This window comes from Lepisosteus platostomus, chromosome 24 (assembly GCF_059453375.1).
Source record: "Lepisosteus platostomus isolate fLepPlt1 chromosome 24, fLepPlt1.hap1, whole genome shotgun sequence".
Lineage (NCBI taxonomy): Eukaryota > Metazoa > Chordata > Actinopteri > Semionotiformes > Lepisosteidae > Lepisosteus > Lepisosteus platostomus.
Genome location: NC_142634.1, coordinates 14491183 through 14629050, shown reverse-complemented (window position 1 = coordinate 14629050; position 137868 = coordinate 14491183). Strand labels below are relative to the sequence as shown.

General features: G+C 38.3%; 1 protein-coding gene and 1 long non-coding RNA gene across 7 annotated transcripts; one reads left to right on the top strand and one right to left on the bottom strand.

The window, feature by feature from the left end:
* Positions 1–65274: 65274 nt before the first annotated feature.
* Positions 65275–104984, bottom strand: tbx5a (T-box transcription factor 5a). Its single transcript, XM_088618535.1, has 9 exons — positions 104475–104984; positions 102167–102339; positions 99733–99827; positions 97320–97439; positions 92808–92955; positions 85002–85154; positions 75144–75235; positions 71267–71493; positions 65275–70918 (listed from the first exon to the last, which is right to left on the bottom strand). Exons 2-9 carry the CDS (start codon positions 102308–102310, stop codon positions 70332–70334), a joined length of 1566 nt encoding a protein of 521 aa, XP_088474661.1. The 5' UTR covers positions 102311–102339; positions 104475–104984; the 3' UTR covers positions 65275–70331.
* A 2472-nt stretch (positions 104985–107456) lies between these two features.
* LOC148641753 (uncharacterized) lies at positions 107457–136771 on the top strand. Of its 6 annotated transcripts, none has more exons than XR_015929777.1 (5): positions 107457–107744; positions 131679–131920; positions 133110–133268; positions 133399–133441; positions 135596–136771. It is a non-coding gene; the product is annotated as an uncharacterized LOC148641753 (long non-coding RNA). The 6 variants fall into 6 exon arrangements; XR_015929775.1 differs by having other exon boundaries at positions 107458–107744; positions 133116–133268; XR_015929778.1 differs by having other exon boundaries at positions 107459–107744; positions 131679–131797; positions 133116–133272.
* The last annotated feature ends 1097 nt before the right edge of the window (positions 136772–137868 follow it).

Here is a 137868-nt window from a genome sequence, read left to right as displayed (position 1 = left end):
GAAGATCACATTTCCAAATGGAGTGGTTCCTGAACTTTGCCAAATGAGAAGTCGAACCTTCAGCCATCTTGGTTCAAACTCGTGTTGTTTCTCAACACCTTAAAGGTAAAGCTACAGTGAAGGGACTACGTATGCCATTTACATACTGTACTGTATAGCTTGGTGCTGGTGCCAGATGTGATATTTTCATTTAAGAATTAGTTTATTATGCTTTATCATTCTTTTATAGGCAGACAGACACTGGGCAGCGTTGATATTTAATTCAAACTTTAAACGGACAAAGCAATTCAAAATAATGCACTTAAACAGACAATTAAATTGTGTATTTCGCCCGAGTGATGTTGACCGACCAGTTTTTAGAAATCGTCAGCCGTTATTACAAGGCTTACAACCGAGAACGCCTGAAGCTGAAAATTCTTATACATTAAGTACATAAACTAGTATTTTTTTGTTTCGAGTTTTACCAAAGGAAAAAAATAACAGATTTCGTGAAAAGAAGATCTGCCCTGTGTAACTTTCAGCCTACTCAACATGTAAAAACATGGAGAGAGTACCGATCGATTATTGTATATCTCAATGTGAGCAAGGCGCAAAGGAATGCCTCGGGAAATAAAAACCTTAAGGGACATAAAGGATATTTTCTAGGTGTTATTACTATTAAAATACAACTCTTACCGTTTTAATTTTTCAATAAGACCTTACTTGAGTCCTGATGATAGACGCTGTGCAATTGCTCTTATGTGTAAACAAGTATGCTCTTAAAAATGAACATCCAGGGGAGCCAGTTTAGCTTCTAAGATAAAATAGTTTTGCTTTAACCCTGCATACGCACTCTATAGCACAGGTTTTCTTACAATGTGCAGAAAGAACTAAGAAGAGAGAGAAATTAGCCTGGTTGGTTATTTTCCCAGAAGCTTAAAAACACATGGTGCATTCACAGCCTGTTCTCCGGCATCATGGGACCCTGTGCTGCCTCCATAGTGTTTGCTATACTGTATATGGAGCTTTCCACTGCAATGTGGGGTAGATTGGGTTGTATCAATCCCAGCTATTTGCTCCACTTCAATTTGGGGTTGACAGTGAGGCTTGGACTGATACAGCTGAGATGGTCAAATGCGTACTGCACAGTGCTTGTCATCTGTCTGCTTCTTGGTTATGGGCCTGTGGTTTGTAATTTGGAGGGGGTATAGCAAAGACCGGGAGGTGCGGGAGATTTTTTTATTCTATACTTTTGTTTTGGTTTTGAACATTTTTTAATACACTGTATAGGATGGTTGAATATCGGTGATGGACTGACGTCCCATCTGGGTTGTATCCACCTTGTGCCCGATGACCAGCCTGTGCTGGATATAGCGGTTTTGAGACAGGAAGTGCGTGGATGGGTGGTTGAAGTTGACACTAGTCATTTCCTTTATTCATCACTTCATCACTGTATTGCTGTTTATCGATCCATCTTTTCTACCTCACCAGGGTGGCTCAGGATTCAAGGCCTGTCCATTTCCAGGAACATAATGCACACACCACACACACATTCACATACTGTAGAAGGGGCACAATTTGAAGCTACTGACGTTCATATCCTTAGCTTTTTTAAAATGGGCACAATGTTGAGCATTGCTGCCTCACAGCACTGGGACCCTGGGTTCACGTCCAGATCTGGGGTCCTGTCTGTGTGGAGTTTGTATGTTCTCCCTTCATATGTGTTCATGTGGGTTTCCTCCGGGTCCTCTGGTTTCCTCCCACTGCCGAAAGACATACTTATAGGTTCATCAGCTTCTGGGAAAATGGCCCCTGGAGTGAGTGTGTGCGTGTTTGTGCCTGCGTGTGCCCTCAGTTGGACTGGCATTCTGTCTAGGGTGTACCCCGCCTTCTGCCCACTGCGTGCCAGAACGGGCTCCAGCTCCCCCACAACCCTGAAGTGGAAGAGGGGGCTAGAGAATGGATGGAAATGAATTACACATTGCAACAACATAGAAGAGACACAATTTGTCTTTTTTTAATTGATCATATGCAGTTCTACGTCCATGTTTTAGAATGTTTTTCCTAAATTATATTTTTAGGAGTTTTCTCAGAATGTGACCTGTACGCTGTGGTTGTAAATAGAGGTTATTTACAACCTATTAATTCTTGAATGTCTCAGTATCTCACAGATATCTCACAGATCTTTTTTGTTTATAATAATAGAGCTTTTGTTTTTAATTTCTGTAATGTTTAATTCTTTGGCAGATTCCTCTGGCAGTTCTGTTGATGGTGTTTCACTCTCTCTCACTTCTCTCACAAACAAAGATGGTATTGCAATGACTTTGGTTCAAAGACGTTGACTTCTGCTGCCACCCCGACTCACAAGCTGGTCCGCAAACCAACACTGGTTAAATGGACGTTTTTCACTTTAGTGAAAAAATAAATTAAAAAAGTTTCTGCAAACTCAATGCCAGCAAAGTACAGACTCTAAAATAGGGGAGGAGACAGGAGGATTAAAATAGAGAGAAATAGATTTACAATTACAGTTTGAAAACAGACCAGAAGAGTGTTTAAATCCTGTTATCGATTGTCACAGAGGATGTTGTTCAATGAGAGGGTGTCAGAACATAAATAACTATTCTTGCTTTTGTAACCCAGCTCTTGTTCAGCCTCCACGGGCCCGTCAGGTATTGATCTGGGTTGGACTTTTTTGTGTTGATGTGACAGCTCCACGTTATTCTGTCCAGCTTCGAGACAGGGATAGGGGAATATTTCACGCTCAACAGTGCCGGGAACGTGTTACATCCGACACTTCTGATCGGAAAAGGGATCCCGATATCCAGTGGGTGTAAGATCACTCCCCCCTAGGGGGTAGGTTAGGCTTTTGGGACTCCTGGCCTGGCAGTTTGTCAAGGCCTGCAGACACTGTGAGAAGCCTGCATGCTGACAGGCCATCTGTCAGGGAGAAGGTGATATCATGGCCAGTCACCTCTATTTTCAAGTTCCTAGGAACAGCTTAATAAGGACTAAAACAAAGACGCTTACCTCCGATTCAGTTCATGTTCCAAATCCTGTCCTTCCAGGGCTGATTTTCCAGGATGAATATGCCCTCTGGCTATTTTTCAGTATTCTGCTCAAAGGTCGAACCCAAAAACTGATGGCAATGCCATTTTCAAGTTTATTTCCCAGATCTGTCCATGAGGATGAGCCCCCAACCGACTGTGGCAGGGCTACATTTGGTACTTGGGGCTGCATAGTAGAACGATAGTGGAAAGATATAAAGTGACAGTATTAGCTGGTAAAATGATAACAGCTGAGCAGGTGAAAGGGATTAAGTGGCAAATTGCATGCCTCTGTCTTGGCCTTTCAAGCCAGTGTAAGAACACCATCATACAATCTTCATGGGGCCAGAAAATGTAATAGTAGGAGCCTGTAAATTGATTAAAAATGTCACCTAAACATAGGAAAACATGTACTGTGAATTCTGGGTGATAGAGAAGCATAAATGTTGAATATGAAAATAGAAACACACCTTAAGCATGCAGGTGAGAACAGACTGTATCTTTGTGTGAGGGTTTCTTCCAGGTTATTCAGCTTGGCAGGTGCTGTCCACCATCAGAACATTTACATACTGTATTTATTTTCTGATATGCCAAATTGTCAACTACAGTGGCTATCAAAAGTATTCACCCCACTTGGACTTTTTCCACATTTAACTGTGTTACAATATAGAACCACAATGTATTCTTTGCCATTGATCGACACAAAACAACCTATAATGTCAAAGTGAAAACAAAATTCTGTTCTTATTTTGATGGACATTATATATTAGGCACATTCTTTTCTTTTTGTTTTAGGAACTACAGAAGTGCATTGCTGCCATTAAAGAAAATAAAAGTCATACTTATCTATATGTATTTTTTCTTGTTACCTGTTCTCATTGGTGGTTGCCTTGTGCTCTCTGGTTGTCGTGATCTTTTACATTGTAATTAACTGTTACCACTAAATTATATATTATATAAAGAGGTTAAAGGAAACCTGCAGGACGAAATGCTAGATTCATGCATACTGTACATTTCCAGGCCTATGTTATTCCTTTTCATTATCTGTCAGTTTATATTTAAGTAATCGGAAGTATTTGACAAAAAGGAAGCTAGGAAGAAACACTTTGGTCCTCCAGGACACGGATTTGATATTTTTCTTGGGAAGACAGGAATAGTTCCAAACGAGGAGACCATTCAGCCGTTCTGTCTCGTTCGTTAAAAGCTAATCGACCACAGCACCTCACCCAGTCGTTTCTTGTAATAAACCAGCATATCGGTTTCGACAAATGTTGCTTTTCAAAAACCGAATATCTACGGAAGCCCTTTGTTGCAATAAATGTAAAATATTGTCGAACCGTGGAAATTTCTGCCGTCCCATGTCAATTACATCAAAAACTGCGAACTGCGGAATGCGTGATTTGGGAGTCTTTGAGTTTTCTTCTTGCAATGTTAAGAATGAACTGCAGGTGGCAGCGAACACCACGATATACATTTCACTGACGACTCAAAATTTCATTGCAAATCTCTCCCGGCCACACAGACTGTCATTGCCTCCCTGAGATAGGAAACACCTCAGCAGTATTATTGCCTGTCAGCAGTTCAGAAAATTACTGTTATTAATGGTCAGTGGTAATACTCTGAAAAATACTGCATTATTAATGCCTCTCCAGACACAACCCATCTATTAAAGAAAAAGATCATCAGGTTAACATTTTTGTCCTTGTAATGTGGGTTACTGTCCGAGTTATATATAAATAAATGTGTACACATATTTGTGATTGACTAAATCTCTCCTATTTGCGTATTTGCTGTCTCGCCCGTGTATGATCAACAACCTGGTGGCCTTTGTTTATGCAAATTCTTTATCATATTAACTCATTTAGTAAATGAAATATCTTGACTGATATAGTGCTTTAAAATGTCTATAGTAGATACATTGTAGATACTTCTTACAATAAGTTTTATTTCAGTTTTTTCTTATGGAAAAGAAACAACATAAAGTTGTAAAGTCTCATGTCTTCAATGAAACTTTTTTCAGTTGTCTCTATAGGCAGTTTAATGTTTTTTTATGATTTTGAAAGATTTACTTGATTTGCTCTTTTTTATAAAAAGTGCAGTGAATTTTTAATGGCAGACAATGATTTATGAACATTGCTCAGGGTATTTCTTGTTTGCTTTGTAGTGAAAAACAGCCAGTTACTTTACAAATCACACTTTGGCTGTGTTAGGTCGGTAAATTCCTTTGCATCAATTGATCTTTACTGTCTAGTGTTAAAGCTTTTTTAGTAATCAAAAACAGAATCTTTCTTGAAGTTTGGGTTTGTAGATTATTTGTAATATGTTTGGAGTCATGACTACTTTTTGAAGCTGGAAAGGTCAGTATGTACAGTATGGCCAGGGTAAGGACAGAATTATATTCCGGTTACTATTTGTGTGTTTTCTATGCCATTATTTTAAGTTCTCTTGTACCCTTATTTTTAGACCTATTTTCCCCTAAAAGAAAAGAAACACTTCAAAAACTTAAATTTAGACCACTGATTTTTTTAACTATTTGCACGACTATGAAATAATTTCCACACAAGCAATTAAATCCTGTTTTTATAGGTCTAGGAGATTGTTTCTGCCACTTACTTATAATTGTTTTTTACAATGAGCAAAACAAAGCTGTGTGGCTTCAATTCTTACACAGAATAGGGTGATACAAGCAGAATAGAGGTACATGTGAAAAATGTGTTTTAACATTACTGCTGTTTCTTAAAATTCTTTTTTGTAGTAGACTTCTCAGCTCCCTTTGGTAGCTGTGGTTTCATGTTTCCATAATGCTGTTCAAGTTTGGAAGAAGAATGTTTTGCTCTACAACATGTTTCCATCAGGGAACATTTGAACATTGGAAAATACGCATAAAACGCAAAAGCACATACTGTACAAGTATGAGAGGAAATCTTGTTTAATATTTTTAAAAACAGTGTATTTTAACACCACACGCACCTAATGACCTGATTGATATTTAGTTCAGTGTTACTAACCTAACAGGACCCATGATCTGAAAATTCCAAATGAAGGTTACATTGTGGCCTCTGCTTTGTTGTAGTGTTTACTGCATGAATGATACTAGATTCATGCTTATGGCACATTTCACGTCCAGTGTTTTTCAGTTTCATTACCTATCAGTTCATTTTTTTCCACTGAGGAGAGGTCTGAGCTCTGATGGCCATCTCTTTAGTCTCTTTGCAGGAGCAAAGATTTGAACACGCAGACCTTCAGCCTAGAAGCATGCAGCCGTGTGTCTGGTTGTTGTAATCAATCGTAAAGATCCTGAGGCAAATCAAGTCATGTAGTAGTTAGGAATTCTGAATTAAGGAGTTGGAGGGGAAAAATAATTGCGTCCTCTAAATGGGAAATACAGTTCTGGCCTGAGGTGCACCTACATTGAGGAGACGTTTATGGGGCACCCCAGTTGGCACAGAAGCTGGCAGGCTGGGAGACCTGGTGTTAGTCCAAGGCCCACGGGGCACTCTGGGCACAGCCAGTAAACTGCAGAAGGTTTACATCACAAAGCCACAGAGGCATACTGTAATGAACTCCAGGTGCCAAGGGTTATGTCCCTGTGCCAAGGAAAGCCTATAAACGCCTCAATAAAACTGCGTTTTGCACTGAGGGATTGCAACGCAAAACCAAAAGAATTTTATTTTCAGGTTTTTTTTATTTCTGGTCTGGAAAAAATAATGTCAAGCAAATAAGCTACAGTTTTCCATAGAACAAACATGAAGGAGCCTTTACTATACGGGAATAACAAAGAGCAAGAGTGAGGAGCGGTGCAGATTGGCAGCTCGTTCTGATACAAAGGCAGTGTGGTCTGGAGAGCGAGGCAGGCAGCTTGAGTTTTATACAGTAGCTAGGGATGAGGGACCAGGGCAGCACAGTGGCACAGTGTTTAGCACTGCTGCCAGGGTTCAATTCCAGACCTGGGGTGCTATCTGTGTGGTGTCGGTATCTTCGCAACCATGTTTGTGTTGGTTTCCTCCCACATTCCAAAAATCATACTGGTGGGTGAACTGGCTTCTGGAAGATTGGCTCTGGTGTCACTGTATGCATGTCTGCGTGTGACCTGTGATGGACAGGCATCCCATCCAGAGTTTTCCCTGCCCTGTGCCTGCTGCTTGCTGGGATAGACTCTGCCTCCCCCATGACCCTAAATGGGATGAAGCAGTTAGAAAATGGATGGACGGCATAAGCATTGTTGTGTCCTGATCTTGTATTTCTTCCGTATTGCATGCAATGCTCCAAAACCGCCTGTAAGGACGTGTTAAGTGAAGGAACTGGAGCGTGTCCTTCAACAAAGCTTTGTGTAGAACAGTTATTTGTGGGATTTTATTGGAAGAGTCAATTGTCAAGGCAAATTACAGCCTAGGCACTGACTCCAGCAAATTGTATGTGCTAGAGTAGGCAACAACAATTAAGGAAAGCAATAAAAGGAGAATAAAAAGATCGTGGGGACTAATCCTTAAATGAGAGTTTACCCAGGCTCAGATAAAGCACTTGATGACATTGCTTAGGGAGCTCTTTTCCCATGCCTGTGCATCGCTGGAATTTACTGACAGCGAAATGACTCCCCATTGGCAGAAAGCCTTATCTGGAGTCTTAGGGCCTACACAGCATCCACTCCAGATAACTCAATGCAACAGGAGACTCACTGCCCGGATTCTGAAATGGGGGAGCACACACAAATACCTGTGGATCTACGAGAAAAAGAAGCGTCTTTTTGGTGACAGATGTGCTGTCAAGCCACTGTGGAAAACTAATGCATAACCTATGGTTTTAGAGTGTGTTTACCACACTGCTGCTTAGCAAGGCTGGCATTCTTTTTAGATAACTTAAATCCTTAAGGAGTGTAACACAGATTAACCAAACATTTATATGAATAAATGTTCTGCAGCTGACATTATTAGCCAGTCAGCTTACAGGTAAACACATTATTTAAAGCCCTTATACATAAAGGTTGTGTTTACCTCACTTTATTTTTAAAGATAATATTATAGATTTAGGATTTTTTACTTTAAGGCTAGGATAACGGTAGGCTAGTGTGGTGATTAAAATCATGGATAATGTGATATTTCCCTATGAACTCCAATTTTGATGAATATAGTCATTTTTTTACTATTACAAAGTCAGGTCAAACGTGCATGTTGTGTAAGTTCTATTACACAGCAGAGAATAAGTTACACTTCATTATTTTGCTTTTTCTTTACCATTTGAAATCTGGAATAGTGTGTATTCCCTGAGCGTTTAAAATGGCAGGAGTGAGCTTGGCATTGGTGACAGTGTCTTACTGAGGAGGTAGGTTGTGTTAGACTTGAGTGGGTCTATGTGATTACTGACTGATAAGATGGCAACACCAGTCTCCAAGAGGTTGCTAGGAGGTCAAAGGTCACTTCCTGTGGCTCCTGGTTAGATAGGGGGAACCTGATCATAGTCTTTTGAGGTCTGGCTGCAATTAACTGTGGTCAATTATGGCACACTTGTCTGACACTCCATAAAAATGCCGACATTAGCTGCCTTTTCAAAGACCTAAGCTTAGTTGACTTGTTCATATTGTATTCAGCTCTTGGGGTTTCATCATACCTTCCTCATGTTGTTGGGGTGTCCATGCAAAATCATAAAGTTATTTTGGGTCAAAGTGAAGCTGACATGGTCATGCAGCACACTGCAATTAGCATTACTGTGCATCACTAAAGACAAGACCCTTCAACAAGACAATTATCAGTTTGGGAACCTTAAGTATATGACTGAAAATGGCTGGTGGATTACAGCCTACTTCTAACTAACAGAGTACAAATGAATCAAGTAGCTGTCTCTTACTTGGTGAGCAGATCCAATCTAGATTTGGGAATGCCTGACATTACCATTAGGTGGCAGCAAAAAGTAAAACTAGAATACCCTTAACATAAGAATGCAAGTGATCTCTAATGTTCAACAAAGCACCTATTTCTAAGCCTTTTCTTTCTAAAGTCAGCCTTGATGGCTCAATCTACCAACAGGGTGACAATGCAGTTGTACACACAATTCAAAGGCAGTGCAGTTATTTTTTTTACTACTTTTTTGACCTTTGCTGGTTAATTTGTCTCGGTGTCCGACAGGCTCCCGAATCCCTGCTTGAATGCTGAATGGCCGGACATTCCTCCAGGTGACCGCAAGGTCCATAAGAGCATCGGGATTTCAGATCCTAAGCAGGTCTGTGACTGACCCTTGATCTGTGACCTTTGCCCCTGCTGCATACACTCTGCTTGGTAAGTGGGCTGCACCTGAGGAACCTGATTGTTTTTTTTCAAGACAATTGCACACCACCCTTCTCTGGAACTGGCGTTACACACCAGGGGAGGGAATTGTGTTGTGTTTTCTCTGTCATCTATTAATGCACTAAATATTGTTGGATGTTGCATTAATTAAATATTGCTTTTTAAAAGCATGCACAAGATATTTTCAAGAGCAGTAACCCTAAACTTGATCCACCTTATGCTGGAATGATGTGGTAGTCTATTTTTACAAGTACTGTCAGCATATTTTTGGTTAGGGATTGTAATCGAAATTGAGTTTTCCTGGAATTCATTACATTGAGACTTGGAACTTGAACTAGAAAAACTATTACAAATAGCACAACCTTTGTTCCAATTAGGGTATTTTTGAAAAAACAGTAACATTTTATTTCATACTACTACACTGAGATTGTTGTTCCTTTTTAGTATATCCAAGAGCAGTCACTTTTCTGTTCAGAAATAAGTATTTTCTATTTTCCAGAGTCTATGAGCCACTCTCACCATTGTAGTATACAAAGTACAAATTGTTGTAGTTCTTTTCATTGTTTTGGAAATAGAAATGCTTGACTTTCTGATGACTGTTGAAATGGTATTCATGGACAGAAGGATAGAGAAACATCCTCCTCTCTCGTTCTATGTATTTTTGGATTCTGTTATACATTTAATGTTGACTCTCTGAGTTAGTTCCTAAAACAGAAACTTAAAGAGATATACGTATTCAAGCAGCACAATTTGCTACTCTTCAGTTTCGTGAAGTTTACATATCTGAACACTAAAATGCACTACAATTCTATTAATAGGTAGGAGGACGTTCATTTGACACATATTTCATTTCCTTCAAAAATGACAGCATAAAGAATATTGCAGAAATGTTTTGGTGTACATTTAGTCCTGGGTGATAGATGTACCTTTTGACCCTTGATGCTCACATAATTGACTTCACAAAAATTGAACTTACTGTACATGTTTAAGGGGCTTTAGTTGGTGTGGTGCAATGACACAGTATGCCTGTTCAGATTTTTCATCTGTCTGCATCCCCCGGCACAAGTGAATCTGCTTCATTCTCAAAAATTTCTTCCCCATCTGAGACAATAACGACATGAATTAGCCTCTAAATTGTAATGGTAAGCCTCGCTCGTATTTCTTTCCTCGTATCGCCTCCCCACCCTTCTCAGTCTGTGTGTTTGCTTCCTTGTCCTGGAGCTTGTTTAGTGGAAGAGCTTAATAAAGACGGGAACAAAACCCCTTTCTCCCGCCTGCCGGCCCCTGTGCGTGACACATGAAATATGGGAAAGCTTGGTGTGAGACAAGCGGCATTATGTTCTGCTGGAGTTTTTTTGTCTCGCTGAAATAAATCTTTGGGCATGATATTAGACAGGAAAATGTATTTCAGCAGAACGGATTACTTACACAGACCTGTCAGACTATCTGTGCAGTCTGGGAGCTGGGGCCTCGTCAGCATGCTGAAGCTTTTGTTTTCTTTTCTTTTAATCTCTTTATTCGATAGTGGTAGTTCTGCTGGTGTCACTGAATTCATATATCAAGAGAATGCGAGTGTCTTTGTTTGTCTGCATTAGGCCCTGCAGTGTAAGCAGGTACTAAGACACTGATAGAAGCAAGAGGTGCTACGGCAATTAATTGTTAATGGTGTTTGACTTTTCTGGCTGGCTACAAGCAGTGACATTCTCTATATCTGATTAAATGACATAGATTTGTGGTGCTAGGCAAATCAGGAAATATTTTCCTAAAATTAATATTTATAACATTACGCTATGTTATTGCATTTTCCATCCGTCTGATTTCTAACTGCTTATTGCATTTCGTGGTTGAATGAGATGCCAGTCCATCATAGAACACAGACAGACACGCACTCACTCACACCTAGGAACAGTTTGTGTGCTGCATTATTATTTAGCTCTTCACCTCAGGAGGAAAAACGTTTTGAATGATCCTCGTATCATTTAAACTTATAGGAGGCAGAGGTGTAGCCAGATGTGAGAAACGCAGAGAGGAAATTGAAAGAGCCGATGATAAGGATAAAAGCATGTTAATGCCACTCTTACGCTATCTATAGCATTTAAGACACATTTAGTAAAATCTGCTTTTCAGATTAAATTAGAAGGAGTTTTGGTATGACTGAATTTTGATAGCTCTTAAAATAAAGTGAAGAGTAATTTTATGCATATTATCTGTCATGGCAAAATAGACAGATTAGCTTAACCTTTATGACTGTCTCAAAATAATGATGCAGATATTTTAAAAGAATAGGAATACAGTAGGTTATATAAACATGCCAATATCTTAATCTCTTAGAACAGAGCAAAAATGTTGTTTATTCTACTGTGTATGGAAGGTAAATAGGTCTTCTGACAATCGGTTGCATCTGTCCTCACTAAGACTGCACCGCGGCCGGTCCTTGACTTGAAAAGCTGGAAGCCGTTGCCCGTGCAGGTGTGCAGTGCAGACACCTCAACACACACACACACACACATGCACTGCAAAGGGTCTCAGACTGATACTGAGGGACATGCGAGGCCACCCACCAAGACCCAGCAAAAACAAACAGCCACCACATGGCTCTGCCCTATCTCCAGACTATCGCAGATACTGCATCCTCTTCTGCCTGCCCTTAAGGAGACAGAGCATTCTGCCCGTCTGTGCTTCGGCTCATCCAAGGTGCGTGAAACCCCCATGCCTTGGAAGGCTGATGTTGAAGCTGTACAGCACTCTCCTGGTTTCACACGCACAGTACTACAGTATGCAGGTATAATAAACCTGGAATCGTAGCTCTTTTATAAGCCAGATCACATTCAAGGAGTGTTCAATTAATGTGAGATGTGGCAGACACGGTTTGTCAGCAAAGCTTATCTTTCTGGATGGTCGTCATCGCAAGTGCGAATTTGTTCTCTGTTGCCTCATATGGTTAAACAAATCATTAAAAATTATGAGGTGTCTCTACGTCAAATATGTGACCTGTGGTGTTGTGATTCAAGACGATGATTCGATATTTGTGACCACTGAAACATTGAGGCGTTCTGGATGTGAGCCACACGTGTTGTAAGTCCTCTGACCTGGAGTTGTCAGATTATTTTTCTCATTCCAAATTTTAAGAGAATCTGAGAGTTTTGAGACTGATGAAGATGTCATTGTGCTGACAGGACCGAGGAATGCTCTCAGAAAAAAGGGAGGAGATTGTGTTAAATGGCCTTAGAGAGTACGTACTTGGTAAGGTTGACACTTCTCCACTATCTTTTATATAAAGTAATCAGACAACAGTGTGGTTCAAAATGTAGAAAACAGTTCAACTAAATAATTTAGCAATTATTTTGCTCCAAATACTTCAAAGGCAAAATTTTCTTTCAGTGAAGTTGATATCTGCAAGCTTTCTTTGTCTCATAAAGTGTTTGGTGGTGCAGTGATTTAAAATAGATTTTGAGGGAACCTTACAGCGAACTCCTTCATGCTTGTGTCCTGCGAATGTAATCGGCCCTTTTTAAGATTACCCATGATGAACACCTGCATTCATGAGCACTGAAATCATCATCTGTTATCAGATAATGTCATCGTTATTTCAATGAGAAAATAAACACCTTTTATACTAAAAGGATTGGTTACGTGTTGTAAATGTAAGCAGTTTTTTAAATGGTAATTCTTATGTAGCTTTCTATGTGTAAAAGAAATTCATTCCAACTTTAAAATGCTTGCTCAACGGGAGCGGAGAGACTGGAAGTATGTTGCTGGGAGGGCTTAAGGAGGGATGACGGGATGAGTTTCACACACTATGCTGAGGGAGTCCTGGCAGTGCCGATGGGTATAGGCATTCTGGAAAGCTGCCAAGGCAGTTATTTTGGAGACTCAGGTGCCCCTGATTGAGGAGCAAGGCCTTATAAAGACCTCCTGCTTAATGGGGTGGAAGCGGGTTATCTCCTGGATTGCACTGACATGGCCAACTTGTTTGTATCTAGTCAGCACCTTCCTCAGACCCTTACCCCATGAAGCAATGTCCCCGAACCAATTACAGCCTCTCGATAAGGCCCTTGCCCAGCATCAGATTCTGCTCTGCTGTGTGACCGTTTAGTGGCTTGACCTGCTAGAAAATGGCCTTGGGTATTACAGATTTCCCTGCTTCTAAACCGACTCATTTCAGTCTAACTGCTCCCTTAAAGTGTCAAAATAATTCCTATCAAGCCGCTCTTCATTGCTGAGTACATTAATTAGTGTCCTATTGATTTTGTTGCAAATTTTTGCCTCGGATAGTGGGTTTCCTAAGTGGAGAGAAAAGAAAAAGGACTTGCTTGACCACATCTTAATTACCAGATTGAACAAAGTTACTGTTAGTTACAAACTAACATTTCCAACCAGGCTGTTCAATGTTCCATCTGTTTCTTACATACGTTTTGCATGTTTTTATGAGATGTTGCATTTTGTGATGGTAGCAAACTGGACTGCAGTGTAAAGTGTGATTGAGGCAGGCGTGAACCCAGGTGTGACAGGGAGGGTGAACAAGAGCTCGACTAAATGACAAATATCCTAAAATGGCTAATAGTTGCCAGGAGCCAGGTTTAAACCAGTACTATTTAAAGAACAAAATTATGCTGTCTTTATCCTGGCCCTGTTTGCAAATCCAGTTAAGAATCTCTAAAGTGTATTCTAGTTAAAGGTAATTATTCAGTTTGATTCCTGAAAACTGTACAACAAGCTTCTACCTTGATGTTCAATGGCACCATACTGTACATGGAAATAATCTCTCTGTAAAAAAGTGATTTCAGCCCAATTTGAGTTTTACAAATGATTGCCTCTTCTATTACCAGCCAAGCCCAGAAGCATGATATCACACTTAGTGCTTTTTTCTGAGACTTCATTTTCGAATAATGTGTGGTATTTTAGGACTGGGTGGTGCAGGGGTCAGCATTGCTGCCTTACTGAGGCCCTGAGCTCAATTCCTGGGGTGCTGTCTGCATGGAGTTTGCATGTTCTCCCTGTGTCCATGGAGGTTTGCTCAGGGTGCTCTGGTTTCCTCTCACAGTCCCATGACATTCTGGTAGGTTAACTGGCTTCCTCAGAAAAGTGTGACTGTGAGCGTGTTTGTCTCTGGGTCTGCCCTGCGATGGACTCGCGTCCCGTCCAGGGTGTATCCTGCCTTGCTCCCATTGCTTGCTGGGATAGGCCCCGGCTCCATCACTGCCCTGAACTGGATGAAGCGGTTAGGTGGATGGATTTGATTTATTAAAAAATATGAATTAATTTGATTTTTTTTTTGCTCTATGACAATTGACAAAGTCCCTGTAGTTGGTCAAATCTGAAATGGATCCAGCTGTTGTGCCTAAGGATGATTATGTCCAGTTCCTGCTTCATGTTCCTCCTTGACAGTCACTTCACATCCTACCTGTCCAGCTTGAATTCTTTTCTTTTTCAGTTCTCCTTTTTGTTTGTTTCTGGTTTTGTGTTCAGTAGTTGTAAACATACTGTTAGGGTATGGTGTCCTTGAGCGATGATTGTGGACAGTGTTCAGCCTGTTTTTCGTATTGATCCTGAACCTTTGCCTGACCACTCGTGGAGATATGAGCGCTACCGATTTTTTTCTTTTTTGGTTTAACATATTGTACTTTCACAGAGGCTTTCTTTCTTCCTCCTCTAATGTTTTACTGCTCTTGGGCCCGGCACTTCATTTGTCAAACCCAGGGCAAAGAAACTATGGAAATGAAAAGAATTCCAACATTTTTTTCTTCCCTTTTTTTTTCTTTTTGAGATGGTTGCCAAAAAGGAGGTACTCAGTGCACCTAAGATAACAAAAAAAAAGTCTTGGTTTATCTCGGGGCTGCCCTGCATCAAAACCGAGGAGTATTTATAGACATACAGAAGGATTTAAATAACAGCACATATTGGTAAAGGAAAAGTTGTTTGAGTCCCTTTTCTTCATAGAACCACTAGAACAAATGTGGTAAATGATCACACATTCAACCAACCTGGTAAACAAAAGCCATTTTTTCCAGAACACCAAACTCTAAACCGACAAACAAAAATCTAAGCAGTAACGTTTCCTTAGTTTCATCCCGCTGTGGTGGTCCTGTGGAAATACTGTTGCGTGAATCTGACTGTTGATGCAGTGCTTGAAAAGGACTGTGAATTTTGTGGGGTTAAGTTGAAGGCACATACTGTACAGCACTCTGTTTATTGTTATCAGACTTGTATTATCCTCTCCAAATCCAGCTATTTAAAATAGAAATAACTGTACTGTAAATATTGCGATTATACAGTCAAAACCAATTTAGTGATGGTTCCCTGGCTTTCCCAAGAAACTGCCTAATTACATATGAGGAGAAACGTCTCTTGAACAGGCCTTGGTGCCTGCATTTGATCAGCTGAGTGTTGAGCTCTTTCCTCTTGTCTCGCAAAAAAACCCACTAAATTGTGTTGAATAATATCACGTGAAAGAAGATAGCACCTCTGGCAATATGAAATTCACATGTTTGGCAAGAGATGATATGAAAATTAAGAAACCATTGACAAAGTACAAGATACAATTTTATGAATCTTACAAATTTACAATGATTAAACATCAGTATTAAACTACAGTAATCAAGTCATTGCACAATTACATTTTTATTTCATACGGAGACAAGTTGCAAAAAGTAAATAAAAGAGTCTCAGAATCTTTCAGAGACATTGTTCTGAAAGATTCTGAAATCATCTGCTAATTTACATCAGATCTGAGTTCCTTGTAAGTGCAGTGATTGTATCTGCTTTAAGCCTTTTATTGACTTGTATTGTACTTGAATTTTATTTTTCCTAATATTTTCTTTTGTTCCTGCCTCTTCAAAATATGGTTTCTCATAGACATTCTGTAAGAATGACTTGCCATTTTTTTCCTTTTTTAGTTTTATTCTTTTTTGTGCCCATGAATCCAAACTTTTTCAAAGGAGTATGGCTATACAAATATATTTTAAGGGAAATTATAAGGAACGGTAAATGACCAGTTCTAAACGAGCATTTTTTGTCCATTTCCATAAAGCCTTGACTCTCTGCTAAAGAACTCAATATCAAAAAACAGGCAGCGTGAGTGGTGGTTCTGGGATTTACATTCTAGAAACTGAATCTGGCATTTTCTAGCAGTTTAAACAATGTCCCCATTAAGAACAGCAATGTCTTCCTCAGCCTGTGGGAGCCAGGACCTGCAAGCAGTTAAGGAAAGCATTTTTCCAGCCGCTTTGATCTTAATCCCTTCAAGTTTGGTCCTGACCCTGGTGGGGTCTCTTTAGACAGCTCAGCTGCAGCTGATGGGGCCAAGATGGGACCCAAAGCAACTCCAAACTGTGTGCTTGTACCATTTACACTCCCACTGTCTACCAGTTACATTAGGACATGGGGAGAGTTGCATTCAAACAGAAGGCACTCTGTACAGTACAGTATATTGGTGTTAGCTGGGCTTCTAGTAGCTCGTTCATAGCACAACTTCTTCTTGAGTGCTCTTGTCTTGTAGGAACACAGTGAGTCGGTACCAGAAAACAAATGCATTCTGGTACAAGTCAAGCTTTTCAAGCTGTTATGTCTCCGTTACAAGGTCCCAGTATGTTCAGTTCTGAATCCGATTCTAGTTCACTCTTATCCCACGCGATTGCCTTTGTGAAAAGTGCTCTTTGTCATGATCTGCAAATCTCTGAATACAGATGATCATTTCTGGTATTTTCCAGTTATCACTGCCCACTCTATATGTATATTACTTTTCGGAGTGAAAGCTTTTTGAAAGGCTTGCGCATGCTGAAAAAAAATGTCATTGAATAGCTGTTTTTGGATTGTGATTGTCCACCGACATGCAATCTGTTTTGTGAACAGAAGGTGGCGCTGCACTCCGTGCCTTTAGCTCTTCATCCTTGCCCCCACCTACTCCACAATATCCTTGCTAATAAGGAACACAAATGCTGATTTTATGGTAAAAGTGTAAAAGAGCAGTTTTGTGGGCGCGTGGGCCTCAGGATCTTTGTTTCAAAGTACAAAACATATTTGATTGGAACAGTCAAATTAATAGCAGATCTACTGTATGCTGTTATGCTTTGAGGGCAAGGTTGTTTCAGTGGCCAGGCTAGAAAACTACAGCCAACCGGCGGGTTATTTAATCTTATTTCATTTCAGTCAGTCACAGCCAAGTCGATAAAAACATTGTAACATGTTTCTGCTAGTGTCCAAATGTACATTCTGATTGTGCTTTTACCAAAATTTCATAAATGACATAATGACACAAGTCTAGGAAATCTTTTCATCAGCTGGACATAACTTCCTTAGATTAAGTCCTGACAGCTGATTGAGGTTGCAAGAGTCCAGTCATATAGGTCCTGAAGAACGTCACTCATGAAGCCTCATATAGAGAAGGTTATCATAATCTTTTGACATAATTCCAGTATGTATATAGTATAAAGGCAGTAATACAAATGAAGCTTCGTCTGTTGATAATTGCCCTGTATTCGCACACAGTATTCTATAGGTGCAGCACATGTTTAATTATTTGCTTCAGCTTGTATCTGAGCAATTACCAATAATTCCAGTAATCATTGCATGTACTTTTATAAACCCCTGAGGTGCCCATGTGATGTCTGGCACTGAGAGTAATTAAGATGAGAATAGCAAGAAAGTCTGTTTTTGCAAAAGGCAGACAAAGAATGTTGGTGTTGTCATGGAATATATATTTTTTTATAGCTTGTGCAGGTTTTTACTGGTGTGACGTATCGATGACCTGTCATCATGGCAGTGTCTGATAGATTCCAGTATGACAGCTGCCTGTGTTTTTTGCTGATCAAAAATAGAAGACATTGTGCAAAATGCTTGACTTTTGCATCAGACTGGCCCACTGGGAGGCATTCGGTACAATTTGCAGTGCATTTTGAGAACCTTGTTGTTTTTTCAAGTGCAGGTGTTCTTTAACACACAAGCTGAGCTGCTATTGTCTGGTTATAATGTATTACTCATTGTGTGATGGTAAATAGCTGGACAGTTTAGACTTTATATGTGATAAAAGGTGAGCAAAATGAGGCCTAATAAAGTGAAGTTCTCAGTAAAGCACAGGAGGGGTGAGGGAAGGGGACAGGGAGTTTCATAAAGCATGCTGCGTGGGGTTCAACTGTGAAAATATATACAGTACGTAGAGGGAGGTCCCTCTTACCTCCAGAGCCCACTGACTACATATACAGTAGCTCCATTTTGTTTTTTTATGGTGATTTTTTGGATTCCCTTAAAACCAGGGGCTAGGGCAAGGAATTTTAGTCAATGTGCTCTCTGTTTTGGAAACTCTCTTCTAAATGACTTTGGTGAAGCTGTCACAGCTGGGTCTTTCTTTTAAAACTAAATAGGATGTGTTTGTTGGAGCTGGACTGAGAAACTAGACAGAAGTTTAGGGTTTTTTTTGTGGAGAGAGCAAGACTTTCATTTCTGCTCTACACAAGCAGAAAGGAAAATTACAATGTTGTACTGTATCATTTTTGATTAATATCAGTAGCGTGCTATACAGATATCCAGTTTGTTTTAATGAAAGGAATATGTATACAATATATAATTTTTGTGAAAGTAATGAATTAAATTGTGGGGTCTTGTTTTGGTTAAATTTTAAGAATGCTTTATAAAAGGTCTCATTTGTAAAAAATCTGATCTTGGTTCTTTACAGAATTAAAATATTTTTACGTTGAACTTCCACATTTGTTATTCTTTAGATCTCAGTATAGAATTAACCTACATTCAACAATGAACAAGAAGGAAAATGTTTTGTGTAGTTATAAAATGTGTTGTTATCGAAATAAATTATCACATTTTGTGTTTGTTTTTGCTCCTTTTCATTCATATGGCACACTAAGGCAACTTGAGTAGTAATTATTAGTATAGTTCTAGTATGGACATTGTATTTTTTTCCATTAAATCAATTGCTTTGAAATAAAAATAAATATAACTTCATTGTTACCTTTAGTAATTTTGTATTTTATTTTACAATTTCATATACCTTTTAGTGAAGTTGCAGGATGATTGTGTAATAGAAATGGAAAATGTCCCCATTAAGAACAGCTCACTTTTCTAACTTTGGCAAATAAAACTGCCTTAATGGTAAGCAATGGTAAGCAATTTGCACACAGGGAGAACTAAGCCCTTTGTTTTGTGGTAAATTAAAAAATGTATTCATTATATTGTACAAATCAAAAGATTTTTTAGTGATGATGGCGATTTAGCTATTTTAGTTGTTGAACATATGGAAATAATATAGATTTTGGGTGAATGGAACGATTTCTACTGTTGGGGAAAAATGGCTTTCACTTTATTATTGTTATTTCCAAATGCTGCTGAAATCATTCACTTTATATGCAGTATGTCACAGACCTGCATTTCATGAGTTATGATAATAGTGGATTATTAAGATCTGGGCTTTGTGTTCTACAGTTTGAATTTGTTGTAACTTATTTTTTACATTTAACTGTTCACATTGAAATTAGTGCATTAGTGCAAGTTGTGACTAGATAAAGAGCTGTGAGGTTAAAAAGAAATGCATATGTATCAGCTTGCATTTGTTTTGTATCTGTGCGTGTGTTTATTAAAAATCCCACTGGACAGGCGCTGCTCCTGTAAGGTAACAGGGCTGCTGTCTAAGAGTCCAGTACAGGGCTTTGCTGCACAGTAAGACACTACTGTGTGCACCTCACTGTGCATGGGATGAGGGTTTAAACGCAAAATACCCCACATCAATAGTGTTGAGTTTTGTCTTGCGGTGGCCTGCAGTCTTGCTGAGATTGGCGGTGAAGCAGCCTAAGGGTATTATCACCAGGTTTAGTGAATATCAGCATCCCCCCCTCCTTGTTGAAATGGCTCATCCACCTGCTAGATCCAAGATGCAGTGATGTAGCTATGAGCATCTTCCTTTGTGAAGGGTTGCAGTGGATCTATGGATTTTTTTAGAAAGCCAAACATAACAGTGAATCCTACATTTCTGAAGATTGTCTGCATTTTCAATCTACTGTGTTTTGCTGGGTGAGGCACAGTCATAAAGAAGAAGCTGACAGACTTGCTCCTTCTTTTTTTTCTCCCATGGGCAGGCAGACTTGTGTTTTCAATTCCAGAATGAACATAATTTACCGCTACGCCAACGTCTTGTGTCGGAGGAGCAGGGTGTTTTCCTGCATCAGGGAGGTGATCTTTGGTAGGGTCGCTGCTTTGGCCCCGGTGGCCAGGTGGCCCTCTGGCTCCGCCCGCCAGCACGGCGTGGCGCCAGGGGCTGGGGGAGGAGGCGGCGCGCTCCCGGGCTCCTCGAGCGGCTCCGGACACGTTGGGGAAGTGCGAGGCAGGCCAGGGCAGACAGGACGTGACCCGGGAGAGGGAGTCTCGTGTTCGATGTGAGGAAGAGCCATCCATCAAAAACAAGGGCCCACGGCCTCAACTTCAAAAGGAAGAAGGGATTAAGCAGAGGCATAGTTCTACAAGATGAATCTGAGCTCTGAAGGTGTCTTAGCGGTTTTGCTGTGTTCTGAGGAAATGTGTTTCGTAAATATGCTAGTTTACTAATGAGAATCTATGAGATGAGAAAACGAAATGGGGAAAAATGGACCAAAGTACAGCGGGTCTCACATTCATTCGTACTCAAGTCAACTGTAAACGATTGGCATCTCCACCACTTTTTCCTGTTTGACCCTTTTATGTGTTGATGTCTGAAGTTGGCAAAATATTCCATTTTAGCTATTTCTTGCAAGGCTTCAGTTTTGCACGTTGCTGACATTGCACTCATTAGACATTGATAAAACATTGCAAAAAATTGTTACATAAGAAAAAAAACATTTTACGTCATGGAAGCAGATGATAGTACTGCTGTTATTCCGCACTTTGGTTTAGTCTCACTTGCATATTGTCTTTTTATAGCCCCCTAGGGGTCCACTAACACTGCTTATGACCCAAGTACAGCTTTCTTTAATTACAAGGGTTCCTCTCCCTGGTTGTGGTCCACATGATCTTTCAGTGGCATAACGGAACCCTTAACTGACTTAATCATACAATTAATTTGAGCTGTTTAATTGTTTTCAGGCCCTGAACATGTTGCATTTTTTAAGTGCTGCCCAACATTTGGGCAAAAGAAAATGGAAACATCCCAGCTAAGCTACTTCTTTCAATTAAAGTGCATTAATTAAAGAACTCAGCTGGAGCAGGACCATGGTTTTTGTTGTATGAATGGCTTTGTATTTTTTTGTATTGTTGCTAATGGTAAATTCTCCAGTATTCCTTAATTTTTACATGTGTATGGTGAATGGGGACACTGTGCTGTAGGAGGTAATTAATCATATTTTACATTGATTTATTTAGATTAAAGAGATTTATTTACCCAACAATACGTGGGGTGAATAAGGTTCCAGCTTAAATCAGTTAGTGGAGCAGTTTCTTGCTTCTCCATCTGATCAGCTGTGAGGTGGTACTGCTGGTGCAGAATGGCTGCTGTGTGTCACAGGTGGGAGCTGCATTTCACTGCTGGGTGATGTGGGCCAGCAGTCATATGTAGAGCTCTGTGGGATGAAAGCAAAGTACTTGTCATTAGATCCGTACCATATTATCACTCAGTTCCATTTGCTTTTATTGCAACTTTGAAAATCAACTTATTCAGCTTACCACGCTTGATTGTTTTGGGTATAATCTCCTAACATGGATTTTCTTGTCTTTTGTAAACTACATTGCAGTTGAGCTGAAGTGCCAGAGTTTAGTAATGTTTAGAATCAGATTCTAAAATCTTAGTATGTTTTGGCAAAAACATGAAGTGGTGGGAATAAGATTGGCCAGAATGTCTATAAATACATTCACAGTTAGTTGAAAAGTAAAACATAAGAATTTACAGCTTATTGAAGAATAGTATCTTAATTAAAATATTTCACTTTTAAATGAGCTACAAGTACTATGGGGAAATTTGCTAATAACATGCAATATGCAAATCATTCTAAAAAGATGGTGGCATCCACATAAAAACGGAAAAAATGTGTGTTCAGCAAAAGCTGAAACAGAGAGGCATTTACTAATCCATCCCACTAAAGTCAACAAGGTTATTAAAAAATATTCCCTGCTTAACCTGCTGGAGCATTTCAATTTTGGTGTACTTATAAGGTATTAAATGTACCACCATTTTGACACATGATACAGGATATGCACTCATCATGTGATGAGCAAAGACTTCATAGTAGTTTGTTTTCACTTTTACAACAATATTTCTTCAAATACAGACTGAAAAGGTTTAAGTAACTAAAGTTTCTACTTTACATTTGTACAAAGAATATGATTTGACACATTTCAGTGTAATGAAGTGTCTAAAAAAAGGTACTGTACTGTTACCATTATATGTTACTGATAACTGGAATCTGATTACTTTGTCATTAGTTACTCCCCAGCACTGTTTGGAGGATAGTTTTAGATATCTTTTTTTGTTTTTTTATTCCAAGTGTAACTGCCTTTGAAACTGTGAACAGCAATCATTAAACTGTCAACACTTTTCAATATTTTTCCACTCTTTAGTTGCTGAGGGAGTTCATCTCGCCACAAAGTTTTCAAAGAATTGTTTTGTATCATTATTCCCATTTGTTAAACTGGTAAACGTAAAGAATTCACATGTAAATGGTAGGATCTATAGTGATGGAAATGAGTGGAAAAAATTTGGTATCATTTTTTAGTGGATGATGTTTTTGTTACAGAGCACAGGACAGTACAATTGAATATAACTGCTAATAGAAGATTTGTCTCAAGTGTGTATACCAAATAAGCTCACAGTGTTAATGTTGAGAGCTGTGTAATATGGTCAGTGCCTGTGCTGTGCTGTAGGATTGCTGTGTGAAAAGAAACAGATACTCTATGCATCACTGTCAGGCTATGCTGTTTTCATCTCTTCTGTATGAACATAAAAGTTGTAATGGAGAAGGTGAATTGATCAGCATATACCAGTTCAAATCTGGAGGCTGTTTAAACAAGGAAATATGAATGATGAGCCTTTGAGCATCTGTGAACCCCCCAAATAAAGGCTTTATCTTAAGCTACATAACTGAAACAGACAAATGACTTTTGAATTCTTCCCTCATCTAGTTCACAAAAAGGAAAATGAAATAGTTTGTCCTTCTCCACCATTGGCACAGATCAAACAGCGAGAGGCAGCACAGCGACGCAGGGGTTAGCGTGGCTGCCTTGCAGCACAGGGGCCGCAGGTTCAATTCCTGGGGTGCTGCCCATGTGGAGCTTGTAAGGGGTTTTCTGTGGGAGCTCCGGTTTCCTCCCACGCTCCACACACATGCTGGGAAGTGTCTGGGGAAATTGGCCCTGGGATGAGTGTGGGCATATGAGAGTGTGTGCCCTGTGATGGACTGGCATCCCGTCCACGGCAGACACAAATACACACATATACAAATATACCACAAGTCACAGCGTGTGTCTGTCCTGCCTTGTACCCGTTGTGTCCTGGGACAGGCTCCGGCTCCACCATGGCCCTGAACTGAATGAAGTCGTTAGAAAATGGATGGACGACTCCGTGTTTAAATAAGGATGAGACACAGCGCTGTGTTTTGTATGTCCTTACACAAGTGCACTGAGCATGTTATAGAAGTGACATCACCCTCTTAAGACCTAGATAGTACAGATTTATCCCACAGCAGAAGACCTGCTCTTTTTGCATGGCTGAGCTCTGTGGGGTCTACTGAACGCCACTGTTTGTGCTCAGGCCCCGTGAGTGTCCATGATCATGCCCCGTGTGTAAGTTGTCAAGCAGCCCCAAACACAACGTAGTCATTCTATGAATTATATAGCCCTGGTATGTGATAAGTACTATTTCACAGCTCAAGAGTATATCAATGCAAGGACATGATCATAAAACAGAAAATAACTTTCTTTGCATTTATAACTGTGGGTGTGCTGTTAACAATAACAGTCCCTCAGTACTTTTTGAACACCATATTTAGTCTTATTTTGTTATTGCATTGCTAAAGCTACTTGGACAGGACTGCTGTCCCAGTCCAGTATCACAAAATGGAACCAAAGTCATACTAAAAGAGCCATTTCCTTTGTTTGATCAAACTGACACAACAAGAGGCAGAGACATGCAGTGGGTTTACATCTTCCTAGTGAAAACCCAATGAACAGTGAGTGCATGGGATTGCATCCCTTTCATTCCTAACACTTTAGAGAAATGGAACACAGTATTTTATCAAATATATAAGTGTGTACCTTGCTGATTTTGGTCTGATTAAGTGTTGCTACAGATGCTTAGCCAAATCATTCAGATTTTCCCCCAGAGCTAGCAAGTCTTTGGACTGTGGGAAGAAACCTTAGCACCTGAGTAAATGTTGGGAGAACATACACCCTCCACACAGATATCACTCTAGGAATGGAGCTCAGGGCCCCAGCACTGCAAAGCAGAAATGTTAACCACTGAGTACACATGAATGTGTACTGAATGGCTACAAGGAAAATGCAAAAGTGAATGTAAAAACTAGTCACTCTCTTTTCCAATGCATATATTTCATTTTAAGTAAAATATTTTTTAAAATCCCTGCTGGGTCCCAAAAATGGTCCTAATACAATCAAACCTCTGGAGGTTTGTGCAGTGCATCTTTGAGTCTCATATTCAGACTGTCAGTTCTTATCAGTCTTGACATTAACCTTGAACCGAATCCCCCAGCGAAAACTATGGCTGGCTGGACATTGTAAAAGCACAAGTGGGCTCTCAGCACCGGCCTACTTGAAATGAAAGAAAGTGAACAATGTAAATACAATTCTGCTGCCACCTTTAGAAGAAAGGGCAGACCTTTAAGTGGACATGAGTTGTTTCTTTTTCTTTATAAAGGGAAAAGGTGCTAATTAACATGGCTGTCAGGGGTTTCTTGAAGTCGAGCGAGGGGAGATAAGCTAGCACACCGCACGAGAAGGCGCCCTCAGACCTCGGCGGCCATCTGGTCCTTGTTGCAGCCGAGTGGGACCGCAGAGGGAAAAGTCTGTCTCAGCCCACTCAGGTTCTCAAGAGCCGGTTCTGGCAGGACAGGCATTTGAAGAGATAAGAGCTGCTGACCCTGCCCAGGCTATATTCCATGCAGTTTGTACATCACAGTCTTGACTTTCTCTCACTTCTTGCAGAACAGAGTCTTTTTCCAGACCTGCTTGCCATACAGCTTTTATCTATTCCTATACGCTGCACAGAAGACTGAAATGTTGGCCAGATATTAAGTGAAAAGATTAAAAATATTTCAATCCTTCCTGAAGACCAAAACAGTCTATTGTTATTCTTTACAAAGGGATCTTCAACCCAGGTCTTTCAGGATGTGTTCGTCAACATCAAACCACCAATCTCAAAAGATATGTGTTTAAGTAATTTACAGGTCATTTAGGAGTACAATCTACAGGAAGTACTTGCCAGCCTTCAAAGAGCAGAGTTCTCTTAATTAAACAGATGACGTGCTTGATTCATCAATAGCTTGTCCAGTAGATGTTGCCAGTCTTTGAAAACTGTTCAAAACACAAAAAACACTGCTATGTTTCAAATCAGTCTCTCCTATCATGGTCCTGGAGAGCCCTAATTCAAACTAGGGTCCAATTTGTTTTCAAATTCTAAACCAGTTTCTTCTTTACATTTTTGTTGGATTGCACCTCATCTCCAGTGCTGTAAGTGATGCCCCTTCATCTCTGTCTTCAACCAAATATTCTGCTCGTGTTTAAGCATGGTTGCTTTAACCTCCACCTGCAACCAAATCATGTTTTTCTGGCAGAGGCAACCAGGTTTTTGGGCAGAATATCCTGATACTTAGTAGAGTTCATGATGCCATTGATCTTCACAAGGGCTCAGGGCCAGTGGCAACAAAACAGAACCACTATGTCAATGATCTACTACCAGGTTATGAAGTTCTTTCTTTGTGTGCATCACTCTTCTGATGCCAAACACATTGATGGTTTGAGGGGCAAGAAAAGTTCAATGTTGGTCACATCTAAACATCTAAACCCAGTCCAAATCATAGTCACAATGTCATTTGGACACTTCAGTTTATTTCTTGTTATCAGTAACGACTTTCTTCTGGTAACCCTTCCAAACAGCATGCTGACATGGGTGTTCCATCTAATTGATGATTTGGAGACTTGATATCCCCAAGATGCAACCAGATACCGCAGTTCTCCAACTGTGACCTTGGATTATTTTTTGCCTCCCTCACCATCTTCCCCTTTGTGCTTCTTGTTTATTGCCATAATATTGCTAAGAGGTATATTTAACTTTTTATTGTACGTTTATGTATCTATTACCTGATTTGTGAAGATCAACAACCATTTGTCTCTTTTGATTTGTCACTTCTTTTTCTTTCCTCATGGTGATGAATGACAAAACCCATTTTCCACATGTGTTACCTCTTTTTTATACCCTGGAGAAACGGGAAGTTCAAAAAAGGTTCCTTAGAACCGAGTTGTATTTACATAAGCAGAATTTCATTGCGGATTTCATTTAGTTTTTTATTTTATTAAAAAAATATAGGGGATCCAATAATTTTGACACCTATGCTTTTGAGAAATAGTATTACTCGTTTAAAAACATTTGTTTGTTTTGAAATAATTGTATTAGAATAAAAACCTCCATTTTTTTACCCACAAAATATAGTTAATTATCTGTGCGGTTTATTTTACATGGTTTGTTTGTTCATCTTTATCAAGGGTTCCAATAATTTTGAGCCAACTGTAGTTATGTATGTGTCTACCCTATTTTGTGCTTTGTATTTCTGTTTCTTTTAATATATATTACAATTTAGTGCAGACAATCAGCACATTTACCTGTGTACTGTGGACATCTATTGTTCAGAGTGGAGTGTCATACTTTTCTCCTGCCTGAAATATCGACTCCTTAAGGCTAGCATTACAGGTACTGAGTAATCTGTACAGCTGCTCTTTAAAAGCAAAAACTCTTTTACAGAGGACCTGTGATTTAAAATAGCTAGAAAAGTCCTGGTAATTTGGTTTACATGACTGACGCTGTATTATTGATTCCTGGGCAAGACACTTTTCCATTTCTAAAAGAGTAGAGTATCGAGAAGGGAATATTAATTTTTTAAGCCTCTTTCAAAAAAGTTTGATGTGTGATTTATAGATTTCCATGTTGTTCACTGGGCCACATCTTCCTGACAATATGTATGAGACATGAGGTAGTGTTTTAATGGCATGTGTGCTTTTGATAAGGGATAATGCAGCAAGTTGCTTCTTTAATTTTTCGACTCAACAGACCTGAATATATCTGGAAAGAAACTACAGTATGTCTTAAAGTTTGGTGTCAGGTTAAATTACTCTCTAGGAGGAAAACAATTCCCCAGTAAAAAGTGCTGTTCCATATGCTAACCTATCGAGACTTGTTCATTCTATGATTTTTTTTCCTTGCACCTTTCGTGCCTCAGAGCATTGGCATTTTTAAAGCATTTTTATTCTTCGCTCCTGTAAAAAAGACTTGCTGTGGCACTAGGGACCCAGTAGTATGTCTCACAGTTAATACAGTATCATTAATTAATGAAGGAATGAGTGTGCTGTTATGACTTATATCCCCTCAGCTGCATCTTTGCCTGATGGCGAGTTCATCCAGTTACACTCAGAAGGACATGACATTCTATCTCCGTGAGATTTTCTTTGTTCTTCTGAATTATTTTACTGTTTCCATCTAAACCTTAATGGGATCTACTTACTATCAACTTTTGCCATTTAGAAGCTATAGCATCTTCAGAAGTAGATTATTGGATAATTATCATGGTTTATGTGAACTGTGAATCTTACTGAGTATCTGGAATTTGAAGTGGTGCTTTTTTATTTTTATATGCTTTTGCTTTTCTTATTTCTAAATTGATTTTCAAATGTGTAGAGCCTCATGATAACATTTGTGTTTAATTTGTTGTGTGTTTCCTCTGCTGTCTGTATTCATATTAAGCTAAATGCAAGTCATTTGACTCTGTGTCTCCTACAGTTAAAGCAGATTCATACATGTTTTTGCTCATGTTAAACATGTTATAAATTCTAGGAATTTGTATTAGGTATTTAACAACAACATTTTAACTTAACTATTATATTTATTAATGTTTTTATAGTGACTTTATATAGAAGAATGTTCACAAACACTTTACAAGCTCTTATTAAATTTGCACAATCCATGCTATTTACTGTATAGCGCAATAGACAGCAGAGAGTTTTGCAGGGTTTTATAAGCTTATATGGTTTAGTAAGCTATAGCATTTAAAAAATGTACAAGATGGAGTCAAAATAAAAAAAGGAATACAGTACATCTCAGTATATTAAATACTTTTAGTAAAGTATTTTCAGTCCAAGGAACAGGGTATTAGCACTTCTGTGAGAAACCTTATAAAGTTCTTGTTAACATACAGAACTCATGATTCATTATTTGTTACGCATGTTTTTACTATACTTTGCATAGCAAGCAATGTTCTTTAATACAGAAACACTGCATTGCATTGCTTTAAAAAATAAAATACTGTACCACAGGTACAGCAAGAGTGTGGTAATGAATTCCATGCTGCCCTTGTTGGTCAGTTTACTTCCTGTTTAAATGGTGCACTACATGACTGGCTTCTTGCTGGTGAGGATCACTGTGATTCCCTGGAAGGCTGAGAATCGGTGTCCCAGGAGAAGCCTTCCCTGAGGAGGGGAGCTCCCTGCAAAACCTTCCAGCCTGGAATGACGGGAGACAAAGGCCAGACCGCCAGTGGACAGGAGCTGCCAATTCATCAGCTGCTCTGACAGCAGCTCAGTGCTGGCTGCTGTATAAATCAGGGAGAGCACTGCACAGCCAACCACATCAAAGACAGAACTGTATCAGAGATAACCAAATTATTGACTTTTTTTTTAGTTAAACTTTTGAGTTTTACTGATTGCAAAATGTCAGAATGCCTAAAGCTCAGCCTTCTGGGGGTAGCCTGGTGCTTTCATCTCCCAGCCCATTCCCATTCACTCCTGTTCTGAAGTGAATTGCTGGTGTTCCCAGTCTTTAATGAGCTGCCTTGGAAACCTGCCTCTTGCAAACACAGCGGTCCTGGTCTACTTCTGCTCAGTTCTCTTTAAACAGCAGCTCGTTGTTCTTTGGATTGCATTCACCCATTCATTAGTGTAGAGAGAGACTCTACATCAAAGGATTTTGTTTTCTTAAACAGCTCTTAAATACAACTCAGATGCGATTTGTCAGTGTGACCGACACTTTTTCACTTTATACTGTATATATGAAAATACATTGTTTGCAGTTTTATCTCTCTGTACAGTATATACACATCCAATGCCAGAATTGTATGTGTTAATATTTATTTTATAATTATTCATTGCTATATGTTCTTTGAAGACTTTTTTGCATCCTTGCTGTAGATAGGGATAAATCACCTACTGTAACAATACAGTGCCTTGCAAAAATCTTCACACCTCTGCTATGGTGTCCCATTTTGTGCCTTTACAAAATGAGACTTACACGTTTTTGTTCAAATCCTGAATGCTCACAGTGAGGACTTCTATGAGAAAAAAGCTTTTTCTCCAACTCTGAGTCCCGTAGCACATCTGTGTGACAACTGTAGCTGGTAACCTTTGTCATCTTGCTACAGCTGCATAGGCTATGACTGAACATCCCACAGAAGTCTGTCCAGAGGCTGATCAGGTCTGTGCCTCAACACTGACAGATGTGTTAAATTTCAGGGAGTTTATACTTCATAGGAACATTGTAATGTTTTCATTTCAAAAGGATAGCACATTAGGTCTAGCTTCTTTTCTGTGTTTTGTTTGGATTTAATATTTGATTGAATACATTACAAGTGATGTGATTATTAACATCAGTATGTATGATAATCAAGAGTTAAGAAAACTGTGTTTAAGGTGTTGATAACAGGATTTGAAGACAATTTATGGAAAAAATATAATGTTATAATATTCCCTCTTCAGTGGAAGAAATACCAGTGATTGTGATTTTGTTTAAATGACCAAATTGTAGAAGTCAGAAGTGTCTTTTCCCTCAATATTCTCATTTTTATACTCCTTTTTTCTTTCACTTTGCATTGTAAAATATTATCTATCAATATCACAACGGGCTTCTGCTGGAGCATTTCTAACTGAGTAAATGCTACATTTTTATTGAGTTTTGTACTTTTAACAATAAAGGATAGAAGTTTAGACATTTCAACCATTATCCTCAGCTTTTAAGATTCCATTTTATAGCAGGCACATTTAGAAAACACTTCTAATGGACAGAAGCTGTCCTTTGCTTTGAAACAAGTCAAATATCTGGAAATATTTCAATAAATCTGCATGGCAGTGATGTGAAATACACATTACTGGCTTTTAAGATAAGAAAAATAACCAGAAAAATGCATCTTTACTTACTGCTCTGTAAATGAAACATGATTGCCTGTCATATCTGGCATTTAATACTATTACAACCAGGACACAGAGTACGCCAAAAGGCAAAGAAATAAAAAATATGACAAAAAATATGGGTTGCAGAGACTGAGCTATGTATATTTCATAAATGTGTTGCATTTTAAAAGACACTAGAGAACGTTCTCAGCTTAATCAATGCTAATGTACCAGGGCACTATGTGAATAAAAGCTTTTGTTCTTATGTAGCAGTGAGTGTGAACTGTTTGGAAATGGGCTCATCACACCAAGACTATTGTGAACTGTGATTTTTAAGACAAGAGTCTAATGAATATTTTAAGGCATTAATATTTGCTTCCGTGTGGGTTGTTATTTAGGATGACTAATTGATATTCAGGACTTCCATTTACAGCCCATGTTTCTTAGTTTGAGTGTTTGAAGCCTTCCATCCCTGAGGTTGTGTGTGTGAATTATACAGGATCATTGCCAGATCAGACCATTAGACCAAGGGTTTCTGCAGAGGCTCTTTTGTTTTGATATGAAGTACACAGGAATCCTCAGTTAAGTTTCAAGGTGAGGTGTTTCAGACAATAAAGCATAATTACTGATGAAACTATAGCACCTGTTTGTTCAAACTCTCCTTATATTTTTAAGACATTTGTAGTCTCCCACCCATATGTGCCTAAGTGATTAATTGACATGTATTATCAGCTTTTTATATTCACTTTGTAATTGCCAGTGATTGTTCACAGCTTTGTAATTGTGGAAAAGGACATAAGTAACAGAGCTCATCCACTGAGAAAAAAAGTAGATTCTACAATAGTATAGATTTCAATCAGATTTCTGGAATTTTATTTTTTTTATTTTGGAATTTAAAAACATTTTAGCCCCGATAAGTCTTAATTCACATACAAATATTCACATTCAAGCAATTTGGGAATGCTCCTGGCTCCTTCATGCTGAACAGATGGGTTGGGGGTCTCTTGTAGTGTACTGTTTAAACCTATAGTGAGCAACCTGCGCTTGGAAACAGGAAGCTCCCTCAACAGCCACAGCACAATGTGGATGTTAACTTTGCTCTTTCAAAAATCAGCTTGATCAGGTCCTTCGATTGATAAATTACTAATAACCAAATAAGAAAACTTCCTGAGGGGGCTCCTGTCTGTAACAATTTTTATTTTTTTTAATGAACAGTGTTATGTAAAACTGTGTTATTAAAGTCTGGTAATGTTTTGCAGAAATTAATTTCTAATTAATGAACCAATAGTTCAGGTCAATCAGAAGCACAAGGTCCTTCAAAAGGTAGGATCTGGAGGTGGGTATCCCTCTATTGAAACACTGCAATAACTAAAAAGAATGTTCTGTGACACACAAATCCACATATCTATATGTGTTAAGTTTAAGGCTCGTATTAATTCTGGAAAGGTTTGACTTGCTCAATAGCAGGAAATAGAAAAATTCCAATGAAACTCCTAGGCAGCATGGTGGGGCAGTGTTTAGCATTGCTGCCTTGCAGCTCTGGGGCCCTGGGTTTAATTCCTGGGATGCTGTCTTCATGGAATGTGTATGTTCTTCCTGTGTTCATGTGAGTTTCTTCCAGGTGCTCTGGTTTCATCTCGCAGTCCAAAGACATATTGGTAGGTTAATTGGACTTCTGCCCTGGGCCAGTTGCTTGCTGGAATAGGCTCCAGCTCCCCTGCAATACCTTAAGGTCCTTCTCTGCAGCCTTCCTTGAGGCTGTAAGATCTCCACCTAGTTCTTTTAGAGATCCTGATGGAGTTACAGTGGCCAGTCATGCGAGACAAAACCCAAGGATGCCTGTTATGATTACTGTAATATGCATGAGTTTCCCTTTTGTTTTTTGTGTGTATGTGTCAGGGTTGGGGGTGGTTAGATGCAGCAGACATGATTTTATTTGCATTTAGTGCGACAGGTGACAAACACAGGACTATTCATTATTCACAAGTCCCGAAAACACCAAGAAAGAGCACCTCTAAAAGGGAGATGTTGTTTTATGGAAATGATGGTGTGAGAAGAAGCTGAGGAATGCACTTTTACCCATCCATAATTAATGGGGAGCAGTTTTGCTCTAGAAAGAAAGCATGGTGTGGAAACAAGGCTGTCAAATGACAGAAGCACAAGGATCCTGAGTAGCTGGAGGTTTGCATATTTGTTTATTTGCTGTTTGTGTTATTCCTAAGCTTCACAGCGGTGTCTGTGTTTGTCAATGACAAGACACAATGCTGAAACAACTCGGTACCAGTGTGGAGTACAAATCTCCTGGGAGAGCCTGCAAAGGAATAATAAGCAAACAGCTTAGTTGCCCAATCCTGAAGTAGACACACAGGCTAGAGCATGGAGGGTGGGAGTTTTCTGACCAGAAAGGTTATTTGTTAAATAGTTCGAGATGCACAACATTGAAAAAGGGTTGTTTTTTAACCATTTGTGAAAGAATAACAGGATTTTCTGAAGTGTATGTTTATTGAAAGGTTGTTTTTTGAGAGCGTGAGTGCTTTAAGGAGATAGGGCACTAGTTAGCTGTGTCACAAGTAATGAGCTCTTTTGCTTTTCCATAAGAATCTGGTACGGGACACATACTATATTTCAGGACCAGTTTTGACATTGTGGGATACATTAGAATGACTCAAAGGGTCTCTCATACTTTCAGATCAGCCACGGATGTTTAAGGAAATTTTGCAAGTATCTCTTATTCTCATTTGGGACGTAATACAGATTTTCTGGCGTTTTTCTTCTCTGTTGTATGTTTTTGAAAGATGCCGAACAGATGGCTGTGGAAAAATTAAATATGACGGAACAGTGTGAGGGCAGACAGCAGCAGCTGCATTGTAGCCAGTCCCCTAACTGGCCCACCACAGTGGCTCAATGAAAGGTAAATGACTCTGGAGTCACAGCCTGGCTCGGTGCCAGTAGGGAGTAAAAGATTTTCAGCCCCAGCTCTAGAACCACACCACATTCTTGACCTTAATACCCCCTTGCGGTCATTCAAGTGGCTTTCTGTAGTAATGCTGACTAATTCTTCACTGACTTTTTCATGTTTTGATTTTGAAATCTAGACCAGCCTTTCAGGGACTCCACTGATAAGCACCTTCCCTTAAGACCTAATCCTTCTTTGATGCACGTTTCTCAAAGGAGCGCCGCATTAACCTTCTGTTCCTACCATACATATCCAGAACTTCAAATATAAACCTGTTAAATGTTGAAAGAAACCAGTTGACAGCCTATGTTTTGACTTCAGTTTTCCTCAACTGGTTTAACGATGAATCATCAAAACATAAAGACGTATATTTGTGTTTAATTGCCCATCGCCAACCCCCACCACACACACAGTAGGGCCATCATAAATCCATGACTGTGCCTTACCCAGATGACACATACAGTCTGCTTCTTATGTAACTAATCAGTGAAGAATGTGAGGTTTCTGAGGAATGCTGTCACTGGTCTTTTCCCTGCAAGATATACAGTACAGCAGTCAAACAGAGCTGATCATTTAGCACAAAAGGAGCAGAATTGCCTCATGACATTGATTGGGTTGGGAAGAAAGTGTGTGTTGCAGTTTTACTTCTTCCTTTGTCCCAAATTCCGATCTAAAATAGAGAACATATAACATATTGTAATAATTTGAGTTTTTCTTCTATCTCTTTTGAATAACCACTTTTTAATTAGAAGACTAGTCAAGATGTTGAAATGCTGTATCATCCTGCATCTGACAACTGGTAACCTACTGAAGCTCAGTGGGTGTGAGCCTGGTCAGTACCTGGATGGGAGACCTCCTGGGAAAGCTAAGGTTGCTGCTGGAAGAGGTGTTAGTGGGACCAGTAATGGGTGCTCACCCTGCGGTCTGTGTGGGTTCTAATGTACTGTAAAAGTATTTTGTTGAGGAAACTATATTGTAAAAACACCGCTGTCCTTCAGACGAGATATAAAACCTGTGTCCTGACTCTCTGTGGTCATTAAAAATCTCAGGGTATTTCTTGGAAAGTTACCCCGGTGTCCTGGCCAAATTTCCCCATGACCTTGACCAATTATGGCCTCCTAATAATCCCCATCTATGAAGTGGCGTCATTTCTCCTCCCCATTGATAGCTGGTGTGTGGTGAGGGTACTGGCACACTATGACTGCCATCACATCATCCAGGTGGGAGCTACACATGTTGGTGATGGAGGGGAGTCCCATTGACCAGTAAAGCACTTTGAGTGGGGTTTCCAGAAAAGAGCTATACTGTATAAGTGTAAGGATTATTATTATTATTATTTTTATTTCACATGCTCACCCAATGGGCTGTTTGTCATTTAACATGTTGCAGGCTCCATTGTGCCTGACAGGAGAGATAACCCTAACTGGAAGAGCAGCATATCACTCACTGAAATGGGCCCTGATGGGAAGTTGTGTGTCTGTGCCCTGAGACAGACTGCCATACTGTGCAGAGAGTGTATCCCGCCTTGGGCTCATTGCTTGCTTGAAAGCTCTGGGTGGATGGATATGTCTTTCCAAAAAAGTAGCGTTTAGAAATGAGAAATCAAATCTTTCTGCTTTGGGTGGGCTAATGTTTGCGTGTTTTTGAATTGGCCAATGTGTGTTTCCATGTTAGCACCCCACTGTTGAATGCCAGACGTGATGCAGTCCTTCTCCCCTCTAGAATCTACAGTAGTACTTCTTTGAGAGGCCTCACATAGCAGCAGGTCTGGGAAACATGCTTTGCCAAACCTCACAGCTGTTTTCATGCTGTCAGTCAAGAAGGTAAGCAGATGGGTCTGTAAGTGCCTGGAGGCAAAGAGAAAAAATACTTTTTACTACAGAACAGGTAGAATTGACACAATATATGTTTTATTACCCAGAAGATATCTTACAGAATCTTGGACAAATAATAAATTGAGTGCTATCTAACGAAGGATGTAGGATAAGAAAAGTGCAGACCAGAAAAGTTCAATATGTCGGTTACTGAAAGACGTGTGTCAATTCATTAGGATAAAAAAGTACAAATTCAGTTACTACATACAGTAAATTTCCAGCAGGGAATAGCTGTATAACCTGAGCAAATACTTGGTTATAGCTCGGCCTCATTCCCTCCCTAAAGCTGCTGATAAACAAGTTCTTGTTGCCCTTGCAGGCCTAAATTATAGCCATGTTTGTGTATTTTCCACTGGGGTTAATTAGGACAAGGAACTGTATTAACTCTCCCTGCTTAATTGGGGGTCATTTCACCCAGTCCATGAACACACTTTTGTTACAAGCTCTGTTTCCCTGGCGTGTTAAAACCAGGAGAGGAAACCAGGTTCCTGTTCCTGAAGGCTGTTTTACTTGAGGCCACAAGTTTGATTTCTGCAGAGGAACCTGAAAGGAACAACCTGTTTTCATTCATGTTCCTGAGTGGGAAGCTGTCAATCAGAGTACTAAAACTATTTATTTCCTTGGAAGGAAGTTTACATGTGATTTACTCAATGAGCAAAAAATGTCTTTATTCTTTTTTGGATGAGTTTTTTTTCTGATGAGATTCAGCAGCTCACAGTCAAACTGCATGTCTGGGACAGCTGGTTTGACATGGTGGGTCATCTCTTCCTTCACTGCCAAACAATGCTTCACGCTGCAGTACTTAAACTGCAGTACTTAAACTGCCATACATTACTAGGCCCCCCCACCAACAGGGGTCCAAAAGGTTCTTAGTGTCTGGAACAGACAGGGGCGGAAAATGGGAGCAAATTCTTGTCCAAACATTCTGCTGAGGGATTTGTATTCATTGCACCCCTGCCGCTATTGATATCATTACGCAGTCCCCTCCAGCCGAGAGGCAGAGGCTGGGGGAGATTAGGAGAGGCTGGAGCCCCGATAACCATAATGAGAAGTGACACTGGCTCCAGGTCGGCCGAGCATCCCTGGGAATTCAATCAGCGCCGTGCTTTTCCATTCAGCGCATTAAATCAAAGATCATTACCTGCTAATCAAAACACATGCGCATGAGGGGACTTCACTCACTTCATCAACAGCTACTGGTTTCCTGCCTGAGACCCAGGATGCTGTAGTCCATGTCCTGGTCTTCTTTCCAGGCCAGTTCCATCTTTCCCTTGACGTAGTGGGAGGCTCAGAAAGTTGAATGTCAGGCGCAGAAGGAATTGAGGCCAATGTTCAACTGAAATTTCAAATTAATATTTTATTAATATATATATTATGCAAAACAATATATTTGCATATTTTGCAAAAGCCAAGCAGGACACGAAATGACAAGCAATTATTTCAACTTAATTTCCCATTGGATAGGCATGTGACCTTTAGCGCTGTACTTATGTGGTTTGTATGCAGGGGACTGACAGATTACAAACCATTGTTTGCTAATATTAATTATGACCTGAGAAGCTGAAGTATTTTAAGTTCCTGAATTGAAAGCATTTTCCTTTCTTCTCTGTGGAACAGAACAGAAAAGGTGTTCACAAATTTCAATGCTTTTCTTTTTCAGAGGAAAAATAAAATAAAGTATAATCAACATTTAACTTGACTTGACCGTTTCTGGTTATTACAAAGTAAGTCATTTACAAACAAACATAAAAAGTAGGTCAGTAAGCCTGGTGGTCAGCCTTTACTGTTTCTGTCAAACAAAACCTGCAGAAATGTCAGTTTCTGTTCTTCAAAGTGCCAGTGTTTGCCTGGTTTGCAGAGCAGACCATCTTCAGGAAATGAAAAATGCAACCTTTCGTGTTCATGTGCAGGGCTCTGCGTGTGATCCTGAGTCACCCTAATCTGACTCTGCACTCACTGTTGGGAGCTCATTAGGTCACTTCCTTCATCAGAGCATGGCAAACAGAGTTTGAATCAATCTTTGGCATTGGAGGCTATGGCACTCTGACCCTTATCAGAAACCGGCTTTCTTCTGATCCCATTAAAAAGCGCTCGACTCATTCCAGGCCCAGCCTGGTGATGTAACAGGGACCTCTGCTGTTTTTCCATTGGACCATGGGGGACACAGAACCGAAAAGAAAGCATGCTGTCAGATTTGAGAGTCAGAAGTGCATTCATGTGAATGGTACCAATGAAACAGAAACAGGCTTCCAGAAAAGGCCAGATTTGAGGTCTATCCATTTTTATCCAGTTCAGGGTCACGGGGGAGCAGGAGTCTATCCAATGCAGGCAGTGGGCAGAAGGTGGGGTACTCCATGGACAGGATACCAGTCCATCACAGGGCCCACTCAGAGGCACATACCTGTACCAGAGACAGTTTTCCCACAAGGTAATTAACCTACCAGTATGTCTTTGGACTGTGGGAGGAACTCAGAGCATCTAGAGGAAACCCACAGAAACACAGGGAGGACATACAAACTCAACACGGACAGCACCCCAGGCTCAGAATTGAACCCAGGGCCCCAGAGCTGCAAGGCAGCAATGTTAATGAGTGTGCGCCTGTGTCACCTTACCCCATGTATAGGGATTTCAGTTCTTTCATTGTATTTTAGGGTTACCTTATAACATTTTTGAAAATAAATTGCTAAAATGTTTTTTGCATATGAAGCCCCTCATCCCTCATCCCACGCTCAGCGAGGTGCGCACAGTAGTGTCTTCCTGTGCAGTAACGCCCTTGACTGGACTCTGGGACAGCAGTCCTGGAAGATGCCTTACAGGAGCAGTGCCTGTCCAGCAGGGCTCTTTAAAGTCCCGCTCTTGCCAGACTTAGCAGAGGGGGAAGCCCACAGCCCTGAAGATTCCACGGCCCCTTAATCGTTTGTTTGAGTTTCCGCCCGACCGAACATGTCATGTCTCCATTAGGAGCGGTTTGTTCCTCCTTCCTGCCTGCCTCTTGGCAGCAGGGGTCTCTCACACATCTCGCTCAGCTGCGCTAGAGCCTGGTGCCAGACAGACTGACTGATGGCGAGACCTGACCCCAGCTTTCCCTCTAACACAACGGCTAATAAGAGTCTAATGACGAGCCGGGGGTTATGGATCCTCAGACTGTAATCCCAGATTTTTATTCGGGAGGGTGAGGCTGGCTGAGTCTTGTCTCTAGTCTGGGATTATATGAAAGGGCTGCTACAGTCTGTGCAATCTGCCCGTCATTCTGGCTCCTTACGTTGATTACCTCAATGTGCAGTGACGGGTGCTATTTGTCCTTTGCCTTCTTCAGTCTCTGCTAGGTCTCACAGGTCCCGTGTTTGTAGGGAGGGCTTGGTTTGATTCCCATTTTGTCACACGGGATTTTGAACTGGTTCAGGAATCCATTTTATGGGCTAAATCTCACTGCGATTTAGTATTTTTAGAAGCAGCACCCATGAGGAGCTGCTACAGGGGATGCTTTTATAATAAAATTATTTTATAATTTTGCTGGTATGGGCTGTGTATGTACAATAGATATGCACGAGCATACTGTATAAACAAAATCAAGTGCAACCTGTCTTGTGTTTATTTGAATGGCAAGCATAGTTCTGCAACTGTTCTGTGGACACTCTCCATTTTTCAGGGTCATAATATGTTTAACATAGGTGCAAAAAAGTACTGTGAAGAACTTATGAAATTTCTCCGAAATAATGAGGAGGTCAGAGATTACTGAGGGCTCTTCTGACTAACTGTACCACCAGACTAAACTGATTGAGCTCCAGAATAGAACTAACTCCCAGTGTCTACCCTGTCAATGGGTGACATGGTTAGACGTCAAGGGCATTGCAAGGAGTTTGGATCACTCAATTTAGAAAGTTTGATGATTTTCTGTAAATGAAACAAAACAAAAGACATTAAGCCAGAATATTCTCTCTCATTGTCCTGTCCTGCGATTAAGTTATGAGGGCTGTTCCTTTGTAAGTAAAGGTCCACATAAAGCCTGATTTCCTGCCATGAAGCACTCACCTGGGCTGATGTCTTCAGTACGAAGCTACACATCCTCCTATTCACAAACAGACTGGATGCATTTGGCAACCTGCTACAGTATGAGTAAATATCATGGGTAGTGTTTAAGATGTGCATGGTCTCACAAATGTAATTATAATGCTAATAAAGACAGTAATAATAAAGACAACTTTGACCATAATGGTATTAATAATGATGGCAACATGTCTGCTCAACAGGTGACAAATTAGTCAGAAGGTATTTTCTCATGCAGAGTTTTGAAATAATCTTTGGGCTATGAAACGTGATATGCAGTTTGAATGTGTAACATTTTAAAGTAAATGATAATGTAGGATAAGGGTCAAGTCAAGTAAATATACAATAGAAATAAGCCAATACAAATAAGGATGAGACTGGCAAAGTACTATAGTATCTCAAGTATCTCATATTTTGCTCAGTGCAAGAGATGCATTGGTAGTAAAAGGAATTATGTTAATATGAAAATAATAATAAAAATTTCATCCACATCATCAATAACCACAACAGCAGTAATAATGAGGCTGATGAAGAACCCCTAATCTCCCTGTCTGCGGCCTGACTCCGGCGGGCTCAGATGTCTGGCGGGCTGCCCGCCTGTCTCTGCGGAGGGAGAGGCGGTGGCTGACCTGAACGCTCATGCCTATCTTGATGTTAGTTTGACCCCTGACCTGGCCCTTTCTTCAGACAGCCTCCCACTGACCTGTCAAACGGGCCCTTTCATTCCCCTGACCCGCCAGGTCGCGCCTTCCTCTTTAACTTGAAATATGGCCGCGCGGTGAGCAGGAGCTGCCGATTATCTCTCGGGCAGAGATCACAGCGGCACGATGAGCCACGACTAATGATGATTTCTGTTTATCTGCTGGGCCCAATTTACTGCCTCTTAACTCCTTGCTGACTGCAGAATGTCCCTGTTGATGTCTTGATCGCCTTCTGTAGGGTTCAGATGCAGCTGCGCCGCAGCGTTGCATGTGTATCGCGATTCCCGCTGCAAGTTCTTTTGATGGTATCCCATGCGCTGTAACACACACAGAAAGCTTACAGTAAGAAAGGCAGGTATCTGCCTCTTCTCATATGTGTTTTCAGAATTCTTTTGTTCAGTTTAACCCATTTTTTCACTTTGATTAGGACAGAAAATTGTTTATGGAGCAGCGTTTTTCATGAATATTTAAGAGATTATAGACTGGGGCAATTTTAGGAAAATGCCTTCATTTGGTGAATGAGAGCTTTGTCTTCTTTCTGGTCTTATTGTTCCAAAAACTGTCACCTGTGTTTGAAATTGAAAATTTTATGTTTACAGGCCTGGAGGCTCATTAGTGTACAGAAACAGAAAAAGGAGCATCATCTTCAAAGCTGTTGTATCCACATTAGAAATGCCTTTGTCCAATGTCAGTTCAGTTCAATTCACTAACTCCTCAGGAGTTCAGATAACTCACAAAAGCAGTATTTAAAGCTTAGGAGCCCAGGGATGTTTTAATGTAATGTTATTAGGCCATACATTGCAATCAGCCCTAGCCTTAAGCTAATTTACCCAAATTAGGCTTTATTGCCAGAGCAGTTATAGTTTTCTAAGGAGTAGATCTTAATGTATAAGTACAAATTGTCAAGGCAAAGAGGGGGCAGAAATGTGAGTGTGTTCTTTTGTCTAAACATCCAGCACTAGTGTTAACTGGAGTACGGAGGTCTGTAGATCTTAAGTAGTTTCAGATATGTAATGTTGAGTAGTACAGAATGAGACAGGAACCTTCAAAAGGCAGAGTCTATCGATATAAAGAGAGCAGCTTTTGTAATGTGCAGTGTTGTTGGAAGGGTGCTCATCTAGAAAGTGAAATTGTGATGTGACATTGCAAGTGGATTTTATATTGATAATCAATATAATGAAAATTTGCCATAAATATAGTCTGTTAAGTGTTTTCTTATTTTATACTGTCAGACTGTAGTGTGTACATGGATTTTATGTATTAATTATTCCTTAGGGCTTGTGGCAAAAACATAGCCGTTTCTTCAACTGTTTTCAAATGTCAGAGTGAAAACTCTATTACCTTCAGATAAGGTTCAAGTTAGACTCTGCATATGATTGCAGGCTGCAAAGGACCAGGTAGAGCCTACTCCCATACCGCAAAGGAGTAAGAGTGTAGTTTTTACTCTTTACACTCTTCAAAGTGGATTTACTGTAGCTTCCACCTGCTCCTGTTTCTCTATATGTAGGATAGGACCATTATGTCTTTAACCAGAAAACCTTCACACTGGAGCTGAACTGCTAGAGCTCGGGGAGACTGGAGTAAATATTACTGCCCAAAAAAGGTATTTAAGACAGCAGCCACACTCTGACACAGTTTCTTGGAAACATGCAGTCAAATGAATGCAGACCTATATAGTACATACACTTATTAAAATAAGAAAATAAGAAAAACCTTCTACCAACTTTAAATTCAGCAAGAACCAAATGTACAAGCCATGAACTTATGTGAGCAGTAATGCCAAGCAATGGCAAGTTTCTCACCCACCAAATATTGAACCAAAATGAACTCCACAGTCAATCAGCAAAGCACAGCATAAGCTTGCTTCTACTGTGGTGGCCTGCATACTGCCTGCTGCTGAATAGCCAGCTGACCTGGTTCTGAGAGGTCAGGCTTTTATAGTGGGGTGTATTACTCTCATTTGTTTTTTTAAATTTTGCTCTCGACTGGACACTGCACGACCTGTAGTCACGAGATGTGTTTTTCTTTGATTCTGAAAAGTTAAGCCCCAGCATCATAGTTTTCTCTGAGAAATGGGCACTGGGAATAAGAAGGAATGTCAGAAAGTGGGAGACAGCTGGGTTGATATCTCCCCAGTCCTGGAGGTCCTGCACTCCGTGACAGTAAAGGAAGGATTACAAGAAGCAGCGAAGCACAGTTGGATGACATGCACATAATACACCAGTGTATGATACTAGGGAAAGCACCTTGTTCTTTTAAGTAGAGCTGTCTCCTTATTGATCTCCGATATGTTGGCAGCTTGTGAGGCTCCTGCTTCCTGCTCTTGTGCTCGAGTGCTCACTACGCCTTCCATTTCGGCCTGTTGCCAGCCCACATGAGGGGTCACCGTGCGTACCACAGCCTGTCTCTCCTGTCCCCAAACAGGACTTCACAGCTTCCAGCTCAGTGGCTTACAGACTCCTTCCTCCTCCCTTGTCCCTCGCAGACTCTGAGATGTGACCGCAGCCGATGTCTACGCTGGTCACCATTAAACGCAGGCAGCCACAGTTTCTCTGTTCTTTTAAGAAGGTGACAGCCACTTCCATCTCCCAGAAGTCCTCGGTGACAGCTACCAGACCCCTTGTGCTGGAAACACCTTCCAGCATCCAGGAGAGAATCAATAATTCACTGAAGTGGAAGCCACACAGCCTGTTGGATCCAATTTTTCACCTTGTTGTTCTGAAACCCAGCTAATATTTTTTATGTCCAATGTGCACAATTGATATCTGTCACATTGAAAAACTAAAGCCTTTTGCAGCGTTAACTCCTTCAATGCCCAGACAGAGAACTGGGAGCCACAAATACCAGTTGAAATGGGCACAAGGAACACGGCCAGGGGCAAAAAAGCTTTCATGATCAAACCACAGATGGGTAAAAAGACAGATTTAAAAATTATTTGCAATCATCAGGACTGAAAGACCTATTTGCATCCTGCTTTAAAATTACAACTGAGGTTTATGGCTCTTATCTTTGTGGTAGCTTTGAAAACTTCTCTTGTAATCACGAATGCCGAATTAGTGTTAATCTGGCCTGCTGCCTGAATTTCTGCTGCAGTGTCACTCAGATGAATTCCTTCACAATCCCAGATGTCTCTCAAGATCACACCTGCCATCCTGGGTGATGTGCTGATTGAGGGAAGTCTCTAGTGGATCACAGCATTAATACATAGGGTGATTATCCCCTTGTTTCTTCCTTTGAATTGTGATTGATGATATAGATAAGGAACATGGCAACATCTTGGATACCCTCCCTTTAATGTAGTTAAAGCAGTTGTTCCGTTGGTTATAGTAACCTTCCATATGACACAGGCAGAGGTGATGTGTAAATTGGACATTGTGGTCTGTTTAAAGTTATATCCAGTTATTAAAAATCTATTTCTGTGTTTTCTGTAGATGCGACATTTAAAATATTTTCTCAGCACACAGTGTGGATGTTAGGTCTATGTCTACAGTTCAGAAACAGACAGGTCATAGGGCACAGAAAGTGGACAGAGATCAGAGAAAGTGAGAGAATATACTTACGGTTCATTCTGAGCTACAGTATGGATCTCTCTTCAATTCATCTAATATGTGTTGTATGTGTGCTTTTTGGAGCACTTTAGTGCTGTTATTCTTATATGTGACACTCATCTTTTTACTCTACTTCTCAGTTCTTTCCTTTTTCCTCACAAAAGCTGTTTCAAGACATCTGAGGCCGAACTAGGAGGGCACGGAGAGGGGGAGCCTGATAACATTAAGTACCACTTAGGCACTTTGATCACCAGGGAGCATCAATCTCCCCAGGAGAGAGTCTTGTATATTTTACAAAGTGAATCAATGTTATTACTGGGACAGCTGGGATCGGAGTAGCCCTGCGCTGTCTGCGATCACAAGCGCGCACACACATACCGCAGGGCCAGTGAGAGGAGTTATGAATCTCCATTCCGGGGGCCAGCTGAACTCTTTAACTCCTTCGTGCCTGCAACAGCGAGAGCTATCTTTAGGGCTCCTACTGAAAACAATGGAACTTTTTTTAAAAAGTCAACATTCAGAAAAACTGCATTTCGGGTGGTTGTGCTCTTATGAGCACAAAAAAATGCACACTCTTCGAGTTGTAGCCAAAGATTGTTCAGCAAGATCTCCTCACTCCCCTTCAGTTCCATAGAGACAGCTCTTTTGCGTGTGTGGAGTGTGGAGCAAAGGCAGGTCAGTGTTTTTGGAAGATGTGATTGGTTTGGTATTGAAGTTAACCAAAATAAGGACTCGCCGCCTTTGAAAAAAGATTGGAAAAGAATTTCAGCGTTCTGAAGTGAACTTCCCCAAAACCCCAGGAATTGTTTTAAGCCTCCATTATGTGACATGATGGTCCAATTGACCTGAGCTGTGACCTCGGGAGGTCCATGAGTTACAACAGAAGGTAGAATAAATGGAAATACATGATGCTCTGTGCTTGTCACTGCACCTACTTTCTGCTCTTTTCCTACTGATAGCATGGATGAGATTTTCCTTCTTCTCATGAATAAAAAAGGGTTTGGTCCAAGAGTGCTTTTTTGTTCTGCTTTTCTCCATATTAGTAGTAGTAGTAGTAGTAGTAGTAGTAGTAGTAGTAGTAGTAGTAAAGTTAAACCTAATGCATATGTCCCACTTTAAACCTTTAACCTGAAGGATGCCTCGGTGGTTACACAATCACACTGTAACAGTAATTTGTAATTTATTTGATGCACTACTTATTTTTTTGCGATTATAATTACCACTTATTTACTCCTTCTATAGTTCATTGTAGAAATGACTGAATTAAACTGTGGAGCTCATTATGGTTAAATTGCTCTTCCTCTACAGAATGTCCAAACAGGAAGTCAATCACAATAATTCCATATTGTATCCTTTAGGTAGGACCAAGAATCTTAGAGACAAACCTCAGAGGCTTATATTATAAAGCTCTTTTCTGTGCCACATTAGGGATAGAGAAACACGGCACAGCTTTAAACTTATTTGGAGAGTAACTTGATAGCTGACAGCCTAATGGGTACCTGGCCAGCAATCTGAGAAACACAGCTCACTATGTTACTGTAAAACCCTATGGAAGCTGACTCTGCCGACTCCTGGCCACAGAAAGTAAGCATCACATTTTGTATCTGAACTTAAGCTTTCGTTGTTGTAAGCTTTCACTGGATTTGCTTCAGCAAAGGTTACTTACTATCTGGATTTTTTTACGTGTTTATTTTGTGACCAGTGTTAAATTGAAACCACTGTATTCACTTGATTTTCCTTTTACTTTGCTGAGCATTTTTATCTAGCCTTTGCTGTGATAAAAGCTGGGGAAAAAATTGCCAGGGGGCATTAAGTTTTCTATCCAGCAGTTGTGTGTGAAGCTGCCGGTCTCATCCCTGCCCAGGGATCCACATGTGGGCCGTCCTGATGGTGCGTGTAGACAGCATCTCAAATTGGACTTTATTGCACACATTCTACTGCTGCTCCAAATGAGCCAGCTCACATGGCACTGTTGTAGGTACCTGACACATTTCATTGTGTTCTTCTTGCTAGACAATGCTCAGACATGAGAGGCACAGCACTGATAAAGTTCACATACAGTGCTGGTGTGCATTCCAGTGTGAAGCACTAAAGCAAGGGGGGATTAATCTGTTTGGGTGGCAGATGAATTGAGGCTGCTGGCGTGAGCACTGTGCCTGATCCTAGGTTATCGGGATCTTAGCACGCATACACTACTGCAATGACAAATGAAAGCCGACTTCTTTGATATAGCTGTACGTACATAATTTAAGTGGCTTAAGACTCAACATTAAAGTTATTTAAAGTTATTGTCATTAGTTGTGTACAGACTCCCTGCTTGATTAGAGAAGGAAAGGAGTTAAAGAGAAACTAGTCCGTCTTGAAAGACAAAGAGCATAAAGTCTGCTTGACCTTGACCTGAAAGGGCCTTTTGAAAATACTTGTGTGTGAATACAGCTGCCCCTGTGCTCTGCTCACATCAGAAGATGTTTACATTCTAGTGTTCATTTTTATCTGTTCGTTTTGGTCTCTCTGAGAGTTCGCACAACCAACCATAACTTTCTGCACTGAGCAGTGGAAAAAACGTTTGTCACACAGCTGTTTTTCTCCATAGGCTGATCCATCTATCTATCTGAATCTCCCTTATACCCCTGGGCTTTGAGTGAAGGTGAAGTCCATGCTCTGAAAAGACTTTTGATCACCAGGATATAGAAATCCCTGTCAAATGAACAAACTGAAAGTGACTTATGATCTATTGACATTCTGTATGTAAAAGAAATGTATGCATTTTTGCATTGCAGAGAGATGTCTATATCTTGAGAACAGAGGACAAAAAGACCTGAGACCTGAGACCTGATGGGAGATCTCACTTACCAAATCTGGAAGATTTGGAAATTCTCATAGATGTTGTAGAATGAGTAAAATGGATCAAATGGTCTCCTCTTAATTCTGGCCTTTCTTAATTTTTAAGATGAAGTCATCTGCTATTAAACGATTAATACTATCTAATTTCTGGGAAAGACCTTTGACTTTGATTTGTGTCCATTGACCATTGAAAATTGCTTTTCTGGCCAGCAGTACACTGTGAGCTTGCAGGAAGTTCTTGAATAAACTTAAATAGCAAACAGTAAAAAGTAAATCGTAAACAGTAAAATAGTTTATAATTCTAAGGATGGTATTCTAGACTGTGAAAACTAAAAAAGACATCCTGCACTTTGATTTGATGCAGTGGGATGACAGAAACATTTACATTAACAGAGACTATAATCCTTTTTCCCTTGAGTCGGCAATCATTTTAATACATGTGATTTGAAAATTACAGAGTGATTGGTAATTTTCCCTTTACCATGAAACCTCTATACACATAAAAAAGACAGACAGCACTGTGTGCTTAGAATGTGGTGATGTCTGTCCATGGCATTCCTGATATTCAGTAAGCTGATTTAAATGGCACGGTCGCAAGCATTTCGAAAGAAAGCAACATGTTACCAACATGCTCAGAAGGATACTGTCCTTTGCCTTTAGGCAGCAGATTCTGCTTTTCTTTGGAATTTCTCCTGGGCTCTTCCATTGTCTGCATGAACGATAACAAAGCAATTGACCCCATTACTGCCCAGCCCTGTCTATTGATTGTGATAGGGTCCCTCACAGAGATAACCCCCAGCCTGGGAGAAAGTCGACCTCTGTACATTGTTTACATCACCCACCAAGAGCTGGGCCTTCACCGTCAGTGTTGTTGTGGCCGAGAGCGCACTTAGTCGCCGAGCTAATGTAAGACTTGAACAGAAATTACACTTACGCAATATTGTTGTTGAGGAAAATTGGATAAAGAACTGCTTTTCAGTATCTTTTGATAATGACCTTTTATTAATGATTAATCTGCAGTAATAATAATTCAATCTCAGTCATGCAATCTAAAACAGTACTCCAGCATATATGATGCTGCAGCTATGTATAAAAACAGAACTGTGAGTGAAAATGCCTTATTTTACAGAATGTGTTTTTTGGAATCTATTGAATGTGTAAACTCATGCTTCTTAATTACCAAATTAATTGCCCATCAAGTAAATTTGTGAGAAACATTTTGAATAGTTGAGGCTGCCAGGAATCGTAAGAATCATTTTTACTTTGCATAAGTATTATTGTGCTCATGGTACATACAGTACATAGCTCTTTCTTTGCACCTGGATCGGGTCATGTTTACAAACTGGTGCTCAAGAAAGCCTCAAACCTTAGTGAAAGCAGCAGGGGGTGGACTCCAATTAGTGGCAAACAGCGTTTTGGAGCCAATTATTGAATTACTGTGCAACATGTAGTCATTTGCCATCACATTTTATGAACTACAGCTTGGTGACATTGTTCCCGTGCATTTGTTTGCAAATATTCTGTTTGCCTGGCAAATGAACACAAGTGCTCTATCTCTCATTGGCGCCATTGCTAACTAAATAAAAATAGAGGAACCTAAGAACAAAAGCAGGAGATGACTCAAAATACCGCACACGCTCTCGAATGTGATGAAATATGACAAACTTAAAAAAGAAGACGGGACTGTTGATGAGGCCAATCGCTCATGAGTTTTCTACTGTTTGCCTGTGGAAGGACCTTCTGTGGCCACTCACAACAACAGCACAAACACTTCATTGGAATAAAACCAGCTCAAGTCATTATCACTGGTTTAAGGCGAGAGGCTATTAGCTTTCCTGATCCGGTGATAGTACAAGAATGGCTACAGTGCTGGCTACTAGGTGTCATGATCAGAGACCACATCTTTTCTTAAAAAAAAAAAAGACCACCAACAAATCTGGAAAGAAAGGATGAAAGCGCAGTGTACACGCATCACTGTCAGGTGGTTTCTGGACTGGAGGTGAGAGAGCTCAGCTGCTCCTACAGGCAAACAACCCATCACAGATAAGATAAAACAGGCAATTCGGAGAGAGGCACTTGTGTATTTGGGCTTTTTTTGTACATCAGTTGGCACACCAGTTAGCTGTTCATCAAAACTCACTTCCCAAAGAATGCCTAACAGTGGTATCTCGCCTCCATCCCAGTAGGAGGTCTTTGCTTTTCACCCCCTTTGAAGAGGGGCTGGGGTCAGTAATAGTGAAAGGACAATAAACAAATCGTGTTGCCCTCTTCCCCATTCTCTCTTCATGCACGATCCCAAACACATTTCTCCACTTCTCCAATCCAAACCCTCAGACTTACTTATCAATAGGGAAGGCCCTGGCTGTAATCTCATCTCAGATCCTAATGAAAATTTGGTTAAACAAAAAAATAAATCTGTGGGTGTTATTCTAAGGTCATTTAAGGATAATCAGACTCAAACAAATTGTTAAACAATCCAAAGTGAATGCAAAACAGGCTTTATTTTCTGCTCTGGAAACAATAAAGGTCCATTTACTTCTTTACAATTGTTTTTTCCCTGGAAGGTATTGATTTTCATTTCTCTTTATTTCAGTTCTTCTCTCCAGCTGATAGATCATGCTCCCTCCCTGTCTCTCAGCCCATATGGTGTCTAGTTCACTATTAGCCACTTCATGCAAAAGAAAAAGAATTAGTTTTGATTACATTCATTTCTGAAGATATATTCCTATAAGGAAAAATGCAGTAACTTTAGGAATTATACAGCAAGTAGATGATTCTTAACACCTCCATTCAATATAGAAATACAGTCACTATATTTTGTTTACCTGACAGGTAGGATGTGATGCAGGAGCACTTCCCAATGTTTAAGAGACATATTATATCAGTTATGATAAAACATTCAACCCTGTTTAACTTTTGTTTTATTGAAGCTTTTAGGATTTTATATAATAAGCAAGATTCAAGCATTGTTTCAAGCGGTTTCAAGCATTGTTTAATAATGCACAGACTCCACACAGGCTGTAATCGCGGTAAAGAGGTTTTTAACGAAAGTGTCCTTGTGTTTAAGTGTAATATGTGAAGGATTCCTAAGCTTTCCACTTGTGCTCTCCTGCCCCAACTCTTTATATAAAATAAAATATAAAAGCCCTGAGCAGCCAGGGAGTTATTGACTGAAGGTTTGTGTGAAACACCAGCATTCAGAGCTGAGGCACTGAGCCGAAAAGATCTGACTTAGCTGGTAGGTGAACACTCCCTGCTTGAGTCTGAAATTTTATTGATAACTTCAGCTCACACATCCACTGTTCCAGAGGGACATTCAGCTGGCAGTAGCTATCCTCGGTGGTCATACAAGGCCACAGAAACAAAGGCAACTGTGTTTCCTGGGGTCCCATCCCAACCTCTGGACTTCCTGAACAGCACTTCCAAGCTCCTATGTTTAGGGAGATCAATATCTCTCAGCCAACAGCTTGCTCCACCCTGTGGGATGCTTTTGTATCGATCTGGAGCTGGTGTTAATAGAGACTGCAGATATGTTCTCTAACAAAGCGCCCTTGTAGCACTCACCTTTCCTTGTAAACGGTGGCTTTTTCTTCAAAGCCATAAATAAAATACTTCTTTTAAGCAACAAAGACATTTTTCAATTGGATGAAATTTGATCTAGAAGGGTGGGCTCTCCAGGTGTAGTTCGGCAGGGCGTGGAAGGGCCAGAAAGGAGGGATGGAAATTTAGGGAAAGGTAGACCCAACAGAGTGATAAAAGGAAAAAATTAACTAAGACTTCATTTAAAACTATCTGTGGTAGAGTCACAGACCCCTTTTCAGCAATTACCTATGAAAAGTTATATCTTGACCAGAGAATATTCTCACAAGTAATGAACAATAGTGAATACAGCACTAAGAATTTTCTGTATCCACATCATAGCAAGACTAACTCCTAAAAATATTTTTCATTTTCCCCTTCCTCCATTTATTCTGATCACAGCCTTGTTGCTATTCCAATTATTTTTATTCTTTCAAACCCAGATTATTTGAGCACAAGACACTCTATAACCATTCTTTATGCTTATTCAGAACCAGTTGACTTGTGTTTCAGCCTGGTCAGTTATACATTTGCAAAGGAAATGTCTTTGTTTCTTGTGGTTAGACATCTACCATGAAAGATGGACTTTTCAAGAGATCAAAGTTAATTGAATAAATCCGATAAATATTAAATTGTGCCTCTCATCATTTGTTTTGTTGTTTTCAGAGTTTTAATGAAAAGCAGGCATTTGGATACATGTGTGTTATATTTTTTGATATTCATATTGCACAGACCCCGTAGATAGAATTTTCACATTATCTCCAGAAGGATTTGCTAGTGAATTTTTTATTACAAGAAGGTTTTCATCCATCAAATGCAGGATGACTATCCTGCTGTTTTTAATCCCAAGAGGGATCTGTCTATGTTTCTTCTCCAAAGCACAAAATAAGGATAAATCTAAAAATCTGATACTCATTTTTGTTAAACGTGATTTGTGCATGCATGGTGCAGCTGTGAGAACTGAATCACTGTTTAAATATACAGTACACCCTTGGTTTATCAAACTAATGTGGGGGAAGGGGCGTCTATTATTGCTGAACGTCTGTCGGCATTTTTATAGCCCAAAAACTATTAGATGAGAAAAAATATACATATATATATATGCTTACTGGATCTTTCTATGTATTATTGCTTCTGAACAATTACAATCAACAAAGTCAATAAAAACTGTCGCTGTGTCTTTTTTAACATAAATCTACAATAAAAGCTCTTTTGTTATAAATATATGTATAAATGTAAGTGTAAAGCTTGCTAAAGCATATGAAACCCAAACCACACCCAATGTAGTGATTATTTTACCTTATTTAGTATTTGTGCATTTCCTTTTATTGCAGGGAACGTCTGGCATTTCTGATTTTGCAGACAAAATTCCTCTTAATCCAAAGTCCATTAAAACAAAGTCCTTTAAAGCAATTGCACAGAAGCATGCTGAATATAATGCCCCATGTAAGTACAGAGCAGAGAAGTTGTAGCCTTGTAGACATGTACTATCTAGTCGTATGACTCAGACTTTCAGGATACTGAAACATACTGTTTCAGTCAGGGGAGTGACAGCAGTGTTTGGCAGAGTTCTTTATCCTTGCACAGTTCTTCTTAAAGGTGCATAACTGTTTAAAACATCTTAAGTTGCCCTTAAGTGTCCATTGAGCTTAAGGAGGTTAAGAGGCCCATTTTTTTATTAATGCAGGGACAACAAGCAAGGTACTTGCCCCAATACTAGAGGGAGTGATTTGTCCTGAGACAGCAATTGTGACCAAACATAGAGCCCAATGGAAAAGCTGAATGTGTTGCAGTTAGTTTGTGCAAAGCCAATCACTGCTGCCTAGGAGGTGAGATTTGTTGACCACTTGTAAAAATTCAAATATGGTGGCAACCAGTCTGAATCTATTTATTTTACTAAGGTTTGTTTTGCTCCTAAATGTCAAAATTCCAGTATTTAAGAACCAAGTTGGCCTATGGAGACTTTTTGTCCTCTTGTTTGGTGGAAAGGTGGTGCTGTGGTTAGCATTGCAGTACTCACAGTACTGGAGCCCAAGATTCAGTTCTGGACCTGGGGTGCTATCTGCCTGAATTTGTATGTTTTCCCCGTGTTTATGTGGGTTTCCTCCCACGGAACAAAAACAAAACATACTGGTAGGGTAGGGTTGCTCCAATTTTAATTCACACCAGTTTGAATGCCAGTTTAAAACAGCAATCAAATGACAGAGATAACCTGAATTGTGAATGGCTTTCCTCTTTCTGGAAATATAAATGTTTATAGTACAATTGTTTAAACATTAGATTGTGTTCTGTATTGAATTAACCTTATTTAACCTAAGAAGTTAAAATCTTGTAACACAACTTTCTTTTTAATTTTACAAATTCATTTTTTCCCCTATTCTGAGGATTTTTTTTCTTGATATTATTTGTACAGAGGCAATGAATAATGTTCTGCAGCTCCTAAGCTCCCTTTGTCCTCGTAAAAACAGGCTGAATTTATACCTACAAGTTATGTATCTATAAAGGACTTAGATAAAAAGGTAAAGCAACAGCTACAGTTTTCTGGGACATGTTCAAGACAATAGAAGACAATGTCTTAAAACAGAGGAAGATTCCTAAACTTAGGTTTTGGATTTTGTTTCCACCTAAGATGCATCTTGTTGATTTCCCATTACGGATCTGTGGAGTTGGGATCCATAGTTGGAATCCACTGCCTGGAAGAAAGCAGGCAGCCCGGTAGCGCCAAAGAGCTCGACCTCACGTCCATTAGAGTGTAAGTGACCCATCCTGTTGCACGGAGCTTCCTGTTGACCCAGATTGCTCTGCTCTGTACCTGGGGGCAGGCGCTGGCATGTCTTGACTGGAGGAGCTCTGGACTGGGAGCTATCGATCCCCCAGCTGTCACAGAGCGCAGAGGTGTTTCCAGTAGAGCTCCTCCGACCTTCAGCTGTGCCTTTCCGATACCTCCCACCCCCAGAACACTGTGTTGTACAGGGTGTTTGAGGGGGGGGGGGCAGACACATGCCTGTCACAACACAGGGGACATCTCCCCCCACTGACAGCTGCCCGTGACCATGTTAGTTCCACTTCAGGGGCCCGCTGTCATTGGATTATAGGCGATTTGCTCTTAACTCATTCTGCTGTACTGGCATCCATGCATGAAGTAGTGATGGACAGTCATCGTTTACCTTCCTGCCCGACACTGTGAGGGTCTTCTTTCCAAAGAGAAGTCGCAAACAGAGCATCTGCAGCTCAATCCCCAGCTGTTAAGGAAGAATTCTTTTAGTGGCACTACATTCAGTCACACAAAACCTTGGTATTCACAAGGGCTGAAGTCTCCACAAAATGTGGGAGTTTATACCGTAACGGAGAAAATAACGTGTGGTTCAGTGGTTTGTGAAACCTTCCATGGTAGTATCTTTGTCATAACTGTGAACAACGGATTGTTTTCTGCCTGTAATGCCAGTGACTTCATTGTAATTGAATAAACACTGTGGTAATGTTGATGATTATAGCAATTTACTCAGCAAATTCTAATAAAAATGAACAATGGAAACTTTAAACAAAGCATCCCCTCCCCCAACATTCAAGATATTGCATATGCAAATAAATTAGATGGAGCACAAATGGATTTGCATTTAATTTACTTTTTAGCTCTTGTTTATGTTACTGTTTGCATGAATGCAACAGGGGATCACAGATTGTTTTGTAATAATTTTTTTTGGTGGTATTACACTCACCTACACTCACTTACACACACATACACTGACATACAGGGCAATACTGTCATAACAAGTCTACACACAATGCACCTCTAACACTCTCCTGAGGTGGAAATTCAATAACTAAAGCATAGCGTACAATGACCATTTTCAAATAAACATATTAACTCCTTATTAACCAAGCTATGACTATAAGACAGGGACTGAAGCAGGCAAGATAAAGTAGACCTGCAAGGTAAAGATGCTGTATGGGAGGGTGCCCATAACTCTCCTGTTGTGCAGCCTGCAAATAAGCAAATTGGTCAGTGAATGAAGAAAAAGTGGTCATGTTCTGTGTCTTTTTTGGAGAACGTTTTACATTTTTGTTATAATGTCTTTTGTCTTAGGCCACTGGATCCGTAACACTCGGTAGTTTACTGCCCTACTCTGAGCCAAGCCAGCCAAAACAAGTGTGATCATGAAAGGGACTGAGGTCATACATTTTAAGTGTCCAAAAAACATTTTAAAATAATTGTTTATGTACCATATAAGTATATAGCTCCTGTTAGATTCACTTGTTGTACTGGTCATCCTGCGCAGCCCTTCCAGATCAAACTTCAGCTGTAACAATAATTTGATCAAAAATATCGTGGGTGCTTGAGAACACACAGCAACCAAGAAGCTGGCACTTATGTTGGGGCCCCGTATAAAATACTATTGTGTGCCTATCTGTTTCATACACTCTCCTTGAATTATTTTTATAGATTTCAGAATTATTCTGAAAATGGATGCAAATAGCCCTGGAAGAGGATATTACAGTGACTGAAACTGAATGAGACTGCTACAATAGAACAAATATAAAACTTAGAATGCTATGCTTTCTAAAATATTCATGCTATTTAGTCTGTAGGACAAAGATTAAATCAAAGACAGAAATCTGACAGTTGTAATTAATGCTTATAAAATGCACTGAAATCACACAGAAGTAGGTGTATGTATATGTTTATCTTATATATATATAGCTAGAACTCTGCTTCAATGTGTTCCATATGTGTAAAAAATGCAGGTGGAAGTGGGCACTGTGTAGTGTAACTTCCCTGGGAATCCACCTTTTCCCACAGAGAGGGGAGTCTTATCAGCTGCAGTGATGAGACAGCTGGAAGACATTTGCCATAGGCTGGATCTTCCTACTCCAGGCAGATTAGACTTTGAAAAGCACAGATCTCAATAGGAGAATGGATGGAGTCATTCTGACATCAACAAAGAAATATTTAAAACTGATGTGAATTCTTGTTGTCACTGTAATCTATTTTTAAAAAAAGTTTTAGTTATTGATCATATTCACATGAAAGTTCATTTTCATCAATCAAAGCTTTCTCTCTTCTTTGGGTTTTTGTGCCTTTCCTGACCATTTTGGCTTGGATAGTTTCATGTAATCTTAATGACCGAAGTGTTACACTGCTTTAATCCTGAGTTCCAATCAGTCAAGTTCAGTGTTTCATAGCCTGCTTTTTTGCGAATAGTACTCAAATGAGTATTTGGAAGTTTCAGAACGTTACAATCAGTGCATCTACAGTACATCTTTCAGGGGATGTGCATTGATCCTCTCTGTAATGCTGCCTTTCTTTGTAGCTCTTCAAATAAAAACAGAAGAGAGGAGACCACTTGTCCCATCTAACTTACTGATTCAAGAATCTCATCCAGCCATTTCATTAGAGAAGCTTCAAGTGTGTAGCTTGTATCAGACTTCCTTTGGGTAAAGAAGTGTTTCCTGTTCTTAGTTTTAAATGCACTTCCACACACGGTAGTTTCTACATGTGTCCTGTTGTTCTAAAGCAGACCACTGCATTGACTTTGTTAGTATCTTTGAGAATTTTATCAGGGCCTTTCATTATCTTAAAGTTTAAAAATGTTAATTTCATTGAGTCTGCCAATGTAGGGTGATCCGTTAAACTGTGGAATGTATTTGCTTGCTCTTCTCTGCACTAATTTCATTCGTCCAGTTCAGAGTCATGGGGGAGCTGGAGCCTTTCCTAGCAAGCAACTGACACGAGGCAGGGCACATCCTGGATGAGACACCCGTCCGTCACAGGGCACACACAGACACAAACACACGCACTCACACCAGGGTCGGTTTTCCCAGAAGTTAAGTGATATACCAGTATGTTTTAAAACTATAGGAGGAATCCAGAACATCTGGAGGAAACCCAAATGAACAGGGAGAGCACACAAACCCACACAGATAGCATTACAGGTCCTGAATTAAACCCAGTGCTAACCACTACACCACCATAACTCCCATGAACTAATACCGAAGAAACATTTTTTGGTAGTCTAATGCCAAGATAGTCCATGATATTCTACGAGAGGCTTAACGAGTGCATTATACTTTTTAACACAACATCTCTTGATTTGAATTCTACACTTTTGACTATATATCCTAACATTGTGTTTGCCATTTTAAGTGCTTTCCCACATTATCTGGAAGATTTTAACAATGTGTCAACATAAAAACACTTTTATATGTAGCCTGTTGTAGTACAGCATTTTACATTGCGTATTTAAAATTTATGTTTTTGCTACCTGCATGCAAAATCCTGCACTTGTCTACATTAAATGATATCTGCCAGGTGTTTGCCCAGTGTTGAACTTTATCTAAATCTTTTCTAATTTCATCTGCTGCTTCTACAGAGTTTACTAATCCTCCTAATGGATGGACAGTGAGGATGAACAGACCTGCCGAGGACAATGGTTTTTAGAGGCTCATATCTGCTGATACTAACCCATGTGTGGGAAGACACTGATTGTATGAAAAGGTGAACTGTGCCTTACAGTTGGATTTACCGAAAGAGGCTTAGTCCGGATATTTGTTCTTAAGTTTGAGGAAGCTTTAGTATTTCATATTGTACACTGATTCTTATTCACTTCTTCAACTGTGTAAGTTAAGATTTATGTACCAGTGGATGTATAAGTGAGCTTTTCTTTATACTCAGCAAGAAAATAATATTTTTGAAATCCACCAGGCATCAAAATAAACTTATTATTTATACAGATATTTTTTTAAAGAAAATATGTGTACCAGTTTGGGATATATATTTTTTAAATTTAACTTCATTTTGGTTGATTGTTCATGACTGACCATGACACACTCTCTTGACTTTGAATGTTGAACTAAGTCACTTCAGATGGATTCACTACCAGAGTCATGTCCTCTTCAATGATGAATCAAGGTAATAAGAGATATGGACAATGTCCACCCTTTATATAACTATAAGGACCTCAAAGTGTCTCTAACCCACAGAGCACATGTATATTTTAATACAGTTTAGGTGTCCATTCAGATAGTCCAAATACATTTAAGATGTCAGATGAGCTTGAATATTTTCTGGGAGCCCCCTCATAAAAGCTAACCTACAGACAAGTGTCCGAGGATTGGTTTTGTTACAGGTTTGAACATAAACACCATTGGATGTTTGGAGATGTGTCAGCAATATGGCTGGGGCTCTCCCCGTCTGTTTGTTGATCTTTCTCTCCGGGTTTCAGAAACACCTAGTAGGTGGGCCAGAGTCAGTCTGAGGGTCGAGGGGTCTGCAGACCAGCCTCTGTCTCCATCCCCATCCAGGGGGCTGGGAGTGGGAGTGGTGGCTTGGTCACTGCAAGCAGTGGACGAAATGCCAGGGGGTCCCCAAAAATATTTCTGTAATTGTTAGTAAGTCGTAGCAGGTGGTGATTTGAAAATGAGTTGTCCTATTCAGACCTGGACTCTGGACTCTGGACTGTGGCGCAATGAGATTTTGTACGTTTGCAGATGGAACTGTAGGGAATGTGAAGTGCTCATTTGGACAACCGTTGCTTATGTGTGGAAGGACATGGTAAATAGCTGCATGAAGTTGTTCGTTGTCCATGGTTGATATCTATGGAAATGTGTTCCCATTGGTCCTATTTGTATACAGCAGATACCAAATTTAAAATAAACGGTTTGTAGGGTTTCTGTAGCTGTAAGTTGAGATCCTGTAAATGTTACTTTTTTCTCACTTTACTTCAAGTCTGAGTCTTTTGTACTCTTCATCACCATTTGTTTATTTATTTATAAAGTGAAATGGTATCTCTAAACGAAGGCCCTTAGTAAATCAAGATAGATTGACTGACATGGAATCCCATTGAACTTAACACACTGCGATAGGGCGAACAGTACAGAGAGGAATAAATTGCTTGATGAGGCAAAGGCAATTTGAGTAGTCTCTTCCTTATTATATATTTATATATATATATTTCCCCACAAATTTAAAAGAGGTGTTGAGGAAGATAATTGGAAGATCTCTGCTTTCTCATTTATACCTTCACTTTTTCAAGAGTTGTTCAAAAATCAAAATGTGGAAACTGCACAGGAGCAGAAGGAGTAGCAGGAAATTGAAGTAAATCTGTCAGTGTTATCTGAGACAGTGACAGCTGTAGACAGGGTAAGATTTTAAATCTGGCTTCTAAACCACACCCCTATAAAAGGGTATTAAGGGATGTTAAATTGTGAATGAATTTGTCTGTTTGTAAATCCAATAAAGCTGTTCAGTAGTATCTATTAAAATTCCATGTCTCTCTAGGTGTATTTCCCATGACTTTTTAACTAACTTCCTTCAGTATGAAAATCACCGTCGTAGGTATTTCTAATTTTGCAAACTGTGCTGTCCAATGCCACTCTCATTTTTTTTTTATTTCTGTTCCTAAAAACAGTCATGTTCATAATGGACCTCATAATCAGCAATTGCAAAAAGGCGTGAATCCTGCATTAAGGGAAGCTCCATTTCTAAATGAGGGCAGGTATGATACTGTACATCACTTTTCTCACTGGGTTTAGGTGAATGGAAAATGCGCACCTTTCACAGCTGGTACAGCATGAAGCAGCCATGTTCTTAAAAACATTAACAGAGTTTTTCTTTCATCCCCTCCATGGTATTCCCAGCAGGCCAACAGAGAGCGAAGACAGAGTGAAAGAGAGAGCTATCAGTGTTAAGTGAAGGTTGTTTTGGTGGAGTAGCCTGCAGGCCCTCTCCTTCGCCGTACGGCTTTGCACAGCTACAAAGTGAAAGGCCTGCGCAGATGCCTCTCGATCAGGGTGATGTACAGCCTTGTTGATTTGTTGGACGTTTTACATGAACCAGAAGACATGTTATCTGATGAAAATTGCTTCGTTTAATATCTCGCTCCAGCCAGGCTGTGGCCAGGCCTGGGTATGTGCCAAGGGGATCACTATTCTTACCTGCTGATTGACATGAGCGTCTGCTCCTCTTCTTCCGGACAGGTTTAAATCCAGCCAGGGCCGCACGCGTGCGCTTACAGCAAGATGCTGTCATGACAGCAGCTTCACTTTCTGTGTGAGTCTAGCAACTCAGCTATGATTACAAAGTAATCTCTTCATTATTTCATCATGTTTTTAAAAAATAGCAACGGTCCTTTAGTGGAGAAAAAAAACAATATTTCCAAACAAGGTGCAGAACATGACAAATTAATTGGGATTTTTTTTGCAGCAGGCATCACTCATTAGTGAAATACACTTCAGCACGCCTTAACCCTATAATCTTTGTTCCACCCCGTGGAATGCCCTTGTTCTTTTCCTTTTTCCCTCTTTTGAAGACTAGGCTACGAGGAGTCTGGTAAACCTTCAGATGATTTGTTTTCTTTAGTGATTTGAAGTAGAGCAGGGCCACAGCTTATCACTGCTTTCACTTTGCTGCATCTTGTAATCTTGGCTCTCTTCAGGCTACAGTGTGTCATGAGTTTCTTCCTGTTCTAGAATGGAATTACGTAGCCGTTAAAGTGACAATAGTTTCAGGTCATTTAAGGTGTGTTCAAGTTTTTGTAGCAATGAGTCCAAACAGATTTCAGACCTTGTAATGTGAATACAAATAGGGAAAACCAACAGAAATTATAGTAAAGTCTCTTGGAGATCACCAAGTGGGTGATTTCAGTATCCAGTGCCAGTTAATGTAGAATGTTCTCACCTTTATTACCCTATTGCAATGTCCTGTTACTATTTTTTATCATTTTTTTTTTAAAAAGGAATTTGTAGATTTTGGCACTACACTGACTGGTACGCAGATATTTTTTGTAATTGAAAAGGCAGGAAAAGTTGGCTGTCTTGGAGCAAGATATGTAGAAGCAATCTATAGAGTAGTGCAGTTTGTGAAACTTTGTGATGACAAAGATTGGGAAGACTTCTTTTGAAAAAACGACCCCAGGATTTTTAAAGTTGCAAGTCCTCTTACAAACCAAATAGATTTTAAAAGAGCTAATTGCATCATGGGTCACTGGTGGGAAAGTATGTGGGTGGGTTGGTGATAGTGATTTTGGGGGCTGGGGTGAGAAGGGTATATCAGCAATGGGGAAAGCCCTAAACTTTCTGCAAAGCAGGGGAATAAAGGCGACAGGGGAAAGGGTTAATGAATTTCTCTTCCTGTAGGACAGCAGTGCTTTCAGGCCTGATAAGAGAGTCTGGTGTTGTGCAGGTACTGCAGTGAGCCCTTATGATCAGATTAAAGGCCCAAAGTCAGTTGGCCTGGTCAGTTTGGGCTTGGAGTTTGAGGAGGAGGCAGAGGGGTTGTGTGTGCCTGTAGATCTTCCTGTTCTGTCAGTTTGCTGAACCTCCCTGATCTTAAATTAGCTACTTTTTAAACCTGGATTACGATTACTAGAAATTAGAGTTGATTCAATGATTCGACTTTGGCTTCCTTGCCTTAATTTGTCATGAAAAAGGATTCATTTGAATACATTAATCTGAAGCAAGTTGAGCCTCTGTGACGTTTCCTTACAACTCATTCTTCAGAATGTCTTTCCTATTTTAAAGACCAAAACAATCACCGCTGTTTATGTTTCTCTCCCAGAAGGTGCCAACTCAGACATCTGACTTCTGACCAGAAGTTTACAGAGGAGTACAGTATCTCGACATCAACAGCTCTTATTACCAATGCAATTACTGCTGCTACCACTACAACTAAAGGATACTATAATGACCTAGCACATAATTTCTCCTTTGAAGTCGTTTGTTGAAGGTCAGAAATATCCAGGTACAGAAACTCAGCTCCAGGAGAGAGGAAATGAAATGAGGTGCTAAAAAACCTTTCCTGCTGACTACATAATTAACTAGAGACTGATTTGTAATGCCTCACCCCTTCATTTCTCCATGTGTCCCTCCCCCTGCAGTTGTAAAACAACTGCCCTGCCTGACAGGCTGTAGGCTTCTGTGACACATTGTTAGGATTTTCCAGAAATTAGGCAGTTACAGCTCATGTGACATAGCCTTCACACATTCCTACCCAAACCCATGTGTCCTTCTCTGATGGGAGAACCATTTCCTTTCTCGAACGCTCTGATATTTAGTTTTGTTATGAGTCACTGGCAAGCCAAAATAGTTTTTCTAAATATTTTAAGAAAAATTGTTCAGAGAAGTTATTTCCTAACAGGAATGATAAGCCTAATTCTAACATGAGCTAAACTAATTTTAAGTAAATGACTGACTTATCTCTAATTTAAAAAAATATCAGATTGAAAATGGGGTAGCATGGTGATTTGCATTGCTGTCTCACAATGCTGAAGCCCTGGGTTCAATTCAGGACCCAGTTTGCTCTCTGCATGGAGTTTATCTGTTCTCTCTTGGTTCATGTGGTTTCCTCCAGGTGCTCCAGCTTCCTCCCACCGTCCAAAAACATGCTGGCACGTTAGCTGGCTTCTGGGAAAAATTGCCCCTGGTGTGAATGTTTGTGTCTGTGTGTCTGTTCTGCGATGGACTGGCGTCCTGTCCAGGGTGTACCCCGCCTTGCGCCTGTTGCTAGCTGGGATAGGCTCCAGCTCCCCCACCACCCTCAACTGGAATTGGAGGAAGAAATTAGAAAATGAATAGATAATTATTAATGTTTTTGACATATCGTTTTGTGTATTACAGGATTACTAGAACATACAAGATGTGCCACACTTAATGATTTTCAGTACAGGTAACAGAATTGGAGAGAGAGGTTTAGCTATGTTTTTCTGCTTCCTGAGATGTACAGTATTGTGTGTCATGTTTATTGAGTGGTCTTGCAACACCTTACACACCTGCATTGCAGTATTAAAATACATTTGTAGGCCATGTGTTCAGCTCGTGCTAAATTTAATATTTAGTTTATATAGTGCATGTTTTTACATTGTGTGCACTCATTAATGTTGATTGATTCTGGCTCATGACCCTGGAATTTTGTGTTCCCTTGCCCTTTTGAAGGAGTAGCTCACCAATGCTGGCATTCCCCTTTCATGTGCTACATGCAGATGTCATTAATTTCACTTTAGATTAGCTCACATGGCTTCTCAAAGCTTATTTCAAGGGGTATTCTGTAAAGCCCAAAGAGGTTCTGCCTGCATTGCCACAGGTACAGTAGCTGGCAGTGTTTGTGCATAACGTAACCAAGCCACTTAGCAGGCTGTCAAGGCATGACATGCCAGAGACATTGTGAGAAGATGTCCCTTGGGAGTCAGTAGGGAGTTCAACCAGTAGTCCCCTAATCTGTGGGCTTTCTTTAAAAGTGCCAGATAATGTGAACAATTAGCTCTGACTCGGGTTTGATTTAGAGAGCCCATAAAACCTAATCCCACAGAGATCCCAGACACACTGACCATTAGCAATCTACAGGGTGGCTTGTGTGTGTGTGCCGGATCCTTACCTTTCACTTTCATGCATTCACACATGGAATACTGGAGGGTTTTACTGAACATCCTAAATAATAGTGTGAAAACAGGGGTAGTCTAAAATAGTATATGAAGTACAGCAAATTCTGTTTGGTTCCATGTTTTATACTTACAAAAGGTTATGCTGGTGTTATTAAGAAGAGCTTTTGGTGATTCATATACTGTATGCTGTGTATGGAAAATTGTACAGAAGATCAACAAGCTTTAGTCTTGTCAACACAACTGTTAAAAAGGTGCCTGCTCGCAAACCAATAAGCACTCTGTTGTTCTCTGCCGTTACCTCCTTTCTTTGTGTGGTATTTTTTTTTCTATTTGCACACAATAGATAATATTAAAGTAAAAAGGGCAAATCTCTATGTTTGTAAAGGTGGCATCTGTCTTCTGGACTTCAGTGATTTAACAAAGATAAAAAGCAAAGTTCTTGTGGGCAGTCTTGTCCTTCATGTACTGGGTCTCCAGAGGTAAAAAACCTCTGGACAGATAGTGGTCAGCAGCTTTGGGCTGAGGGAACAAAGCTCTGGAAAGACTAGCATGTCTAGTCAGAATTAAGACAGCCAAGCCAGCTAATCTAATTTCGATCTCAGTGTTTACTGAACAAGTGATGAAGTAACTGCCTCCTCCCACACACACACACACACACACACACACACACACACACACACACACACACACACACACACACACACACACACACACACACACACAACTCCCACCTCGCCTTCTTGTCTATGCAAGAGACATTTTTGGGGGTCTTAATCTCTTTGTCTTTTACAAGCTGTCTCCCAGAGATCAAAGTTGTTGTCCCTTTTTCTTGTAGAAAACAGGCTTAGTTATGGTGCTGAGAAAAACAATTTGTGACCCTTACATTGGTCAATATACCACTATATTTTAAACCTAAAACATAGTTAATTTTAGATGTTGTGTGCTTATAACTCTCTATTGAAGTCATACAGTGGTCATATGAAACTGTCACTGTTCAGTTAAGAATCTTTCAGGGAAAAACTTTAGGTTTTTGACAAAATAGTCAATTCACTCACACTGTTGCCCATTCTGATAAATTGTTGTAGTAAATCTACATTTATTGTGACAGATCTCTGCAGGAGTAGAGAAACAAAAGCAAACATATCCCTTGATAATTCCCTGTAGTCAGACGAACACATTTCAGTTAATGCATTCAAACATTTTGCTTCTGCCTTTCCTACTGTTAAGCAATAATCATATTTTGCTGCTTTTTTATCCCTTATTTCACTGTTACTCTGTCTGGTGAACAGCAGAGTCTTGGGGGTGACCAGATGGCGCACAGATTTAATGGAGAACCAGGTGGCCAGCCCCCTCAGGACCTGCCGTAAAGACATGAAGTCAAGAATTGGTGGGGAAAGGGTTAAGACCACACCACAGGAGTGTGGCTGTATAAGGAGCTGCATCACTCCTAAGGTATTGTGAAGGTTTAATGTATCTTAATATAGTATAAAATAGTAAACAATAAAAAATAGTATAGAATGAAAAAAATGAACAATGAAACAACTTGACAGTTTCTTGAATGTGACATAGAATATAAAGCAGTTATCTCCCAAAGAAACTAAAGGAAGCATGTTCTCCTCCATCACATAGTTAATCAAAATGAGAAGTGCAGTAACACAAATTAATGCAGTCTTTGTAGCTTACTAATTATGTGTTTTTTGACCCACAAACTGAACACTGAGCTGATTTAGGCAGCACATGGGAGAAAGTCATTACCAGAGTACAGAAATGCTGGGGATGGAGACTGAAACTCATTATAGAAAGGTGGAAAGGCCCTTGTGGTCACTCTTGTAGTCCCTCCTGCCGGCCACTTCACATAGGAGTGAAATGTGGACTGCAGGGGTTGTGATGGTTTCCTTCACGTCTCGTTTACTGTGCCTGGCTGAGAAAAGCCCTGCAGTGCTCATGATAAGAAGGGCCTAGCATTGCTTCAGTAAGAACATCCATGACTCAGTGTCACTCCCATTGTGGTAGCGGTTGTCAGCCTTATGACATAGGATCCCTTCCGTAAATAGATGGTTGACACTGATCAAGACTGTATCCCAATGGCCACTTACAGTTTTCAGAGAGTACTGAATTTTATGGTACAATGACATCAGGTTCAGTGAGTTAGTAGAGTTGGCAATGTGGCCCTAGATTTAATCAAGTCACAGTCCTGTCTGCAAGCAAGTTCTGTTGTAGGGTATCTTCTTACATTCTGTGCTGTACAGCAGTATGTAATGGGTTACATGGCTATTTAATTGTTGTGCAGAATAAAGTAATTTTGAAGCCTTTGAAGTCTTTCACTTTAGTGATAAATGTACTGTATCTGGAGTGGTCAAGTCCTCCTCCCCTGCTTCACAGAACACACTGTGTGCTCCTTTTCAGAAACAGCAATAGGTAGTGTAGATTAATAATAATTATTAATTATTATGTATTAATAATAATTGCCATCCTACTTAATCTACTTAAACTTTATACTGATTTTTAAAAAAACAAATTCTAATATTTTCAGAAAAAAAAGTAAAAAATTGCTGAATTATTATTTGTCCACAGGAGGTTAGTTGAAATGCATCTTGTTTGATTTTTTTTATATCTTTGAAGATTTGAAGATTTCATTGCACTGTTTATTTATTATGTATAATGAGGTTGTGTAAATCAGAAACAGAGGTGCAGTCAGTATGAATAATCCAAAATTCTTAAAATTTATTGTAGTTCTGTATATACATTTGTGTTTATTTACAACAAGAACAACAAAGTAATCCATCTCTTTTTTACAATTGTATTTTAATAACCCAATTTCTATAACAGCATTGTTGAATATTTTTTCATTAGAAAACTGAAAACAAAGCAAACAAGTAACTAACAATATATTGTTTTGATAAGCTAGAAACAAACTGATTTAGAATACTAAAGCAATAAATACTATGAACAAGAACCATACTAGTTAATACAAGCTTCTTTTTTCTTTTTTCCATAATCAATTCTTATTGCTTGATACATAATTTAGTATTTCTCATATTTGTTTTTGCTTTTTATACTTTCAGATACATCTATTTTTTACAATAGGGCATTAAAATGTATCAACATAAAGTTATAGGTGACCAATTAATTCTGTGCATGATGCTCTGACAGTAAAATATGTTTTAAGTGTAGAAGTACCACCTCTTTTTTTAATATCTTTTGTCCAGTTCTCAAGACCATGACACTGAAAATGAGGTTTAGCAAACTATGGATTCTAAACTAAGACGAAGATTCCCAGATTCCGGTTAATCATCTGAAATTATTTTTTCTGTATATCAAACCATACACTAAGACAGCCTGGATTGCATGAATGAATCTTGCTGTTATTGTGAAGGGTAAAGAACTTTCTTTAACATTGCCCTTAACATGATCATATGTATTAGAAACATTTTTAGATGATGAAGAAATTCACAAACAATGAGCTTCAGTCTGTAGTGACAGAGCTTTTGGCATATAGGGACATGTTAATGGTCGTCCAAAACTCATACTACCGCAGCAGAGTTTGGATCTATTGGAGCTGTGATCATATTTTTTAAGTAGCATTTGTGGCTTCTTCTACTGCATAAAATGGTCATAGATTAAACACTTTTAGTAAAATAAATCCAGTTTGTATTTTTTCCTGTTGTCCTTAATTATTGGGTTTGATTCTTAGCAAAGGAACTAGTTGCTCATTTGTCCTCTCTATACAGCCAATAGTTTTTTTTTGCAAGAAGATAGTAGTATAAAGGAGGTTTCACGTGTGATGATTTCTGTCTGAAAGAGCACAGAGAATGCAACAAGAAACAAAAAACAGAATTTGAAACAATGTCCTAGTGGACAATTCTGTACAGTATGCAATTCCTCTTATATGCAATCAAAAATAATTATTTTTCAGTCAAATAATAAAGTCATGGAAATGACATTGTTCAAGCTGTTTGTTAATCAATGTTCTAGTAAAGTTATAGAGGTAGAATTTTTTTTTACATTAATGTGTGAAAAAGCACATTGTAGCTGTGCTAAACAGAAAGCATTGATGTTTAAATACAATGCAACAAAAAAGGTGTGATGCACACAAAATCAACAAGCTACATTTTTCATGTATAAACCCTCATTAACCCAGTGTTATATTGTTGCCAAATTATTAGAAATTGACATCTGACCAGACAGTCCTTCGTCCGTCACGGAGAAGGAATCGATGCCTCCAAAAGTCCGTTCTCTGAAGCATTTGTAATATGTCAGCTACTCGCCAAAATCTAGACTCCTGAAAATCAATCCTGACTAATACACAGCCGCCAATTCCCTGATTAAATAAGGCCATAACTGTAAAAGTGGCGAAGATAATATGTTGAGTGTGACACCTCTATTTTAGAGAGTTTCAGTTAGATAACCTAATGTGCAGAATTAACCTTAAGACTGCCTTACATCTGAAGAACAGGTCAGCAATTTAACAAATCATTACAAGTTTAATTAGAATTAATGAAGTGCTTACATTTAAGGACACAAAGGAGGTTTTACAGTGGAACAGATCTGAAGATCTGTTATTAGCAGAAATGCTTTGTGGCCATAAGACGATGTTATTTTAGGTAATCAGATTGTATATCGTAAAAGTGGGTTGAAAGTGAGCTGAATTAAAGGAAAACTTATGATCATTTTACTTCCTGCAATTTAACAGGATTTTGTGTACCATAGAGTATCTTCCTCAGTTTTGATGTTCAGTTTCTGAACACCTAAGCAATATTGTCTCAGACTGAGGCGAACCATGTGAAATTGTCCTTGTGTTACTTCTTGCTCCATTTAATTGCATGCTTTAAGCCAATTTTATCATTGTGAAGAAACCACCATTTTATTCAGTAATTGCCCACATTTGAAATTTGAATGGAGGGTGGTATGTGTCCACTACAATCGCTGCATTAGAATTTCATGCACAAGCTTTGCTTTTGTTTAGACAGAGATGAGCTGAAGGAAACATGGAAAGAGACCAGCAGCCATGGAAGCATAGGGAAAAAAATCCACAAAATGCAAAAGGAAAAACCGCAGTTTGAATCAGAACATTATCCATCATTCATCATATTTCTCATTATGCCTTTTCCAATGTTATGCTCAGTCATTGTTTTGCATTAGACTTCCAAGAACTCCTAGATAATCAGTTGTTTTTCTGTCCTCCTCGATCTTTACCGGAGGCTTAAAATACATATTAACCCTTTTTTCCCTGTCGATAATTCATCAACAGGCCTATGGCATTAGTCTTTTAGTCCAGCTCCTTATCACACGCTTCTCCATATTATTTTATCAAGCTTCAGAATTTTTTGGCAATCAGCAAAGGTTGAAATAAAATGTTATTTCAAAAAGAAAAAAATATTTCTAAAAGAAATAACAGTACATGAAAGATGATATTCACTAAATTATAACAGTATACAGTTGCAGACGCAATTGGCACCCTCTACCACTAACACTACTAATTTATCAAGCAGACTATATTTTGTTAAACTACACTTATTTGCCAGTGATACCTTTCCTAAGTTTATTGAATATGTTCATCATAACAGGTGGTGGTTAAGACATTCTGATGAATTAACTAATTTAAGATATAGACCGCCAATTCTTATCTGTGCCGAGCTAGTTATCATATGAGTAAGGAACTTGTGGTTGCCCAAATAAAGATTAATGTTTACACATGTGCTAAAGCGCACATACTCAAGACTTTTTCAACAAAGTTCTGCATTAACTCCAACTCCAGGGTGAATGAAATAATGTTAGCATTAAGTAAATTGACTCAACTGTTCTCATGAGTCATGCAAACTGTACCAGTAAGATATGGCTACATTAATTGCAAATTAAAATCTGAGTAGTTCCTTAATCATAGATCTGCTGTGAAAGCTGTTTATTTCCTTGAAGCTTTTTACTGCTAGAATATGGCTACATACCTTTAAAAATGTGGCGATTTATTTTTCTGATTAATAAAGTGGTACACCATGAAAGACATTGCAATATTTACAGCACACCCTTAAAGAGTTGAACCCAACATTGTTTGTATTTGTATCAAAATCAGTGAAGAAACAGAGAATGGTGTGTGCGGGGGGGGGGGGGGGGGTGCTAATTGTCCTTTATACCTTGACTAGCTTATGCAATAAGCAATTAATATTGTTTTTCTATCAGACTAGATGATCTTGTATTCGGTGGCTCAATTTTAGATATACAAATTCAATGCTAGCTTCAAGCTTTTGTTGTGATAACAATACCTACGGATTATAGTTGAAAGTCTAGACCATTTGCTAAGTTCCTTAGTGCCTTAAGTTGTATACACAATTCTTTTACTATGACTGCTTAAAACACAGTCCTGATAATTGAACTCTGGAGTTCTATCTATAAGGATACCAGCGTCCCTACCGTATGTGTACAGTTTGATTCACTCTGCCAGTGTGATCCCTAAAGAAAAATGAAATTATGATTTGGAGAAAAGGGGACATGCAATTATGATTTGAAAGGAAGGGGAAGATCGATGGACAAATAAATAAGCTCCTCAAACAAAACAGAATATAATCCAATAGATTCTTCTATTCACCTTTTTTAAGAGTCAAATATAAGAAAGTTGTCTTTCCCTAAATCTAGACATCTTGTAGAAGACATCCACTGAATCATTTTCAGTTAAGCTAGACTAGTCTTATTTGCTCAATGGTGAGTGGCCTTAGCCTGTGTCCACTGTTGTGTACAGATGGGCGAGGTAATTCACGGCAAAGATCTTTACAATCAGCAATCCGAAACACCGAAAAATCTTAGGAAAACCTTCTTAATGTACACATTTACAGTTTGAAAAAAAAAGAGGTGGAAATCTTGACTTCTGATTTGGTGGCCTTCACCATAGCTTTGAACGGAAGTGAAAGTCACATTAAATTAACAAACCTTTGGTCTGGACTTCTCAATATGGATATCTCAAACTAGAACTGGGGTAGCTGCCCAGTATTGGATGAATACTTTAGCTTCTATAAAGAGACAACAAAATCAGCATGATGGGTAAAAACAAATTCATGCTGTGTATAAGTATTATACATTTTATGTCTTTACTCTGAAATAAATATCCAATGTTTTCTGTGGATTTTGTCTTTCCAGTGGTTCAGCACTAGACCTTATAGATCCTGTATTAAAGTGGACTAAAAGCACTGGAAAGAGTTAACTGATTAAGGGTCCTTTATTTTCTGAATAGCATCTGACACAACTAGGTGAACAAAACACCACAAACAACGATAAAGAAGTAGAAAATAACAAAGGACAGAACTCTTGTGAGGCTGATATTGTATAGGCTTATAGAAGACGAACAGGAGTAGACTTTCCCTTTGCAGCATTCCTTCGGAATGAAGGGGTATCACACCAGCGATCCTGTGCCTCTAGTGTACTGAGCTTATCCCTGTGTATGCTTATTTCTCTGCTTCTCTTTCTCTTTACTGCTCCAGGATGAGTCTCATTCCACAGGAACAGCGTTGTAGCTTTGTTTTAAACAACAGACAAACTCCTTCATACCTTTGAGGCCACCTCCTTTTCCCTCTCTCTGAGGGGAAGATTCACAGACTGAGAATAAGGCTGCCGTACGGAAAGGAGCCCATAGCGGTGATTATACCACGCCAAGTCTTGGAATTCGTGGGAAAAGTTTGTTCTTGTTTCATAAATGCGTCCCCCCCTCCCCCCCCACCCCTGGTCTCCTGCCCCCAGCGTTTCCTCAGTCTCAGGTCAGGATGTGATGCGACTAGCTGCTCTCGCTCCACTCCGGCACGATGCCCACGCCATGGACAGGGTGGTACTGGTGTGGAGAGAGGTTGCGGGGCATGGTGTGAGGGTAGAGGTACTCGTTTCCCTGGAGGCCAGCGGTGGGAGACTGGAGGCCCGTCTGGGGTCCACATTGTCTGGCGAGGGGCTGATGGGGCACAGAGCTCTGGTACATGCTGTGCGAGTCCGCGATCTGTGGCGAGGCGTGGTTGGCCACCCCACTCAGTCTGGGCATAAGGGGACCAGAGGTGAAATGGGCAGAGAAGTGCTGATAGGACATCCGCTCCATGGGCTGCATGGCAGTCACTGGGCAAGTGCTGTAGGGGGGCACGGTGGCCCACGTGTTGCAGCTGATGTCCTCCAGGCTGGGCACGGGGTCTGCTGCTTGCGAGGCGCTGGCATACATGCAGGCCTGGCGCTGGGCCGACTCTGTCCTGTACGAGGCTGCACCCAGGCCGGGAGGCTGGGAGTAGCTGCCCGCTCGGTAATAAGCATCCTCGTCTCTGGGTGAGCTCTCGATGTAGGACTTCTTGTAGGGGTGCTCGGCAGTCTGGCACTCGTCCTCCACTGTGGAAAGAGGACAAGAGACGTGGTGACCATTTCACGCTGGAAGGAAAAGAAAAGAGACACAAAGTTTCGGCTGTGGAGCCTTTTTCACCCGTAACATTGCGTCTCTTTTCTTTTCCTTTCAGCGTGGAATAAACCTTTGCTTTGTCCCTTGCAGGATACGCCTGCTGACGCAGCTCCCTACACCATAGTGGCGATTTGCTTGAAGAGGCAGCAAACAGGATTTTGACTATTTCTTGAGTAAAACATACCTGTGTGATATTTACGATCTAACTTACATTTAGTGATCACACTAACGGCATTTGCTGATTGCATCATCAGTACCGAACTGTAGGATGTGCTGCTCACCTTTCCTCTTGGCGCAGTGGTAGACCTGGTTATGCTCATGAGAGAGTGGGTAGGGGTTGGACTGAGCCATCAGGTCCTGAGACGTGCTGGTGACTCCGTTCTCACACTGGTACTGCGAGCCCAGGCTGCCCGGGGTGGGCACCCCCCTCCCATCCCCACCGTAGGGGCTCTGGCTGGAGCCCACCCTCTGTCGGACCGTGCTGCGCGGGACCACTGGGTACTCCTTACTGCGGGAGAAACGATCAGCAGCAGGCAGAGCTGCTTGTTAGCCTGACACTGCCCAAGGTGATCAGCTTTTCAGCTTCAGAGTCACCCTATGTTCCTAAAACAGAAAGATTTAGATCCTGGCATTTTAGTGTTGTTTTTATGACATTATTGCACGTTATGCAATTTTGTTTTTGTGTCAAATAATGATCCAAATTATATTGCTGTGCCAATCAGCCATTGGCACAGAACATTTAAATAATAGAGAGTGCCTTTAAAAAGGTGAGGCCAATTTCAAAGAATACAGCTTGTGTTGTATTTAATATTGTTAAAATGCCTTTTTAATACTGACACAAAATATGTAAAAGAATGGAAATTACTAACAGCTATAGGAAAAGTGTGCTCTATATTTCTAATGTACTAAAAGTACCAGGCTTTTTCCTCCTGCATTGCTTTCTTGTAAGTTGAAATAAACTGGTATTGAGCCAAATGCTTTTAAAGCACAGAGTGTCCATTTATTTCTTTAATGTCATGAGCAGGGATCTAGAATGAAACCTGACCTCATCCTGCAAATTTAACTTAACCAGTTCTCTCCCTGTGTGTAGAAACAACTGGAGCTCAAATCATGCGCTGTTTGTCTTTAATATTACCATGTTTTTGTACTCTGATGACCAAATATGGTCAACACTGCAGCACATAAGACTTAATGAAAACTAGGCTCTAGGGAAATTGGAAGAGCATTTCTAAAGCCAGAATTTATATGATTAAAGCAGATTAAAACAAAAACAAGTAAACATTCTCACGACTAACTTAAAATATAAAACAGAATCAACAACAGCAAAAATACATTTATTTTCTTGGAGCCTTTTTTAAATTTTCAACTAGTAAAATGTAAATGAAAATGTATGATTTTGGTGCCAAAAACTTACTGTAAGCCCACATTTGAAGCCTGTGTTATTGAATACTTCTGAACTTTGAAGCTGAGTCATTAACATAATGCAGGGTTTGACATGAAAGCAGAAACTGAAAGAACAGAGATCATATGCTTCTCAAACAAACTCTCGTTCTCCCCTTTACACAAAACTAAAATGTCATCATTACAGTCAATATTATTTATTATTATGTTCCTCACAAAACATCCATGAATATACATAGTGGATATATAACAAAAATATTGCTGTAATATGTTATAATTTGGAGTTTTCGTAGAGGACATGCTATTAGAGCCTTTAATCTACAGGGTACTTTCTTTTGCATGACTCCAGATATAGTCATGTTTTAGTTTTTTGTCTTTTTACAGTATAATTTACATGCTCTAGTTTTATCACTTGTTTATTTTACCTCTGACTCTGTAATCACATAGCGTTGTTCACAGTAGTACACCCAGACACACATTCATGGTTTTGAATTTTTTAAATATTTTTGTTAAGTGGGGCCTTAACCTGTGAAGCTTCTAGAGTAAGTGGAACATACTGTACAAAATAATACACTGGGTCTAAAAATCTGTTTCAGCCTCTTGTCCAATTCTATAGCATCTCCTACTGGTAGACTCTCTGAATGAGCAGTGACTCATCCTTTCCTTTGCACTTCTAAACTTTGCTTTTTATTTTGCAAAAAAAATATATATATATTTTCCACAGACATGTTTGCTTCTTTTGCTCCAGAGTTTACCAAAAGTAAAATGAATCTTTTCTAGAATATTCAGAATAAAACATCCTGCAGGGCTTTAAAGTCGTCATTACAACTGAGCATTTACCTAAACTAAGTGAACCCATCTGTGGCTTTATGCCAGCTTTTCGCAGTTCATTAGCTGCTGTGGATCTAAAAAAGAGACCTATAAAATCTGCTAAGATTCAGCTCTCCAGGACTAGAGTTGTCCTTACATGAAGACTTCTGATCTAAGTGAGATATATTCTCTAAAGATAGTTGTGCAGGAGGTTTGTGTATTGCCATTGACGTTAAAAACGTTTTGCACAGTAAGAACAGTAAACCATGTTTCTAATTATTGTGTAATTAATGCTTAGTAGATAAAAAATGAAAAGGCAGAGATATTAGCTTTCCTGCTTTATAGTACTTGTTCCAGCAGTACTTTCACCATTAGAAGCATTAATTTTCTCTAAATTACATAACTAACTCCAATTTCCCTGCTGCTTAGTAGATAGTATGCATTAAGGGAAAGGTTTAAAAAGGAATGTACATCGTATAATTTTTTTCACTTGTAAAATACTGCCTTTGGAAATGTTAAACATATTTACTGCTGATATATATGACCTTCTCTCCCAAAGCTATACTCCTCCAGGTGAATTTTCCAGATGACGTTTTTCATTCTGGCTCTCAGGATTTTGCAGATATCATGACTTTATAAGGCTATATCTGCAATTGTAATAAAGATACAAAAGTAGGCTATGGCCGAAATTGTCCGTAATTCTGCTCAGTTTTGGAGAATTAACCTAAATGAGCCACATATACAGTATTTGTGTCTACATTAGCTTGGACATTGTTCTGGTATCCTTTATACAGAAGTATAAAAATACTGTATTTAATGCACAAATTCCTTAATGCACTTAATTCTACAAATAAACTCCATATCCATAAGGTTATTTCTGAGCCTGCTGTAATTCTGAACTCTGAAGATGTCAAGCTGTTCAGAGGATGCCCAGACCAACTGTGAGCAGCTTTGTTCAGGAAGACCAAGCAAATGACTGGCCTCTGTTCAACAACTGCACTTACATCATATCTGTGCAGGGAGGCGAAGCTGAGTGGCACATCTGTGTTAAATCATATTTACTTCTCTTTTTCTGTTTTAAGCAATTGATCTTCATCATCGTAGATGAAACAAGTCATAGAAAACTACCCAAAGGAGATGGAAGTCTGTTTTTGTGATATTCCAATTAAATGCACATCTCTTAATATGAAATATGATAAGAAACTGCAGGAATGAAAAAATACCATCTGATTGTGATTATTTTTTATTCATTTCATAAGGGAAAAATGTTAACAACATTAATATTCCCCACATTATCATCTTATCTTTGATGTCCCTCAAGTCTGAAATGTATTACAATTTGTAGTGCTATGTGTCTTTTTCCATTGTTAGGTATAGTGTTAGTGTTGTAGGTTCTCTAATACAATGTATAGTAACTTTAAAATTAACCTTCATCTACTGCAATATCTAAGTGCAAAAATTATATGATCAATGCAAGTATATAAGCACATGAAATATACACTGGTCTGCTTACTAACTCAATGTCATGTTACAGAATGGATAGAAACATACAGGCATGTTGTTCTAACATGGTTCTGGCATGCTGGGGTGGGTTTTATCTAATTTCCTTCAGGACGTAGCTATGAAAAATCACACATTCTGCTTTTTGTTACAATAAAAAAATATGAAAAGGCACTATCATCCGTGATAAATAATCTCCTATCAGTTGCTCAGCAGGATATCATGTGTAGGGGTATGTAGTTGAGTAAGAATAGCACTGTTTCTTCAAGGATGACTCTGGCTGACTTAAAGGATATTGTTAGGGGTTGGAGTGAGGCACACTACTGCAGTTACTGTGGAAAGCTGATAACAGTACCTCACAGCAGGTTTGGTGATGGAGAAGGACACACACAGCAGGCTGTCCTGAAAGATTGCAAGGGTGGGTTATTTATTTTTAAAAGTAGGTACCTTTGCATCCTGGACATCCTGTGAAGCTCCATATCGTCACTTCCACGGAAACCTTTGGCAAAGGGATTGTTCTCAATCTTTAGCTGCGTAATCTGCAAATAATATGGTAAAAAACACAATAACCTGACTGCATTTTGATGTTTAATCATTAGTACCAATAATGTATTTTTATACTTATACAAATTATAATTTTGGTTATTTAGAAGATATAGTACAAATCAATCTTTTATGCAAGTTGTAAACATCAAATCTGAATTTATCATTAAAATAACTAAAATAACAGTTTTAAGTGCAATATCCCCTTTTACACCATTTACATCAAAACAGGAAAAACATCAGGAAAGGTACTGGAATACAGCACTTTCCACAAAAAAAAAAAACATTTGTATTTTAGCTAATAACAGGAGGGCAACCACAACACTGTCCTGTTTGTATTCTGCATATAACCCTTTGTGGTTTTGCTTTAGGAAATTAAAAAGGGCAAGAACGCAGCAGATGACTGTTCCTCCTCTTCTCTTTTCCTTCTTTAAATTATATCCATGACACATACAAATTACAAGCAAGATTTTGACATTTAAAACCAAGATTCAGTTTTGTTACACATATACGTCTCTGATGTCTCTTTCAGTTACTGCCCCCAAAAGAATCCTCAATTGTTCTCAATCCACATCTATATTGTGCTTGAATTCCTGCTTCCAGCAGTTTGAGAGAATTAATCCTTTATAAGAATGGTTATCAAAGAAATTGTATGTAGTATATCTAAATAAACTAAACTGTATCACATGTTGTTTGTATCTATTACTAGTGTTGTTTGTTTAAAAAATTAAGCAAGACTAACATTTTCTAAAATCATGTTAACAGTCTCTTAGAATCCTACTGCTATATACACGATCCTCTAGTTTAGTTCTGATTTTTGTTTCATGCCTGGTTCGGTTTTGTCACCCTATTCATGGATGGATGCTACATTAGCAATTTTACAGTCAGTGGGTTTAAGCTCTGTCTCGATTGACTGTTGGATGTGTTTTAATAACAGACTGAATCACTTCAGATCTCTTGCTTCATTAAATACAAGTGATAGGAAACCATCAAGTCCTGGATATTTACCCTTAGTTTTCGTAATATCTGTACCTTTTCGATTGTGATATTCTTTGATATAGAACTTTGTGTTTAGACTGAGACATGTTTTCTAGTTCTTCTTCAGCTTACACCAGAGAGGAATGTTCATTTAATATGTCTACAGTTTCTCTATCAATATCCAAAAGTTTCCAATTTGTAACTATGAGATATTTTGTCATCCATTATTGTTCTCTTGCTCTTGTAATACTCATAAACACCTTTATTATTTATTTTAGCCTTCATTGCAACATTCTTTTTTATATTTCCCCTAGCCTTCCTAACATATTTTAGGAAAGTGCTTAAAAATCACTATGCACTTTTCCTTTAACAGTGAAATGTTAAAACTATTTTTATAAAGCACTTGCTTCTCCATGTATTTTTCTTAATTGATTTATTAAACCATTTGGACTGCTGCTTTCTTGGCTTTGATTTGCTTGGGTGAGTCAGTTCTGTTTGTAGCAGAATATAATTTCTTTGCATCCATTCTCAACTCATTTCAGACTTATCCTATGCCTTGTTAATCTTTCAGTCTCTATCTCGTGTTTCTTAAACTAAGCCTCATTCTTTCATAGTTGACTATTCAGAAATTGTAATTTTTTTGGACTGTATTCTTTACAAGGTTTTAAACATATTTCAAAGTTTATCATACCAGGATTACAGTTCCCTAATAGTTCTCTACTTTCTTCACTCTGTCTTGATGGAATGAACAGAGTATACAAATATAGGTGTCCCTTCATGTAGATTTTCTGACAGACTGAGTAAAGAATTAATTGTAAGCAATTTTAACATCTGACTTTCACCTGAAGACAACACTAATGTTTTTTTGCATTCTATAAAAGGAAAGCTATGATAATCATTATCGTCCATTTCTTTATGCTTGCATCCCTGATTTTATTATACATGATTGAAGAATAATTTAACTTTTCTGATTAGTTGGTTTGTATTTCAACAGTTCTGAATTGTAAATTATACTGCTTTGCAGAGATCATCTTAAAGGTTATTGGAGGCAGTCAAACTGAGATAATGTGGTTTCTAGTCATGTGAAGGCTCAGTAAAGATTTCTGCATAAATTATATATGAAGTTAGATTTAAAATTAATGTTGGAGCTGCGAATGTCTTGCACTTGTTGGAAATGTGTCTGATTACACTGGTTAAAACATTTGTGGATTTTCTTTAATATGGTCATTCACATAAAAAGTATGTTGAAAACCACCACTACATGCATTGTGTGTTTGTGCTTATTTCCAAAATAGTAAGATGCTAGCATAAAATGAAATGAGTGAAAAACTGCTGATGATCTCATTCTGACATACAGTTGGTATAGTTTTATCGAAGGCTAATATTTTTTTTTAAATCATAGTTGGGAAAAAAAGAATGGTCTGCTGCCACAAACACTGAAAACTGAGAATATAAAAATAAACCAGAATTCTAAAGATCGTTTCTAGGACAAGTGGACTCTATCCATAGAAAACAAAAAGCTTTACCACTGCTGTATACGTACTGATGCCTTTGTTCTTAAATTGAAATGGTGCATTTATTGTTAGTATTGAAGAATAGCTACAAAATATGAAGACTCCAAGACCTCTGTTTATAAAGAACATCTTTTTCTTTGCTTTCATACTTGATATTCTCTGGAATACAGATACTCTTTGGCTTGTGATATCAGGCATTAATGATTTAGGTTGGTGGATGAGACACTGTTAACTGTTGTTTTTTTTCTTTTTCCCAAGATACCTTACAGTACACCTCGAGCTCGTGCCAGATAGATTATACAGAGCGCTTGGGTATTCCCACATAAGGAGGGATACATTTGGCAGGTACTGTGCTGGCAGGCACTGTGTATCCCCTGACACAGGAGAGCTGCTGTAAACCGACTTGCGCTAGTTGTGGAACCTTGTAAAATCCCCTTTGCTGTGACAAAGGCCTAATAAACAGATGGTGCATTTGGCAGCCCCTTAGTTGTTCTGTTTTCAGGATTTTTTTTAATTTGATGTTTTCTGATTATTTGTAAGAAAGATAAGACCTATTCCAATGTGTAGCACTACAGGAGTGCTATGTATCTCTATGAGACATTGGGGGTAAAAGTGCTATAGAGAACAAAATGCAGTCCCAGGTAGGAGTAAAATGCAATAAAAGTGGCAAATAATTCTGAATACTGCAAAAACAAATCAAGAGGTAGCAAAATGGATATCATCTAAGCTTAAAGATTTTGCGGTTTTTGTGTGCGTTTTTTTGGTAATGGAAGGAGCATGGATGTTGGTGGGGGGTACAGCCTTTATTAAAATCCCCACACAGACAGGGCTGCAGACATAAGAAACGCTTGTGTGCAGCTGCTCAGAAAGACATGGTTGTTTTGCGATGATATCTGTAATTACAGAGGCATTACCATGTGGTAAAACTGAATGAAACAGAATCTCCCCCAGTCAAGATTTCACAGATTGTTCTACAAACCCTGCAAACACCGAAGAAGATGCCTTGACAAAAGCATTAGCACTCATGATCCTCTCAAACTGTTACTCGGAACTGTCCAAAATCACACAAGACATTTCTGTCGTTTGCAGCTGGTCAGGAATTCAGACATTGTAGACCACTTTAATAGACCACTTTTACCAGCCTTGGATCAAAAACACTGCACACACTATTGTATTTTCGATTGCTAAAATAACCAAACAAAGTTAGTATTACAACAGAATGATACATTTTAAGAATTTACTCTTCAATTATACTTATCCATATATGTCTTCCATGCATTGTGTGTGTTTCTTTAGAACTTTCGTTACTTGTTAATTTTTTGGAGTGGAGTTCATTAAAAAAACAGCAAAATGTGATGTTACAAGAAATATGGTTTAAAAAAACCATTTGAAAGGACACTAATTACAGGCTTGCTTCAATCTTTTGTAACTGCTGTAGGTGAATGTGTGCTAGAATGCAATTAAACCGAGGAAAACCACTAGAGCTAGTGATTACTCACTTCTGTGAGCTGAAGTGATAGGTTTAATAAGATTTTATTGGTTAAAAGATTGTTTAAGAGAAGATTTTTTTTTTAATTAAGTAATGTTTTTATTGTTTGGTTCTTATTCTTTGGTTGGATAATATGCATTGTGAACTGGGACCAAAATGTGTTTAAAAGAACCCTAACAAAATTAAAGCCTGTTAATTTTAAAACACGAATTAATTAAATGTAGTTGTATTTACTATATTTACTGTATTTAGTACTACTTTGTCCACTTAAACATTTCTCTAACAAACCAAATATGTTTTTATAAGGTGTATAATAAAGAAATTATTTTCAAACCAGCTTCTTACAATTTTATAACAACTTAACCTCTTAATCTAGATCTATCTTAGAGCTATGCATTTTTTTAAATGATCCTTATTAATGTTCTAGATCATAATAATTTATTCACCGATATCGTTGTGATGAACAAGTTCTTAATGTTTTCTACGTCCTAGTACCTATTATAATGATCTACAATTACTTTAATGATACGCTGAGGTGTTATGACTTAAGTTTAAAAAGTATTTTTAGAGTGAAACCCATTTTTATTTTAGGTTTGTACATATTCTTTTCCAAGCAATAAATAGAGATTCTAATTATTTTAATATTTACTATTTAAAACATATATTATAAAACAACACATGTAAAAAGATTTCGTTGTTTAATTCCAAGCGTTCTATTATGGAAGTAAAACTAAACGATTAAATTATATATCAAGTTAAAATATGTTTAAATTGAGATCTGCAACCTTTGTAGATCACCTGAAACCAAATAGACGGTAATATAATGTACATCTTTTGAGCTTTGGGGAGTTTAAATTAAACAATGCTGTAATACCTATCCTCTGTTTCAAACGTGGAGAATTAAGATTAATTAAGATTAGTTAGGTTAAGAGAGTTTTATTTTAGCCCATTGTCCTCTGTTTTAAAATTTATTTTAGAATACAAACAGCAAAAACTATCACGAACCTGTTTTAAAATAATTTAAAAGGTCTACTGGTGTTAGTGCACTTGAGATCTTGTGAATGTCTCTCCTTGGAATTTGTAAAATCAAGCGAGAACAACATATTTAAATTTGTAATATATATTTGCTGGTTAAGTAACTTCAGAAGATAATTCCTGAGAAGGAAAGGGGAAAATTAGATTAGATTATATGAGATTACCGTCCCCCCTATATCCAGGGGCAAAGTAGAAGAAAACGTTTCCGTTTTCCAGCCTCAAACTGTAAAAATTAATGAGAATATGTATTGACCAAAGGCCGCCTTCTCAAAGTAATTACCACCACCCTTTGGATAACAGTCTTTAGGTTTCCTGTTCTAAAGGCATTTTAAATTTTGATTGGCTCGCTCATCATTCATGGGTCTCGTTTTCCCCCCTCCATAACCCCGCCCAGACCCTCGACACTTTGACTTGGCCACCGGATATGAAAAACATGCACTGGTCAATTAAATCCGAGACGCGGTATTGATTTTTAACCTTAAGACTCGGAACATGGGAGTAAAAGAAACAGCCTAATTAATTTAGCAATATTTCATTCAAGCGTGGACGGATTTCCATAATGATTTAGACATCAGTCACTACAACTATAGTGCTTTGGAAGTGAACCAAAAAGTTACTCTCTCAGACGATGATTTATTCAGAAACGACGGCATCTTGAAATCACTTGGAAAACACCGAGCTGAAATTGCCATTGATTGTTCGTACGGCGCACCAACTCAGAACACCTACCTCAAACTTCATTGAATGTCTTTTAAAGCTTAACATAGGTACTCAATCATAATATTAATCGGCTATGCGCATATTCTTGTCGGATTAGTAAACATAGTTAAATCCTGTGTGTGGCGGGACAAATGCCCCAAATCAGCAACTCAAACATCTCTTCTAGGTGAATTCAAAATTAAGATATATACTAAGTAAATGTAAGGATAATGATACACTACGTTATGGATGATGTCAGACAAAGCGACAAACTGAAAATCAATTTGGCAGCTTCTTGAATGTCCTTAGTGCGGCTGTATTTTCTTTTTTTTAATATAGTGGTGTTGTATTAGTATCAGAATATTTTACTTGTACTAGTTTGGAGTGTAAAAAGAGAAATTCTCTCCGAAAGTTAATTGTATCACAGTCATCGTTCATAGCATTGCTCGTGTAGTGTTTGTCCCCTGGTACAGACTAAAATAAAGTTAATTTTGGATAGTGCTTAGAAACTAAAGAAATAACATCAAAATTGTTGTTGACTTTAAATAGGAATTCACTGTGTATATTCTTCGGGGACTCGGTATGATCTTGACTTGGAAACTGAAATGAACAAAAACTGAAACAGTACTAGTACTCTACCATCAACAGCTTTTTTTTTCCTGATGTGACAATTAAGTGATAATCTGTGTTTTAATGCCCATGACGTACGGTTTGATTATGCAAACACATTTGAAGGCCACAAAACACCCAAATCAGTGTAACTGCCTTGTAAGCAATATATTGCAGTAGTAACAGCCTCGAATTGGACCTGTTTGCATGCAGAGTTGCCATTTTTAATTCTAGGTGCTAAACCACAGAATGGGTCTGGATTTAACCTGCAGGAGTATCAGTAGCCACTTCAGATTTTATCTGCCTTGTAAATTAGCGGGTACAGCATGTTCTCGTTTTGATATCTAAAATGAAACCATCGTAAAACGTTTAAAGATTTAGTGTACACAATTACAGAGAGTAATTTGAAAAGAGGGGAACCCGTTGTTGCGCCATTTGCAGAATTGTTCTATTGACTTCTTCTTCGATTAGCTGGTTGGCCGCTCCACCTTGTACTTTAATTTTATGAAACCGAAATTACTGTGAACCGCTATAGTCTTACCACTGTCGTTTGTAGTTACTGCCAATAAAGTCATATAAATGTAGTTCCAGTGGAGTTAACTTTATATAATTTTGTTTTGTCGTCACCATCTGAAAGAGAGTTTGGCCAGTCAGAATCAAAGACCAACTCCCTTGAAAAGGTATTTAAGCACAATACCTGCACGCTGAATACGAAGCAAAAGGTTTGAATACTCCCTTAATACGCGTATAATTAGATAAGTTGCGCCGTGCAAATATTTTCATACAGGTACAACTTGTTTGAGTATTGAGCGAATGTGGGGAGACTCATTTCACGTAGTGTGTCGGTAAATTGATCAGTTTAAGGTTTTGGTCAATTAAAATACACATTTTGAACAATTAAAATACACATTTAGTAAATGTAATAATACCACTTAACATGTGTGATGTCTGCTTGTTAAGCCTGAAGTAAGTGTCATAGTGGTCTTTTGCTATTGAATTGAAAGTGTGGTTTCAGAAAACATAACTAATAAAAGACAACTGTGTTCTGGGACGCAGCGATAATTATATTATTCAATAATCATCTTCTTGTCCTGTATTAATTCTGGAGAGATGATTTTGGTCATATTTTCACCTTGGAAACAGCACGATATGATTTCTGATTTTTATTCCTATTCCTCGCTCCTGAATTCTCGGTTGGACTGTGCACTGGAGCACTGGTCTCTGGTAGACTCTGACAGGGCGATCCATGAACAAGTGCTTGGAAGTTGCACTTCCAGGAATTGGTATAAATTTATATTTGGCGAAGATTTCGCCTTCAAGCGCAGCTGTCAATGGAAACACTGTGCCGCACTTGGTACACTCAACTTCACAGAAATGGATGTTCAAAGTTAATTAAAAAATGCACATACTCTTACGAAATGCAAATACGCGTTTCACCAATACGTTTGTATTGAAAATTAAGAACTATCCTTTTCAGGAATCGGTACTCTTGAAAATTAGTCTTTTATTATTGTATTTGTCCGCTATTGCGATGTGTTCATGTTTCCTTCTTGGCTTTTGGTTTGATAAAAATGATTAATGATAAAATAAACATTTCAACATATTTGAACAGAACTATCTTAAGAGCATCAGTTGCTTCCGAACTATTCCTTAACGATTTTGAGATTTTTTATCACATCAATGGCAGTAGAGGAAAAGACAGTATTAAAGAAGAATCAAGTGACTGACAGTGACTTGTAAGTACAGTAACTCTTACAGTACTTACAGTAAAATATATCGTCATAATATATGGCCATCAGCATCTTGTGAATTATAAATAACAATCATCATATGTAAGAAACCTAAAGGGTAAATAATTTGAAAAATTACGGGTCTTATTATGTCCTTGAAAGTGAAGAATTTCCGTGTATGACCTATGACCATCATACATTCTTTTATGGAAGTTTTTTTTGTCAAACGTAGAAAGAGAAATTTCAAACGTGAGACTTCGCCGCAAATATGAATCTCAGATGGATGATAAGCAAAAGCCGTGATACGGCGTCTCCAGGAGAAAAGAAGAGTTTTGAAATGGTACTCATCAATCTTTTGATTCCCCCCCACCCATGTCATTCCGTTGGTCAGAAGGATTAAACTGTACATTTCGACACATGTAGCGTCTGTAGAATAGATGAACTGAATGTGTTCTGTGTTTTTATACAAGACGTTTACACCGAGCACATCGCGGATCACTTGAAACTGTAAGTCTACCAAACTCCTAACAAAAAGCAGGAATTGCCAGGATCTTGATAGACGGATTAGTTCATTATCACGAGATTGATAAGGAAAACATCTAGTCTTGATGTCACCAAAATGCTATTTTAATTTTTCTTTGATCACATACAAAAAAACAACATATTTACTGTCACATCAACGCCATAAATCTCTCATGCAGACATGATTAAGCGGTCAACGTTGTCAAACCTCAAGGGGCATAATGGGAAACGGTTGTTTAAGAGTACAAACAGGGCAATGTGCGTGACTGCTGTGGGAATGACAACGAGGCCGGTGTATCCCAAATGGCACAACGAGGAACTGTGATAGAGTTATTTAACAGGATATTATTACAAAATAGATTTTCTCCATCAGTGGTCAAGAGAGAAAAACATACTACCGCCTACTATGTTCACATACAAAGTACATGGACCTAAAACTGAAGTCCCTGAATGTAATTTTCCTGCCCCTGTGGATATCCTGGTATTGATGATTCTTCAGTCACCGTGGCTGATATCTACGTATCTGTCCAGACATACTTATCTCTGTAACCCTTTTCTTAGTATATCTAAGGACGGCTGCATACATTAAGCACTGCTGTGTCTTATAGTGGATTCTAGCGTCTGTTAAGTGATTTCAGATGGCAAATGATGAAAAGTGTTATTTCAGAATCATACTAGTTAAACATTTCACAGTGTTGGAACTAATATGAGATGATTAGTCTTTATAGGCTATGGAATTTAGAACATTGATGTTTGTTAAGGAATTATTCAGATCAATTCGTTGATATCATAGACGCAATCATAGCACGTGAGCTAACTACACAACAAAGTAAGAAGGAATCGCTATAATAATTTATATACTTTGTGAAAGATTCTTAAGCGTACTTTAATACTCCTATTAAAATCGGCATTATTTTTGTGTATCCCATCCAGTTACTTGACACTAAACTGCAGGAAACTAGATTTCCTGCAAATATTTCTCAGAATTTATATATTAATCACAATTATTAATTAACTATAATTAATCACAACAGAAACAGTGACGTAATTGAAACCGCATTTTAGCGTCGAAAATATATTTAAATGTTTGCAAGTTATAGTTCCGGACCAGTTTAAAAGATCGTTGCGATAGGCCTACAAGAAGAACAGGGTTAAATGTAATTTAAATCCAGATCCTTTGTCTTACCTTGTGGTTTTGGTAGGATGTAACTGCAATGAATGCCGTTTCAGAGAAGACATGAGTACAAAACGCTGTGTTTTTGGAGCCGAATCCGTTATTTTCGTCCGCTTTCACAATATGGAGTCTCGGTTGGTACTTGTGCATGGAGTTCAATATAATCTACAAAGAAAACACACATAGTAGTATCAGAGCAGAGAACCGAGTGCTGGCGTGGAAAATATTCTCACTTTATTTAGTGGGAGAGATGAATGACAAACATTGAGAGTTATTCATTTGTTGTGAAGCTTTGAAATTTGCCTTCTTGTGACCCCGTTCCATTGCGTTGATGCCACAGTGACGATTTCCATTGCAACTAACAATAACAAGAAACAGAAGTAACTCTGCTGTGGCAGGACTATCTCGTCCACGAGATAAGCGCTAATAAATCAAAGTACAGTACAGAAGTACATATAGGCTTTACGTGCGTGTAATGTTAAAAACCAAGCAAACGTCCCTTATTTTTACGTTTTAATGCTTTTTGTTCTGTTCAGTTCTTCAAAGTTGTATTTAAACTTGAATTCCGTGCACTATTTCTACCACAAGGATGATGATATTTTGAAGATTTTTTGTATTGTGTTGTATGTACACGTCCATGCACGTTTTAATTGAACTGCATATTCATGTGATGAAACATAACATTTTTTTTTCAGTAGGCTAAATGATCTTTTGTATTTTTAAAACCACAACAGTAAACATTAATGTAGAAGACCAGCCTGGCCTAGCCTGTCCCTTGCTTCACACTGCTTTCTTTTATATCCATCATGTCGCGATTGCTTTCCTCGGGAAGTTGGCGACAGAAAGACGCTGTTTGCCCGGCTTGGACCGCGCTGTGCTCGGCCTCGATAAGTCATCTTTCTCGCGGGGGCCTCTCATCCTGGGGTTTAAGCCAAATTGGTTTGACATCTCGGGTAGCTGTAGACATCAGCGGCGAACGATCTAATGGTTCTTAATTTCATTACAGCGACTCTAATTGAGAGCTAGTAGTGCAGTTTTTTTTTTGCTGACTTCATTGCTGACCATACTCCTAAGATTGTCTAAAATAGACTAGTTTCATTACCTGCGTCTTCGCGGTAGGAGGACATTGCCTCTTCGCTTTTAGGGTATCTTATATCTTTACAGGCATTTTCCAAATGCTACTCTTTGCTCGCTGAAAGGACGCTGCATCGCTTGTTGCAAAGGTTTTTCGCAACGGTAAAGGGTATTTAGTTTTGTGAATTATGTAACCACGGTGTGATCTCTTCACTTCCGTCTCCTCAATCTGAGAAGATAGTCATGACAACACCAAGCAATGGGAAAAAAATAGGCAAGAAAAACTGCGTAGCTCTATAGTAAATTGTGCGGTTAAGGGCGTTATACTCCGTGTTCAAAGAAAGCCTTTTGCTTTTTAGCAGACCCCCAGACAATAAACTGTTGCATTTAACCGACATTTTCCAAACAGAATGTTCTGTTCCATTATCAAACATATTCCTTAAAGTGAAAGCGTTTTAAATATCTTGAGTTTTTCTGCAGGCAGTCCAGTCTTCATCTGTAAACATGCCATGTCAATGACCTTTGATATATTGGAGATCTACAGGACTAATAACCGTGATGGTTCTGTATAAAATGGTTTAAATGTACTATAGACACCGACCCCCAACCCATCCAATATTGGGTTTGTCTAGATCCATGTCCAGTGCAATTCCTGAACGTAAATGATCGCAAAAAATTATACTTTACCTAGATGTTTTGTCTTCAATTTTACAAATACAAAGATTCGTACAGTATGTAATGTTGAAAAATGTGTTTCACGTATCATAGTGTGTTTCCTAAAGGAAAGCAAATATGCATGTTTTAAAACGCCAGACGTAAACTGTTCCTCTGAGCATTCAACTCTAACCCTCAATCGCGCGTCTGCAACATACTGAAAAAGTAATTTCCGATTTTTTCGACTTTTATATCATTCACGTGTGTTTTTTTTACAAGGAAAGCTAGCATATATTTTACTAATAAAGAAATGTAAGTTAAACATAGAACATGATTCTAACTATTGGAAATCTTCAAGAACATGGTTAAACGTCTTCTCACCGAGTGTACAGAATCCAAATATTGAGAAATTAAAGTATTTTTTTCAGAAATCAAGAAGAAATCTTTGCTTTATCTGGAACCACACAATTCCACAATTACGTATTTGTAATGAATATAAAATCTGCAGAATCTAAAATACCAAGTAAATAACTTCATATAAAAAAAATTCTTGAAAGTAGTGATAGTAAAATTTAATTGACTGATACTTTACTATACTGACTATACTGTTTATTTCTTTATGTATTTTAAGTGCAAATGGTACTAGAACTTCACAATAGGAGCTATTTGGTATAGGAATTTATTAAATGACAGGATGTGATCTTTGTATCAGTTTAGCTACTGAAACAAAATGGTGCCTCTACTTTTAAACTGTGCTTAAGAGGACTATAAATGTTAAAGTATCTATTCGTGTTTAATTAGAGAGTTTGGGATTTGATTGCAGACTATGAGCTGACTTGCAAGAAGTCGGCAAGCTGAAACTCTTTCTGTTGGTGCAGTGCTGTATTTGTTTTTCTTGGCCAGTATGTGGCCCTGTAGGAATAGTACTGACTGCACATTCATCCAGTTTTAATGAGATGCCTTGCCCTGCTCCCTATATAGTCCTCAGACACTGTGGAGACTACTACAGCTGTAGCTTCATTAGATACCAATTGATTGATAGTATATACAGATTTTGAGCCTCACGCGGTTAGTTACTGAAAGTGCATGTCTATCTCATTATATACAGCATTAAGTAATTAAGACTTAGCTGTGCTGCCAATGATAAGCACTATAGGTATCTATACTGTAATGAGGCAAAATTGTGATGCTAACTGCTAATAACACATTTCTAACAGTTCTTTATCATTCTTAAGTAACACTTTCATGGGTGAATTAGTGTGTGTATATATACATGTTCATGCAATATAAAATAACCTTTTGGAAATTGTTATTGCCAATTTAGCTACAACCTTTTGTAGTAAAGTAGCGTTTCAAATACACCAGTTATAACAGTAGGGAATTCACTAGTCAATCTTAGATTATGAGAAAATATAACAATTTCAGTTTAGTTTTTAAGTCCTCCATTAAATGATCCCCAATCATTGTAGAAAGATCTAAGAAACAGGTTAAACCGATGTTTGAATCATAATAGAATACCAGTCATGAATTAAAGTTTAGTGTTAAAATAATTCCAGGCATCGCACAAAACAGGCATGTACTGATTTCCTGTGTCTTCACTGTGTAGATACAGACATGGCAGGCCACAAACCGAATTTTTCCACATGCCTCAAGAGTGGGCTTCTGTCCTGTCCTTGGACCACCCACTTAGTAGGCGAGGGGATGTTTCAGGTCCCCTTTCCTTCAGTCCTTGACCCATGATATACCCTGTTTTTGTCATTCACTGCAGTACTTTTATCATCATCTGATTACATTCATACCCACAGGTTTCCATAGGCAAAGAGATGGGACATGCATTGAGGTCAGCCACTGAGAAACTGTTCTAAATACATCTAACATTTGTATGACATGATCTAACATTGTCTAAAAACCTCATGTAAATATAGATGTCTTACACAAGTACAATACATCTCTATTCAAATGCAATTACAAAGGAAAACGTAAGAACAAATGATTTAATCAAATATAAATATACAATATATATCATGGTAAATATTACAGTAGAGAGACTTTATTATAAACAAGATGTAGAAGATTGGAAAACGTTATAGCTGCAACATTGTGCAAGCCACATGTAGAAAAGTACGTTTTAACTAAGGTGTGCTTATTTTCATTACAATTTCCATTATGCTCCTTCTGCTCCTATGTGTCAATTAAGAACTATTGAAAATCATCAGAAAATCTGAATCCTATATGCTTCATGTCAGGTTCACAATGCGTGTGCATGTCATTGTGTTTTTTTTGTACAAACATTATATCATTCCTTATCTTGTTTTGTGTTCCAAAACAACGACTATTCAATTAACATGGTTCCATAATGCACAGAGTAAAAACCAGGTTTTAACTAAAGACTTATTTAAATTTGTTCATTTGGCAGACGCTTTTATCCAAAGTGTCTTACTATAGCGATTATTATAGATTTCTCTCTCTGTTTTGTGTTTTTAGTGTACTTTGGCTTTAGAGTATAGGCTCAAAATGAAAATAAATGGCTCTAAATTGGATCATTAGGAGTTCCATAACCAGATGCTCTGTGTTTTTAAGCTTAATTGCACGTTTCAAGTGCAAAATAACAAATTCAGAATGTCTGCAGTGCCTGGGCCTTGCCTGCATAAAAATATTTATTTCAAAAGCCATTATACATCAGCAACTGTTCTATGTACAGAAATAACTCAATTCAGTATGCTATTCAAGTCCAGCATGGTTAATAGAGGAAGCCACTAGTGTGTGCGTTTACAGACTCGCTCTGTAAAAAGGTTGTGCTGAGAACAAATCCACTTTTTGTTCTGTTGGAAACTATTGATCTAATGGTTTCTTTCAGACCACATACCTTTATTTCTGAAGCTTCTAAAATACATTCAGTCCAACAAACAAGACCAATTGAAAAACATCAATAAACAGACCTACAGCCTAAATAAACCTTTATATACAGTACATTACCTGCAAAAAACTGTAAAGAGATAACTTATATAAAAACATAGCTCATTCATAGCAAGCAGGCATGTATGTATTGAAGGAACAAGCAATGGGTTTATTCCATGCTGAAAAGAGAAGAAAGGAAACACAATGTTTCGGCTGTGTGATGTACTTATTGAGCAAAGTTCTGTTTTCATAAATATGTATGATTACTGGTTCCCACTTGTGCCTAGTCTCCTGAAGCAGAGCATGTATTTTGATGTCTACAGACAGTGAACTACGATAGATTGAAAACAAAAGTGGCAGGTACAGTACTACTGTCAACAGTCATCAAACACGGTGTGAAAACACAGAGTTTAGCACATAAATGTAACAAGCTGAAAATATTCAAAGTGGGGAAGACAAATAGCTCATATTCCAGGGTTTTGAAGAATGCAAGTAGCATGCAAGTTCTAAAATCTATCCATAAACACTCAAGCAGCTTTACCCTTACTCTTTTGACTTTGTAAACAAAACATTTGCTTTACTGTATTTTACTGTCCAGTTCATTGTAAAATACATTATGTATGTTATTATGGCCACTGGACTGACAACATGAGATCTTATCCACATGTAACCAGAAGGACCTGCTCTTTAAGACCAAAGGACATCTTAGCAGAGAGGTACAACTACAGGAGTCCTGATCCGGGGTCTGCAGGATGTACATAATCAATAATCAATAATGCACTACACTATGTACATTATGTAAGAAATTTCTTAACAGGAATCATACTTGGTACAGAGCTGTTTCTTAGCAGAATAAAAGTGAATATCTCATGTTACATCTCTGTCATTGGTGTATGCTCTGTGCTCTTATATTTTTTAAGTTTGTCCATTACAGTATAAACTAATTGCAAACGATCAGGTGACTAAACTCCATATACCTATCTCTAAAAGCTGGAAATTTCACTTTTATGCAAGACCATGGTTCACCTCAATTTTATCTTATTATGACTGATGGTGTCAGTACTCAATAATGCCAGCATGGATAATCAATATGTAACTGCAACTAATAACTAAATAATGAATCGGTAAAATACATAAGCAAAACACAAACGAAACCTTTTTATTAGGCACTGCATGAGCCTATATTTAATCTCCTTGTATAATGTCTGAATAAAGTATTCATGGCTTAACTATACAAAGTGTTAAACAAAAACATATGTGGTAATTTTTAATCCCATATGTACTATATCATGTTTAGATTACCATAATATATGGATAAATTACTAAAACCTGTTTAACCACAACGATATTTAAGTTGTCACTGCCACGTCTACAGATTACCAATAAATTGCTTTGGATAAGTTTTTTGGAAAATATTAAGCATTCGCAGTTTTTTAATGAAAGAAATAAGGAAGCAACTATTTTAGTCAAAGACTGAAAGCGAGTTTGATGAAACGGACGTAGGCGAGATTTAAATGCTCAAAGTGATGAGAGGGGGAGTTTTTTCACTACAAAGTTTGTTTCTACGGTTCAAATAATCCTGAAGGTTAACAGATAGAGATCTACCGAGGTACAACGTACTGTACGTATGGGAAAGATATATCAAAACTTCGGCGTAATCTGTACTAACTGGTAGCCCTCGTTTGGAAAGAAAAAAAAATAAAGGACAAAACTTTCACATCCAACCCAAAAGTCTCCACTGACATTTGCTGATTGTCGCTCTTGGGATGTTTGTGTTCGAACTGTTGATTCAGTTGCCAGAAAAGTAATGAGGGTGGTTTGAGTTTAGCTTTCTGTGTTTTATTTATATTTGAACATAGCCTCTTAATGCTATATACTGTTGTATATTTAAGTTCTATATACTTAGAAGCATTTGCTATCATTCTAAACCTTTTGGATAATGAATTTCATTGGCAACAGAATCATTTTAGTGTCATAAAACTCTGTTGTTATTGCACTACAATCTACTGCAACATGGCACCAATTTGATCATCATTTCTATTGCTGTTTTTAATATTAAAAAGCCCAAGATGTCTGACATATTTGCCGATATCCCCAAATGCAAGTTGTAAATGAATCTTGCAAAGAAAATTCTGTGGCCTGCGTTAGTTTTTACCTCACCTTTAAATTCTAGACTGCTTTTCCGCGACAGTCAGGTTAAGGAATTCTATTCGGGCGATTACATTATTTTCCTGAAATAAAGTAAGTTTGTGCAGATGTATGTTAACCTTTTAGGTTATATCTAATGGACTAGCCTTAATTATTTAAGTCTAGCTGAAACTGTATCCTAATGTCATTTTCTAAAACTATGAGTTAAAACAATTTCGATAAACCATTTACTAATATTTATGTTTCATATTTTCTAATATTTATATTTAATTTGTTTTTACCTAGCTTCGGTAATGTTGGATGAAAAAACGTGTAAATTACAATTGAAACTTAACAAAAGTTTATAGTGGAAAAGCTATACAGATAAAATACAATACAGTAAACATATTAACTACTTATACCAACGTTTCAATTGAATGATATATGTAATGAAAATCGCTGTGTCCCTTTAAAGAGATGTATAGTCAATTTCAATTTTGAATTGCAAAATTGTCGTATTTTAGTTTTTGTAGTCATGAATTCTTCAAAAACTAAAACTCTGCTTTGATTTCATATAATAACTATGTGGGTGAAAGTTTTTATTGATCCTTCTTGACGTATACAATTGTATAATTAATCTTTTTCATTTCTCACTTCTAGTGAACTAACAAATGGCTTTGGATATAATTTGACAGTTTAAAGGGAAACGCTATTTTCACCTCAAATATGATATTATATTTCCTGATTCTTGCTTTTGAAAACAACTATTTTTGAAAAGAGGATCACTGTAACGTCTGTTGGCTATATTAATATTGATGTGTTAATACTAATAATAGCAGCAAGGACTAAAAACTCACTTTATTGTGATTTCTGTCGCAATACTACTGAACATCAGAACTTAAGAGGACGTATTAATGAAACGCTACGTGTTTTGTACTATTTATGCTTGATCACAAACTGCGTTGTTTTCTAGTGTGTGAAGTCTCAAAACATCATGACATCAGACCTGTAGCGAAATGAACCGAAAGATCAAAAAGGCACCAAAGACAAACACATTCATCTTACATGTCCGAATGGATCGAGGTGGTTGTTCGTTAACTTCAGCTTCTGGAAGGACACGAGTTGCCTCATCCAATGCGCCCCTGTAGCTGGCGAGTCGGGGTGAACGTAGAGCCTTCCGGGCATAGCGGGTTCTGCTTTCCCAGTCACAGACCTGGGTCACACACCACATTCACAGCGTTACACACCACCGACCGCTCACCTGCATGGATCAAGAGTGTTTTATCTCTGTTTCTTTCTCTCGGATTTCTAAGCGGTTAGACTTTGGTAGGGCATGTTATCTGTTCGAAAAACAAAATCAAGGAAATGAGACAAATCGGCTCGAAGCGTAATGCTTAGTTGATATCTTTTGGGGATTAAAGGCAGGAATAGGTCCAGCTGGCTGACTTTAAAGTGTCGCTGTTTTTTTATGTTTTTTTTTTTTTTTATTCATGGGATAAAAACCCCCAAGTAATGTCAAATTTCATTCTTGCACATTATTTTTTGGTCATTTTAGGATTTTTTAATCTTCTAATACAAAACGCGCAGTGCAGTCTGATAAGTGCTGGATGGGACAGTCCACACAGCCGGTAGGCCAAACCAAAACGACATTTTTTTTTATAGGACCCTTACTTCTGTGCGAAAAACCCTTAAATGTGATCAGTAAACACTGGTTCTAGATGTACGCAACTACAAATCACGTTAACCCTGTTTTAAAGTTTTCCTGGTCCGTGTTCTTAGGGAAAAAATGCTTTGGGAAAATATCAAAGTAGACACTTTAGAACAATCTGCCCAAAGTTTTTGCGCCTCATTGCAAACAATACTCCCCACCGGGCTTTGGGTGACATTTTATTCTATAGGGGTCTTCTTACCTTAAAACGCTGGCATACGCTGTTTAAAAAACTTCTTTAACCAATAAAAAAACCCCTTCTCCGTTCGATTATTAATACTAGTTATAAAAAATAAAATTAAACCGTAACCTCTTATTTCATTACAACGTCAGAAATCCTAGTGATTTGAAAACAGAATTTTCAACAGAAACACCTATTTTTAACCGGCGCTATAGCATATTCAGAATTAGATTTCAGTTCAAACTGTTTAACGTAGCGAAATGCGTTTTGACAGGGAAGTAAGTGACCGCACGAAGATTTCATCGAGACAATCTAAAATTCATTTTCTCTTTAAATCTTTTAATATTATTTTTTTCTTTTATACAAATTAGGTCGTTTTTAACAGGACGCTGGTTGCAATAACGCTGGATCCTCATTGGTATATTTTCACGAAAGAAATGCAAAAAGCAAATAGCAAAACAGCAAATATCTAAACCTTTATACTCCGCAAATCCTGAAATCAACCCAACTTATTACATACTGTAGGATAACATGCTAATTTTACATCAAAATCTATTTTGTAACCAATATCTCAGACCTATGTAATGAAGTAATTGTAAAGATTAAAACAACTTTGGAGTATGTTTTGGGTCTTGTATCTTAGTTTATATCAAGAAAACTACAGCTTGTAGGCATCCTAATATGAATTCTAAAATAGTATCTTATTAGTGATCAAATTGGTCCACTTGAAACCCTAAAGGTATCTGTTACGAACCGTAGGCCACTTGAGTATTTTCTTAAATAACATTTTTAAAATGTCTCTGGAAATGAAAGGAATTGCTAGATAAGACTTAAAAAGTCTAGACTTACGCACACAAATCATGTTTATTGAATAGACTCCATTTTTGTAACGGATTCAGTAATATGCTTTTAAGAAATAACTGTGGTGTAGGACTTTGATGTCCAAATAACAAGGAAACGTTGGATTGAGAAACTATTAAATCAAATTAAAATTGTAGAATTAATTCAGAAAACAATGCATGTCCTTTTAAATTTTACTAGAAACAGTTGCCCTTAGGACGAATAATTGCAATTCCCTAACTTTCCATGGTCTTTAGACTGGAAATAGATTTGGGAATAATCCAGGCACCCACAACTACAGCCAATGAGTAACAGGATCAGTTATAGGAATATACACTTATTGAAGTGATAGCGCAGAAGCAATTTATTTTTTAACATTAAGATAATGATAAAGTCGAATGTAAGGAGTAAGAGAAATGCAGAGGAAGGATTATACTAAATGCATCTTCTGCTACTGAAAGCATTTCTTATCTCTTCATTCAACTCAACGCCCATGAACATGAATTATTAACCAGGCTTGTTGGTGACTTGTTGGAACAGGGTGCCATATTTCAGTTTATAAATAAATAAATAATTAATTTGGTAATAAATACATAATTGATGCATGGTTAGGTGAAAGAGGAGATGTGGGTACCGCTGATAGTGAACCAGTCTGTAAAAAAGACATTCCTTCTAAAATAGCGGTTTGTACAAAATGATCAGACTCATGCATGACTATATAAAGATTACTTCCTCGTGAGCCGTCGAAGAAAATGTTTGCAGTCCTTTAGCAGGTATATAATTTGGGGCGTTCATGCGATTAAAAAAATGTAGTAATGTCAAAAGACTGATTACTTTAAACCAACATTATAGAAATTGCATTTTTATTAACCATTGAAGAAAATCCTATAATCCGCTACTACCCACCACACAATCTATTGGCGTGTTTGCTGTTTCCTTTTAAACGTCTTTTGTATATTCCCAGCATTCATATCCTGACTGGCTTTGTAAGCGTCAGTTGTTCTCTCAAAATTTGCTAAGATGATGATAATTTATAATACTGGATAACACCAACAGACTTGAGTGGAATCGCGAATACGTAAGACGCTTATACGACTTCAAATGAAGTGCGGCTTTGAAAGTCGAGCTCAGTCTGCAGTGCCTAGCAGTTCATACCGCAAGTTAGAAAGAGCAGTTTCGAAGGGGTGGGACTGTTTTTTTTTCATTCATTAATTATAATTGGCTGATGGCGCTGGAGAGGGTCTTCAAAGAGGATAATGAGGATTCTCGTTTTCCTGTTCTTCTGTCACGCCGCATTTGACCCAGAATTAACCAAAACCTTCATTCTTGATACCTTTTAATCCGCTTTGACAAGTACGTCCCTAAATGGGACATGTACTATTATTTTCCGAACGTGGATCTTCTCGTTACTTTTTAAATTACTCTGTTTTAGGACCAGGCTGTGGTACCACTGCAACTGCTGCTGTTGCCAAAACAACAGCAACAATAATTAAATGATTAATCGCTCTTTAAATACTTGGAATACTATATGTAGAACCATCTATATATATATATCCTATTATATGTAATTACTTCATTCGTTTAACCTAACGCAGTTGCTGACAGAATAAAGACGTTCGTATGGTGCCATGTGATTAATTACAACGTTAATAATGTTCATCGTGACGCGATCCTCAGAGTAATGCATATTTGTGCTGCCTGTATCTGTGCATCGCTACCACGCTATGGGTCTGTCTCTCTTCTGACTTGAATAAAATACATAATACCAACGCAGTCCAAGAAGAGCCGTGTGTTGACGAATATTTAAAATGGCGCCTAGGAATCACAAGTTCAAAGGCTATAAAACTGCTGTTGCCGCTATCACAGCGGAACTGTGCTTCCACGCAGCAACAGAAGATGCTATGCAATATTTACAGCATAACAGCACATACAGAAAAACGAATATCCAAGTATCATGAAAAAGTCGATTATTCCAGTCAAGTCGTGGCAACCCGGAGTCTTACGCAGCCTTAGCGCGCGGTCTGACTACAGTACGTCGCCAGCCCGTTGCGGAGCAGGAAGACCTACTTGCTCTCACTACAATCCGCCTGTTAAAGTTTGGGGGACCACTTCAAGTCGCCGGGTTACGATTTTCAGTGATGGTGAAACAGAAACGCTGAATTACAAATCCTCTTTTAATAAAAATAAAATTGTTCCCGTATTCCCCTCCGGATAGGGTGAACCCTTTCTGTTCAAAACCTGACAAAAAAATTATAAAAAGGTTCTTCATAATGACAGGGATACAAAAAGCGATTATTTTATGTTGGTTATTTTCACTACCTTCCAAATAAGTATTAAAATATGTATAACGTCTGGAACAAATATTGTTTTTCGTAGTTTGGGTTATTCTGGCGATTGGTGTTTATTAAAAAAAACATTTGTGGCTTGTGAAAGGAGAGAAGTTAAAATGACTTTCTGGGTATTGGTTTCAAAACTATTGAACCTATTTTTATGGTCATTTTAAACAGAAAAGACTGTATGAAGCATATTATGTGTATTTTATAATATGTTTATAAAAGTATTAGGCAAGATTTTCTTGGGCCTTGTTTGTTATTTAAGAACTAAAGTGAAATTTCTAAAGGTTAAAATGTTCATCCATCTAATCAAAACTGATAAAATGATGGACGCAAACACTGAAACATAGTATTTCCTTCTTTCGCGCATTACCTGGTGCATAAGCTCTAAATTATTCCTACTAGTCTGCACAACAATCGTTATCAAAAACTGCAACATAGATGAGAGAATCGGAGAGAAGTCATCGGGTTATATTGCACATTTAACTACGAATTTCTTATATACTTTTACATACCATTTGTTATCAGCGAATTTGTAGCGGTGGTCGTCTGCTGGTACTATATCCATCAAGAGAATATATTTCGTTTTTGGATTCAATCCAGTTACCTTCACTTTGTAGCTTGGAAACATGCGCCTATAAAAAATAAATAATAAAAGGGATGTCACGTGGTATTACAAATTTCTCGACAGATGTTTTTTTTAACAGCGTAAGAACTGACTCTAGTGGCCTCCTTGAAGGATATGAGCCTAGACGTTCTTTAGAAGCCACATTCATGCTTAGTAAAAACATGTAGTGCATTCATATCAATACGTTCCGATTGTCAGATATTGCCGACAAGGACTAAAATTAATGAATTTCAAATTCACAATCGGATTCTGTTACACACGCATTGAGCTCAGGTCACGGAGGCCATTGAATAATGGTCTAGACAAAAGTTGAAGAGCCCCAACTGTTCAGTTTTCACATATTGGTGTACATTCTTCTGTAATATGTTTATAAGAAGGTTAAATAAAAGAGAAACATCAAAATCTCCAAAATCATTTACAATGACTACACGGAAGAATTGCATACCGAACATTTGACCCTAAGCAGAGATTCCCTCTAAATGAACCCTGTTTCATTATGAGGAATTGCATGAATTTTATTGTATCCTATTTTCAGCTATTGAGTTTGCTAAACAGTTAACCTTTTTAAATATTCGTGTTTATACAGAATAAACAAAAAATGCGGTTTCCTGTAGAGTGGACCAACAGTATATGCTACTAAAAACCAAAACGAGGCAAAACGTTTCCTCGTTTTCTCGTAGTTTCCACATTAATTTCGCTTTTTGTTAAAAAAAAATACCGTCGTCTAAATGTTAATGACGATCACAACAAAGCTAACTTTATTGATCGGAGAAGAGCAACTGCACTGCTTTTTCTAATTTTTTTAAGTTTAGATTTAGCATTTGCTCCTTCACTGTAAGCTTGTTTTTCATGCCTGGTTGGCTTTACTCTGTCCGTGGAAGTTTCCGTTACATTTTTATATATAATACAAACTAGGAAAATCCCATCTAATATGAGCAAAAGCAAAATAAAATGGAGTACTAGGTCAAATATGGTTTCTATTATTAAAGAATTACACTCGGTTAGTGCAGACCCCTCCTCTTCACATTTATGTAACATTGACTAATGTTTCTCTAACCACCATAGAATCTGGCAGTTGAGGCGGAAAGGCGCTTTTTTATTTAAGAAACTTTTGCCAAGTCCTAATATCAGACCGACTTCAAAAGCAGAGAGGCTCCGAGCTTGCAAACCTACGGGCCCAGTGCTTGGCTGGGGGTTTAGTTGCTACAACCTAACGCTGACCAGGTGGCAGTGCCGCCGGGCTCCTCTCTTGCTCAAACTGGGAGGAGGTGGCTGTGGGGGTAGGGTACGACAACTCAACTTTATTGCGTGATTAGACTGAAAGGAGAAAAATCAAACTCCAATGAACATAAAGTGCCCATTGTATGATTCTGTACAGGATTGAGGAAAAATAATATTGAAAAACGATAAAAGAAAGTAGAGTTGGAGAGGGAATAGGACCGTCAATCAGATAGGCCTTATATGTTAAAAAATATGTTAAATTAATAAAGTCAGTATATAAAATAGAAACTACACTCCTCTGGAACTTTTAAAATACCCCCACAGCAATATTTAAGATAATATATCCATAGTATGGACATTTTGCAAACCTTTAATAACTTTCTTAAACTCAACAAAACAAGGTAAATAAGACTAGTTACTTAATTTCCCCCACACTCAAGTCCTATTATTTTAAGAATATGTTGTTTTCAGTTAAGAAGAAGTTGGCAGGTTATACTTACAATTCTAATAGTGAGAGTATCAATAATATTGATAATGCCGTACCACGGTATAGTGACAAGCGTCTTGCATGAATAAATGACAAGTGCATTTCAACAATAGTAGCTTACTGTGTGTTCCATTACTGTGTTGCCAAGCTAAACAAAGTTGTGTATGTTGTAAGAATACTAACTGTATACTTTTAAATATCGCCATTTCAGACAAATAATTATTTATACAACGGTTTATAGAAAACTGATCAGTAACTAGTTGATTAACTATATCATTTTCTCCGCTTTACTGAATAAAAAACATTTGATGCATTATTGTTATAATGTTATGGAAAACGTAACGAATGAAGCTACGTTTGCACAAGACACATTTCATATATACAAATCAATTTTAAGCAAATGCGTTTTACTTTTAATACATATTTAAGTTGTTTTAATAGGCCAGGTCAAAAATAGTTGAAATTCTAAATTCTCCAAAGGGCGCGTAATTCTGTTGTACAAACACTCCGATACTAATATTCAGTACAGAAAATAAAAAGGTAAAGAAACCTATACAACTGATTATAATATAAGATTAAAAGCGAGCCTTACCTCCCTGCCTTGGTTATAATCATCTCTGTTCCAACTTCATGAAACTTTGTCCAGAGTTCTCGTTCATGTAAGTAAACTTTGATGCCTTCCATCCCCTGTTGAAAAAAAAAAACGTTTTTGTTTTAGTAAAATGATATATGAGAAATACTCCTGGACATCATGGACATCGTGGAGGGACAAGTCGTACATACATTTATAACGATTAGGTTTTAGTAATCCCCTGTCGAACATCCAATTTAATAAATAGTTTAAAAAAAACAAGAAAAGGTTTCTCATTAACAGGTTAAACATGGGTATTACACATATGTTTACTGTAATCTAGATCTGGATTCAGGTTTCCAAAAATACGATTCAAACTTCGAGTGTTTTTGTGATTTTGCACTTGTTGCTAAGAATTGTCATCAGTGTAAGGTACTGCAAAATTGTGGAAATTGAAGGACTGCGCCTCTGTTTACTGCCCGGTTTGTATTGATCACACTCTTTTGTCACATGTGCATCTTAAATGTAGCGAAGGAAAGTGATTGAATAGCAATTATTGTATGGGATATTTCAGAGGTTTCTTGTTCGCCGCCGCAGAATAGTGGAATTCAATGATCTACATCAGATAAGTGCAGTGTTTCAGTCCCGCATGTTTTTAAACGTGGAGAGAATCTCATTGTACTGAACTTCATTCTCAAAGTAATAAGGACCCCAAATACAAATAAAAAAAGTCCAATGCCGTTTTATTTTATATTATTTTGACTTAAACCGAATTGTCATTCATAACAGCAGCTGAGTTTATAGTACATAAAAAAACGTTGTTAAAAGCTTAATGCATGTCCAAACCTGAGGGATTTGGGGGTAAACTTGAATATTATATATGACGAAAACGCGTGCAGAACCACATTCAACAAGTTAAAATCGAAATTTTTGGAACGTTTCATTCACTAAAACGTTAACTGGTGTGCATTAAAACCTTCTCACGGGAAAGTAGTACTAAATAACAATGATTTTTATGTTCTAAAACTGTATATCGGTGTGGTTTTAAAAGTATCTTACACAGAAAAAACAGCAAGTGAAAAGAAAGAAGAAATTTTAGCTATAGAAAATCCAAGCTTTGTTTCACTAATGCTGATATTCGTAGGAAACTGCAACTGCAAAACACTTGTAAACGTTTTTCGTATTTTAAATAATAATTCGATGTGCTACCTTTCACGATGTTTTGCTTTGTGTCTTTTTATTTTTTGTACAATGTTTTCGTTGTGGGGGTGGGGTACGTCTGTAAACCATAGTTAATCGGGTGGCAGCTTTCTGTTTACAGTTGACAAAAATATACACTGTAAGCCGTTTTTTAAGATACGATAGCCCGCCACTTAAATTTTTTTAAAGTATTTTTTAAATAACATATGTTATTACCAATGTATAGTCTGTAGCCTACCAATTCTACTGTTACTAAAACGTTAGACACTGCTCCAGCCAATAATAACAGAAAACACTTGGACAAATAGGTGAAAATAGACGGTGTAAGCAAGTTGCTATATCAAACCAAAAAAGAAGAGCTTGAAACAGTCCATTCTGTATATTATCTACTTCGGGACATAAGCTTTCACTAAGTTAAACAAAGTCTTGCCCGCTGCTCCCTATACATTCCTGAATTATGACACGGTTCACAATATATTATCTTTCTCAAAAGCATGGGGACATTTCTGTTTGCCTGTACTTCTCAATAGACTAGGAGATACGCATTATTTAGAAGAATAACGGTAGTTATCAAAGCTGCCCAAGTTACTTCTAAAATGCTTAATCTCTTTTGATTTTATTTCTCACGTCCACGTAAACTGCACAGTACAGTATGTACTCTGCCTCATCATATGAAGCTCTCCTACTTCCACCACACAACAGAATATTTGAAAGAATGTGTACGCTTTTACTCTGCCATGCACACGAATTTTATAGTTAGGAACACGTTATGTGAGTTCAACGTACATTTATATACAAGCTAAGAACGTGTAGCGTACAGTACATTTTCACACCGCTCCAGGGACGATTGGGAAAGTATTGCAGTTTGGCTAAGAAACGCCAAGATGTTTTATGCTAACAAAAAATGTAGCAAAGAGTACTTTAAAAGCGCTGACAAACAGCGGTGTGCCTTTAGATGTTTATTGTTAGTTCGAAAAAGAGTATAGGCCTACAGCAATATAGTATATTTGTTGGAGAGGGATATGTCTTTAAAAAAAGACAAAATTGAACATCTCAAAGAAGGTTAAATGACGAGATACGTTTTAAGGCTCGTGGATTTCTACAATACTAGTCCTACCGGAGCAGCGATTATTATTAAATGTTGCCTACATACAGTATAATCAGGCTCTGACTTCCAACGTCCAGTCAGCTTTCTGTTGAGAAACTAACACTCCACCTCCACATTGATATATGTCTCAGACATTCTGGTTCTAACCTGTTGAGTGTATGTTGTCTGTGGTGATGGAGATTTGCTCGAAGCTCCTGTTTGGTTTTCCCGCTTGTTGTCATCTTGCAAGTCCTTCGAGTCAGAGTCCCCAGGTGTATTGGGAAGCCCGAAGCCTTCCTCTGTATCCGCCATGTCAAGCACGCCTTCAGCAGAGCCTCCAACTGTTTGACCGCCCCCCATAAAAATAATAATTAAAAAACAAAGAAACCAAAATCAAATTCGCGCAGTCAAGTGGAATACCACACGATCTTAACCAAAAGCAACGTAAGAACTTCCCCGGGATTAACGGACAAAAAAAAGCCCACATAAAATTGACACATTTCAATTCACGTCGGTTTAATAAATGATAGATTTGTCTTAAAGGAGACGAAGTATCTTCTTGACAGGGTCATTGTCTGTCTAATCCTAAAGATATTTACTCTGATTCTTGTGGGCTTCGGTCGAGGCCTACCTAATAAGTGAGGTAAGAAAACAGTCCCTTGCATTCAACATCGACGAGTGTTACAAATCCCATAGAGCAAAAACAACATGAATAAAACATGTATTTTGTATTTTCATACATTTTCTTTTTCTTCAAAAGAAGTGTTCACATCAATTACTTAACATTGTAAGTGAGTGGCCTTGACTAACCTTGGTTGATATGGATGTATTATTTCATGAACTTCGTATTCAGGATGATTAAATATGTACATGGCACTTGATTATATCAGTTTCATTGCTTTTGTATTTTTTGCAGACACTTAAGAAATGTGAGTTAAGGATGCCATAAACCTCGTTGCTGGTTTTCATTAGATCAGTTTGGATAAATGTATTTTAAATCCCCGTGGCCTTTAATGTACTGTCAAATCATATTTTAATTTCTTCCATATTATATAATGACTTTCTTTGATAATATAGTTTAGTCCCTGTTCAAAAAAGTGTGTAATTCACTGTCATAGACCACGCTATTGTACCTCTTTAGTCGTACAAGATGATGTCTCTCAAAAAACTGCCTTTGTCACAACTTTGTATAATACTTAAATGATAAAAACTAATATTTAAATATATATTCTACACTTCATTCCAAAATATGATAGCTTTTATACAGTCATTTAGTAACTAAATATAATATACGTATATAATATAAATTTTGTATTATTAATTGCACTCCTCATCCAACAGTTTAATCTTAAGCATTAAGTCCAGTATAATACTGGACTTTTCTTTTCTGCTACGTACTGACGAAGTTAATGAATCGTAAGCTTTTGCTTACAAACGAGCATAATCTTCAAAATATCGCTTCAGAAAATTAAATCTACATCTTTATAACACGCAGCTAAAAACATGACTGCATCATATTCCATCAGCTATTATGTCAGCTGAAGGAAACTAAAACATATTTAAAATATTATATATCACAGACTATTCAACAACTTCTCACAGTGTTTTTAGCTCAGTGTTTAGCTAGCAATGCTTGGTAGGCATGGAAGTATTTGCAGGAATATCTGTTTTTACTTATTTAGAAATTCTAATTCACGATGTTTTACTTTAAGAATAACTCTTTGTAAACTTATGACTTATTCATGTAAAATAAGATTTCATTTATTGGTCTACTAATAGATTCTTGTATGAAATGGACATTTTAGAGTATTTTAATACCTCTCTAAAGAACACGATTCAGCAGTAATCAGTACATATATTTTTAATAACCATTTGATAATGTATTGTTGCTTGCAATGTATCTAGCAAGATATATAGTTATCCGATCAGAATCACTGTATACTTTAAAAGTAAATCTAGAGGATATGCGTTAAATTCGGAGCTTTTAATAGTTTTTGCATGTTACTGGATGAGAGACTTTGTTGTTGTGTGACCAACTTGTTGTATGGTCAGTCACGCAATGAAGAAAATTAAACTTTTTTTGTTTAGCTGTGACTTAATAATAAATTGTGAAGTCCCTTCAATTACCAGTTTTATAAAGCAGCTGACTAATATTTTCATGTAGACGTTTTCAATGACGGTAGCATTATCATAGCGATAATAACCGCGAACCCTTATATATATATGGCTTTGTAACTGTCTTTAACAAAAAATAATTTACGGAAATGATCATGCATACATGATGTTTGCTGAAACATTGACTCGATGTATAAGACATTGTGAAGCCCAGGCGGAGGTTGTGAAGCGCTCAGTACTAGGCCTTGCGCTCAGTGAGCGAGGATCGCAACAACAATGACCCGAATGAGCCACTTTCACTGATCGCGACAGCGTGAGCCACAATACTACGACACACGGGCACCACTGGAAAGGCTTTTACCTTTTGGGAAGAGACGAGCTGATCAGCGGTATAAATCCGTAGAGGCGAAACTTGTGTCCCTTGTTTTGTCGGTTCCCACCTAATATTAACACATATTCCAGACGTAAAAAAAACCCGCAGATCTACCCAATTAGATCCACAAATCTGTTCCTCTCCAGACACTTCCAGGTTGTCAGATGCCGAGGTTTTTTAAAAAAAAAATATTTTGCTTTTCTAGCAATAGCGCGGCATATCATTTGCTTTATTCTAGGGAGCCGCTAACTTTTCCCAAAAGCGGTGCCTGGGAGACTGCGCTGACCGTAGCAGGAACGACTTTCCCTCAGAAGAGCAGGTCTGTCTCCCTCTCCCTCAGACACACACTCCCATTCTCCCCCTCTCTCTCCCCTCTCCGCTCACACTGTCAATCGGTACGAGACGCTCGCAAGCAGCAGAGACCGAGATCAGAGTGGAATGACGTGGGGGTTGCTCTGGGCGCTCGCGAAGTGCCGAGAGCCTGTGTCCAACCAGCAGTGATCCACTCCAAAGCTTTCTCTCGCATCTCAGCTCCCTACCCCCCCCCCTCCCTCCCGACTTTCCCCCTTAACCCCCCTGCCTTCCTTCCAGTCTCTCTCCTCCTGTCTTTCATGCAGACACTGCGAGCAAGCGTTTGCAGGAGAGAATTAACCCCGAGATCCGCCGGCGTCTTCGTCTGCTCTTTCCATATTGCCATAAGGAGATGGTTTTTAAAAACGCACAGTACAAAAAAAAAAAAAAGAGAGAGACCAGAACAGATTCGTTGACTGGGTAACCTTCGCGGTGGTTTCACAAGATACCGACGAAGGTTCTGCGGCATTTTGTTGTTTGCGATTTTTTCTTATATTCCGAGCCGAAAGACAGTGATGTTTTGGTCTTGTAAAATCTGACGGGTTCGTTGTAAATTACGCCACATAGGCGAGACGGTAAGGGTAGAGAGGGGTCGCTGGAACTCGGAGGAAAACGAAACAAGTCTATGCTCTGAAGGACAAGTGAAAAAGAAAAACGCGAAAAAACAAACGGAAAGATCAAAGATATTTCCTCCCACACCATTGCTTGGGAATGTTCTATGGCCTTTACATGTGAATGGTACAATATATACAAAGCTCGAGTCTTTTCTATATTAAAATAATCAAGCCGTCAGTGAAGGAGCAGGATTTGTTTTATCTTGATGTGCCCTTACTCCGTTGTCTGTAAATGTATTATTTAGAGGGTAAAGTTGAATAGGTCAAAGCGAGGTAAACAGCCGAGCTGTCTCATTCTGCTGGGTGAAGAGAAACAGATTGGGGATGTATTTTTGATAAGACAGAGCATAAATGACATGGTTTGCATCATCCCAGACCCTATACTAAGGCCTTTGACTTCATAAAACGCCTTTATAAAAAGTTACACGAAAGTGTGACTTTATTGTTTGAGCTTCCCTACCTCTGTGACGAACAGTGACCGTTAACATCATGCTGCATTACAGCCAGTTACATCACACATCCACACTGCTAGGATTAAAATATCCCTGCTCCCTTCCTGAAAAAGTGGCTTGTTGAGCCAGTAATTTTTCGATTCGGACACATTCTCTTAAACTATGTTCTAAAGTTTTTGAAGCCAACTTTATAATCTGGTTCTGTGCAATGAATCATTTTAAGGTGTTTTCTGACGTTAAGGTTTAAACCGCTAACAGCCGTTGTGCTCACGAATGCTGTGTCTGTACTGTCACCAATTGTTACATCTGCACACAAGCTTTCTACCACTGTGCGAAAACAATGGATGTTTGAAATACACTTTTTTTTTTGCTGTATTGGCGTACAATGAATATTATCAGTCTTAACAAAGAATTTTAAATAAAATTAGTCTGACGATTCTTTGTTCAGAACAAGCTGAACTATAATCGCATTTTTATTTCCGCATATGGAAATAATAGCTCCAACCTGTTTTTGTGTTGCTGTGCTTTAAGACAAAACATGACCATACCGCACGACGAAACGTGCCAGCTGAAAAGGCTGCTTTCTCCGAGGGCGTCTTTGCCACTCTCATGCAGCTAGCGACTGCACTTGTTTTAAAGCTCTGCTATCAAGAATTTCATTTGTGCTGCATTTCTGCAACCCGCATCAGAGCATTGCAACCTTTTAAGACGAGGAAATTGCACGTTCTGACGTAATTGCAATGCGAAAGAGTTGCGACTCACGCGGTGCTGTAAACGCCTCTGAATGTCACGGTTTTCTTAATGAAGGAGGAAAACTTCTTACCTTTGACGAGACGTGATGTACAGTGATATTTGCAGTGTAAAGTGCGAAGCTTCTCTCTTTGTATGCAGTATTTATCGAAAGAGTGCATCAGCTACTGGACTGTTCGTGCTGGGGGAATGGGTCAGAAAAATACCAGAGCCCACCGTTAAACCTATTCAGTCATGATGTTAAATATTGCTCTTTATTTTCAGCTACATGCCAATAAAATAAGAATTGTCCGGCGTAATATCTGGTATCTCACTATCCTCCCGCCTATAGAACGCATGAACGTCACGGATCACGCAACTGGCCCGTTTGTAATGGTTGAGTGAAACAGAAATAACATCCACATCTATATGGCAGGAGTATTTAATTCCTTGTTGAGAATTTAAAAGGAAATGCCATAGAGGTGACTGATAAGAACACATGTAGATCGAGTTTGATAATTAATTATAATATATATTCTAAGTCAATATATATATATTATGTACAGGCGTATGCACGCGTAAACGAAGTATATTTATGCTCAAAAGAAATTCAGTTTCTTCTTAGGTTTCTCTTTCCTGTATTCTCTATAGTGGACTAGTCCTGCTTATTTTTATTGCGGCTCAAAACATGACAAATGATTGCTCAAACACCTCCGTGACAACCGGACTGCTCTATATTTAGTTAATGATAACCCGGTGGTTCACACATTGAAGTATGGGAACCAATTATTTGCAATGATAAAAAGGTAACCCAGCAAACCCATGCCAAGATAAACTAATACTTGAGCCGCCGGGGGCAACTCTAAACTCAAGAGCTCACTACGAGATACGTACTGTGATCTGCATGTGACTTTCGGGCGCCTGCGAGGCATGTCCGTTCCACTTTCATAGTCTGAAGACAGAAAATAGAAAATAAAATAGCGTTATGATTGTAAGAGGCACGGGCTGACACGGCCATCACGGCTCTAGAAGGAAAGGGCTCTTCTGGGGGAGAAGAAGGAGGCATTTGTAACATGCCAGTAGCCTACTTTCCTTCAGCTAGGATATGTATGGTGAGTGATCCTTTCAATGCTTGGATTTTTATTGAAGCCCCCACTCTCTCTCTCTCACACACACACGCACACAACTCTGAAAATAAAAACGTGTATGAATTTATCCTCAGGTTGTGTATTCGTGGATGTCGCTGTCTTGGATTTACGACATAAACGCGCTAAAAAATAACTAGGAATAATGGGATAATTCTGCACCGGGTCTCATCGCTGTTTATGTTCTGTGTATATACATGACTACGTGAGCAGTTTCAGTAGCCTTAAGGAAAATGATTATTAGAAAGCCGCATACTGTAGGTTTTATACAACATTCTCAAAACTCAGTCTCTAGGCAACCGCTTGCCTGGTTCTCTAGCCTCTCGTGCTGATATTATTAGTACAGGGTCGCTTATGCCCTCTTTGTGCTCTTACCTTTAAGAAGAACCAATTTAGAAATACGTATTGGCTTCTTATGTTTATAAGAAATAGTAGAAGGCTTGTTCAATACTTCATGCTTACGTTTGTTTTCATATTGTCATGACCTATTAGGTTTTGAGTATAGGTTCTAAGCACAACCATATCTTTTAAAATATATTCGATTGTTTTGCACTTTGAATGTGCGAAACGTCCTGTTGTCATTTCGCACTGTTTTTAGTGTACAGCATAACCTATACACGTTCGTACGTTTTAAGGAATGTCTCGCTCACTTTGTGGTGTATTTGTCTTCCAAACAGTTTAAAAGCACACCTCACCTATGTGTGCAAGTCAACACTCAACGGTACAAGATGTTTGGGCAACAAATTTGTTACCTCGGACTGTTGTGTTAAAGACATTATGGACGTAGACAATATTATTATAGTGTATAGATTTATAGTTCAAAATTGTTTCGGTCACTGAACGAATAACACGTTGATACTGTCTGTATAAATCCCTTCCTTTTGTTTTGCGTGTTTAGAAATGAATAGTGTCTATTCAAATTTAGCGTATATGTAGATTTAAGTCATCTCTGGGTTTCCCGTCTATAGAAAGATGAAAAAAGTAATAAGACTAAATATTTAAAGGATGTCGATGTTTAAAATATTTGCCATGGAATATATACAAAGGGCGCACACTTGAGTACCATAGTACTCCAAATATTGACTGCCCTAAATTCCAGCATATTTGCCTTATTTCAAAATTGGGAACTTATCTACAAACACCAGACCAAGTGTAGTCTAACTGAGACATTACAACTGTTGTGAGGTCAGGATAATGAAATATAATTCTGATCTATTTAGTCCATGGTAAAATATTGACAAGGGACCATGGTGGACTTCAGTCGTAAAAATATTTCAGTAGAATTTTGAATTACTTTGTAAAAGACACAATTACAGTATTTGTCACACCACTGCACAACTACTCTCCTTGAAGGGATTGTGAACTAAATGTATTAATTAATGTTTATCTAAAATGAGTATACTGTAATTCGTGGCAACACAAAAGTTTAGTAAGGAATCGCGTTTAACCCATCTTTGTATAGACAGTAAGTTACAATGCTTAAATAGCTAGTATATCGAAATCGACAAACCCTTCTCCTTCTGAACTTTCTGTGAAGTTCCAGAAATGTTGATTATTGTTAGAAATCGAATAAATAAAGGTGAAATATTTGTTACAACGTCTATTTGAAATTAATATTAGATTCGGAATACGAAAATACAGTATGTGTCTGAGTTTAGCAGCAAAAACATAAGATAAAACACAGTTGTACGATTTCTTTAAACGCCAAATTTATAAAGAACGGTAACCATGAAAACGTATTTGACGGAAATAGCACGAGGCCTTATCGTAAAGACTGTAAACCTGCATTAGAATTTTTCAGACGTGAACAGGCTGTTACTTTATTTTTGTTTCTGTGAAATACAAATATACTTACTATAGAGAAGTATTCTACCATAAATCAGACCATACTTCCAATACATGTACCAATAGATAAACTATACTAATGCAGAGACACAAGTATACAGATATAGAAGAAAAAGAAGGTGTCCTCACTATATCTTGATCTTCTCGCTTGGTAGCCACCTCGACCTAGAATTGCATGATTTGGCTTTTCAGTCGCCTGCCAGTTGAGAAACTCAACAAAACATTCTGTGCATAAGTTGCCTGAGATAAAGGCAATAATTAAATGCGGGAATTATTTTTCTTGCGTCGATTTTTATTGTTTTGCTTCTCCTTACAGGACTGTTCAGTTGGTAGAAGGCGAACAGTTTTTTTTTTTTGTTGAGCGGAAAACTTTAGTATGAATTTCATATCCCAAGTATAAGTTTTCACAAGATTGAAGCTAAATGCAGTGAGATTAAAATGCGTTAAGGTCTGTCTTTTGCTGTGTATGAGACGAAATAAAATACACGCTCAATTCAATTCGAAGGTAATGGAAAAGGATTGGAATCTCTTTCACATTCACTTACATTGCTATTATTTTAATTATTTCATCTAATCGTCTTCGACTGCTACTTGCTTTTCCATTGTTTCTTTTTTTAATTTAAACAAAATGAAATATTCTCAAAAGTTTAAATTTTTGAAAACGTTCCGCAGATCACCACAAAGCTACCCTATCTGTTGAAAAACGTGACAGTCTCTGGTCCTTAGCCTTCAGAAATTGAGTGTTAAACGTTAATCTTCTCAAGAAAGGTCTATGGTTTATTCTTTACGGTGCTAAGCAATCTTCATCAAGGTGTGAGTGATGATTCGAAGGAGTGTTAATGCATCTTTAGTATCAAAGCGTTTGTATCGGAAGGCCACGTGACTGAGCGCTATAGTTGTTTAGGCGAGTTGCAGTTTGTATGTGTGTCTCTGTAAATGACGGCAGCCTGCCGTTATTGAAGTGAGGATCGTGTAGAGACTAAATGGGAAAACAGAACTTGTTCTAGCAAGTAATCAGAATGAAACAAAAGTTGTTGCAGTGAGGCTCCTTTGTCATGACTGTCATAAAAAGCAAATAACATCGGCTACTGGAAAATGAAAGAACGGTCCTATTACAAGAACTGTGGTCATTTAAAAAAAGCAAACATTGCAATTCCCATTATCCCAAATTGAACAATGTCCTGACCTAATTCTTTCTTCCCCTCTCTCTGTGCCCCTGTACGTAATGCACATATATCGCTTCCAGTACGGGATGTCCCGTGTGAATTTATGTATTGATGCTTTCAATCTTTAGTAAAAGAAAAAAAAAGATTTTGACAGCACTTCATGAATTTCAAGCAGGTACCTTAAGAGTAAAGGTGATCATAGTTTTCAGTGATCACTGGTTTCATTTCATCGCTGTCCGCCGCATTTCTGTTACAACAACAGAGTCGCAAGAGGTTATATCAGAAATCCATAGAAGTGAAAGACAGATGAGGTGTCCTGATCGATAAAGAGCTACGAGCGAAAGAATTGCAACGAAGCGTGACAAAGTCATCGACATAACTACATGATTTCCCAGAGCCTGGCTAGCAGTCCTTATAAAATAAAATAACATTTAACATCATAACGAGTGAGATTTCTGGCACATTAAATGTTTATGACAAACATAGTATATCATGTCCTGACAACCTGCCTTATTAGTCTGGAGAGCACCGGTCATTTCCTCTGAGATGATGGCTGATCAGTGAATATTACCGCACACTTTGCCCTTGGACTCAAAAGACTTAATTTTCCCAGGAGGCAAATGGGAACGAGCAGCCACCTTCATTGGAAACGAATTAGTTTGACGACGTCCCACAGCCCTGGGTGGTTCCCTAAAAAACAGACACCTGAGCTGTCTCTCGGCTCAGGACCGTCACTGTGCACTGATGTCCACACCGGGTATGTAAAAACCGCAGTTCGCACGTTTTTCCGCTGCATTTCCTGGGTTAAATGCGATGTCAGAAATGGTTCACCAAGTCTTTCCATATGAAACTCATGAAGAAACCTAGGCACCTATGTTGACAACACGTAAGTCAGTGTCAAAATGAGACACGTGTAATTATTGTACTACGCCCTTCAGAAAACGTAAGAAAACGTAATTAAACAATTGACACCAGTCGTGCCTTTATTTCGTCATATAATGTTAGTATTATAGAAGAGACCCCTAGTTAACTGAAAGGAGTGTAACTTATAGAAAATCACTTCACTTGATAAAAAAGCACCGCAGTTTACTCTCGCTAACTGCAAAATTTGGTCAGGTAATCTAACATCTGAGGCCTGAAGAGAAGTCTCACAAGGATTTGGCAAACCAGACGACGTGAAGGCAGCACCACAAAGTAAATGACAACATCTTGTAAATCTAAAAGTGACAAAATACTACATACGACACATGCTCTATTACAAAACAATAAACTCTAATTCTTCCAGTGTAGTTTCATTTAAACGGAGGTCGCGGATACGTCCTTACACAAAACGGATGTGCGTTTATATGACCAAACTTCTGCACTACTTAAAATGCCCTTCAGGGGACAAGGAAACACATTTTAATTCAAATGTTTCAATAAATGGACAAAAATATCTGATATAAAATGTCAAGCTCACCGGCGTGATCGGGTCATTACAGATTGTTTTTTTTTCTTCATTTTTTAAAATACATTATTTTATCCACATAGATCAGTCAATTTTTAATTCTAATTTTTTATTTTATTTTTCCCCATAAGAACGCCACAACCATCCACCAAACCCAGCCCCCCTCCGTGACTTCTGAAGGAAAAGACTATAAAGTCCGTTTTAAGACGGAAGAAAAAAAGTTCTTCTTTTAAACAGTGTACTATTAGTCATTTTTTTCATTCTTCCTGTACCTCGGTTACGAGGTGTCTGGGTTTAACCAGATTAAAGTTTTCAGAGGAGGGCCTACTGTACGCAAATTGTAGAAACATAAATATTTACTTAACATTTCACTGTATTTGATGGATTCGAACTCCTTACAATCTAAACAGCTAAGGTTTATAAGTTACTCCTAACAAAGAATAAAGATCGAAATTATCTCCCTCTCAACAGCTACGTTCTTTTTAATCGCTTTTCCTTGTTGCTATAGAAATTTATGCCTTTCAAAATTTGGGTGGTCAGCATTGCAGACTATTGGCAGTCGCCTTAATAGTTGACTACAGATGGTGGATTGTACAAAAGCGAAATCATTCATTAGTCCTCCAGAGTCTGTCGCTCCTTTGAAGCTGTGTGTTTGGCCAGGAGACATTAATAAGTTTGGTGGTACGTCTCTTGCGTTGGTAATTGTATGCTATAGCCTCTGCTTTCATTTTGTGTTTCACATTTTGCCCCGAAAAAGGTAGTGTATTATCACTCGGTTGCTTAAAATACAGTAAATGTTATTAGTTTTCGGTGCTATATGTCTGAAACAATTTGGAAACTTTCTGTTTCTCGCATGATATCAAGCTATTAACTGTTACTCGCGTGATATTCAGCTATTGGCTTCATTTTACAGACCACTTCAATTACTCTTTGCTATTCACTGCCAACTCCGTTTATACCCGAAAACAAATTTTGTGTTTTGAATGGCTTCGTGAGCTCAGATTTCAAATGTGATTCGAACAACGCAAATCACCACTATGACTATTATTTTTGTTCTTGAAAATGATATTAATATTCTTTCCCAAATACGGTAACAGTAACATTAAATTTATTCATATTGTTGCTCTTTAAAGTTCTCAGTTATAATACAGAAACGGGCGGGCATAAGTAAGTCGTAATTACGTATTAGATATCGGGTGCGTTGTGGAATTAACTGGTGATTTCCTGTTGGATTTAATGTAAAAAAATATTTAAACCCTTCGGCCTAGTGATTCGGTAGTTAGTGTTCATCGGTACCCAATTAATTGGAATATGATGTTTGGAGAGTCACATTTGATATTGAAAGATCATAATGTCGCGCTGGTGTATTAATTCCATATACAAAGTCATTTTATTCGGATAAAATTCACAATGTCTTTTTAATAATCCAGAATGCTGTGTTGTTCTTATATTTCGCTGACTTATTGCATTTGGAGCTTCTATAAATCATTCATCCCTCTTTCATATCTAAATGACTACAGGCCTTTAGCATTAACGAGTAAAAAGTCTTAGTAAAAAGTACAAATCTGCAGTCAGCATAGTGAACGGTAACCTCAAGAGCAAATACGAGAGAACTTGATCCCTTGTAAAACCTTTCTAATTCTCCATAAATAGACCTAATTACTAAACAACCAGGATTATCAAGTGTGCCAGGAAAAAAAGGTGGACCGTACAAATGAAGCTCTGGTTATAAACAAAAGGAAATATCTGGAGCTGTTAAACATCTCTGTGAATTGTGCCCTTCTCTCAGGTCGTTTCCCATCGTTGAATGCATTCCCCTACAAGTAGACGTCATGTGGGTTAAAGGCCACCAACTCCGTATATCCCGGTGATTCCCTGCTGATTCAGGAGATGGGAAGCTTGGTTTGGTCGGAGCATTATTGTCCATTGAACGACAGTCTTATCGTCAGCACCTGCGAGAGTGCAATACGACGGGACAGGGAACGTCATCCCTCTGTCTTAATAATTTGTGTCGGAAGTCATGGACACCGATACAGGCATTCGTCGAAAACCCTTCCAAAATAACATTAAAACACATTAAGGACGACTTCTCAATACACAGAACAAATCTTTATAGATGTGTAGCACAAGGTCCAAGAACAAGATACCACCCTTCTAGATCACTGATCATCTGCTGTGGAGACGGCCTTCGGTAACATCTTCCATTTCACAGGTGATCTCATCGTATTTGACTTCCTGATGCGCTTCAGGTATTCGACAAATGCTCTTCAAATCACAGAACTGAGCATACGTCTCCATCCAGACACGGGGAATTTCGCTTTATTGTGAGATGTTAGCTTTAAATAGATTAAGAAAAAAATACTTTAATTCCAGAAATTACCAAGGCTTCACAACAGGGTGCACTATTAAGCAATTACAGTCCTGAGACAGATGTTGTTTATTTGCTACCGTGTCTTACGTACCCTTTAACTTTCATCGTTTATACTCGTTTTGTGTTATACTCGTTTTGCGTATCTCGCATTAAAACCAGTCGCACGGTTACATCTTTAGTGTAGCCATTTGCATATTTACTAGAGCGGTTTGAGTGGAGAGCTGCGTCAGCATGCGATTTAGGCAGTGATAAGCAGAAGTTCATTTCATGCTGAAAGGTAAAACTGGAGCAGAAAAAAACTAGCTTTCTCTATTTCTACTTCTCTTAACTGAAGCAGGTTCACAGCTGCAATATTGTGTTTTTCTCCTTAGTTTGTACTTTTCATGATAAACTTTTTCTCGTAAATATGAAGACTTGCTTTTTATGTATGTAAAACTACTTTAAAAATTGTATGGAATGGCGGGGTTTTGACGCTTGGCTGAAAAACACATTCACTTATAAATAACCTAGAAGCTGTTTTCGTAATATAATGTCTTTTTGCTGGCCTGACTTTATTTTGGATGAAAAAAATGAAACTGGCATGCAGATAGATTTCCATCTGAATGTGTCGCATCCACGAGTGTCTGTATACTAGGGTCGTTGAAGAACAAAAATGTTTGAAACTGTAATTCATACAAAGCACTACGGATGATAGAATAGAGCCACATCAAATAACATGTTCTGGGATAAAATCAATAACTTTCAAACCTATCATCACATCAAACTTCGGAAAAATAGACTTTGACTTTGGTGCATTAATTACATCTTGGAAATTGACCTAGAAACTCTAGCAATTCCGAAACAATCATGTTTTGTTCCAAGTAACCCCTCTCCATTTTAAGACGGAGTAATAATGAATACGAATAAAAACATTTGCTTCTCGTTATTGCTAATGAGAAAGCTAGGGCTGCAGGCTTGGTTGCAGCTGTGGTTCTTAAATTTAAACGTTTGTATGTGGCTGTAAAGGCGCAGCCAAACAATCTACTATTAACAAATAAATCTCCTCATCCGGTAGAACACAGTGCTGAAAACCAGAGTGAAATCAGAGTTATCTATAAAATTAAACGGCGTTAGTAGTGTCTACTGTTGTATTTTATTCCAGTTGTACGTGCTACAGTTCTGGTAGAGATTTAATAATACATTTCTGAATTGGAAACTTCATGGGAAGCACATTAGATACTTACGTATACTTAATGGTTTACATATGCACCCCAATACACTAAATTCGAATTATTTTCCACCTGAAAAACTATTTTAAATGTAAAAAAGGAAAATAACAAGACTGCCATTTAACACACTTTAGGGTTTAAAGTAAAAAAAAAACACCCCGTATTCCCAAAGAAATTATCCCGCGGATTTTAATTTTAATATAAAAACGTGCTGTTTGAACATCCCTTCCGATTACTAACTGCTTTATCCAATACAGGGTCGTGGGGGAACCGGAGCCTACCCGTGCAAGCAACTGGCGCAAGGCAAGATACAACGTGGACGGGACAACAGTCCATCGCTGGTCACACACAGACACACACACTCACACCAGGGCCAATTTTCCCAGAAGCCAATTAACCTACCTGTATGTCTCTGGACTGTGGAAGGAAATAAGAGCATATTCGAACAAACCATTGTGTTATACAAAACTCTCTCAAGAGATTACATAAGCACATAAGAGAAGTTTGAGTAGGTTGTTGCCTCAGCGTGCATAGTCCGCAAAGAAACACATAGCTTCGGGTGTTAAGCCTTCATCAGCTGTGATCCGCCCGATGAAGCTACTACTTCATCACACCTGATGAAAACTCAACAGCCGAAAGGTCATGGTTCTTTTCTTTACATTTCAACAGGAAATAAACCTTTACCTGTTCCTCCACATAAGACAGGTGTTATTTTAGGTACGATTATGTAGTAATACAACTATTTGAAGAGAACTGAAAGTCAACAGATGCGTAAAATCGTCCCATTTAGGACCCAGTTTAAAGAGCACATAATGAATATTTTAATCATGGGGAACGTTCAGTCTTCGCGCTCGTAGTTCCTTAGTTAGAATCTGAACTGTGATTTTTTTTATTTACAAAGTCGTACTTCTCTTTTCTTTTTTAAACTCTTCTTTTTTATATAATGCACCAAGTTTAGTTTTTGCGTTGTAATGCTGTTACTACGGAAGCAAATCGATGTGGTTTAAAAATGTTAAAATGTGCAAAACGAGAATAAATACACTGTTTTTGTTTTAATTGGACTTATTTTCCAGTTTTCAATGGCAAGCCTCCGACGCAATAAAAGGCTGATAAACCCTTTGGGAGGGAAGAGGTCTGACCAATCAAAACCGTGACCTTACTCGTCCGTTCCCCCCACAAGTACACACGCATACACGTTTACCACTAGCTCTATTGATTTCATTTCCAATACGTTTACCCTTAATCAATATCGCACACCGCACCCTCTTTCGTACGCCTGGAGCTCATATTCTTTTAGATCTGCGCCCGAGTTGAAGAAAAGTTGAGCTAAGCATGAATGTTAAGCCCGGGATCAGGTCAACACGGTTTCGCCTGTTCGTTCGACTAACTAAGCCGTGCACGGTGACTCCACTGAAGTCACTGTTCAGGAAGTAGATTCACGGATTGCGAAAATGAAATAAATGATCCTAGAGGGCCCGAGCGCATAGACAATAAAGGTTCATTTACGGTGCTACATTTCATTTCATAACTTTTTACTTTGCCCCAAGGACCGCCTGTAGCGATTTCCCGAGTCCAGCTCTGTCACTTCACTTAACTCCCAGGTTCCGTTTCGCTGCGGAGGTGAAGAGACCGGAAAAGGGCGCGAGGTTTGCCAAATGATCTCCATCAAGACGTCCGTGGAATGAGCTGCTTTTTTTTACGAGCGTGGTTCCATCAGCTCTTACTCTGAATCCGGGGCTGGTGAGCTTGCAGGCTGAAAGGAAGCGGATATCTGCATAGGCAGATAGATTTTCTGAATTTCTGAAGAAAGCACACTTTCTCTTCGGTCCTTGTATGTCTGTGCGGAAGGTGTATATCCAGAGCCATTCCTAAGCAAATGACTTTTTAAACCGGTGCCTACAGTTGCGTTTAATTTATTTGTTTTTCTCACTTTTGGAATACACAGAAACAGATGGGGGTAGGAACTTTAGATCCCAAATCGTGGATGTAAACTGGCATGCAGATGGTGTAAGATGCTTGAATATTAATTAATACCGTACGTGGTTTAAAAGGCAAAAGTTGTTACACGGGACAGTTGTATGACGCTGCCCAGACAGAATACAATTGTAAGCTTTTAGGGCGTGACAATGACATTTGCACATGCCTTTATGAAACACGTCTAAAATAATTTATTCTCATGTTTCAGATAGGTTTAAAAACATATAATTCTTCTGTTTCACCTACAGCTCGAAAATGGGAGAAATAGCTCTGAGTAAAAGCTCAGTTCTCTAATTCATTTCACTTCATTTGGGAGAGGTGTATTTTCTTATAAATTATTTAAACTTTACAAAAGAGAGAAAGCCACTCGGCCCATCAAACTTGAGACTATTCATGCTAGAAGTGGTAAATACTATCATTAACCATAACATGAAAAAGCAATACGGAAAATCGACGTATGTTGTTCTGTACACGTTGTTTTCTGAGAAAGCTTGTGTCAGTGAATCGGATTATTGCACAATTGCACAATTATATCACTACTCTCTGGTATTCACGTCAGTACGCAGTATTGCAATACTTATCTTGGGCAGGGGGAGACCATACTAAATATTTCATGGTGCGTAGTAACAGAAGAGAACACGACGGAGGGAGAGCTTGTGCGCTTGGTTTAAAGGGTCACCGAGCCTTCGGATGCAGGAATGTGGCTTTTATGTCTTAATAAAATTTTCATGCAGTCGAAGACGTTTTTCGTTTAGTGCAAGAGAGGAAACTAGAAAGAGAGCCGTTCGAGGAACAAAAGCAAGTGGCGTTGAGACTTGTACAGTATATTGCCCGCCAATTACAAAACATTTCGAGGTCAGCGTTAAGACATTTAGAAGATGGACAACGCTTGGCCTGACTGTAAATGTGTGCCGGTTGGCCGCGTTATGTTGACTCGTTTCTCCCTATTCTCAGCACAACATACACAGCATCAGCAAATTCCGGAGGTTTCATCTTCTATATAAAAGGCCCGCTGTAACAAGACTTGTTCTGACGTACTGTAAGTCTTTACCAGAACTTTGTTAGGTATGATAGACAATAGAATAACCTGTGGAACTAAAGTGTTTAACTAAAGTGACTAAAGTGTTTTTTTGTAAAACATTGTTTTACAAAAACTATGGTACTGTGTTCACCGTTCCAATGATTGTCAAGATTTATCAGAGTTTTTGCTCATTGCGATAGTGTTGAGCTCCAAAAGGTATTTCTAAGTAATGCATATAATATATATATATATGCGTAGCAAAGAATCGCGTGTAAATAAATGCAAATACTTTAATTGTTAAAGTAATGTATAAAATTAAGTTACTAAAATATTTTCTCTAAAGCTCTCGTGATAATTGTCTGTTATAATTACCTACAGTAACTTCCAATATTCTTATCAGCGCCTTCTTGATGTGAAATGGGAATAAAATTAAACAAGTACATTGGAATATCTCCTGGCGGTTCAGATATTGTATATCAGAATAGTCTTGATTACAATAATAAAATAATACGATAGCCAAAATATTGCAAAGTGCTTCATTTAATAACAGCATAGTCCAACTGATTTCAGAATGAAATATGTGGAAAATATACGTAATCCTACTCACATTTCCCCACGTTAAAAAACGAAAATTATAGCGTTAAAGTTAAGATACTTAAACTGTTATGTAAAATGAATTAATAGAAAATTACTTAAAATAAAATGATAAAAAGCGCGTTATAAAATTACGTTTCAAATCACTAACGCATCAGTGAAAGCGACCTCTGAATCCCATAGTAGTGACAAAGACATACACAGCTGTGGGATAAGCAATAAACTGTTACTATCGCCTTGTAAACAGCTATTTCCAAAACATGTTATTGTTGGTCTTTTTCAAACGTTTTCTTTTGTAATTCTACTAAACTATCAAAAAATACCATACCTTATACATTATGCAACAACCTCGGAACAGGAATGACAGATAAAATATAATTGGAATGCTCCACTAATTGCTAAATGTCTTCTGTAACGTGTTTGATTTATTTATAGACACTCACACGTGTATTCATGATAGTAATTAAAAGCAACACGTGGGTCGACAAAACAAGTTCATACGGTGAAAGTTTCCAAAACAGATGGTGAATAAACCTTTATAAAGTATTTAATAAAGGGCAAAGTATTTCACCGTATTTGGCAAATATACACCTATGTATCGGTGCGTGCCAAGTTGTAGGAATAATGACTCGTTGCTACCGTCAGATGCAGATCATGAGCCAAATCAGTCGGTTACCAGAATGCAGGATACAAAACATTGAAAATAATTAATGTATTAAAAATGTTAACGGATACAGACTGAACTGAACTTTTTTATTATTATTAAGACAGTTGTCACGTCTTTTTTCTATTCGTTCCATAAATCCTGGAGTTGGGTTGTAAGATCTGGATCACAGAATTATTATACAATTAATTAATTCTAACAACAAGTACAACAAAAACCGAAAATTGAGAAAAGAGAATAATCGAGATACAAATGCACCTGTAAATCCCTTTTATTTTTTTAAAACTTCATTGCGTGCTTTATTCCTTCCAGGGAAATAAAATCTTGTTGTAAAAGTGTTAAAGTTTCAGAACCATGGCCAGTACCAAACAGACACAAAGCAGGTGTCCAGATGCAGCTCTTCAAACCCGATCACGCTTGCAGCTCATCTGTTCTTTCTGATTTCCAAAAATGTGTCGAATTATAGAATCTTCATATACTTAAGTTTTTGAACTGTTCTCATTAATATGGTCATCATCATTGGGCATATCCTATCATGCGCACTAGCACATACTCTTTCTGAAGTCTTTAATAACGAAGGACTATGTGACCGTTATTTTGTTTTATCTATTCTTTACAGTTTAATTATTATAATTATTAAGAGATCATGTATCACCAATACTATTCCCTATTTAAAATTATGGGTTAGATTTTCCTCTGTACATAAAATCGCTGCTTAGGATCAACGTGGTGTTAAATCGTTCCATATTGCTTCTTGGATCGCAAAGACATCGTAAAACCATTGGCAGACAAAGTCTGCAACTTATACAGTCATGGCAAGGCTACAAAGCCGTCAGTTAGGAATAGATGGAGAAGACAATATTGAGTTAACCTCATTATACATATATCTATCTCATCAAGTAATTAATCTTGAAGCCAGAAAACAACGTGCTTCCCAAGTGAAGGGTATGGGTATCGCTGTTGCGTCTTCGCAGGTTTTGTTAAGTGTTTCGTGAACGATCGTAGACTCGAATACTTCAACTCACAGGAAAAGGTGGAAAGTGTACATTTTACTATTGCGCAGAATTTTGTCTAGCGCAAAACGTCTAGAAACATTTTGAAACGTCGGTAATATTAGAAAAAATTAATACACTAAAATAATTTTATTGGTGAATATTTAGTAACAAAAGTGCTAAAACGTACAAAAAATGAGTTAAAAATTACTATGTTTTAAGTGGGCCTGCTAAGAACGTTATGCTAAACCTTAAGTTGACACCTGTTTTCTTTCGTGTTCAACTAACGCTATTTTGCACAATTCCTTACAAATTGAAATCTTAGGAATTTCCTTTCCTGTAGTATTCTACGTATTTTTCATTTTGTTGCTGTGTTAGCTGTGATACTCTAGCCATAGTAGCAAAATCTATATGCGTCTACCATGAGATTGTATCAGGGAAAAAAAGGTTTGTTCCACCGGTTAAAAAGTCAACTTTCTCTCATCAAGTCACAATTGCGTTGATAAGCTATGGCATCATGCAACCTTTTCCAATAAATCCGGACCATTTTCTACCAATTTAGACAAGGTATAAACTGAGAAATGGAAAAGCGTCATTTATTATAGTGTTCCTAAAAAGGCAAGTCGTTAGCTGACCGGAAAGGACATTTTTGGAAATGTTACCGCGTCTAAAAGGTAATATGATCATACCTTACGGGTACTTTTAGTAAACTTGACAAAGCGTAATACCTTGTCACGACAAATATTATCACCTCTCCAATCCTTCATTTAAATGTCATCGAGACAAACAACTTGAGCTGACTTCCCGTTCAGTCTGGCTTCCACGACCTCCGAGTGCCCTTTGGAAGATGTCAGGTCACGTTTCTCTGGGAGGACCGGCTAACTCGCAGAACATTCAGCTCAAAGTCAGTTCTCAGTTTCCACTCTTAAACCGACAATACATAAACTTAGTGAAATTGTGATTTTCAGGAACTATTCATCGTTCGGCGCAGAAAGTAGGTCGTAATAATTAATTCCCTATTTGGTTACTGCAACCAACAGTAAGAGCAAAAGAAAGAGATGAACGGAAACAAACAGGATCATTTTATTGCTCAAAAGCAACTCGCTCTTCATTAACAGGTGCTATTTTTACTCTTTTTGGTTCATTGTCTCATTAAAGATAGTTTCCAAACTAACGAAACATCGTAAAGACCTTCACATTAGAACAGCGCTAACAATTACTTTTAAAAAACCATTCGGAGCTTAAGATCAGTTATTTGGAAGACAAATTACATCGTAAAACGTCCTTTTCCTCAGTTTTTTAACTCTGTTCAAGGTTGGGATTATGTTTCAATAATTGTTGTTGATCCGAAAAATTAGCACATTTTAAAAGAGCATTGCTATGTCCCGTCGTCTGCGGCTTTTTAATATACATATCTGGATTGAGTACCTGCAATTACCCTTTAAACATAACACCGCCACTTCATCATATGATCATGCACCAATTAAAACGTAATTTAAATTAGCTTTAATACGTATTAGAAGGGGGTCGCCTGTAAAACAATAGTATTCTTATGCAAGGATTTAGAGAATTGGACTCCCTGTCCTTGCGCGACTATGAATTGTTGCACAATATTTTTAAATGATTCTGAAGCATCATTCTGCCATCCTTTGCTTGATCACAATTTAGATCAACTTTAGATCAAGATCAAATTTCCCTTCTGTGTTCTGAAAAGGAGCTGCAGTAGATTTGTGCACAGCACGCTGTCGGTTTAAAATCTCAATTGGGTCGTTAATTAGGTTACACACCTGAGTGTAAATAACCCCTGAAAAATATCGCAGTGCTTATTTCGCTTGTCACGCGTCGCCCCCCAGATTAATTTATTTTATGCATTTAATATAAGACAAAATCAATGTAACTGCAGATACGGTACTTAGAGATTATGTAACGATTCTGATACCCAAAGATGAGCGCATCAAATGATAAAAAGAAACGATGCGTTCTGTTCCGAAATAATGAAATGCAAATATTAGCATCTTATTAACTTGCTTCTGATTTTTTTTTTGCTACAGTCAATAGTCACTATTCTTTTACAGGCGGTAAAATGCATTATTTTACCTATTGAGTAAGAGGTCCTTAATTTGAGTTTAGGGAAATAAACCCCATAGCGGCAAAGTAAAATAACATCTCCATTTAAGTTAAAATAATATCTTTGGCAACATTTCCAACCCTACATCTGTATTTTAACTTTTTATGGTAATAAAACTTTTGCTATGTGCGTATGCGGATGTTAGCTTGCACGCACAGATGGTCGTGCTCGAGAATCATTAATTTACTGTTAGTGTTCCGCGTGCAAGGTAAACTGGATCCGTCAAATTACCCTTAATTCAGTCCCTTTAATTAGTATTATCGTGCCCCGGTCGTAAATAGCCCGATTTTTCAAGTTTCCATTTTAACATTGCTGGGCTCTCCCATAAACAACCTCCCTTCAGCTTTCAGTGTTACAAGTTCTATGGTTGTGTGAAGAACATTTGAAACCTTTACGGCTTAAGGCTACTGGTCAGGTGTAAATGCATATTTCTAAACACTTTTTTAAAGTCCAATTAGTTGGCTGTAGACACGTTAAAACTTTAATATAGTTAAATTTATAGTTCAAGCATAAGTTAAAACGTTACTATAGTGTTAAAACTATAATATAAGATTTTGGCTTTGAATAAACTAGATAATTCTGTAGATCGAATTACAGTTGCTGTTAAAAAAGAGATGGAAAAAAGTTTCGGGAATTCAGAGTGCAATTTTTTTTTGTTAAAATGTTTAAACCACAAGGGTATTTTTTGTAATGTCCTAGACGTCTGGTAGCTATACACGAATTATTTCTTCGTGTTGGTAGCTTAATTGAAATGTGTTTTTGTGACAGCCAGAGAATTGCGTTGCTTTCATTAATATTAATGAGCTATAAAGCGGTGTTATAGTTTAAATAAAAAGTATCTTCTCAATTTCTAAGGATAAAACTGCTGACGTGGTTCATTTCATTTCAAAAGACAGGCATTTATGGAGTTACAGTAGTTTGAAGAAGTTTGTTTCCTAGTATTTGTTTTCAAACTAAGTACTCTTGTAAAAATAAGAAAAAACTACGATAAAATAGTACAGCTGCAGACTTTACGACTTATACTCAGCAGAGCAATCATTTTTGTATAGTATTTTTTCAGACTTGGTTTCAAATCTCAAAAAAGTTTTTGTAATTTTTAGTTTTTATTGGAAAACTTGTCGAACTGCACAAACATTCTGTTTCGACTAACGACAACACGTTTTTATACTACGTTACGTATGATCACTTAACCTCTCACCTGAAATACATCTATTTCGGGGAAGGAACCGTGCATGGTGACCTGCAGTTCCATCATTTTGTGTATCAAAAATACTGAGAAGACAACAGTTCGTGTTTGTACAGGAACACAACTTCACGATAACACAGCAGCGTTTTATTGGATAACACTCTTTTTGCCATTTCTTTACAAAAATATGTTGTATTTTGTTTTAAACACAAAAATATGCATGCACCTTTGAACGAAAAATTTACTTTTTTTTAGCGTAGGGTTCCTTCCAGCTAAAAGTGAACTACATGGTGTGAATTTTTAGACGGCACAAAGATAAAACCCCACTGACTGGTAGGTTTACGCCTGTTCAATTTATTTTGGTCGAGCCTTAAATTTCAGGCACTCAAACTGCGGTGATCATAGCGGTGCGAACCTTGTAAACTACACCAAAAGTCAAAGTCCGTGGAGTACAGGTTATTTTCCAAGTAATTTCTGAAAATAAGTAGGTTGACTGGTCATGTGAATGCTTAAAGATGTGGCCAGTATGCATTCCTACAATTGATCATAGCAGAGCTGCAGGGCCCCAGCTCTTAAAGTTTGCTGCCCTTTTCTTATATATGAAGGCTGACAGACTGGGAAAAGCCCAGCTTTTCCAACTACGGAGAACGTGTTATAGTTCCACGGCCCCTTATCGCATCTCACACAGAGACAGCACGTTATTTAACTGTTTCATGCGCTAAATATCAACTTTATCATTGAAAGATGATATTTTAAGAATTTCCAAAGCATTCGCGAAAGAGGACCTTTTACTGTGGATAACTTCGCATTCACGTGACATTTGCACGAGCTGCGATTCTGCAGGGGTTTTTTTTTGCTGGTGGTGGGGGGGCAGAGATTGTTTTGTGTGCCTTAAAAACAGTGCACATACTGTCACAAGCACCTAAAACAGGAAAGACTTACACGTTTATCCTTTTAAACATTGTATTTAAAAAAAAACATAAAGAATAAGACAGACGCGCATTTGTTCACATTTCACGGTAAAGTAACATCTTCTTCGAGAAACTGTTCAGATAGATGCCAAACATGATCTCAACGACATCACTCAGCCCCCCAACAGTAATTCAGTCTTCATTTCTAGTGAACTTATTAGAATGGTTAGAGTCCATTTGACGCAATATGAATGTGCCTTTGGCAGCTTTTCTCACCGTTAGAATCCTAACGGTGTGTGTAGCGACCGCACATAACCATCAAGACTCAGCACCTTCGCCGCGATATCTGCACTGTTTCAGTAAACACACGACAAAGTGTGATGGAAGAAGGGTCTGCTGGCTGTGTGCGCAAGGTCTGTAGCCCTCAGTGATAACCAGAAGAGACACACGCCCACGGTTTTATAAGCTGGTGGGTCTCTCCGTTTCTCCAGTGTGCTGAAGCCAGTGGACGCCTTGTTTATCGAGGGAAAACATGATAAGAAAATCCGCAGAGGAGATGCTGCCTTTAAAAGGATTGATACCCTGCTTCTCAAGTGATTGCGGCTTTGGCATTAACAGACAGAGAGTCGCTTCTGTGTTTCAATAGAAACACACGTGTGCGCTCATACAGTATGGGTGTTCAGGCGAGTGCTGGACAAATGTAGCCCACACGCTATTTCGTACAATCGTTTAAGAGTGTAATCAGTCGCTACGAAAGTATTTATTTTATCTGGAGAACGAGGCGGGTTTGGGGGTTTTGTAAACCCTGTGTAAAGTTGCCTAGATATTAGGTTTTAAACATAAGGAACGGCACACATATTTGTTGAAATGTCTCAATCTTGCTGGAGAAAGCCTGGAGTGGACTCCTGGCTGCGTTCGACTAGAACGCCTTTCACCAAGGCAGTATTTGCAAGTCTTTCTGTCCCCCAATTTTGACATTAAAGCGGGATCCTACGCGCTTGCGATCCGCTTGCGTAGCTTATTTTACGCAACTGCTGGTCAGCACTGGTTGAGCCGCCGAAGCGCAACTTCGAATTGCGCAATAACGCAAAGACGGTTTCTTCTTTGTCAGAAGTATGGCACCTTATGATAAAGGTTAATGAAGAAATTATACAACTGTTACGTAGTTTATTAAATACAATACTCGCCCTGAGCACCACCGTAGTTTAAAATGATATCCCAGACATCTTGACCATATTCTTCTAGTAATGCAAAGACGTTCTGAGATTGTACTGCACTTTGAACTTCTCAACTTCAAAACTAAAGTACATATTAAGTTTACGTTTTTGAAATCACTTTTTAATTAAACTCCACTGCAAACCTGAGATGTGATTTGATACCCTTTCAAGTATCCTACAACTTTTGTTGGGACCATTGGGACGGTATAATGAATAAAATAATCTATATTGCATTCTATAACTAATTTGAGGAGTTTTATGCTTCAGTTATCGCGTATAGACATGTAAAATAGACTTGAAACATACAAGAGCAGGACGCAGGACCTCGATAACTGCTAAGCCACTGATGCCTGATGCAGATTGTAACACCGGGTTTAGCGTTAGAACACTATTTGAGCAGAGCAGAGCAGCCTTTAAATTCCACCCAATATAAGATTAGACAATCATCTTAACTGCGTAATGGGAACACCAATCCCACTAAAAATCAGAACGGGTGAAACGCACAGCGTCTTCCTTACAAAACTGAAATTAAAGTTCTCAGTCACATTCCCCAAAAATGACACGTTGCTTGTGCATATTATACGTGGTTTCATTCATGCAAAAGATTTTGCGTTTGACTACACTTTAACAGTCCGATTAAACCATGAACCCAAGCTCTTAGAATAATAAATGGAAAGCATTTTCAAATCTTATCTCTCTCCTTTTTTGTCTAGGTTAGCACATCTAAAACATAAACGTCTTGTTCCAGTAATAATTAGATTGTTCTTTTTAGTACAGTAATACAACATAATTTCGCAAGCACATGATGAAGAAACAAAACAACAATACATCAACTAAGATGTGACGAAACCCGAGAAATTATCCCACTAAAGCATTTTAAAATATTTTTTGTTTATTAAGTATGTGAAATATTTAAAAAATAAACTTGTACGAAAGAAAAACCTCCCCCCTCTTATAAAGTATGTAATTTGTTTGTAGAGGGTCGAGTTTTAGTGATAGTTCAGAAACGAAGTTTTAACCTCGCATTGAAAATGTCCTTTTGAACATTTAAACGAAACTGCTGTAAATCTCTTTGGAGACTTTCTAATTTAAGTGTACGTGTAGTTCGTTCAATGTAAGCTAAATTGGGTGAGGATAATAGCACAACGTTAAACTCAGAACAGAAAATAATACTGCCATTTACGTCTAAAGATTAGAATACGTTTGCGCGCTTCTAAAAACTGCAAGAATATATTTGTCCAAATTCTTGAAAATCTAACAGAATCTATCACTGGTAAAAAATACATTATCTGTTAAACAATGAAATGTTGTCGTACACATTATTGCTGCTATGGTGCTGAAAAAAAAACGTCAGAAAAATAATACGTGGCCTTGATAATTCTATTTTCTTCCACAAAATGTCCGTTTCTTCAGATACGTCACTCAAGCTTTTATATTTAACAAACATGGCTAGCATTCTCCACGAGAATACCAAATCTGAACACAATTATACATGCAATAACATGTGAAATCATGTCATCTTGCGCCGCAATACCGGTATTTGGGCAGGAACTATTTTCCTCCGAAAAAAAACAACCCGCAGTTAACATTTTCGCAGCCTGGAAACATAATTGCTTGTTCTATTTTAAACCCGGGAAATGCATGTCTCGTCGTCCAAAATATCACAAGCCCAACTGTCACATTTAATTTCTGTGAAATACCTGTTGCCGACTGAGAGTTTAAGAGGAATGTTTCTGAGCAAAGGATCGTGTTTAATAAACTGCGGGCATCGTCCAGCTCACCCCCTGGGTTTCCGGGCAGTACCCCTATTAGTGGCTTAAAAACTCTTAAGTCTGAGGTCCTTAATGTGTCCCCAGTCACCCGGTGTAAAGCACAGCTCTCATTATAATTTGGCTAATAGGAACTCAAACGCTTTGTAATGTGCCACTAGTGCACTGGTGCATTTCAGGAAATGGATAGAGAATCTATAAGGAGGCATTAGAAATAATTGTTCCTTTGTTAAAGACGATGATGATAAACATGCTACTACTACTGCAACTACAGTACTACTACTAATAATTGAATAATAACATTTATTAAATAAATAATTTCTTCCGTGACGAAACATTGCATGTTCTCCTCTTGACTGCGGGTTTTTATTTCCTCCGGCTGCTCCAATTTCCCAGGTTACTTCGTTCCCGGCGGACAGCCCGGGTAGAAATCCGGCCTAGCGCACTGTTTCCTCTCATCACTTAACCCTTACATCTCGCCCTCTTCCTTTACCACGAATAACCATCTATCTTTTTATGAATGGGCTTGTTTCAGGGCCTCTCAAGTGTACAGTCCTCCGTAGCTGTTTAATAAATCACTGTGTCAGTGAACTTTTTGTCAAAACGTCTGTGCTGTATGTCGTGATAATGCCAGAGTAGAAGGTTCATTCCAAACGTTTCCAAAATCACTACTTTGAAGATCTCTAATTTGCATGAGGCAATCGTTTCATAACACTGACACACGCTGCACACATGGTGAGGTCTTCAGCTGTATGATTACTGAACTGGCAGTTCTGCTGTATGCCTTGAATTGATCATATATATTCCATAAAGTGGTCAGCTAATCATATTATAGTTTCTCCACCTTATGGTTGGTCAAATTCTTTACAGATAATGGCTCTCAGTCCTGGGCTGGAGAGAGCCTTGTGTCTGCTGGATGTTATTCCCACAGAACCCTTATTCGCTGGTGCTGACTGGTGTCTGGAACAGACCTGCTTGCAGGTTTAGATTCATTTCCAGAGTCAGTCCTTAGTTTAAAAAATATCCTCGCTACAAGATATTTCCAACAACTGTTTCACACCAAACATTTTGCAGTCTTTCTCAGCCTCCTGCCTAGTAATATGCTAACATACGTCTGACTAAAAAGCTCTTAAAGGGTGATCCGGTTGATGAACACCCCCACAATGAACCAGTTTTAAAGTGCACACATTGTTTCTTTTCTTTGGTTGAATTATACAGTTGCAATGAACTGTATAATTACAGTTAACAACAACGATTGAATGGCTGGATGACAACCTGCTGAACTGGCAGGTATCAGCTTCACCATTCATATCGACCACTCCACACCCAGATCAGGCACATTCTGGTCTGATAACAAGCAGATTGGGTGATACTGAAAAGCTCTTAAAGGGTGATTCCAAAATTAACCAAATTTTTCCTTCTGCATAAGTCCGATTTGTCACATTTCAGCTAACACACCTTAATGAGGGATGTTCTGAAACTCAGGAATACACAACGAGTTTGGTTTAAGCAAAGATCAGACCCCGTAGTCCTCTAAGAGCAGGGTTCAGCACCTCTGCAGTAAACTCCTGCAGACATGCATGTAAAGAGTAAGTAGAGACTGATGACACAGAGCCTCTGATCTCTACACAGGGATGAACGTGTTTGCAGTTAGTGCTCAGGTACTCAGGTATTGACTTACTGCACAGAATCATTATGAAAAGATCATAATCTGAACTGAATATTTTCTTTTACAGTAGGTTCTTGCATGTCTATGGGAGAAGTAGAGACACTTCCCCCAAGTACCCCCAACTTGGGGGAACCTACTTTTATACTTTATATACAAACAGAGTTTAAAGTTGTGTTTTTGTTTAAAGTTTGATTGACTTGAGACAGTGGTGTGTTTTTGGAACCTCACCTATTTGATATGGTTCGCATGGCCTCTCATTCGTAAGCTTTCTTCATTTCAAAGGTGGAGCTGCACATTCCAGTTATGCTTCCTCTGTAATATTTAATATATTAATAATGCATAATGAAGTGTGAAAAAACAGTTAGGAACTACTTACATCTAATGAATAATTGTGTTCATAACAATAAAACATTGCCAGATACTGTATGTAAATACTTTATTAATACAATCTTCATTATTAATATCGTTTGTTGTGTCCTAAAAAAAATTGCAACCTATAACTTGTAAGTGTTACAAATTGCCTGCTCACCCTTTTTGCAGGTATGTTTTTATAAATAAAGATATTTTAAAGGTATTAATATGGGTACTTGTGAGACTATGACACAACCAGGAATTTTTTAGATCACTTGAGTTGGAGTGATAGCAATTGCATGCTCATTGGCAGCCAGTGCTCCTTACAGGAAAATCTAGACTCTGCTGCAGTTACACTGACAAATGTGTCGGGCTGAAAGAGACAATACCTTGGCAGCTGAAAGCATATGAGAGAATATATGGAGAATGATATGTTGTAAGAGGTTGAAATCATCATATGGTGAAATTTCTTCTTATTCTGGAATTAGTCATGGAGATGAGATATAGCTGATGCTATAAGGTAAAAATTTTAGTTGACGTGAATGCCTGGTTATTGTCAATTGTAGATTATCCCTGATTATGCTGAATATTAACCAGATTGGGAGGCAAGGTGGCACTGTGGTCAGCATTACTGTCTTGTAGCACTGGGGCTCTGGGTTCAAATCCAGACCTGTGGTGTGATCTGTGTGCAGTTTGAATGTTCTCCCTGTATTTGTATGGATTTCCTCTCTCTGGGACCCTGGTTTTCTCCCACAGTTCAAAAACATACTGGTAGGTTAAATGTTCAATGGCTCCTGGTAAAAGTGCCCTTAGGTGTGTGCGTGTTTGTGAGTGTTGGACTGGTGTCCTGTCCAGGATGTTCCCTGCCTTGGCAGGACAGGTTCTCCCACAACCCTAAAAGGGAAAAAGCAGTTAGAAAATCATTTAACAAAGTGAAAGAAAAGATGGACTAACAATTTAGATTAAGAAAAGGTAGCAGAAAGCAACATCAACCCAGGATTCTGAAGTAACTATAGGACTGTCTTAACTGTAACTGTCTTCCGAAAACAGATGCAGCTCCTACGAATAATGCCCTGCAGCTGATTAATGGGGTGAGCAAGGGCTGTCATAGTATTGCTTTAGAGTACATAGTTATACATAGTAGTGACTGTGAATAAATACAGAATTATTTTACCTGGTCTAACAAAGCTCTTTATGGGGAGAGCAGTAGTTCCAAGAATAAAATAAATAACTTTAATTGGTTGTTGAAATGGTGAACTAGCACAATAATTCTTATTTCAAGAACATGCTCATTGTATGTTTCCCTCCTGTGCTTATAATTTCACATGAGGTTAAAGCAACCAATCCAGCCTGACGTCTAACTCCAATCCCTCTTCTTGTTCCAGACCTGGGGATAAACTGATGGCCCACTGTCCTGAAGTTGAACCAGCATGGTTTCGACGTTCTCACTCAGCCCCGTCTTACGGATGTTCCACTAGATACTCGGGTGCACTGCGCTGATTAGGTATCACAGCGGCACACTACTGCGCATTCAGCGGCATTGTGCAACACCTTGGCCCTCACTCAGGAATCGCCAGCCGCTCTGCTCCGAGCTCAGGGACTGTAGGGCAAGGTCGACACATCTCTGGTAACAATCACCTCACACAAGGGGCTCACATTCCTGCATCCCCTTGCCTGCTATTAGCCAGTTCTGTCAGACAGTCACACTCCTTGTGGTCTGTGGGAACAGAGAGCTGAAGGTCATAGTAATCAATGGAACTTTCCCTCCCACTCTGGAGAAGGGTTCCTAATGGCTAAGGCACATGTGATTAAAATAGGAAGTGTGAAATACAAGCCCTTCCAATCTGTTCCAGGCCAGATCTTGGGCACATCCAGCTCTTTAATGATCTAATTGAAGTAAGTTAATTGAAGCCTCAGTAAACCTTCCTAATGATAGAATGTCTGATGAATTGATTTCCTTTGGCACTATGAGAGCTTTTGAGCTGGAAATAACTATATCAGTGTAAGGAATTCTTAATTATTATTCATTAAATTCACTCCTAGATTCTCTTTGAATGGAGTCCAAAAAGCCAAATCCAGACCAGTTCTACAGAACTCTACAGAAAATGTTCAAAACAGAAGAGGGGTTACCCAATATGTGAGTTCAGTGGATTGGAAGATCTGTTATTTGACAATCCATGTCCTAAAAATATATAAAAAAACCAGAAATTGGAGTATGGAGGGCAGATTGTAGTTGGTATTTCAACATCTTCTGCTTTTTTATGCTCCAGTACGGTGTTCTCTGGGGTGGATCACAGCAAAAATGTTTTTTACTTGTAAACGTCATAGCAGCAAGAACCAAGAACTGCCTCAGACAGCCTGTGGCACAGGAAACAGATGTTTTGAAAATGAATTGGTTTGGGGGAGAAATATGGTCTGGTTAGGGTTTGATGCTGTGTTTTTCAGCTGTGGAGCTCAATCCCAGTTTACACTGGAGCAATTGAAACCTTAGATTGTTTCCAATCTGAACCAAAAGGCCATATTTGTAATGTGTCTGCCTTTGTGCACCTGTTACTGGAGTGCATTTGTGCTGCAGAGATTTTGTGTTTGCAATCTTTCAATAATCTCGGATACCTAAGGCTTGAATTGAGGTTTACAAAAGTCAGGGTCTTGTTCAGATTCCTAGAAGACCAGCAGATATGCTGGTCAGGAACCAGAAGAGGATCGAGGAGGATAAGGATTTAAGGAAGAGGCAACCGGGTGTTTGTGATTATGCTTCTGTGTCCAATAATAATTTAAACTAGGGTCCTCAAACACAGTTTTCTTCTCCTTTTGAGCTACAGATTCCAAACACCTGGTGGTTTCCACTGCATTGATGCAAGTCATCTCGAGCTCATTAAATGACGAGCCTTAAAATCCCTGGGCCCCAGAAGGCTACAGTCTAAGCCGAAGATGATTCTTCTCTGTGGACAAAGATGGCCCTTGGTTGCTGTCTAGTGGGTATATTCAAGAAGCCTTTGGCTAACCTTAAACAATCCTATCAAGCTGCAGGTTTAGAAATTGCTGTGCTTATTTTTACAAACACAATGTAGTTTGTGGATCCAAACCTTTGCATATATTCAACAGATCCAGACCTGGGGTTAATTCAGTCCAGTGAAGGAACAACTAGGTGAGTAAGAGCTAAGGTAGCAATAAGTGTCCTTGGATCAGTGCTGGATAGTCTACAAAAAGGAATTCCTCTATTCTACTGAAATAGAAGGACCTCATTACTCAGACACTTCAATCTGTGGGGCTTTACCAGATGTTCATCCATTAGTGCCACATCATTACAAAAAGATGGAAAGAAGGATCCATATATCGAGTCTTACTGTAAGTTATGCTTTCTATGTTAATGGATGTTTGGCTGAGCTGTAAACCACAGTAGTAAATCTGTGATTCATCTCAAAGTTTGGAATCAGATGGATATACATATTTTTATGGAACTCAGTTTTCCACACAGCCTCCCCTTCTTACTTCAAACTCTGAAAACACTGTAAATGTTATAATTTGGGCTCCTGTTTAAATGTTTGGCTTTCTTCATTGAAATTAATTTAAGATAAGGCTTTTTTGTTTATTAGAGCTAATGAGAACCCGTATATTTGAGGATCAGTATGTGACAGTATGCTTTTCTTTCTAATGCCTGCCTTGAATATTTGCAGACGCCTCTATACATTGAATTACCATTCATCTCTGACTCTGGATTTTATCTTAAACATCTGTTTTTAACTGCTGTTCATTTAACTATGCACACATAAAAGCTAAATATGTATTACAGTATATGATGTGTTCACTCATTTAAGCTAGGTGTATTTGAACATATTTAGCTATCTACAAACGACTGTACCATTGTCAAAATCAGAAATTGCTTGAACACTCTTGAATATGAAAAGATACAAAGATTGAAGACAAATATAGCTATGTATTCACTGTGGTTTGTATTCAATGTTTCGTCCTTTAACTGTTAAGATTACAGGTTTTACTGTCAACCGCAACTTACGTTTCATAGAAACTGTTAACAATCTTCCAGGCATTTCCTCCGATTTCTCAGTCCAAATGTATGTCAAATGTATCTTCCAGTAAAATGGATAACACTTCTTTTTGCTCGTTCCCAAGCTACATGTTTGATATTACAGACTGCACTCCTAAAGTGACATACTCCGCCATTCACTGCTTGTTAGTACTCCTGATACATAGCTGTCTGTGCCACTGTAGGAGTATGTTGTTTTAATATTTTTGCTCTTTGAAAAATTCCATGGAGAGATATGAAAATTTGCTCAGTTCTCTTAATTGTTTAAAACTGAAGATCTCTTCCTCTACATTAACTCTCATCAGATTTGACACATAGCTTTATTTTAGATCTCATGGAGCCATTCAGGAATGCTAGAGCACAATATAGTACCATTGACCTAATGTATCTTGTCCAATCTTTCCTTTTTAAACAAGCAAGCCAATGTAGCATACTGTATATAGACATTCCTACAAATGAAGGCATCCTTTTTCTATATTGTATTGACAGCACATACCTATGCATGAAAATACATATGTAGAGTTTTTAAGTTCAATCCTGTCTGCCCATCCAGAGTCTGAGCCAAACACAACCTTGTAATGGGATGTTTTCAGTCTCTTGAATTGTCAAATGTAAATTCCAGCTGTGAACAGCCAAGTACATGCATATTATGTCAGGCATATCAAGGTTTGTTCCTACACATTTATTCTTAAGGGGAAGGATTGTGTTAGAATGGGTTATGTTTCCATGGACATTTTCTAGACAAACAAGTACCAGATTCCCAGTCAGTGTCAATGGCCTGTGTTTAGATATAAGTGCAACTTCAAGACTTGTCCATATGGAAAATCCTCACTGTAGAAACATCAAATTAATGCAAATCCAGGTTTACTACCTTTGGAAATGAAGGCAACATGTTCTGTGGAATCACAGCTCTGGCTTAGAGCCCTGCCTTAGGAACTGAACTCCAGTGTTAGGTGACAAAACTTGTTATCTCTGTCAGAAATAAAATCATATAAACTGCAGACGCTTCTTGTCTGGTGGCTTCCTTAAGACGTTAATTTAGACAGCAAGTATGCTAAAATTTCCCCCTGAGAAGAAAAAAAAAAGTAAAAAAAAGGAGTCTTTCCTGTTCATTAGTATCCGTTGCATCGTTTATTAGTGCATGTGAATGACTGGTGGCTCCTGCCCCAGATGATGCAGTAGTGTGCGATATTACGGTTATGGACTGTACGAGTGTGCTTTTGATCCCCCGTCCTGCCCTGTCTCTCCCCGCTGCAGGTCTGCTGCTGTCCGCTGGCCCTCCTTGGTGGGGCTGGATTTATACCCGTCTTGGGGGGTCTCTCGCCGCCTCTCTGCCTTGGAGGTCTGTGTGCCATCGGGGCTCACCTCCCCGCGGGGTCAGCTGGAGACTGCCAGGGTCACACATTTCTGATCTCCCAACCTCAATTTATAGCTGAAGGTTATGACTTTCAAGATTCTCATGGTTTCCTGTTAAATCGAGCTGAGTGTTGTTGAAGGCTATGTGGGGCTTTTTTTTTGTTTCTTCTCTATTTTTTTTTTACAGTAAACCTGCCTTTGATTTTTATTTTTCAGTTCTTTTTTTATCAAGGTAGACCTATAGCTTTGTACATCAGCTGATTACACGTCCTTTAGTAATGAAACGGTGTTCCATAGATCCTTTAAACCAGTTTGTGTTCTTTGCTTTGCTCTTGTTTTCAGCTAATTGGGTGTTAAGCTCATCAATACAGTGACACAAACTGTTCCCCTACAAATAAGTTTAGTGTTTTCTACTGAATTTTTTCTGTGACTCTTAAAGTGTTCGTGTAAGATTTCAAATGCTGGAGCTACAAAAGCAGTAGTCTTCAAGTTTATCACAAGACAGTAATAATCTTTAAAAATGTTCCAGTCGAATGGGGCAATGACTGGATTGTTACTTTCAATCCCAGCTGCTTAACCTTTCCTGTTTTTAGAGACTAACTGTAGTGCAGGAACTCCGTACGGGAATTACCTCCCCTTCCTTACGTTTGCATAAAAAAAAACAGCTGAAAATGTAAACTCCTAAAGTTGGGCTGCCACGGTTTCTAATTCAACACAATGGCAGCAACAAATGTATTTTCACACCAGGGTTACAAATTCTTCATCAGGGAGGACTTTTCTTTCAAAAGGAGAATTACTCTTTAATGTGTGAATGAGGTGTGTTTTATACAAATACAGAGTACAGAGGTTAAGCTTTAAGCTTTTTACACTTCATATACAAATAATCTAAGGGGAGACACTGTTGGTTTGTTAAATGTATGAGTAATTAAGAATAATATCTCACTGTTTCTAGTTACATCAGATTTTCTCCTATCTCTGTGTACCTCCAGTTTTATTCTTGTGTTATTTGCAATGTTGTAATCTCTTTTCACTTGTTATTGTACAAATAAAAATCATTGAGCATCTTGCTACACTTCAGTCTGAGATATTTCTAAGACAATGCTCTTTGAATAATAATGGGAGGTTATGTTATTTGATCCATGAAAGAAGGACTTGCATCGTTAACAAGAAACAAATACGATGGGGAAATTGGAACTGTCCATGTGTCAAAATTGCCATTTTGAAAATGACTGGTTTTGCATTTGAAAAACATGCATTTGAAAAACATGTCAATCAGAAGTGCCATTCTAAAAGAACAACTTTCAACTACAGTCCACACTGCTACACATTGAGAGATGGTGTTTCTCATATAGGCAGTGAAATAAATTAGGCTACTAGTAGATATTGAGATATTGAGTCCAACTTGTATTTAATCACTTGTTCTGATTTTAAACTTAAAAATGCTACAGGTTCTTGGACTTTTTGTGTTAACTTGTGAAGAAAGAAAACTATAATCATGAAAAACTTGAGCAAAGAAAATTTATTGCATCTGAATATGAACTCAGTCAACAGGTAATAACCTGTTTTGTGTTATTAGTGAATCTGTTTCAATATAGACAAATGTATTAGTTGAAGAAGAATACTAAATGATTGTTCAACATTTTAAAGTATTCCAGTTTTGTTTTTAACATAGTAGTGTGGAGCCCAGTGCATTAAAAGATTTTCCATTATCCGAGTTTGTTTTGCGGATGAGAACACAAAACCATGAGAACAGTCACAGATGAGTGGACGTTATTTGACCCCCTTTGGTCTTTTGATAGTGTACTGTAGTACTGTAACTCATTGATCCAGGGACCTTATTCCTTCTGAGACTTAAAGGATGCCAGGAAGTTTGCTTCAACAATATATCTGTGCACTGTGTAACAGACACCCACAAACCTCGAAATACATCACAGCACAATATATAACTAGAGCAACAATGTTTTTATTGTGTTCCTGGAGGTTGAAAAGAGTTGAAGGGGAATTAATTTGCACAGACTGCCTTTGTGGGGTATCTCTTATAAAGTGGACAGTACAGTTAAGTGGTCTTTTCCTTCAGTAATCCAGTTCATGAGCGAACCCCGGGAAGTTTTTAATGAACACTATTGACCTATTCCTCTTACAGCCATGATCTTTCTTAGAAAAAAACTTATTGT

Coding starts and splice junctions, on each gene's coding strand:
- tbx5a (XM_088618535.1), bottom strand. CDS start 102,310: ATGGCGGATACAGAGGAAGGCTTCGGGCTTCCCAATACACCTGGGGAC. Junction 92,956..97,319: donor AAATTCGCTGATAACAAATG/GTATGTAAAAGT, acceptor TGTGTGACCCAG/GTCTGTGACTGGGAAAGCAG. Junction 70,919..71,266: donor CCACTGCGCCAAGAGGAAAG/GTGAGCAGCACA, acceptor CTCTTTCCACAG/TGGAGGACGAGTGCCAGACT.